The 135,992-nt window shown below is 40.3% G+C and overlaps 5 protein-coding genes across 6 annotated transcripts; 1 reads left to right on the forward strand and 4 right to left on the reverse strand.

The window, feature by feature from the left end:
- The first annotated feature begins 38,801 nt into the window (after positions 1-38,801).
- LOC129725613 (ubiquinone biosynthesis protein COQ9, mitochondrial-like) lies at positions 38,802-97,407 on the forward strand. Of its 2 annotated transcripts, XM_055681646.1 has the most exons (4): positions 38,802-38,952; positions 78,203-78,831; positions 78,904-79,113; positions 97,287-97,407. In XM_055681646.1, exons 1-4 carry the CDS (start codon positions 38,907-38,909, stop codon positions 97,323-97,325), a joined length of 924 nt encoding a protein of 307 aa, XP_055537621.1. In that variant the 5' UTR covers positions 38,802-38,906; the 3' UTR covers positions 97,326-97,407. The 2 variants fall into 2 exon arrangements, with proteins under 2 accessions (XP_055537621.1, XP_055537620.1); XM_055681645.1 differs by lacking the exons at positions 78,203-78,831; positions 78,904-79,113; positions 97,287-97,407 and adding exons at positions 39,042-39,787; positions 39,846-41,012 and having other exon boundaries at positions 38,815-38,952.
- On the reverse strand, positions 59,355-65,336 carry LOC129725618 (uncharacterized). Its single transcript, XM_055681655.1, has 4 exons — positions 65,193-65,336; positions 64,987-65,130; positions 64,867-64,932; positions 59,355-64,808 (listed from the first exon to the last, which is right to left on the reverse strand). The coding sequence occupies exon 4, from the start codon at positions 62,204-62,206 to the stop codon at positions 60,722-60,724; it is 1,485 nt and encodes a 494-aa protein (XP_055537630.1). The 5' UTR covers positions 62,207-64,808; positions 64,867-64,932; positions 64,987-65,130; positions 65,193-65,336; the 3' UTR covers positions 59,355-60,721.
- A 1,036-nt stretch (positions 97,408-98,443) lies between the features above and the next one.
- On the reverse strand, positions 98,444-107,796 carry LOC129725619 (uncharacterized). Its single transcript, XM_055681656.1, has 5 exons — positions 107,477-107,796; positions 107,296-107,398; positions 106,588-106,721; positions 106,089-106,535; positions 98,444-99,402 (listed from the first exon to the last, which is right to left on the reverse strand). The coding sequence occupies exons 1-4, from the start codon at positions 107,528-107,530 to the stop codon at positions 106,437-106,439; spliced, it is 390 nt and encodes a 129-aa protein (XP_055537631.1). The 5' UTR covers positions 107,531-107,796; the 3' UTR covers positions 98,444-99,402; positions 106,089-106,436.
- Positions 107,797-110,758: 2,962 nt separating this feature from the next.
- Positions 110,759-111,268, reverse strand: LOC129719865 (uncharacterized). Its single transcript, XM_055671281.1, has one exon. The coding sequence runs from the start codon at positions 111,266-111,268 to the stop codon at positions 110,759-110,761; it is 510 nt and encodes a 169-aa protein (XP_055527256.1).
- Positions 111,269-111,402: 134 nt separating this feature from the next.
- Positions 111,403-115,828, reverse strand: LOC129719866 (uncharacterized). Its single transcript, XM_055671282.1, has 3 exons — positions 112,269-115,828; positions 111,773-112,220; positions 111,403-111,456 (listed from the first exon to the last, which is right to left on the reverse strand). The coding sequence occupies exons 1-3, from the start codon at positions 115,826-115,828 to the stop codon at positions 111,403-111,405; spliced, it is 4,062 nt and encodes a 1,353-aa protein (XP_055527257.1).
- Positions 115,829-135,992: the final 20,164 nt, after the last annotated feature.

Raw genomic sequence — 135,992 nt, forward strand, 5'->3', positions numbered from 1 at the left:
CTGCGATTACGAGCACTAGCGCAACGTACGCTATAATCGTTAGTGCTTCCGCACTTCGCGCACTGTGTTCCACCGTTTTCGCGTGTCCAATGTTTATTAGGTTAACCAATTGTTCCTGGGTCACCGATTTCGGGGTCGACTGTTCACTCCTCATTTTGATAATTAAAGGCCGCCGATCTTACACTTGTGCTATTAGCGTCACATTTAACTTGTATTATTAGAGTCACAAAATCATTATCACTTTCCGAGTGACTCCTTTGAGATTGGCTGATCGAAATTAACACGTAGGTTCCATGTTCGTTAACCACGCTTTCCCAGCATCACCACAAGCTGCCGCAAGTTAGTTATTTTTATACTATTTTCAGAGCCTTAAGATTCACTTATACACTTAGATTCACTTTATGCTGTTTTTCATAGTTCACGTAATACTGTACTACTCTTTGACCGTTGTCACTGGTCGCCATTTGGCCAATTCATTTATGGCAAGTTCGGACAGTTCTATTAGAAAGGACTAAGCAGTTGGCTGGTCCAAACGATAATGATTCTATTTTCCTTACCAAATAACTTACTACCTAGTCTTACATGCCAGACCCAAGCTCAAGCCACCATCACATTGTTTACAAAATAACTAACAGTCAACAATGTGTTGACCAAATGTTTGGAATGGGCAACGCAGCGTATGCAAAGCAATTGCCCATGCGGAATGCGGAAAGCAGTGGAAACAAAATATGAAAAGGGTGTCACTGTGGCCTTGCAATTTATGACCTAGTGATGAATGACAATTTAGCAATACTTTTTGGGTACGCGCAATGTCCGTAATTCTAGGAAGGATAGGATTGTATGCGTGGTGGGAGATATGTTAATAAGAAGGATAATGATAAAAGCATGAAGTGCTTACACTGACCCGGAGGCGCAAACCGCTGCAAACATGCAGGTGTCCGTTTGGACCGACTTCGTCGCCCTTCCGGTCCCCTCCGTTGCATTCTTGCATATTGGGTGCATTTCAGTTATTTTCGTTGTTTTCCAGAAACTAAAAGTGGTAATCTTCTAATTCAAAATGGTGTCCAGGGTCAATGCTTGGCTTCTCTACATCATTTCGATTACGGACATATCCATATTCGGTTATTTTCGGCTGTTTCCCAGAAGTTGTTATTTTTTAATTTAAACTGTTGTCTAAGGTCAATTTCTAGCTCCTTGCATCATTCCGGATCCGGTGATACTCATATTGGGTGGTATTTGGTCACTTTGGGCTTTTTTTCAGGAACCGTAAGTCGCCATCTTGGAGTTAAAAATGGCATTTGGAGACAATTTCTGGCCCCTGAGCGTCATTCTGGTTTAAGAAACACCCATATTGGGTGTTATTTGGTCATTTTCGGCTGTTTCCCAGAAACCGGATGTCACCATCTTCGAATTCAAAATGGTGTCTGTGGTAGATTCTAGCCCCTGTGTATCAATCTGGTTCCGAAGATACTCATATTGTATGGAAATCGGCCATTTTTGGCTGTTTTTTAGACACCAGAAGTTGCCATCTTACAATTCATAATGGTGTCTGAGGTCAATTTTCAGCTTCATTCTCGTTCCAGAGATACTCATATTGGGTGGTATTTGGTCAATTTCGGCTGTTTTCCAGCCACCAAAAGTCGCCATCTTACAATTCAAAATGTTGTCTGAGGTCGATTCGTGGCTTCAGTGCATCATAACAATTCCGGAAATACGCATATTGAAGGGTTTCTGGTTATTTGCCGCTGTTTTTCGGAAACCGGAAGTCGCCATCTTGGATTTCAAAATGGCATTTGGGAACAATTTCCGGCCTCCGTGTGTCAATCTGCTTGAAGAAACGCTCATATTGAGTGGTATTGGGTCATTTTCGACTGTTTTCCAGACACCGGAAGTTGCCATCTTACAATTCAAAATGTTGTCTGAGGTCGATTTGTGGCTTTAGTACGTCAAAACAATAACGAAAAAAACCCATTTTGGGTGGTATTTGGTCATTTGCCGCTGTTTTTTCAGGAACCGGAAGTCGTCATGTTGGATTTCAAAATGGCATTAGGAGACAATTTTTGGGCTCTGAGCGTCAATCTGGTTGAAGAAACACTCATATTGGGTGGTACAGGTCGGACTCGGTTATCCGGAAAAAGTTGAAGAGGTTGTTTATAAGACACGACCGCAGAGGTAACGTAGAATACGACAGCCTGTCTTATGCCAATGTATTTCTTGGAATGGGTTTGGGAATTTACTGAATTGGGGTTAAATCTTCAGATAAAATTGAGGTTAATTGTGTTTGTCAATGCCATTTATTGACAAGTGAATATTTTTTCAACATGGAAAATTTTTTATTTAGTTTTGAATGATTCACAGTGATAATAAAATTCTACATGAGGTGATTTGTTAGCAATTACACTACCCGTCATAAGTTTGGAATCGCTTTACTGAGTATTGCAACACTCAGTTTGAATATTGCAACGCCTCCCGAAAAGTTTAGCATCACCTGGAATAGGCGGATATCTCGTGTTTTTGACAACCTAGAAAGTTGCGGTTTTCCGCAAACTTGTTCCGAAGGTCAAAAGCTACTGTATGGTGGCCAATTCAGTGTGAAATTTTACCGCTATGTGGTGCTAGTGGGCACACAATGAGTCGTATTTTGAACATAACTAATCTCACGATTCCGACCTGCCAGAAAGTTGCGGTGTTCAGCAAACTTGTTCAGAAGGCTCAATGCTTCTTCATGGTAGACAATTTAATACTGAATTACCCCGCTATGCGGCGCTAGGGTGCATGCAGTTTTTCATATTTAGACTTCAACTTATCGCGTGATCATTACTACCCACAAAGTTGCGGTGTTCGGCTTGTGCCACCAGTTCTGGTCAAGCATATTACAGTTACAGTTACAGAAATTAGCCCATTTTGAGTGATGCTAAACTTTTCGGGGTGTTGCAATATTCAAACTGGGTGTTGCAATACTCAGTAAAGCGATTCCAAACTTATGACGGGTAGTGTATATATGAAAATTTCAACCGCTATACTGCTAGCCACGCACGCTATATAGCAAGCCACGCACTCTAGCTACACGCTCTATAGACATGCACAGACACGCTAGACATTCATATGCTATATAGCAAACCACGCACGCAAGCCACACACGCTAGCCACACACCTTATATATTAGGGACACACGCTTCAAATATTCACACACGTTATGTGCATACACCCTGTATATACATACGCTGGATGATGGTGGCATCTCAATCCACCTGGCGGTGCGAGTCTCTTTCAGTTTCGGGTTTTTTTTTGCCCAACGATATCTGAATCGGATTACCGCTGGTGGGGTCCAACTCAGATCGAAGGGGAGCCGAACTGAAAAAGGGTAGGTCTGCAGCTAACCACTACCACCGCCGCTGTTGCCCGCTTCTGATCCACTTCGCCTACTGCCACCGGTGTTGATGTTCGCTGTTGTTGCCTGCTGCTAGTAAACTGTTTTGCTTGAGGAGAAACAGTCTCTTATATAGGTGGTGGTGGTGGTGGTGGTGGTGGCGGTGGTGGCGGCGGTGGCGGCGGTGGCGGCGGTGGCGGCGGTGGCGGTGATGACGGCGGTAGCGGTGGTGGCGATGGCGATGGCGGTGGTGGTGGTGGCGGTAGCGGTGGTGGCGATAGCGGTGGTGGTGGCGGTGCCGCACGCGCTATAAACATGCACACACGCGCTACAGGCATGCATACACGCCATAAACATACACACACGCTTTAAAGCAAGCCACACACGCTAGCCACACACCTTATATATTAGGGACATACGCTTCAAATATTCACACACGTTATGTGCATACACCCTGTATATACATACGCTGGATGATGGTGGTTTCTCAAACCACCTGGCGGTGCGAGTCTCTTCCAGTTTCGGGTTGTATTTGCCCAACGATGTCTGAATCGGATTACCGCTGGTGGGGTCCAATTCAGATCGAAGGGGAGCCGAAGTGAAAGAGATAGGACTGCAGCTAACCACTACCTTCGCCGCTGTTGCCAGCTGCTGATCCACGCTGCCTTCGCCTACTGCCATCGGTGTTGTTGTCCGATGCTGCTGCCTGCTGCTAGTAAACTGATTTGCCTGAGGAGAAACAGTCTCTTATATAGCCCAAAGAGTGCATTCCCGGCTAACTAGGTACTCCATTCTGTCGTCCTATTTAGGGAAAGGCAGCAAGCGACCAATCAAAAATCGACATTTGCGTTTTGACATTGTTCAACAATTTTCAATATTACAATAGTTTGAACAATCAGATTACAATTTTCTGCATTTGGACGGGTGCTTAAATAATTTTCCAATCGATTGCTGCAAAAATGACAGAAATCGGTTGGAAACTGACTGGGTTTAAAACGTTTGAATTTGAACTGGGTTTAAAACGTTTTGTGACGCTCTCGATGTTTTCAGTTTTGAAATTGGATCCCTGTATTGAAATTGGGTCCCTGTAATTATTGCCGTAAGACGTATTCTACGTCAAAAAATGGTTCGATTATCCGGAGCATTTTTTTTCTATATTTCTATAACGCACTTTTGTCTTCCGGGTCATTAAAAGGTTCGAGGTTGTTCATAATTGTAGCGGTATAAGCCCCGTTTTGTTTAAGCAGTTCGTTTTTGGCAGTTTTGTCGTCGTTCTTTCAAATTCTTACTCAACAACCTCCAAAAGCAAGGTATTATGGATTTTTTTGTTACCAATGAAGACAACTGCTATTGGTAAACTGGTTTCGCATTTATGTCAGGAACATATTCCTGTAATATAATGGCAATGATCGTTGCAGTACTTAGAATCACAAGCAGGCCTGTCTCGGTTGTTCGGATACTCTCGGATTATTGAACCAAAACTCATCAAGCGAAATTAATAACGACTTGAAGTCCGCAAAGTAGTCCATTACTGGCCTTATCGAGCGTCTAGGTCGTTATAGGTCACTCGTGAATTAGAAAAAAAACATGAATGTTGTTTCATTTTGTTTTTAATCTTCGAGATAATCAATATAACATAATTTATTATTAGGTATATATCTATATCAAACGTCAAAAAAAGTCTAAAGACAATTTCAATTTTTTTCCGTCGGCACATGTGTTGTGTACAATTTATTATAATAGAAAACTCACTGTTCTAGATGAGAGATATTAAAAAATTAAGTAAAAAAATGGCTCGATTATCCGTAAGGTTCGATTATCCGGAGCGAAATGTTTTTCAAAACTCCGGAAAATCGAGTCCGACCTGTATCTGGTCATTTTCAGCTGTTTTCCAGACACCGGAAATCGCCATCTTACAATTCAAAATGTTGTCTGAGGTCGATTTGTAGCTTCAATGCGTCATAACAATCTCGGAAATACCCATATTGGGTAGTATTTGGTCATTTGCCGCTGTTTTTCAGAAACCAGAAGTCGCCATCTTGGATTTCAAAATGGCATTTGGAAACAATTTCTGGCCTCTGAGCGTCAATCTGGTTAAATAAACATCCATATTGGGTGGTATTTGGTCATTTTCGGCTGTTTTCCAGACACCGGAAGTCGCCATCTTACAATTCAAAATGTTGTCTAAGGTCGATTTGTGGCTTTAGTGCATCATAACAATTGGGTGGTTTTTGGTCATTTGCAGCTAATTTCCTGAAACCGGAAGTCGCCATCTTGGATTTCAAAATGGCATTAGGAGACAATTTTTGGCCTCTGAGCGTCAATCTGGTTGAAGAAATATTCATACTGGGTGGTATTTGGTTATTTTCGGTTGTTTTCCAGACACCGGAAGTCGCCATCTTACAATTCGAAATGTTGTCTGAGGTCGATTTGTGGCTTCAGTACATCATAACAATTCCGGAAATACCCATGTTGGGTGGTATTTGTTCATTTGCCGCTATTTTTCAGAAACAGGAAGTCGCCATCTTGGATTTCGAAATGGTACTTGGAGACATGCCAGAAGAAGGAAGGGTGTCGAAACATTATGGACATGTTTGTTACACCTAAAAACATTCACCTGCCAAATTTGGTTCCATTTAGTTGGTTAGTTCTCGAGATAAGCAGAAATTTGTGTTTCATTTGTTATGAAACCCTTCCTCACAGAAGAGGGAGGGGAGTCGAACCACTATGGACATTCTTGTTACCTCTAAAAACATTCACATACAAAATTTAGTTGTATTTGGTTGATTGGTTCTCGAGCTGTGCGAAATTCGTGTTTCATTTGTATAGGACCCCTCCCTTGTAGAAGAGGGACGGGTGTCAAACGATTATGGATATATTTTTTACCCCTAAAAACATCCACCTACCAAATTTGGTTCTATTTACTTTGGTAGTTCTCGAGATGTGCAGAAATTTGTGTTTCATTTGTATGGGACCCTCCCTTCCAGAGAAGGGAAGGGTATCAAACCAACATGGACATATTTGTTACTCCTAAAAGCATCCACTTGCCAAATTTGGTTCCATTTGCTTGGTTAGTTCTCGAGATGTGCAGAAATTTGTGTTTCATTTGTATGGGACCTCTCCCTTCCAGAAGAGGGGAGGGGGTCAAACCAACATGGACATATTTGTTACTCTTAAAAACATCCACTTGCTAAATTTGGTTCCATTTGCTTGGTTAGTTTTCGAGATAGGAAGAAATTTGTGTTTCATTTGTATGGGACCCCTCCTTTGCAGAAGAGGGAAGGGACTCGAACTATCTTAGTCACCTTTCCCGGCCCCTAAAGCCACTTTAGCTCTTCAGTGTCTTCTGCAAAGTTGTTAGGCATCTAAAATACTATACTTTAACATATTGTAGTGCATAATTAGAGCATTATTGAGCTCTCTAGAAAGGTAAATGCAACAAAGTAGGTTTTCCCATATGAATTTTCATACAAATTTGAAATGCAATGCGCCAAGCGGAGGCAAAACCAATCGACTTCAGGTAAGTTTAGGGTTGTTTGGGACCCCAAAAGGAACCAAAGAAACTTGGTTCTGGAAAATCGATCAATTTTCCCCACCCTAATATATATGTATAAAAAGCAGAAAATATTCTTCTAATGCACAAAACAGTTACATTTATGTCGTTACATAACATCAATATAAGTATTGTTACGTAACAAGAATAATAATGTTATATAACATTACATTGCTTCAATTTAACTACAATGTTACAATTATGTCACCCCAATGTAACATTGTTATGTTACAATGTTATGTGAAAAAGTGGGAAATAGAAACCTTCCACTTACTTCCAGCTAACGTTAAACCACAGATAACAGATATCCAAGCTAGAACAAAAACTCCAGAAATCGTGTGTAAGATTTCAAATTCTTACTCGTTTGGGATGCTAACGACATCTTTCTGCAACTTGCGACTTGAACCACTTTAGTGATGGCAGCGCTGGATTATAGTCAAAGCTGCCAGACGTATGAAAGGTCTCACAAATAGTAGAGTCGCTGTCTTTGCAACGATACAACACTGTTTTTGTGAGGTTTGTGTATTTTTTTCATAGCAACACTAAAACAAACAAATTTATCGCAAACATAAACTGGGATTGAACAAAATTGTCGATTATGTACAAATTACAGGGGCCTATAAACGTCAACATTTTGCCTGCATTCCGCGTCGAACACTCGACAGAAACGGACGTGCAAAGTGGTCGTTCTATTACAATCCGGTCCGTGTGTACGAATAGCCAAACAAAAGAGTGTATTATTCGCGATAAAGGCCAACTAGATTGTGAGTTGTGTCGATACGTTCTGTACCCGGCTCGCAACTTTGGCTGTATTGGTGCAAAATACCAGCTGCAGTTTTGATCTGTGCACAGTGAATAGATCTTTCTAATTCAAGGCCATCATTTGACAGTCGAGTCGTGTCGCTATGCTGAGTGATCTCACACCCGGCTCACTGCTGGTGGCTGTATTGGTGCTGCTGTACTGGTGCTGCTGGCTGCTTTGGGTGCAGCTTCGAACGATCGGACAACCACTGCTGAAAGGAAGAAGTAAATAGGTACGTGTTCTTGTCGGCGCTAGTGCGCTAGTGCGCTACATTTAGCGCGATGGATATAGATCCCTCGCCTCCCGTGCCACCATCCCCGAACCCCCTTGACCCTGACCCTTCTGTTACCCCCTCCCCTGTTCATTCTCCAGTCCCCCCTCGCCCCAGGCTTTACCCGGACGGATCTCAACAGGGCAGCTATACTGTTTATTTTCGTCCAAAGGCAGGAGTGAATTCAAAGCGATTAAACATACTGCAAATTTCTAAAGACCTGACGAAGGGTACAAGGCCGTGACCGAAATTCCCAAGGTCCGACCTAACAAGCTCCGTGTCGTGGTCAGTGATCTGGCACAGGCCAATGCTATCGCTTGCTCTGAGCTCTTCACATGCGAGTATCGCGTTTACATACCCGCACGAGACGTGGAGATCGACGGTGTCATAACCGATTCGAGTCTGTCTGTCGAGTGTATCCTAAAAAGCGCAACCGGTTCCTTCGAAAATACCGAAACACAGGCGAAGATTTTGGATTGTAAGCAATTGCGGTCCATGTCTCTCGTCGGCGGTAAAAAAGTTTACACTCCGTCAGACTCGTTTCGCGTTACGTTTGCCGGATCTGCACTCCCTAGCCACGTCTCGATCGATCGGGTTCGTCTGCCTGTGCGATTGTATGTACCCCGTGTTATGAATTGCACCAATTGCAAGCAGTTAGGCCACACAGCCGCCTACTGCTGCAATAAGGCACGATGTAGCAAGTGTGGGGAGACTCATGCGGAAGATTCTTGACGTGTTAATGCTGAAAAATGTATTCACTGTGGGGAAAAACAGCATGGGCTCTCCACATGTCCGGTGTACATGCAGCGCAGAGATAAAATCAAGCGGTCACTTAAGGAGCGTTCAAAGCGTTCTTATGCTGAGATGCTGAAGAAGACCGTGACCACTTCTACCATAACATCGAACCCCTTTGATCTGTTGTCCTCTGATGAAACCGATTCTGACGATTCATCAGCGGGAACATCTTATGCCAATCCTGGGGAGTCTAGGAAGAGGAAAAATGTTTCTTCTCCTAAACTTCCCCGTAAAGGTCCTAAGATTTCCCAAAGTGTAATGAAAAGTACGAACAAACCAAACAGTGCTGCGGAAAAACAGAAGCAAACTCCTCCTGGGCTTGCAATTTAAAGTCCCAGAAGGAGTTCCCAGCACTGCCAGGAACATCTAAAACCCCAGTTGTTCCTTTTGCACATCCAGTTGGTGGAACAAACTCTGGATTAGTGAAATTTTCTGACATTGTGGACTGGATTTTTGAAAATTTCAATGTACCCGATCCAATTAAAATTTTTCTTACAGCATTCCTCCCAACAGTTAGATCATTTTTGAAGCAGTTGACTGCCCAATGGCCCCTCCTTGCAGCGATTGTATCCTTCGATGCCTAATTCAACTGCGTATATGAAGGATTCTATCTCTGTCTTACAGTGGAATTGTAGAAGTATTTTACCAAAAATTGATTCGTTTAAAGTTTTGATAAATAAAAACAAATGCGATGCATTTTCCCTTTGTGAAACTTGGCTTACTTCAAATATTGATCTCAACTTCCATGATTTTAATATTATTCGCCTTGATCGAGACACCCCATATGGAGGAGTACTTTTAGGGATTAAAAAGTGCTATTCTTTCTATCGTATTAACCTCCCCTCGATTCCAGGCATCGAAGTTGTCGCATGTCAAATGACAATACAAGGTAAAGAGCTTTGTATTGCCTCAATATATATTCCTCCCAGAGCACAGGTTGGGCAACGGCTGCTCTTTGCTTTAATAGAACTTCTTTCCTCGCCACGTTTGATTTTGGGAGACTTCAACTCTCATGGCGTGGCTTGGGGTTCCCCTTACAAAGATAACCGCTCCTCTTTAATCTATAACCTTTGCGATGACTTCGACATGACTATTTTAAACAACGGTGAAATGACACGTATCCCGAAACCTCCAGCGCGCCCAAGCGCTTTGGATCTATCCTTATGTTCGACGTCGCTACGGTTGGATTGCACATGGAAGGTAATCCTCGATCCTCACGGTAGCGACCATCTGCCTATTCTTATTTCAATTACAAACGGGTCAACTCGCATGCGACCAATTGGCATTCCGTATGACCTCACACGGAATGTCGATTGGAAGTTATACGAGGAAATGATTTCAAAAGCGGTCGAGTCGATTCAACATCACCCACCACTTGAAGAATACAACCTCCTCGCGGGCTTAATCCTCGACGCCGCGTTGCAAGCCCAAACGAAGAAATATCCCGGCGTAACGATCAAAGAGCGGCCTCCAACTCCGTGGTGGGACAAAGAGTGCTCCGATGTCTACACGCAAAGATCCGACGCGTTTTTGGCCTTCCAGAAGGGAGGTATACCCGACGACTATATACGGTATTCAGAGCTTAATACCAAGCTTAAAAGCCTGGCTAAAGCAAAGAAACGCGGATATTGGCGTCGGCTCGTGAACGAGACGTCGAGGGAGACATCGATGAGCACTCTTTGGAACACAGCCCGAAGAATGCGGAATCGCGTAACGGTCAACGAAAGCGAGGAGTCTTCAAGTCGGTGGATATTTGATTTTGCCAGGAAAGTATGTCCGGACTCTGTTCCTGAGCAAAACATTGTTCGCGATGCGTCTCCGGGCCACGACGCGATAGAATCACCTTTTACGATGGCAGAATTTTCAGTTGCCCTTCTGTCCTGTAACAATAACGCGCCTTGGTTAGATAGAATCAAATTCAACTTGTTGAAGAATCTACCCGGCAATGCCAAGAGGCGCTTGTTGAACTTGTTCAATAAGTTCCTGGAGCAAAACATTGTACCGCAGGATTGGAGGCAAGTGAAGGTGATCGCCATCCAAAAACCAGGGAAACCAGCTTCTGATCACAACTCTTATAGGCCGATTGCAATGCTATCCTGTATCCAGAAATTGATGGAAAAAATGATACTCCGTCGTTTAGACCATTGGGTCGAATCAAATGGTCTACTATCAGATACTCAATTTGGCTTCCGCCGTGCCAAAGGGACGAATGATTGTCTTGCGTTGCTTTCAACAGATATTCAGCTGGCGTATGCTCGCAAAGAACAAATGGCGTCTGCGTTCTTGGACATTAAGGGGGCTTTTGATTCCGTTTCTATTGACATTCTTTCGGGTAAACTTCACCGACAAGGATTTTCTCCAATTTTGAACAATTTTGCACAATTTGTTGTCCGAAAAGCACATGCATTTCACGCACGGCGATTTGGCAACTTTTCGCATTAGCTACATGGGTCTTCCCCAGGGCTCATGTTTAAGCCCCCTTCTTTACAACTTTTATGTAAATGACATCGACGAATGTCTGGCAAATTCATGCACGATAAGACAACTTGCAGACGACAGTGTAATCTCTGTTACAGGAGTCAAAGCTGCCGATTTGCAAGGACCATTGCAAGATACCTTGGACAATTTGTCTGCTTGGGCTTTACAGCTAGGTATCGAATTCTCTCCGGAGAAGACTGAGATAGTAGTTTTTTCTAGGAAGCATGAACCTGCTCAGCTTCAAACACAATTAATGGGTAAAACGATTTCTCAGGTTTTGGTACACAAATATCTTGGTGTCTGGTTCGACTCTTAAGGCACCTGGGGTTGTCACGTGAGGTATCTGATGAAAAAATGTCAACAAAGAGTGAATTTTCTTCGTACAATAACCGGACAATGGTGGGGTGCCCACCCAGGAGACCTTATAAGGCTTTACTAAACAACGATACTGTCTGTTATTGAATACGGGTGTTTCTGCTTCCGCTCCGCAGCAAACACACATTTGATCAAACTGGAGCGAATACAATATCGTTGTTGCATGCAATCGACCCATACGATGAGTTTGGAGATCTTAGCTGGAGTACTACCATTGAAAAACCGCTTCTGGAGCCTTTCTTCTCGTATTCTAATCAAATGTGAGGTCTTGAACCGTCCCGTGATTGAAAATTTTAAAGGGTTAATCGAACTTAATTCTCAAACCCGTTTTATGACATTGTATTTCAATCACATGTCCCAAAATATTAACCCTTCTTCGAATATTCCAAATCGTGTCGACTTATCAAATACTTCTGATTCTACTGTGTTTTTCGATACATCCATGATAGAAGAAACTCATGGAATCCCGGATCATTTACGCGTGCAGCAGACCCCTAAAATTTTTTCCAATAAATATCGAAACATCAACTGCGACAATATGTACTACACTGACGGATCACTTCTTGATGGGTCCACTGGCTTCGGTATCTTCAATAACAATTAAACCGTCTCCCATAAGCTCGATAATCCTGCTTCTGTTTACGTCGCAGAATTAGCTGCAATTCAGTACACCCTAGGGATAATCGAAAAAATGCCCACGGACCATTATTTCATCTTCACGGACAGTCTCAGTTCCATTGAGGCTCTCCGATCGATGAAAGATGTTAAGCACTCTCCGTATTTCCTGGGGAAATACGGGAGCATCTGAGTGCTTTATCCGAAAAATCTACTCAGATTACCTTAGCGTGGGTCCCTTCTCACTGCTCGATACCGGGTAATGAGAAAGCGGACTCTTTGGCTAAGGTGGGCGCAACAAACGGTGATATTTATGAAAGACCAATTGCCTTTAATGAATTTTTTGCATTTGTACGTCAGAATACGATCATCAGTTGGCAAAATTCTTGGACCAAGGGGGAACTGGGAAGGTGGTTACATTCCATAATCCCCAAGGTATCGACGAACCCGTGGTTCAAGGGGTTGGATGTAAGTCGGGATTTCATTTGCGTGATGTCCCGGCTTATGTCCAATCACTATAGATTTGACGCGCATCTCCGTCGTGTTGGGCTCGGGGAGAGTGGTATCTGTGCCTGTGGTGAAGGTTATCACGACATAGAGTGACGGCGAGAAGTGGCCGGGTAATGGAATACAGCGTTCGGATTAGATGCTAAACAAGAACACGCGCGACTGTTTGGTAAAACTGCTTTTATTGGATTGGTATACGGATACAGAGAAACGCAGTAAAACGCATGGAACAATGTTAGGTTGGTAATGAATGACAGCAGGTGCGTGCTGTGTGTATTCTGAAAGGTGCGTTTAAATTAGGAGCAAGGTATAACACAAAGGTGGGTCATTGTATTTCTCAACACTCCTCCTCAATGACCATCGGGTTCATTCCAATCTCCAAGACCCATCATTTCACAAAACTGTTGATGCTTACTAGGACCCAGAGGCTTTGTCATAACATCCGCAATCATTTGGTCAGTTGAACAATAACACAATTCAATCACCTTCTTCTCACACAAGTTCTTAACAAACTTTTTACGAGTGTCAATATGCTTGGATCGACGATTGCATCGTTCCGTACGAACGAACGCGATACACCCCTGGTTGTCTTCGTTCACAACAGTAGGAGTCTCCTGCTCCTCACCAAAATCGCAAAGCAATTGCCGCAACCACACGGTCTCTTGGCAACCTTCACTCAGCGCCAAGTACTCGGCTTCCATTGACGACAGAGCGATTGAAGTTTGAAGACGACTCGCCCAAGATATCAGAGCTCCTCCGTGAAAGAATACAAAACCAGATGTTGATTTTCGACTATTCACATCGCCCGCCCAGTCGGAATCCGAATAACCGACAAGCGGTTGACGTAAATCTCCCCCTAAACGCAGGCTGTAGTTAACTGTCTTCTTTAAATATCGGAGCACTCTCTTTGCTGCAGTCCAGTCAGCTTCCGTCGGATCACTAAACTTACGGCCAAGAATTGCCGTACACGCTGCTACGTCCGGTATAGTATTACACGCGAGATATAAAAGCCCACCCACGAGACTCCGGTATTTCGTTGGATCTTTAAACCCTGCACTTGATTCTTCATTCTTCAGAAATCCGGGTTCCATTGGTGATTTAGCTGTCTTAGCTAACTCCATGCCATTATTTACGATGAGCTTCTCAATATAATTTTTCAACCGAATTTTAAAGATTCCATCTTCTCGCTGTATTTCCATCCCTAGGAAATGCCGAACATCACCAAGACACGTGACTTCAAACTTTTCTTTAAGCAAATCAATTAATCGTAGCACTTCACGTTCATCAGACGACCCTATCAACATGTCGTCAACGTACACGAGGAGAAACACTTTCACCGAACCGATATTTCGCACAAACAGACAAGGATCAGCGCTTGACGGTTTAAACCCCAGCTCTACTAAAGCTTCGTTCAGCCGCTTATGCCAGCAGCGAGCTGACTGCCGCAAGCCGTATATGCTCCTCTTAAGTTGACATACGAACTCCTCCTTGCCGCTTACTTCCCAACCGGGTGGTTGACGCATGATGATTTCTTCCTCTAGTATTCCGTTAAGATATGCCGTCTTAACGTCAAGATGTCTAACAGCCATGTTTTGCTTCGATGCTACACTTAGGAACGTTCTTAAAGTTGCCTGACGCGTTACAGGAGCAAAAACTTGGTCATAATCAACCCCAAACTGTTGACTATATCCTTGAGCGACGATCCTGGCTTTCAGTTTCACGATTTCATTCTGCTCATTTCGTTTAATCTTAAAGACCCATTTTGAACCTATTACCTTTTGCCCTTTGAGCTGCGGGACAAGCTTCCAGGTTCCGTTACGATTATGAGAAGCCAGTTCGTCTTTCATCGCCTCTCGCCATTCCGGCTTTTTCAACGCTTCGCGATAATCCAGGGGTTCCTCAATTGCGCATGCCGCTATACCTACAGCATGATCCAACACAAAATCTTCAAAATGTTTCGGTAGTAAACCACGGTTCGAACGATACGATCGTCGACACCCTTCTGCATCATTATCGTTGTCGGAAACATCATGATACTCATCGCTATCAGAATCGCCAACCGGCTCTTCTTCAGACGGTAGCAACTTGATTTCATCGTCAGCATTTGGAACAGATACAGACATGGGAAACTCTAGAGAACTAGTGCCGTTTCCATGTTCAATAAACTTGACATCCCGACTTATAGTTATGCGATTTGTTGAACGATCAACGAAACGATAGCCTTTGTGCTCCATGGAGTAACCTACAAAGGTCAATTTCCGAGCCTTACTCTCCAACTTGCTTTGTCTTTCAGCTGGAACTAGCACGTAAGCCTCACTACCAAAAACTTTAACGTGACTCAAGTCCGGCAAACGTTTCCACCACAATTCGTATGGAGTTTTATGAATAGATCTCGATGGTAAACGGTTTTGAAGATAGGTGGCGGTAAGTATAGCCTCCCCCCAGAAGCGCTTTTCGAGACCAGAATCTATCAACATACAAGTAGCCATCTCATTGAGTGATCTGTTCTTTCGCTCGGCCACGCCATTTTGCTGTGGCGAGTAGGGAGTTGTAAACTGTGGTTTTATTCCCTCTTCACGGTAAAAGTTTCGCAGGTCTTTGTTATTAAACTCTCCTCCTCCATCTGAACGAATAACTCTCGGTTTCCTACCGTGCAAATTATTCACCCACCGAATATACTCTTTAATGTTTTCGGCCGCTTCATCTTTATGTTTGAGGAGGTACGTTACCGTAAAACGGCTGTAATCGTCGATTATATTCATAATGTAACGATTGCCGCTCGGTGTAACGGTTTTCATCGGACCACACAAGTCTGTGTGCACAACGTCCAGAATCTCAATCGACTTACGCTCAGTAATTTCGGGGAATGGAGGTCGGGCTAACTTTCCCTCCAAACAACATTCACATTTAAGTCGCAGACCACAATCGCTTACCTTCATGCCAGAAGCCAAATTCTCTTTGTTGATGCGTTCAACAGCCGCCCAATCACGATGGCCCAAGCGCCGATGCCATAGGTGTTGGCAGTTATCAGTGTGCTGCTTAACTGTTGCCTTCAGCGACGACTCTGCAATCCGCAGCCGATAGAGACCACCGCATCGACTACCAGTAGCGACAACAACATTTTCCGGATTGATAATCCGACAATTTTCTTCATCGAAATGAACTTTCAATTTCTTCTGTGCTAACTTAGCAACCGAAATCAAACTGGTCGACAAACCCGGCACAAACTTCACTTCACTCACGTTTATCTTCATAATTTTTTCTTCGCCGTCTATGTCGTAAAGAACACCGTTTCCTTCACCCAAGATCTGCGTCTTCTTACCATCCGCCATGGTAATCCAACCACCAGCGAATTCCTTCATGGTGTTAAAGAAGGAACGGTCGTTTGTCATATGAGCACTAGCTCCACTGTCGATAATCCAGCACTGCTTTTCATCCGCAACAGTAAACGCCACATTTCTCTCACTATGAGCAGCCTTTGCCTTCACTTGCTCATCTTTTCTGTTAGGGGCATTTTCTGTTTCCCTTTTTGACGCTAATAACTTTCTACAATTACGTCGAATATGACCGGGCCTCTTACAGAAGTGACATACACGCTTTTCCTTTTGATTGTTTTCCGCGGAGCGCATCGCTTTCTCCGTTTTAACGGAACCGACACCACCTTCCCGTTCTAGCCGGCGGTAATATTCATCCCCCACTTTAGATTTCACAACTTCTATCGTAATTTCCTCATCGGGACGAGCATCTAGTGTAGTAACTAACGTGTCGAAAGAAGGAGGCAAACTGCGCAAAAACATACACACTTTAATGTCTTTGTCTAACGCGATACCGGCACAATCTAACCTATCGAAAAGCTCGTCCATTTCCAGAAAATGTTTTTCTATATCACCCTGTTCCGGTAAATTGGTACCACATAGTTTCTTTAACAATGAAACACGAACGGATCGAGTCGTTTTCTGGTGATAGGTTTTCAAAGCGTTGAAAGCATCACGGGCATGTACGCTATTCTTCACCGTATGCAACTGATTGTCTTCTAACAAAAGAAATAGCGTTGCTTTCGCTTTACGATCTGCACTTTTCCATGCTGCAGTTTTCGCCTCAGGAATTTCGTCGGCAATAGCGTACCACAAATCTTCTCGAGATAGCAGATTCTCGAGGCGAACCTTCCATGTTTGCCAGTTCGTACCGTTTAGTTTTGGAATGGTGAACCGTGCGTCAACCATTTCAACTCACAAAACACACAGAATCCACGCGACAATTTCTTTTATTCTTTCTTCACTCACGGAGTGGAAAAAACAACATCCATCCAACTGGGCCGATAACCTGACGGCGAGAAGTGGCCGGGTAATGGAATACAGCGTTCGGATTAGATGCTAAACAAGAACACGCGCGACTGTTTGGTGTGACGTCACACCCTGCGAAGAACCCAATGCTCCGTCACGAGCCTTATAATTAAAGTTTAATTTTGTTCCTAGGAGGGCATAGCCTTCTGCTATGTTTTAGTCAGGCGAAACATTTGGTTCCCTTGACAGAGGACCGCGAACGTCTCTGTCAACATACTATGTATCAACAGATTATGCCACAGGTGGCAAAGAACTTCGCGCAGCCTTCTGCTGTGCCACAGGCAAACAAACTCGAATAAAATAAACAAGTTATAAACAAAACAGAAGTCGCCGGTTCAACGGTGTTGATGCTCTCGCATGCGTACTATCGTACATGCGGTACTAGATTATTAGGTTAAGAGATTAGTAAGGTAAACAGAGAGTGGAGAAAGTCTCTCTCTCTGAGTTACCGGTAGGGTATATTTAAGTAGTGATGTGCGAAAAATAAAATCAGTTAGTCCACCGTTATCTTGTGTATTAATTCCGCGCCAAAGGTGCGTACAGGGATATTTATTAGAAGAATTCCCTGGTAGGTTATAACCTACACATCTGGTGACAGCGCGTGGTCTTAATCGGACGTATCTCGGAAGTCAGACGCGGTCGCAAACTCGGTCGTAGTAATCACGCTAAGGGAGCAAAAAGAAAAAGTAGTGGTTTAAATATCTGTGGTTCAGTGAAAAATGAAATAGTTTTTCGGAGTTTTAATCCAAGTAGTGCTCGCGGAAGAAAAAGAGTGTGTTATTTAAAGAAAAAAAAAAAAAGGAAAAAAAAAAAAGAGAGAAACGAAAATCGAGAAAAGACGTTGACAAAAAGTGTTCCTTCTTCTCGCTTTTTGCATGGAAGTGAACTGAGTTGGTGGCAAACCCAAGCGAGTGACATTCGTATGCGGGGAAAAGGTGCTGTGTTTTGCTGCTGAAGACGACTTGTAAAGTGCGATCGTTTTTTTTCATGTAAGTGTCAGTTTCGACGTTGGCAGATATTCGATATAGTGAATTTTCGTATTAAGAAGGTGCCGAAGTTACGTAGTGGAAATTGAAGTCAACAACGATGACCGGCCCTGTGTCAAGGATACTCGGGTGAGTGAGTCATTTCCTTTTTTATTATGCGGCATATTGCAAAAGCAGAATAGGTGTTAGACGGTTATGACCATAAATGTCAAGATTAAAAGAGCTTAAGGATTATGTCTACCAGGAGTACCATAATCTGAGCATTAACATAAACAGGCCGAGAACGCGGGCGGCAGTCGCTAATAGAAGAAAATTATTAAGCGACGCTTTAAACGACTTTTCGGAAATTTTAAAAGAGTATGAAAATTCGAATTTAACGCCAGAACATTGGAATAGATTAACAGATCAGTACACACTTGTTCAATCGAAAGTGTGTCTGGCATTGAAAATCTTAAATAACTCGGCGATTGTTCCTGAGCCAAACAGAAATAGAAGATTATCAGAAAATTGTCTTGAGTTTGAGACATCAGATCTTGCAGAAGATCAGTTGGTGATTTTTGAAGATCCCCCGCTTTCATCGACCCTTGTAGAAACTCAGGAATCAAGGGGTGAGAAGCACACAGTGAATTAACATCTATTGATTTTTTTTTTAAAAACTGATAGAACAAAAAATTACCAAATATAAAACCATTTAGGAGCTATTGACGATAGAAGAGAACGACGGAGGGATACACATTAGGAGACATAAATGACCTTGGAGACTACATTAGGCGAACTACAATCGTAACAATTCTTCAGTGGTTCGTAATAATAACGATGTACAGGTTATCACATCTACTTGGGTCGAGAGGCCAATTTGTATAAACAATCAATTCGCGCCGGTGCTGCGCGGTTGATTTTATTTCTCAAACGGCAAGCATTAAAACTCTCGGCACGACAAGTGCACACAAGCGATTTTCGTTCATTTGCCCAACAAAATAATTTAACTGGCAGAGCGGGAAGCAAACGGGCGGTAACACCGCTAGCAAATCGAATTTAAGAACGCAAACAGATACTCGCAGAGCTGCGCACATGGAAATCACCTTAATTATTTTAAGAGAGAATTTTAGCACACGGGTGGCTACGTTATCGTTAGCAAATATAAAAAGGGTAAAGTCGCATTTCATTAATGTCCAATAAAGAGCGTGAGAGCGGTAACTACGAATTGCGCGCTCACACGTTGCATACAAAAGTTAGTCAGTTGTACTAATTGTCGGGTACGCTGTCTCTGTTTATGAATTTTGCAGTGTTATTGCGATCAGCTGTGCCAGCCACGGCCAAGGTCGTATTTTGTAAGCATCAATTTTAATGGCCAATGGTAAGAACGTTTTGCTACCATACATGGCTTACCAGTAGCGGTGAATTGCTAAGAGGGTAAAAAAAATGGATACATCTATAAGCGCAACGCGCGCAGCGATGGTGACATATCCACCGGAAGAGTAAATAGTAACTGACGGCAGAGATATATAATGTTGGAAGTTTACTTCATGAATAAGGAATGGCACCTTACGCCATCTAATGTAACCATTAACAATCTTTGATTAATTTAATTACACTAAATAGAAATGATTTTTTTTAAATAATCATTTAATTACTATGAAAACCTAAAGTTATTTATTTAATTATTGAAGATAAACGTTGAACCGTTGACACTAAATGGTTCGAAACTTGGTGTTCAGATCTTTTGATGGCGCGACGAAGAAATTAGAGTCGGTCACGCTACGTTATCACATCTGGTCAACAGAATCGTTAGTGACACCTAGAAAAAAAAGAAGAAGGCTACATAAGCCTTATATAGTCTTATAGTATTTAGTCCGCAGTACCTTTTATTGTTTTTATGAAATATAGATAAAATTTTATATTTATAATGGAGTACACGTTCCCAAAAGCAGATGCCATGCAGTGCATCCCAGAATTTGATGGATCGCTAGACGAACTAGAAGCGTTCGTTTATCATATCGAGCATTTTGCTCGGGAGATACCAGAAGGAGTATCACACGCTCCACTGGTTTACATTGTTCTATTAAAACTAAAAGGCAGAGCTGCTGCCGCAATACATCGAATTAACGCAAACGCTTGGCCACAGGTTAAGCAGAATTTATTAAAGGAATTTGGGGATATTATACGCATCGAGGCAGTTATAAATCAAGTAGAAACATTGAAACAGGAGGCGAATGAGACCTTTCCTGATTATAAAAAGAGGATATTGAAAATTAAGGAGCAAATCGACTCCTACGAAACTAATTGTACGAAGTCATGCATGATAGTTAGTCTTCGATTACATTTTATGGCGGGTTTGTGTGACACTGCATTGAAAGAAGCTGCTCAAGGTAAACGAACATTGAAGTTAGAAGAGCTGCTGGATGACTTAGAGGATTACTACCATGAGCGTAATCACATTCTGGAAATAGAACATAGAATACAGGGCCTAGAATTGGTCGAAAGACAGCGCGATGCGCTTAGACAATTTAATAGTAGCAGAAATATTTTTACAATAAATCACAAAGACGCTGATTATAGCAACAGCCGTCTTGGAAGAAATGAATATTATAATTACAAAAATAGAGATAGAATAATTTACAAGCAAAACAATTATAACAATATATGTGGATCTAGCGACGGTAGTCGATCCAAATACATTTATCGCACAGCGCGTTCCTACCGGCGAAGCCAAGGGGACTACGCCCATGGTTGGAAATATAATTATTATGGTCAAGATCGACCAACTGATAGGAGGTACAGGAATTCGTATACCCGGATGCCTCAGAAAATGCTTATGGTAGCCAACATTAATGAAAGAAGTAGTAATTTTCAAAAAGAAGGTATTTTGGATCCTGTTGCACAGGAGTATTTTAACGAGGATTTAGCAGAAATTTGCGAAGATGTTGACTGGCGGAGATGTACCGATGAGCCCAGCAATATAGAAATAGTCGATTGGAGGATCGCATGCAATCACATAAGAGACAACAGTGCTTGTGTGACTAAGCGAGTATATTACGATGTCAGAGGGCACTTAATGTTTACCCTACTGGCTAAGCAGAATGTCAAATTTACGTTGAACCTGATCTTAGATACAGGTGCATGTGCGAATATAATTAATGCACGCATTGTGAATCTTTTGAATGTACCGGTAAATACACAGGACGTAACCACTTTTGGAGGTATCGGCCAAGACATTGTGCGTACCTCAGGTACAATTATGTTGGATTTAATAGTCGGAGACTTTTTGATCCCGACGCAATTTCATATATTAGAAAATTTGCCAAGCGACGGATTAATCGGAGCAGAATTCTTAAAGAAGCATACGCTTCAAATAGGAAATAATTTTGATTACATAGTGTTCAAGAAACACGGAAACAGAAGTCCGGACGACTTGAGTCCGTGGAGTATGCCCAAAGACGAAGTCCTTAGTCAACATGTTTATGTGGCAGCCAGAAATAGAGTTATGGTGCAGAACGAGTTGCGAGATACTAGCAACACAGCCCGCAATGAGGCTGACGTAGACAAAAACGAAATAAATAGAGAGCACCAAACATATCGAAATGAAGAGCCGAAGAACAATTTTCTTGACTCGAAGAATACTATAATGCCCGAGTTAGATCTTAACTCTAGGCTAGATTATGACCTATTAGAACATAAACTAACACCAGAGTCAAAAGGAAATGCAAGAATTGAAAAACTACGGCAAGTGCTGAATTTGGCGCACTTGCCTGATAGAGAATTCAGGACAGTGAAGAATATAGTTGAAAGCTATGCAGATATTTTCTTTTTCGAGGGCGACAAGTTAACTACTACTGACGCCGCCGTACACACGATAGAAACTTCATCGGAGGTGCCTATCAATAAGCGGCAATATAGATTTCCGGAGGCCACGAAACGGCACATTAATAAGGAAATCGATGAAATGAGGGCGCAGGGTATTATTAGACCCAGCACTAGTCCCTGGAATGCACCGGTGTTATGTGTACCAAAGAAACCGGGTGCTGACGGAAATAAAAGATACAGAATTGTGGTAGACTTTAGATCATTGAACGAAGTTACCAAGCCATTTGTATACCCAATACCTCTTATAAATGAGATATTGGATAATGTTGGAGGAGCAAAATATTTCTCCTCAATTGATTTAAAATCGGGGTTCTATCAAGTCCCGATAGACCGCCGAGATGCGGCTAAGACGGCGTTTTCCACTCCCAAAGGCCACTTCGAATTTACACGGATGCCGATGGGGCTAAAGAACAGCCCCTCAACATTCCAAAAACTTATGAATACTGTTCTCTTTGAGATAGGGGACGTGAAAGCTTTTGTCTACCTCGATGACATTATAGTTTTCGGTGACACTATCACCGACCATAATGATAACTTGCGAAAAGTATTACAAGCTTTGCGCAAACATAACTTAAAAATAGAACCATCAAAGTGTCAGTTTTTGAAAAAGGAACTGGAGTATTTGGGTCATGTCGTTAATGAAGAAGGCATAAAACCCACCAATGCAAATATTAAGGCCATTCAAAGCCTTAAGCCACCCACAAACGTAAAAGGTATAAGGTCATTTCTGGGAACAGTAAATTTTTACGGGAAGTTTATCCCCAACATCGCGGAAAAGCGCAAGCCGCTGAATGATTTGTTGAAGAAAGACGCTAAATTTGTGTGGGGAAAAGAATGTCAGGAAGCGTTCGAATTCCTTAGAAACGCACTGATTACAGAGCCAGTTTTAGTCCGGCCAGATTATCAAGACACTTTCGTTATTACGACAGACGCTAGCAATTATGCTATTGGAGCCGTCCTGTCGAATGAAAAATCCATGCACCGGCCGATCGCGTTCGCGGGTCGTGCACTTGTAGGTGCAGAGACCAGATATCATATCATAGAAAAGGAACTATTGGCTATTGTATGGGCCATAGAATACTTCAAACATTACATTTTTGGTCAAAGGTTTATCGTTTACACAGACCACAGACCACTTATAGCGATTTGGAGGCTCAAAGAGACATCTCCAACGCTGACAAGATTGAGACTAAAGTTGCAGGGTTTGGAATGCAGCATCAGGTATAAACAGGGTAGCGAAAATATAGTCGCCGATTTTTTGTCACGTTTATCAGATGGGACGTGTCAGGGGCAAGAAAGTTCACCCCACAGGCAGATAGCCATGATTACGCGCCAGCAGAAACGCCTGCTAGAGCAGCAGAAGAACGCTTCGGATGATTTGAACGGCACAATACAAGATTTGAGTGCCATAGACATTGCGGACATCGCTGAGGACGAGGATGAGCAACAACTCGTCAACATTTCATATGATGACTTTTCACAGGCATTATCAAATGACCTGATACCAAGTGAGACGGTGGAAGTCTCGAAGAGAATATTGGACGAGAGGAATATCGAAGCTCGTCTTGTCATTTTGAACAGTCGGACGGCGTACAGAGAACTTCAGACACTGTATCAGCTGTCACAAGGATTGAAAGACTACGTAGAGGATGGTGTACTCAAATTTAAAGACAAGAAGGTGGGCGGTTTCATAGTAGACGGCAGCGAAAGTTCATTAATCGATTGCCGGAAATTTTTTTCACAATTTCTAGATAGCTTCAATAAGAGCCCCACGGCAGTAAAGGCAGCCGGGGTCATTCACCTAATATCCTTCAGAAAAATCAAGCAGCAGGAGGTTCTGCAAATGATTCAGTTCCTAGCGGGTAAGCTAGAAAAACAAATAGTATTATATAATGCTAATAGCGAGCGTACAGTAATTGCGCCAGATCAAGTGGAAACAATTTTGAAGGAATTTCACGATGCACCCTTAGGAGGGCACGTAGGAGCGCGACGAATGCGCCAAAGAATTGGCACACTTTTTACGTGGGCTACGATGAAACGGGATATCGAGAACTACGTTCGGCAGTGTGATTCCTGCCAAAAGAACAAAATTGGAAGATCAAACAAGATACCGATGCAGATCACCACAACCGCATCGGAGCCATTTGAAAAATTATACATGGATATAGTAGTATTACCCGAGTCCGACTTAGGAAATCGTTATGGTCTGGTCATGCAAGACGACCTAACTAGATATTTAACTGTCGCACCTATGGAAAACCAAGAAAGCCAGACGGTAGCGAGGACTTTTGTAGAGAATTATATTTGCAAATTTGGCGTACCGTTGGAGTTAGTTACAGATAACGGTGCGAATTTTGTAAGCACACTCATGAAAGATGTGTGCAAAATTTTGAAAATTAAGAAAATAACGACGAGTCCGTACCACCCACAAGCAAATTTGGTGGAAAGATCTAATCGGGAGTTAAAAACTTACCTAAGGCAATTTATTGGCGGAAAACCGCACACGTGGGATAACTTACTCCCATTTTTTACGTTTCAGTATAATACTTCAGTAAACTCATCAACGGGGTACACCCCTTTCGAATTGTTGTATGGACGTACAGCACGCATTCCCACCTCCATTTACAAGCGGAATGGAGTGGACAATTTGACATATGAAACATATACACAAGAGATGAAAAAAATATTTTTTGACCTCCATGCGAACGCGAAGGCCAACCTAAAGGATTCAAAAGAAAAGCGCAAGCAAGTTTATGACAGAAAGGCAAATGAATGGCAGCCCATGTATGGCGATTTAGTTTTAGTGAAATCAGTCCCGACAGGATCAGGTCAAAAGCTCCAGAATATGTGGAGAGGACCTTATGAAGTAGTGGACATTCCAAGCGAAATGACCACAGTAATTAGAAACGGAAATCGTTTAGAAAAAGTTCATAATAACCGGCTTAAGCGTTATTATGACTGAACATATGAACTTAAACTATGCTTTCAAGGTTAACGGACAGAATATATTTAATGAAATACGATATTGGAGGGCATGAGTTATAATAGCAAGCACCTAAAACTGTATGAAAAAGTAAGGTGGAAGTAAAATATAGGCGTGAAAAAAATACGAAAAGTCGCCGAGAAAGATGAATGATTTTATTGAAGAAGCAGAACCAAACGAAAAAAAAATATACTGAAGTTAAGGCGTGAAGAAATAGAAAAAGTCGCCGAAAATATCAAGAGCCTTTCAATGACAGGAATCAAAAGGCGTAACAAGGTTTAAAAAAGGAAATGACGTGAAAAAATACGAAAAGTCGCCGATAGAGATATACAGCCTTTGAGGATACGGGTCAAATGGCATAACACAATTGAAAAAATTAAAATACGAATGGAGGCGTGAGGGACGAGTAACCCAGCCGATAACAGTTAAATAAATAGAAAACTTGGGGAATTTGAATGACTAGAATGACCTGAAATGTGGTGATGGAAAATTAAAGAGTTAATAGAAATTGAAACAGCATTTGTTTGTTTTTTGTAAAATGCAAATGTAAACATGGGAAAATTATATAGTGAACAAAGACCTCATGAAAACGAGGTTTGATTAATTTAAAATAGCTAATGGCCCAATAAGAAATAGAAGAAGAAAATCGATTGATGATGTATTGGGAAATTTTGTGTGATGGAGATAACTTAAATGACGGAAAACAATAGAACTAGGAGGGACTTTGGACAAGAAGGCAAAACCTACCGAACAAGGAGACTGCTGACTTTAGGAGATTCAGACTATTCTAATTTTAGTTAAGGACGAGCGAATGTAGACAACGGGGTGGTTACCCAGAATGATTGGCGGGAGTGCAAATTGGGTGAAAGAAAAACAAGGGAATAACCGGCCCAGGATGATTGAGTGTGCGAGTTTTCGTTTATTTCCTAACCTTCTTATCTTTCAGGAATCTCTAAAGCGGGCGGTCGCACCTTCGGACGGAAGGGGGAGAGGAAATATGCAGACTACTGCATACCAGGAGAAGTGTAAGTAGTGTAAGTATGACAGTAGCAAGAGACAAATCGAAAATTAAATAATTACAGATTCATAAAGAGATGCAAAAAAAAATTAAAGAATAAAGCAGATGAGAAAGTGACGGGTCATTTTAGGTGCAAATAGAAGATGATATGAGGTGTTAAGAACACGCCAGTTATTAGAAGAACATTGTAAACGAAGACAGAAGAAAACGCTAAATATTTAATCAACGCGGTTTGTACAATGAAAAGAGTTATTTATGAATCAGACAGGAAATACTTGACAAAGGAAAAGAAAAGATTGAACCAATGCGGTTTGTTCGATGAAAACATGATGAAACAAAAATAGAGAAATGAAAAAATAATACATTGTGCGGAAACAGATTTATTTTATTGAAAACTGTTATTAGAAGAAGGAGGAAAATATTTGGAAAGAACGCAAAATGAAGAAAATATGTAACCAAAGCTAAGCTACTTGATAAAATTGAAGAAAGTTATTTGAAGAACATAAGCACATTTGATGAGAAAAAAACTAATAATGAGCCACAAGACAAGTTAAACTGATATTTTAACGCGGAATAAAGAATAAGAAAGCCTAATACAGATAAATGGAATTGATACGTGACGCAATGATTTGTAATGTCAAACAAAAAAAAAAACATCGAATATCAAAGTTAGAGAGTGCATAATGGAAAAGAAGTAAACAATGCACAATTGAATGTTATATTTGTAAAATCAGATGAATCAAATACGGAAATACTAAATCAAATCTAATACAAATGATGTACAACTTAGTAGGGGAAGAAAAACCAAAGTATGTCATCCGAAAATAAGAATAATACGGGCCTAGATTGTAAGCAGAAGCGTAGGGTAGAAAATAGAATGTAAGAAGCCCGTACGCGAGTGAACAGTAGTTTTAAACAGCAAGTGGAAAAAGTAACGAAACCAAAAAAGAATTGATAAAATAATGGCAAAAAATAATGCACCACTTGCTAAGTAGGGCAACTAGCATCTAAGAATTGACAACGAGACGAGCTCCTGATCATCGAAGACGACCGAGGTGATTACAACGGATGTCGAGATGGGGCATACCATGATGCCCAGTACAGCGCGAAAAGGAAAGCAGACGGTTGCGAGGGGAGTTGAACGGCGGGTGTCTATGGTCGAGATGGAGGTAAAGCCAAACGATATTACCAAGAGGAGACGAGCAGTATCCAGTTTTTTGACCTCTGAAGAGGCCAGATGTGCAACAGAACTCAATCAATGCGGCTCATGGTCGAGCCAGAATCGAGACTTCAGCGCGAAGAAGAATACAGCAAACTACACAGCAAAGGGCGTAATAATTTGTTTCAAATATATATTACTCATTGAGAGTTATTGACTTCTACAAATAAGGATTCGAGGTCAAAGCCAAACAAGCAAAATGACGCTATAAAATTTTGCTGGTGTTTAATCAACTATGGTCTTCCGCACTACGATTTGAAAGTGTGCGCACATATGTTGGCGGAAAATTGGACACCCCGCGCAGACAGTTAAAGATGATAAACCAAATGACTGCATTATGCAACAGAGCCGGTGGCAATCGCTAATCATTTCGCCACACGGCGCGTAACAATACTATAAGCCAAATAAAAATACAGCCGATCTATGTCAAAGGGACACGGCTAACCCAACATTGAGGTTCAACAACAAACTCTGTACAGTCGTAAAACAGCCAGATGTACTGCAGCCTTAATTAAAGTGCAATGGTAACCTTGGAACTATTGTAAATAACTCGATGAAGCCTTAAGGATGAGTTCGCGAGGATGACATCACAAACAACCGATGAGAACCTCTACTGCCAGACGCACCTTTCCGTTTCAAACCCCCTGTAACCCGTCGCTTGAATCCGACAACCAAGCAGCGGATATCTACAAGGCGCAGCGCACCAGGCGAGCGAACACTTGTCAATTTGTTATGAAGAAAATCCATGTCTGAAAACGTTAATTTATGTAGAAATGATATGTATCACTATTGTAATTAATTGAATTTTACGTGCAAAGGGAAGAAGGAATATCATGAAAACGAATATGTATATAGTAGCATAAAAACGCGAAAAATAATTGTTATGAAAAACACACCTATCGGCCGTCAGAACGGACCATGTGACCATCATCTCTTCTAGATAATGGCCAACTAGGCGGGGTGGCAGATGTGACGTCACACCCTGCGAAGAACCCAATGCTCCGTCACGAGCCTTATAATTAAAGTTTAATTTTGTTCCTAGGAGGGCATAGCCTTCTGCTATGTTTTAGTCAGGCGAAACATTTGGTTCCCTTGACAGAGGACCGCGAACGTCTCTGTCAACATACTATGTATCAACAGATTATGCCACAGGTGGCAAAGAACTTCGCGCAGCCTTCTGCTGTGCCACAGGCAAACAAACTCGAATAAAATAAACAAGTTATAAACAAAACAGAAGTCGCCGGTTCAACGGTGTTGATGCTCTCGCATGCGTACTATCGTACATGCGGTACTAGATTATTAGGTTAAGAGATTAGTAAGGTAAACAGAGAGTGGAGAAAGTCTCTCTCTCTGAGTTACCGGTAGGGTATATTTAAGTAGTGATGTGCGAAAAATAAAATCAGTTAGTCCACCGTTATCTTGTGTATTAATTCCGCGCCAAAGGTGCGTACAGGGATATTTATTAGAAGAATTCCCTGGTAGGTTATAACCTACACATTGGTAAAACTGCTTTTATTGGATTGGTATACGGATACAGAGAAACGCAGTAAAACGCATGGAACAATGTTAGGTTGGTAATGAATGACAGCAGGTGCGTGCTGTGTGTATTCTGAAAGGTGCGTTTAAATTAGGAGCAAGGTATAACACAAAGGTGGGTCATTGTATTTCTCAACATAGAGCACGTTGTTTGGTCATGCCCTGTACACCGTGACGCCAGGTCTAGATTAATAGCTTCCCTGCAGGCCGAAGGTAGGCAGCCGGCTGTTCCTGTTCGTGATGTCTTGGCGAGCCGTGACCTATCTTACATGTCCCTTATATACGTTTTCCTGAAATCCATCCACGCCCCAGTTTAGTCCTATCCCCTTCCGCCTACATCCAACCAAACGACAAGAACACGTTAAGACCCCGGATCCGGAAACAGCAATCAGACCCGCACGATACTCTCAAGGCCCGATGGAAACAACCCAATATGCCAGTCCGTAATATCTTGGTCCAGCAGCGGAACAAATTTAATATGCTGCTTACCTATGGCAATGAAAACCATCAAACAGCAAACCTGTGCTTTTAATGCAAAATATTCTAGCTTTAAGTTAGATTTAGTTTCAGCTCGTAGTCGGCAGCGAGGATAAAAAATTTGCTTTTAGTTATTAAGATACTTTAGAAAGTAAGCTACCAGATATAATTGGCGCCGTTAAACATTGAACTGTATTTGTGCCGTGTCAAATAAACTATAGATGAAGAAAAAAAAAAACATTTTGCCTACCAATCATATATTTATCACGGCGGTAATATTTCATTTCAAATACTTACAAAACTTATCTTATTCATTTAAAAAGCACATTGTACTAAAAACAAATGTTGAACTCTTGTTTTTTCCATCTAAAACGACATTTACTCGAGAATAAGTCTACCGAAAAAATGGGACGTTTACTCTATTTCACTTGTTTTAGGGCAAACCAACCAAAAAGTGGGTACCAGAATCAATGAGTGGTAGATGGAAAATGTATGGAGTTTGACAGCCACAAGAGCCCCCTGACAAATTTCGACTGCTCAAAATTTCTACATTAAAAAACGGCAACGCTTCTTATTGCAATAATATCAATAAGAGCTGGAAAACTATCGATTTTATCGAATCATTGACCACTAAGTGTTCTTAGCGCCACCATGCTGCGTATTGCGACATGCTAAAGAACCGTTGCATCTTTTTACACATGAAGCAAAATTAGTATGGATGTCTGTTATTTGTGGTTAAACTAACATAACATCGTAACACTGTTACGTAACAATCTATATAATGTTACCTAACAATGTTGACCGGGTTTGTTTATTTACATTGCTCGATTGGTACCCTCGTTTGACACTGATTTGGTTCCTTTGGTTTTATCTTTGCGCGACTCTATATTATAAACATAGACTCTGTCTAGCACTCCTCTCTAGATTGCTCAAAGGGAGAGATATGCGAAGAGAATGTTGTGAGCCAAACGAACATGTCAAAATCTGAGCCAAACGAACAAGAAAGGTGACACATTAAAAGGTATTGCAATAAGGTACAATAAAGAATTTATTTTTCTTTACACGTTTTTCATGGTATTGCTAAATATTGAATTGAGAATGCTCCAAAATTGCTGTATCATACTGATTTTCAACTGGTGGTTCACAAACCTGATGTATGGTTTCTTTTGTATGGTCAAAATAATGATCAATCATGGTGAAAGTATACCAAATTAGACATAAACATATAATTTTACACTTTCACGGTTTTCATGATGCTCTTTATTATTTCTCAGGACTCCCACCGTCACCATCAGTTATACGAGTCAAATGAAAAATTTAGTCCATATTAGGGGTGGGCGGAACGGCTCTTTTGCACGAGCGGCGCTGAACCGCTCACTCACGGTTCTGAACCGACTCATATGAACTATAGACACTATATATATAGACCTGCGGACTAAATCGCAGCGAGCCAAAATAACTGTCAAACGTGCGAACCAAAATGAACATAACGAAAAATTTGTATCAAACAAATAACAAGAATATAAAAAACCAGCGATTCCAGCGCTGCTGTCATTCACTACGCAGGTCTATATATATAGTGTCTATAATATGAACGGCTCATGGTTCACAACACCTCCCTGACACGTTCGTAGCCTGTATTTTTGTATACGCGGGAATGAAATGGCATGTTACAAACTGCTACAAACAGCGACATCGATAAATAAGGCAACACTGAACGGGAGTGAAGAGCACGTCAGATGTCTTCTCTTTGCGGCCATTGTTGTTTGGGGCCCGGCATCGAGGGGTTCGTCATAATGGGGGTACTGTCAAACTATAGGTAATGATGTTACGATGTCAGGGAGGTGGTTCGCAATGATTCACGAGCGTTGGCAGTTCGTGTTGTCTCGGTAAATTTGGGGTTCGTGCGAACCAAACACTTTTGGTGCGCTCAAAGAACCGTGGTTCTCTTTCGTGAGCCGTTCGTTCTTTCGCTCTTTTTCAAGAACCGGTTTATATGAACGGCTAGTGAGCCGTTCGCCCATCCCTAGTCCGTATTGCGCTTAGAAAAAAGATCTGGCACCTCTGACATGTGAAACCTAGTTGCCAAATTGGCACCTTTTGACGTGGAACTACGTCTTTGTTTTCTATACTGGGATGCATTCTGTAAAACTGGAAATGAAACTGGCAAATGTTGCGTCAGATTTCAAACGTTAATAACAGCATTACCACATGATGGATAACAATAACCAATATGTTGTTAAATAGATAAAATGTATAACAATTTTGTGATAAGCTAGTTGTCGCTCTAATTCCATTGCTAAGCGGTAAAATTGATAAAAAGTTTCAATGACAAATTTACGCGAACAATGAACCAATTACATGCAAGCATTCCTAGCACAGACGACGTGAATGGACACCAACCGTTTCCTGTGATATTCTCTGTATAAATATCGAAAAAAATTGACAGAGTCTCCCCGTCCCAATAGGTCAATTTATTTATGGTCCCATGAGCTTAGACTAATATGATGTCTCGAAGGTAAAAGTTTTCCGAAAAGTATGAAACAATCCCCATTATTGAACAATTCTTAAACCTGCATTCAAAACTTAATAAAAACTGATGTCTTGAAAGAAAACATGCTGGTAGAAGCAACAGTACCAGTGGAGCAGAGAACCGCAGGTCCCTCGTCGTCTATGATTGCAGCGGTACTCTTCTAATTGTACATTTCAGCGGTACACTTCTATTCGTACTGCAGCGGTACTATTCGTATTGCAATGGTAAACTTCTGTTCGTATATTTCTATTCGTGTGCAATCGAGGAAAAACTGAAATGCTGCTGCTGCTGGTGATTGAAAGTTTATCTCATAAATATGATTACCATAAAGTACTCAACAAGAATTGTACATTTGTACACAACGGTTATAAGTTATATTTATTTAATTTTATCTTCAATATTCACTAAATAATCGTGACCGGATGGTATCGAAAAAGTGAATTTCCAAATATATAAATTTATAGAGAAGTAAGAGCCGGTGAATGCTTGTAAATTTTTGGTCTATTTACTAAGATTAATTCCGAATCTTTGTTTGCATTTCAAAATTGTTAGATGATATATTATTATTTTAAACTTTTCCATAATAAACGTTTATTTGCTTTGTAATAAAGCGAATGTAATTGTAGGCAAATGACAAAACTTGTCAAGCAAAAAACAAAAATGGAATTGTTGATTGCTACGATTTTTTGCTTAAACTTGTTGATAATTTTGTTTAACATATCTTCTTATGTTTGCCAATTAATGCACCTTTGTAAGGGCTCCCATATTATTTCGAAAGTTAAATCCATATTAAAAATTTCATTTAATCAGAGTTAAATAAGACAAAACCATTCTTTATGATAATGTAAGTATTATTGGATTTGGTTTTGGTTGAGGATATAGAGTTAGTTCTGGCTTTGACGCATTAAGAGAAATTCTTGGTGCTTCTTCAACAAGAACGATAAGCGTAGATTTCCAGGGAAGACTGAAAATGAAAATACGTAAGTCACCGAGCAATCACATTGATTCTGTCTGCGGACTCTGTATATTTTGTAACAAAAAATCCCCTAATCACAGTGTTTAGTCCCACGTCACCATTTCATGCGACCCTAGGGCTGTATACCTTGTAGTATTTTCATCGCTTATCTCTCCCTCTGAGTATCTCTACTCCCCTCTTGACAGCAATCAGGTTGCCTCCAGGTGAAAACTTTGTGGTTTTTGATAATATAAAAATTCGCCATATTTCTACCTATTTAAAAAATCCCAGTATGAATGTTTTGATACTAATTCCAAAAAATCGGTGTAAATTTAGTGGTAAGTATTCCACATTTTTTTATATGTTAGTCACTTTGCGAATCAAACGGTATAGTTATTTGAATTTCCGAAATTTATTTTTATGCAAGTACATTATCTGACATTTCGCGAGATAATGTCATAACAGTTCGGACGAAATTCGAATAAAAGTTGAATAAATCTTAAAACATGGATTTTGCAAATCTGTTGCATGATAAATTAAGATTAGGAAAGTACACAGAAGCCATTACGTTACTACAAAATGAAAAATTTGAAACGCAGCTGAATGAGAACTGCATGGATATTGTGTCAACATTAGTTGCTAATTTAAATGGAGAAACTTTTCAAAATAACAATAAATTATTCACATTAAGTGAGAACCTACTGAAGTTTGTTGCGAACAAATGCAACCCGCAAGAAGTTCTTCTTGTTATACTTGAACAAATGGAGCTAAACAAAAATGATGAAGTTTTCACCAGCCTATTAAAAGTGTTACAAGTAATTTTAATGAGACTCAAGGAAGATCTGCGTCTTCTTACCATCCGCCATGGTAATCCAACCACCAGCGAATTCCTTCATGGTGTTAAAGAAGGAACGGTCGTTTGTCATATGAGCACTAGCTCCACTGTCGATAATCCAGCACTGCTTTTCATCCGCAACAGTAAACGCCACATTTCTCTCACTATGAGCAGCCTTTGCCTTCACTTGCTCATCTTTTCTGTTAGGGGCATTTTCTGTTTCCCTTTTTGACGCTAATAACTTTCTACAATTACGTCGAATATGACCGGGCCTCTTACAGAAGTGACATACACGCTTTTCCTTTTGATTGTTTTCCGCGGAGCGCATCGCTTTCTCCGTTTTAACGGAACCGACACCACCTTCCCGTTCTAGCCGGCGGTAATATTCATCCCCCACTTTAGATTTCACAACTTCTATCGTAATTTCCTCATCGGGACGAGCATCTAGTGTAGTAACTAACGTGTCGAAAGAAGGAGGCAAACTGCGCAAAAACATACACACTTTAATGTCTTTGTCTAACGCGATACCGGCACAATCTAACCTATCGAAAAGCTCGTCCATTTCCAGAAAATGTTTTTCTATATCACCCTGTTCCGGTAAATTGGTACCACATAGTTTCTTTAACAATGAAACACGAACGGATCGAGTCGTTTTCTGGTGATAGGTTTTCAAAGCGTTGAAAGCATCACGGGCATGTACGCTATTCTTCACCGTATGCAACTGATTGTCTTCTAACAAAAGAAATAGCGTTGCTTTCGCTTTACGATCTGCACTTTTCCATGCTGCAGTTTTCGCCTCAGGAATTTCGTCGGCAATAGCGTACCACAAATCTTCTCGAGATAGCAGATTCTCGAGGCGAACCTTCCATGTTTGCCAGTTCGTACCGTTTAGTTTTGGAATGGTGAACCGTGCGTCAACCATTTCAACTCACAAAACACACAGAATCCACGCGACAATTTCTTTTATTCTTTCTTCACTCACGGAGTGGAAAAAACAACATCCATCCAACTGGGCCGATAACCTGACGGCGAGAAGTGGCCGGGTAATGGAATACAGCGTTCGGATTAGATGCTAAACAAGAACACGCGCGACTGTTTGGTAAAACTGCTTTTATTGGATTGGTATACGGATACAGAGAAACGCAGTAAAACGCATGGAACAATGTTAGGTTGGTAATGAATGACAGCAGGTGCGTGCTGTGTGTATTCTGAAAGGTGCGTTTAAATTAGGAGCAAGGTATAACACAAAGGTGGGTCATTGTATTTCTCAACATAGAGCACGTTGTTTGGTCATGCCCTGTACACCGTGACGCCAGGTCTAGATTAATAGCTTCCCTGCAGGCCGAAGGTAGGCAGCCGGCTGTTCCTGTTCGTGATGTCTTGGCGAGCCGTGACCTATCTTACATGTCCCTTATATACGTTTTCCTGAAATCCATCCACGCCCCAGTTTAGTCCTATCCCCTTCCGCCTACATCCAACCAAACGACAAGAACACGTTAAGACCCCGGATCCGGAAACAGCAATCAGACCCGCACGATACTCTCAAGGCCCGATGGAAACAACCCAATATGCCAGTCCGTAATATCTTGGTCCAGCAGCGGAACAAATTTAATATGCTGCTTACCTATGGCAATGAAAACCATCAAACAGCAAACCTGTGCTTTTAATGCAAAATATTCTAGCTTTAAGTTAGATTTAGTTTCAGCTCGTAGTCGGCAGCGAGGATAAAAAATTTGCTTTTAGTTATTAAGATACTTTAGAAAGTAAGCTACCAGATATAATTGGCGCCGTTAAACATTGAACTGTATTTGTCCCGTGTCAAATAAACTATAGATGAAGAAAAAAAAAACATTTTGCCTACCAATCATATATTTATCACGGCGGTAATATTTCATTTCAAATACTTACAAAACTTATCTTATTCATTTAAAAAGCACATTGTACTAAAAACAAATGTTGAACTCTTGTTTTTTCCATCTAAAACGACATTTACTCGAGAATAAGTCTACCGAAAAAATGGGACGTTTACTCTATTTCACTTGTTTTAGGGCAAACCAACCAAAAAGTGGGTACCAGAATCAATGAGTGGTAGATGGAAAATGTATGGAGTTTGACAGCCACAAGAGCCCCCTGACAAATTTCGACTGCTCAAAATTTCTACATTAAAAAACGGCAACGCTTCTTATTGCAATAATATCAATAAGAGCTGGAAAACTATCGATTTTATCGAATCATTGACCACTAAGTGTTCTTAGCGCCACCATGCTGCGTATTGCGACATGCTAAAGAACCGTTGCATCTTTTTACACATGAAGCAAAATTAGTATGGATGTCTGTTATTTGTGGTTAAACTAACATAACATCGTAACACTGTTACGTAACAATCTATATAATGTTACCTAACAATGTTGACCGGGTTTGTTTATTTACATTGCTCGATTGGTACCCTCGTTTGACACTGATTTGGTTCCTTTGGTTTTATCTTTGCGCGACTCTATATTATAAACATAGACTCTGTCTAGCACTCCTCTCTAGATTGCTCAAAGGGAGAGATATGCGAAGAGAATGTTGTGAGCCAAACGAACATGTCAAAATCTGAGCCAAACGAACAAGAAAGGTGACACATTAAAAGGTATTGCAATAAGGTACAATAAAGAATTTATTTTTCTTTACACGTTTTTCATGGTATTGCTAAATATTGAATTGAGAATGCTCCAAAATTGCTGTATCATACTGATTTTCAACTGGTGGTTCACAAACCTGATGTATGGTTTCTTTTGTATGGTCAAAATAATGATCAATCATGGTGAAAGTATACCAAATTAGACATAAACATATAATTTTACACTTTCACGGTTTTCATGATGCTCTTTATTATTTCTCAGGACTCCCACCGTCACCATCAGTTATACGAGTCAAATGAAAAATTTAGTCCATATTAGGGGTGGGCGGAACGGCTCTTTTGCACGAGCGGCGCTGAACCGCTCACTCACGGTTCTGAACCGACTCATATGAACTATAGACACTATATATATAGACCTGCGGACTAAATCGCAGCGAGCCAAAATAACTGTCAAACGTGCGAACCAAAATGAACATAACGAAAAATTTGTATCAAACAAATAACAAGAATATAAAAAACCAGCGATTCTAGCGCTGCTGTCATTCACTACGCAGGTCTATATATATAGTGTCTATAATATGAACGGCTCATGGTTCACAACACCTCCCTGACACGTTCGTAGCCTGTATTTTTGTATACGCGGGAATGAAATGGCATGTTACAAACTGCTACAAACAGCGACATCGATAAATAAGGCAACACTGAACGGGAGTGAAGAGCACGTCAGATGTCTTCTCTTTGCGGCCATTGTTGTTTGGGGCCCGGCATCGAGGGGTTCGTCATAATGGGGGTACTGTCAAACTATAGGTAATGATGTTACGATGTCAGGGAGGTGGTTCGCAATGATTCACGAGCGTTGGCAGTTCGTGTTGTCTCGGTAAATTTGGGGTTCGTGCGAACCAAACACTTTTGGTGCGCTCAAAGAACCGTGGTTCTCTTTCGTGAGCCGTTCGTTCTTTCGCTCTTTTTCAAGAACCGGTTTATATGAACGGCTAGTGAGCCGTTCGCCCATCCCTAGTCCGTATTGCGCTTAGAAAAAAGATCTGGCACCTCTGACATGTGAAACCTAGTTGCCAAATTGGCACCTTTTGACGTGGAACTACGTCTTTGTTTTCTATACTGGGATGCATTCTGTAAAACTGGAAATGAAACTGGCAAATGTTGCGTCAGATTTCAAACGTTAATAACAGCATTACCACATGATGGATAACAATAACCAATATGTTGTTAAATAGATAAAATGTATAACAATTTTGTGATAAGCTAGTTGTCGCTCTAATTCCATTGCTAAGCGGTAAAATTGATAAAAAGTTTCAATGACAAATTTACGCGAACAATGAACCAATTACATGCAAGCATTCCTAGCACAGACGACGTGAATGGACACCAACCGTTTCCTGTGATATTCTCTGTATAAATATCGAAAAAAATTGACAGAGTCTCCCCGTCCCAATAGGTCAATTTATTTATGGTCCCATGAGCTTAGACTAATATGATGTCTCGAAGGTAAAAGTTTTCCGAAAAGTATGAAACAATCCCCATTCTTGAACAATTCTTAAACCTGCATTCAAAACTTAATAAAAACTGATGTCTTGAAAGAAAACATGCTGGTAGAAGCAACAGTACCAGTGGAGCAGAGAACCGCAGGTCCCTCGTCGTCTATGATTGCAGCGGTACTCTTCTAATTGTACATTTCAGCGGTACACTTCTATTCGTACTGCAGCGGTACTATTCGTATTGCAATGGTAAACTTCTGTTCGTATATTTCTATTCGTGTGCAATCGAGGAAAAACTGAAATGCTGCTGCTGCTGGTGATTGAAAGTTTATCTCATAAATATGATTACCATAAAGTACTCAACAAGAATTGCACATTTGTACACAACGGTTATAAGTTATATTTATTTAATTTTATCTTCAATATTCACTAAATAATCGTGACCGGATGGTATCGAAAAAGTGAATTTCCAAATATATAAATTTATAGAGAAGTAAGAGCCGGTGAATGCTTGTAAATTTTTGGTCTATTTACTAAGATTAATTCCGAATCTTTGTTTGCATTTCAAAATTGTTAGATGATATATTATTATTTTAAACTTTTCCATAATAAACGTTTATTTGCTTTGTAATAAAGCGAATGTAATTGTAGGCAAATGACAAAACTTGTCAAGCAAAAAACAAAAATGGAATTGTTGATTGCTACGATTTTTTGCTTAAACTTGTTGATAATTTTGTTTAACATATCTTCTTATGTTTGCCAATTAATGCACCTTTGTAAGGGCTCCCATATTATTTCGAAAGTTAAATCCATATTAAAAATTTCATTTAATCAGAGTTAAATAAGACAAAACCATTCTTTATGATAATGTAAGTATTATTGGATTTGGTTTTGGTTGAGGATATAGAGTTAGTTCTGGCTTTGACGCATTAAGAGAAATTCTTGGTGCTTCTTCAACAAGAACGATAAGCGTAGATTTCCAGGGAAGACTGAAAATGAAAATACGTAAGTCACCGAGCAATCACATTGATTCTGAATGCGGACTCTGTATATTTTGTAACAAAAAATCCCCTAATCACAGTGTTTAGTCCCACGTCACCATTTCATGCGACCCTAGGGCTGTATACCTTGTAGTATTTTCATCGCTTATCTCTCCCTCTGAGTATCTCTACTCCCCTCTTGACAGCAGTCAGGTTGCCTCCAGGTGAAAACTTTGTGGTTTTTGATAATATAAAAATTCGCTATATTTCTACCTATTTAAAAAATCCCAGTATGAATGTTTTGATACTAATTCCAAAAAATCGGTGTAAATTTAGTGGTAAGTATTCCACATTTTTTTATATGTTAGTCACTTTGCGAATCAAACGGTATAGTTATTTGAATTTCCGAAATTTATTTTTATGCAAGTACATTATCTGACATTTCGCGAGATAATGTCATAACAGTTCGGACGAAATTCGAATAAAAGTTGAATAAATCTTAAAACATGGATTTTGCAAATCTGTTGCATGATAAATTAAGATTAGGAAAGTACACAGAAGCCATTACGTTACTACAAAATGAAAAATTTGAAACGCAGCTGAATGAGAACTGCATGGATATTGTGTCAACATTAGTTGCTAATTTAAATGGAGAAACTTTTCAAAATAACAATAAATTATTCACATTAAGTGAGAACCTACTGAAGTTTGTTGCGAACAAATGCAACCCGCAAGAAGTTCTTCTTGTTATACTTGAACAAATGGAGCTAAACAAAAATGATGAAGTTTTCACCAGCCTATTAAAAGTGTTACAAGTAATTTTAATGAGACTCAAGGAAAGCAAAGTCAAATCTTTAGAATGGAGTCTGGACACGTTGCTATTATATATAAATAATATTGAGCTACCAAGCTTTATGAGCAGCATCGAGGAAACGGAAGAAAAATTGATAGAATCTGATGAAACAGTACAGCGTATATTGCAGCTTTATATGACAATTTCACTATTTTTGGATCCCATTGTTAAGGAGTTGGGAGCAATTCCTCGAAATATATTTCATAACACAGAAATTACAAAACACAACGTTATCATCTGTTTTATACTTCAGCTTATGGGAAAACCGCTTATATTTTTAAACTCCCAACAAGCAGATACTGCAGATATTGAAAATTCGGGTAACAACGTTTTTTTTTTTTTGGAACAAGTATTAAAACTAATTGTGTTAATTTTTAGGTCGCGTTAAAACATATACACGTCAAGTAGTCGAAGATCTTGTTTCATTGTTGTCGAAAATACTTGGTGATTCTTTTTTTCTTTTACGGTACGGTGAGCAAAGAATTCGTTGGCCTAAAAAAAATACTTCAAATATGAATAACGTGTTTGAAGAGACATCGTTAGATATTTTTATGAATGAAAAAAAGTGTCCCTTACTATCACTGGCAATGCTATGCTATTTGGTAATAGGAGAAAAATGCCCTCCAGAGATTCCAAAAGTTTATTCACCTAACTATGTTTTTGAGGTATGCTTATATTTTTGCACTCAGTTCCTGAAACATGAAAAACCTGTCGTGCATTATAAAGGAATTATTATAGTGAAAAAATTGCTCGGGACTGTTCTGTTGACAGCGGATGATTTAGATTTGAAAGTTCACCAAAATTTTTGTACAGATTTAGCACAGCTAATTGTGTATTCAGACATTGAACGGAATCGAAAACATGGAGTATTTTTACTGCGAGATTACATACATCGATTTGACAACAAGGGTAGATATATGTTAATAGCGAATCTTCTCAAAACTATAAAGCACGATGGACTGCATTCTTTTGTTTCAACGATTTATAAGGATTTAATGCACCAGGAACTCATGTCAGACGCTACACCCAGCTGCTGGTATACGGGTAAACTTTTAAAACGATTGATAATGAAAGAAATATGCTTACTTAAGAATGGAGTCGAAACGGATTTGATGGAAAATTCAGATAATATTACAACCGGATTAAATATTTTGCGCTATCTTTTAATCATGGATAAGTTAAATCGAACCTCCATATGGACTTATGTTGCAGAAATTGAAACAGAGTTTTTGGAACCTTTAAGAAAAGCTATCGATATAAGCAGAGCGCATTTCAAGCAAGAACTGCTTGCTGTGGCGCACAATGATGAACCAAAAAATAATTATGGTATTGTAACTATCCGAAATATTAACGGAGACAAATTACCAGAACTGAAGCGACACAAAAAACAGGAAATATTAACAAAGGCAATGAATATTTTCGATTTAATGGATAGTTTGCTAGCTAGAGTTTTAGAGTGCATGGGAGTAACTCAAACCACACATTCCTTGAAAAGTATATAATAGAAAGATAATATGGAAATAAATACTTCTCCATGTGATTTCATATATGTACTATTTTTTATAAATGACAAACATCGATGAAACAGCGCCGAGACTCCCGAGTTCACAGAATACGCGTTAACGACCTTTGCGGTTGATCATTTCGTATTAGAAACTAAATAAATCGTTTCAATGTTCATTAGGCATATTAAGGTCCGAAGAAGGATTATTGCCATATTTCATTCTTGTTATCTTATTGCAAAAGAGTCATTGGATGTCATTGAGCGAATCGTTTTCCTCCAGCTAAGCAAGTCTTGTGAAAAAATTGTTGTTTTCTAATAAACATTTGAGGCTACTCGCGACGTTATATCAGAAGGGGCTTTAGATGCCGAGAAAGGTGGATAAGACAGTTCGAGACCCCTCCCTCTTCTTAAAGGGAGGGGTCGCATACAAATGAAACACAAATTTCTGCACATCTCTAAATCTAACCAAGTAAATGAAACCAAATTTGGCATGTGGATGTTTTTAGGAGTAACAAATATGACCACAATGTTTAGACATCCCTCCCTCTTCTGGAAGGGCGGGGTTCCATACAAATGGAACACAAATTTCTGCACATTTAAGAACTAACCAACTAAATGGAATCAAATTTGGCAGTTGAATGTTTTTAGGGGTTACAAATAGCGTTGAACCGAATAATAGGGCTGGGAAAAAGATTTGTTGTGGAAAGTACCGAATTTTCAGTTTACAGAATAACGGTTTTAACTCGAGCTTGTCTAGGGTAAGTCACATTAAGTCAAGATTAATTTGGTTTTTAATTTTTCTCATCATGTTTCGTTGAATATTCGGCCGCCTGTTCAGCCGAATATTCGGCCGAACGGACGGCCGAATATTCAACAGAACATGATGATTAAATGAGAAAAATTAAAAACCAAATTACAATTAGTGGATTAATCTATTCGGTAATCCGAATATTCGGTTATTTTTAAAAATAACTTTTTCCCTGCCCTATTATTCGGTGCATCTCTAGTTACAAATATGTCCATAATGTTTTGTCACCCCTCCTTCTTCTGGAAGGGAGGAGTTTGATGCAAATTTCACATGCAAAACACAAATTTCTACACATCTCGAGAACCAATCAAGCAAATACTACCAAATTTGGCATGTGAATGTTTTTAGGTGTAACAAATATGTTCATAATGGCTCAATACCCCTCCCTCTTCTGGAATGGGGTAATTCCATACAAATGACACACAAATTTCTGCACATTTCGAAAACTAACCAACTAAATGAAATCAAATTTGGTAGGTGAGTAGTTTTATGGGTAACAAATATGTCCATAATGGACTGACACCCCTCCCTCTTCTGGAACGGAGGGGTTTCCCACAAAAGAAACACAAATTTCTGCACATCTCGAGAGATGATAAAATAAGTGACCTCAAATTTGATAACTTGAGGTTTTCGAGAGCAAGAAAAATTTTTATGGTGGTTTGACACCCCTCGCTCTTCTGAAAGAGAGGGCTCATACGAATGAAACACAAATTTCTTCACAACTCAAGAACTAATTAAGTAAATGGAACCAAATTTGGCATGTGGAGATTTTTGGGTGCAAAGATTATTCTCATGGTGGTTCGACATCCTTCTCACTTATGGATGGAAGTGCTTTTATACAGATCAAACACAAATTGCTATGGTGGATTGACAATCCTCCGTACTCTGGAAGGGGAGGGTGGTTTCGGAACCAGAGTGACGCCCAGAGGCCAGAAAATGTCTCCTAATGCCATTTTAAATCCAAGACGCCGATTTCCAGTTTCTGGTTGATCGAATACCACCCTATATGGGTATTTCCGAAATCGTAATGATGCACTGAAGCCACAGATCGAATAGTCAAAAATTGCCGATCCGAAACCAGAATGATACAGCTACAATCGACCACAGCCACCATTTTTAATTCACACATGGCGACTTCTGGTTCCTGGAAAACAGCCGGAAATGACCAAATACCGCCCAATATGGGTGTTGCTTTAATCAGAATGACGCCCAGAGGCCAGGAATTGTCTCCAAATGCCATTTTGAAATCAAAGATCGCGACTTCCGGTTTCTGGAAAACAGCGAAAGGTGACCAAATACCACCCTTAATGGGTATTTCCGGAATCGTAATGCTGCATTGAAGCCACAAATGTATCTTAAACAACATTTTGAATTGTGAGATAGCAACTTCCGGTTTCTGGAAAACAGCCAAAAATGGCCGATTTCCATCCAGTATGCGGATGTCCGGAACCAGAATGATGCATAGAAGCTAAAAATCGATCACTGGCACCATTTTGAGTTCAAACTTTCGGTGCAACTTTCGGTTTCTGGGAAACAGCCTAAAAATGACCATATACCACCCAATATGAGTATCTCCGGAACCGGAATGATGCAAGGAGCTAAAAAGTGACCTCAGACATCATTACGAAGTGTAAAATGGCAACTTCCGGTTTCTGGAAAAACAGCCAAAAATGACCAATTTCCATCCAAAACGAGTATCTCTGGAGTCAGAATGATACACAGGAGCTAAAATCGACCACAGACACCATACAAAGATGGCGACTTCTGGTTTCTGGAAAACAGCCGAAAATGACCAAATTACACCCAATATGGTTGTTTATTAAACCAACATGACGCTCAAGGACCAGAAATTGTCTCCAAATGCCATTTTGAAATCCAAGTTGGCGACTTCCGGTTTCTGAAAAACAGCCTAAGGTGACCAAATATCACCCAATATGAGTATCTCCGGAGCCAGGATGATGCAAAGAGCTAAAAATTGACCTCAGACACCATTTCGAATTGTAAGATGGCAACTTCTGGGAACAGCCGAAAATGACTGAATACTACTCCACGGTGCTCCCACAGACCGTATTAATAAAAAAAAACACAGGAGGGTTGTGTGCAAAGTCACGACCGCAAGGTTGAAGTAGAACACTTTTACAAGGAAGATAACCCGGCTGCTTTCGTGTCAGTCATTTGTCAAAACTAGATGGCTCATGTGATGTCAAAATGAGTCAACTTTTCCTTGAATGCATTTACTAGTGCCCGCTATCGCACAGAGACTGCATTTCACCAAAGTGCCTCACTGCATCAGCTGCTATCGATGCTGATACCCGCTGTAACTGCTACGCTATCCGTAGTCCTGCCACAGTTGTGGCCGCTATCCGCTATCGCTGGTATCCACTGCACTGCTACTGCTGCTGTTAAGGGAGGACTGCTGTTGTTGCTATCTGAAACTAATATGAGCGGCTTTGGCTGAAACAATCTCTTATATAGGCCAAATAGCATATTTTAAATTGCAAGGTATATGATTCTGTCGACCGTGCTTGCGAGGCAATCATATAACGACCAATCAGAGGTCGAATTTTTCGTTTTGACAAGGCTTGACTGTTTTCAATAGTACAATAGTTTGAACAATAAAATTACAATTATCTTCATTTGGAAAGAATCTTAGAAGATTTTCCAGTCTATTGTTGCAAGAACGAAGGGAATCCATCGAATACTAACCGATTTATTAGCATTTGAAATTGAAAATATTTTTCACTTTTTTCGGTTTTAGATTTTCATTTCACATCCCTATGTAGCCGAACTTCCTGAGAGAAGTATTCTACTTGAAAATGCACCAAAGAATCTGAGTACACCATTCGATTTGTTATGACGTCCATAATCTCTAGTCAAAATTTCAAAATCATCGTACGGTACATATTTGAGTAATGCTCTTTTGAAGGTCGTAAAGTACAAAAAAGTGATATAAAAAAGACGAAATACTTATTATAAACCATGTTTGTCATTCTCTCGAGTATGTGAAAGGAGAGGAGAAAAAATTCACCGCGCACTTCCCTTCCAGTATGTGCCTGCGTTTAGCAAATGCTTTCACCCGCTGTTTCTTTCCCCACTCCAAAGTGTCTCAACCAGCTTACAGAGAGACAAACACACTTCCAGCTCACCCCACATCTGATAGAAACAAGAGGGGTGAATCACTCTACAGAGAAAACGCAGAAATACACAACAGTGTCCACTGGCGAGTAGTCCGGCAGGTGAAAAAATACCTACCGGGCGAAAATGCAGTCCTCGTGTAGCTACACTGCGAAAACGAATTCCACCATAGTAAATTCGACCGGCACGAGCAACGCAGTCTATTTTTTTTCTCCCAATCTCTTTTCCTCTTCTGCCACGCTCAAGAAACCAACTGTGAAAAGCACCGCAGATAGCTCTGCAGTGTAATATTGTGCGTGATGTCCACACGTGTGAGATCATTGTCTCGCAAGAGAGAGATTTCAGATTTCACCGCAGTGCGTTCAGGTAGCTCAACAGATGAAAATCGTTTGTCCCTCTCTTCTAGCATGAGCGTTGGTTTGCTCTTTTGTTTGACGGCAGTTGTTTCCGCAGTGCAAGATGTTCTCCTGCACTCTAGAGGATTTCTGAGGAGAAAAGACAAGCATGTTGTAAAGCACGTTTTTCAACCACCATTTTATGAAATAACTTCAAAAATAGCTTCTACACATTCTAAGGGGCCATCCACATACCACGTGGACAGATTTTTAACTATTTTAACCCCTCCCCCTCCGTGGACAACTGCCCATAAAAGCAAAGCAAAGCCTTGGTGCTACATTCCGATTCGGAACTTGAGCTTCTGTTTATTTATACATAGACTTCGAAGCCGACTGTTTAGTGTACAGGACAATTGCGGGGCTAGCGCTACGATCCTTCTGACACTAACAGACTCTCCCGAGCCGAGACTCGAACATACGACGACTGGCTTGTTAGGCCAGTATCGTACCTCGAGACCATCTGGGACAACTGCCCATATAAATTCTAAAAAAATTGTATGGACCGTGGACATTAGCTAATGCCTAGTCCGCCCCCCCCCCCCCCCCCCCCCCCCCGTTGTCCACGTGGTATGTGGATGGCCTTTAAGAATTATATTTCGGTGCACAGTGGCCTAAACTCGAAAAATCGTGATCGTTCTAGATTTGACTGTGAGCAAATATACAGCCGAAATTCGTTGGTTTGAACACGACTGCCACCCAACTAGCGAATCGTGTTCGTTAGTTGGATGAGCTGACAACTGGGCAAATTTTTCAAAGGGGAGCACCGATTGTTTGTTTTCTTTCTGCTTTGAAACAATTTCCTAATTTTATTGCAGTAAATCTATGTCAATTAAAATGAACTTTGCTCATCTGTCTTGCTGCTGTAGTCAATATTTTATGTATTTGGGCAATACTTTTTCATACAAAAATCCAACGAGAAGCAAAACGATAAAGCGCAAGCACATCACTCTGCTTCTTGCCTAGAAAATGGAGGATCGCTACGCTGGATATTTCCGGTGAAATCGTTGAAGAAATAAAAGAACAAACAACCGAACAAAAACCTGTGAATTACACACAAAATGTTGTAAATGTATAACATGTTCTTTTCAAATTATGCGATTGATTATGCCAGAGATTATCTGCATGAAGTGTCCAGCTAATAGCGCCGAGAAACAAACTTATCAATGCTGAATGGATTAAGCGTAATAACTAAACATGTTTACATTTTTTTACCATACATAATATAATTTTATTTTAGTTATATTTTTTCCACCTTTCGGACCCCTGAAATGTATTTGAATGACGTTGAATTCTGACTTTAGAGCGCTTTTTAGTTGGGTGACTTCCCAACTAGCGAACACCCAACTAACGAACACCCAACGAGCGAATCATCACTGTAATACCAATATAGTTCACTCCCAAATTTCCCATATATTTTCAAGAAGACGGATAGGGAACACCCCCTCTTGTGGTGAAAGAGGTAAGGGGCCATCCACATACCACGTGGACAGCTTTGGAAGGAGGGGGGTATGTGTAATGTCCACGGTTCATATAAAATTTTTAGAATTCATATGGGCACTTGTCCACGGAGGGGGAGGAGGGGGGGGTCAAAATCGTTAAAAATCTGTCCACGTGGTATGTGGATGGCCCCTAACTAAACTTATTGCACAGTGGTACAATAAGGCAATTTCGACGGACATGAGCTTTTCGATGTGTTTCTGTGGTTTTGAAGCAATAGTTTCTTTTAAGAAGTTGTTGCTTATACTTAGTCCATTATTTATGTGCAAATGAAAATTAGGGTGGCTCTAAAATCAACGGCCCTATAATCAACGAAACAAAATAACTTAATTTTTTTATTTGTAGAAATAATTGTATACATTGTTCGGCAAAGTCGTAGATCAACTCATTTTAAGCAATTTCGTTTGTTTTGTAGCAATTAAATTTACCGATTTAGAGCAATTTGACGTAACTAACCTAGAGTTCCAAAAGAAAACAGATTTTTTGCTTTATTTTTCAGTGCAAATGTAATAACAAAGTTTTCTTCGGTTAACCTACTTACGCAACTCATGCAACTTTTGACGGAAAAACATTGTAGATATGTTGTACAGGTGAAGAGTTTTTATTTTTTAATGAAACTCAATAAAATCATATTTTTAAGCTCTTGAGGTCATCCGGAGAAACTCTATTATTAAATTGAACTGAAAAAATAGAGCCAAAAAACTGTTTTTTCGGAACCCACTCTAAGCCAGTCACGTAAAATTTCTCTATGTCGGTCAATTTAATAGCTACAAAAATATTTTTTTGTCGCTTAAAATTAGTTAACTGCGCCGAACAATGTATACAGTTACTTCTGCAAATAAAAAAGTTATTTTTTTTATTTCGCCGATCTCAGGATCACCCTAATTTTCATTTGCACATAAATAAAGAACTAGCTATAAGAAATAATTTCTTACAAAAAACTATGACTAAAACCAAAAAATCGCATCGAAGACCTCATGTCCGCCTACATTGCCTTACTGTACCACTGTGCAGTGTTGTTGCATTTCTGCTAAGGGAAGACCAGAGTCTATGTTTATAATATAGAGTCGCGCAAAGATGAAACCAAAGGAACTAAATCAGTGTCAAACGAGGGAACCAATCGAGCAATGTAAATAAACAAGGTGATAATGTTAGGAGTGGATGAGAAGTGTTGTAATTAAGCGTGATAAAGAATATGTGTTTTTCCGAAGTTTTAACTACACATTTGAATCCAACATTAAACCTGTACACTGGCACAGTTAAATTTAACAAAGCATCACCGGTTTAATCTTTCAAAACTGTGTACCTTGTGAAGAATTTCAAAAAATGTTATTCGCTTATGCATGGTGAAAAAGAGAACTGCTTTTTACGCCCCATAATGGCGGACGCTATAATGAAAAATGCGTAATATGTTACCTACCCTTTTGACAACTCTGCTTACGTCAGTTTGACTCTTCATGTATTTTGCACGAAAAACAATAAATCTGGCAACATTAATGTTGCCAAAACTGCAGAAATCACAAATCTGACGTAAGCAGAGAGGTTTACAAATTACGAACGCGCATTATAGCACCCGCCATTATGGTGCGTAAAAAGCTGGATAGTTCTTGGCAGGCCCTTTAATCTTCACCTTCATGAGTGCATCGTCAAGCGACAATGACGCAACTCAACTTCGTCTTCAACCCGACTTGATATCAACTTCGTTTAGTTTCGCTCTCCCTCTCACTGAGAACAAAACAAGCGTCTTTCACTCGGTTCATTTTGTTTCGTCGTTTCTTTTTCGGCGTATTTGTATCGTCGGTTCAGATTATGGTTATGAAAATGACTGCAATACAATGACAGCAAATTTTTAACTGATCCGGCTCTCATTGTATTGCACAGCTCTCTCTGTTTTCCATACGTTCGGTAAACAGTCCGACAGCAACTGGCGACAGCACTCATGCAACTCCATGCGGGCTGTTAGTTTTCATCTCCTTATGTCTGTTGGTTATTCCAAGCTGTCGTAAATGACAGTTTATAATCTTCCGACATCCTTCAGCACAAATCCGAGCGGGATGTCAGGTGATTATGATACACGACAGTAAGGCCGATGAAAGAATGAAAGAGAGATGGTGCGAAGCACGTTTATAATAATAATATAATATCAACAATGGAAACGGTTTGCTTTGTATTCAATATGCCACCGGCCTGTGAAAAAGGAGAAACGAAAAAATGCGAGTCGATGACAGCCGCAGCCGATCAGCAGACTGTTACACTGAGCAAACTAGGCTGTCATGTCCGAAAGAACAAAATACATGCGCAAGAATGAACTGTCGTACGCAACACAAGACAGTTTCTTTGCCTTGTTAAGCTGTAGCTGTATGTGAGCTCTCATGAACAGCTCATGCATGAGGCTGTTAGAGTGAAAAGAGAGAAAAGTCGTCAGTATAATGTCGCTCTCCAGTCATTCTCCTAAGCTTGGTTCAGATTGAACTGCTAGAACTGAGGCTTCAAGGCAGCAACGAAGAAAGCAGATTCGAGCGAATTTTGCTTCAATTGACGATTTAAAATTTGCATGATGACGATGAACCGAAGCAAGTTATTCACTTTGACCTGTGAGGTAAGGACAAGCATGTTGGGTGCTGTGATTGATTTATTTGGTCGCAGGCTTTGCAAATCGTTGCGTGGAGCATTTTACACGCTGCATGTTACACGTCACATGTTACACATTGCTCCTATATGTCTAAGGCCATGGAAATACTGGCGCGGTCTGCGCTGTGAAGGCGACTCGCCCTATCGCTGATTAATGTACAGCCCTATTTAGGGCTGTACAACAACCCACGGCAAGGCGAACCGTCTTTGCAACGCAAGCCGCGCCAGTATGTACACGGCAGCATCAACGCTTTGTTTGTCCGAAATAACTTACCCTCATCCATCCAAGTGACGATTTCATTGAAGCTGACTATAGTCGCTTCAGTTCGATAATGAAGACAAAGACGACGACGACGATTATAGAAATTCATTTTAAGCAATATTTTCGTCAGTTGAAGTTGTTTTTAACTTCATCCAAAAGACGGAAGGCAAAGCAGAACGCAAAAGATTACACATGCAACAGTCGTGTGGAATATGAAGAGTGTTCATCTTCTCTTCGGCAAGCACCAGCCGAACTAAGTTTACGAAGTTTCAGTAGTAGCGAGTGAGACGAAGGGGTTGCGTGTTCTCCTTTTGGTGCTTCATTCGACGATGTTGAGGCCTGGTTCTTGGTAACAAACGGCGCAAAAACTATGTTGCCGAAACGATAGATTTTCTCCTTGCGCGACTCTTCACACATATCTTTATACATATAGACTCTGGGGAAGACATCTGGCTTCTTACTCTTCTTCCTTACCCACCTCGATGATCCCTGTTGTTTTTGCCTTTCTCCTAGAAAGGTATAGCAATCACTGCAAACACTAAAGGTATAAAAGTGCTCAAAAGGGCCGAATGTCGTATATCACTCGACTCAGTTCGGCGAGCTGAGTATTTTCTCTATATGTGTACGTGTGTGTATGTGTGTGTGTGTATATGTTTGTGTATGTAAGTGTGTGTAACGCTCCCCCAATCTCACTCGATTTTCTCAGAGATGGCAGGATCAATTTTCATGTAATTAACTGCAAATGAAAGGTCTAGTTGCCCCATAAGACCCTATTGATTTTTTTGCAATCGGACTTTTACTTTGCCTATTATGTTTAAAAATGTGAAATCAAGCTATGAAAAGAAACATATTCCGAAGACTACTTAAACTCACTCACTTTTCTCAGAGATGACAGAACCGATTTCAGAAGCGATGTCAAATGAAAGGTGCTGCCTCTTAACACCCTATTCAATTTCACTGTAATCGGATTATAATTTTAAATAAAATTAATTTTTTATAATTTAAATTATAAAAAATAGCAATTTAAAAAATATACCAAGACACAACATGAGCTTTGTACAAATCACAATTTTAAATATCTCATTTGAATTCTCAGTTTTTTTCATTTGTTATTGTAATTTTTGATGAAAAGTGATCCTATAAATGAGCCACGTAAAACGTTAACAATTTTAATTTTTGAAGTAGAATACTTCTCTCAGGAAGTTCGGCTACATAGGGATGTGAAATGAAAATCTAAAACCGAAAAAAGTGAAAAATATGTCCAATTTAAAATGCTAATAAATCGGTTGGTATTCGATGGATTTCCTTCGTTCTTGCAGCAATAGATTGGAAAATCTTCTAAGATTCTTCCCAAAATAAGATAATTGTAATTTTATTATTCACACTATTGTACTATTGAAAATAGTCAAGCCTTGTCAAAACGAAAAACTCGACCTCTGAATGGTCGTTATATGCTTGCTTCCCAAGCACGGTCGATAGGATCATATACCTTGCAATTGAAAACACGCTATTCGGCCTATATAAGAGCCTGTTTCAGCCGGAGCCGCTCTAGACAGCGTTCTAGACAGCGACAACAGCAGTCGTCCTTCCTTAGCAACAGCACTAGCCCTGTGGCTGGTCATCACGTCTCAGGAGCAGCGCGGTTTTTCGCAGCGTGTGTCGCCAGACAGCCATTATTCCCCCCGTGTTGGGGCAGCATGAAGATTGCCATCAGGAAATCCAATTTCGGAAATCAAAATGCTTTTTTCAAGGCAAATAAACAAGTCATTGGCAAATAAACAAGGCAAATAAACGCCCCCGTCTAATTTACTGAATGTGAAATAGCTTCCACAGTGCATGTTGTCCGTGTATCTTAATTCACCCAATGTTAAGGCAGCTCAAAGGTTGTAATTAGCAACCGATTTTGAACCGCAACATGCTTTTTTCAAGGCAAATAAAAAAATAATTGAAGGTTAATAATTTTCTGGCATCAACACAAGCAGACATTCTGTAGGGATGCATTAAAATTCTGTTGTAGTTGTATAATTTTCACTTTATTTAGTAAACCCCCCCCCCCCCCCTGTGGGGGCAGCGCAAAGGCTGCGATCAGCATAACCAACATTGAATAATAAACTGCCCTGTTAGAACGCATTCACAAAAGCAGTTAGTTTGACTATGCAGAGCTAATATGAAGTCGATTCAATCAATCAGCAGTAACAGAATTTCGTCGTCTCCCAGCTGCCAAGTTGCAACATGATGCAACACGCAACAGCGAGCAAACGAAATTTCTTGGTGTTACAAACCGCAATAAGATACGGGTTAAAACCGTTGCGTGTGTGAGAGCACCATCGGTGTTTATTCGCTGGATACAAAAATAAATGCGAATTATGGAATAATTTGTCTGAACAACATTAGGGAATGGAACAACTGAACTGATAGGGCGTGGTCTATTTCGTAGCACCCTTCGGCTATAAAAGAGTGTTTCTGGGAAAGCTAGTCACATTCATTAGTCGGAAGGTGAGCTTGGATGGACCGTCCGGGTTGCGCCTGTGGTTGCCTTCAAATTAAACAAATCACTTGCCCTGTGGTTGTTCACCACGTCTCAAGCCTCTGCCAGGCTGAACGCCAACGCGAGCGATCGGGCGAGATTTTTGCCGCACATCAGCCGGAACTTGCTCTAATGGAAAAGTTGAATCATTTTGTTCAGAAGAATATTACTGTCGGTAATATTACAGAGATGCGATTGCATTATATCCGATATGGAATTGAACAATTGTTCTTTTGAGGACAAATAAAACACTTAATTTGAAGAGTTTATAGTTTTGGGTACCAGTAGCAGTATGGTAACAGCCTCAGCGGTAGGTGCAGCCGGTACTTCCATGAGGCGGATGTTATAAGGAAGTAAATGGAAGCGGCATGGCGAAACAGTTCGGGTGTGCTTAGACGCGCGTCATTTTTCGTAGTTGATATTATTCCCCACATGAAACGAAGCGCTTTCGTACGATAGCGGCGGTATTAGCGGTAGATGCATTTGCCAACACTTACTCCAGTAAAGCCGTGTGTAATTTTCAATGTGAAAACACCTTTCTATTGTGTTGGCCGTGCACATTAGGTCTCTGCCAGGCTAAACGCGAAAAGCGGCGTGGACCGTTTCGCCCGGCCGTAGGTTAATGTGCAGCCGTAAGTAGAGCTGTGTAAAAGTATTCTACTTCATCCTCGCGGTCGTGGCTTTGCACACAACCCTCCTGTGATTTTTTTTAATAAAAGAACCTAGTAACTCGGAATGTATTATTTGGCCTATTTCGAGGCGAATGACCAACACATGGTTAAAGCCTCGTTGAAAAAATAAATAATAGTAGTAATGCCATCCTATTTTTAGTGTGTTGAAAGTTGAAACTATCAATCCGTTTCGACATTTCGAAAATGAAGAACGATTTCAAAAGAATGCAGGCAGTTAAAAATAATCCTCGTTCATCAGTATCAGACGAGAATTCAGACTCATTGCGGATTTCGGTATCAGATTTTGATATCAATATGGCACATGTTCCAAAAAAAAATCAATAGTTTTAAATTTCTCATCAACTCTTCAAACCCATGTTATTTTAAAACCTGACAACAATAAATATAAATCCTGTTTTACCAAAGGCAGAATTACGAAAAGTCATTGTTTGTTTTCCGTATTTGTTATAGTTGTGGCTTGTAAGTTTACTTTTATTATATCAAGCTTCAACTGATATCACCCTTGGTTATTAAATTTAAAACGGACTGATTCTATATCAAACTCAAAGATAACCAGCATCATAGTCAGCTGAAATTTGAAAGTTTTCCATTATTGGGCCCGACTGCTGTGGTGAATCGTGAAATTTGGCCCGCGCGTCATAAAGGTTGGACAGGCCTGAAATAAATAGATAATATTTGCCCTATATAATAGCCTGTTTCAGCCGAAACTGCTCATATTAGTTTTAGACATAGACAACAGCAATCCTTACTTAGTAGTAGCAGCAGCAGCTGTGGTAGCGAATAGCATCAACAACGGTATTGGCAGGGCTAGCTGGTGCAGCGGCAGTTTCTCTAGTAAAAGCTATCTTTGTGCTATTGCAGTGCGAGCAGCATCAGTAGTACGTTACACATACGTTTTGTTATGCTGTCATTCAAAATATATGGCCGTCAAATTTTCATTGTAAAAACAGCTTTCAACTGTGTTATCATAAAAATGCCAGTTATCATAAAAATGCCAGATGCGATTAACATTTTATCCGATATGAAATCAAACAACAATTGTCCTTATAAGAACAACAAACAAATTATTAGAGATTTAATATTTTCTCGTTTTGCGCTCGAATTAAAAGTAAAATGTTATTGCATGCACTCTGACTATTGAAACTTGTTTGCGCTGTATAGTGTTTAATCCATTCCTGTTCAGTGAAGTATGTGCAAACTGAAATTCGGAAGGACTTCAACTCCTCTTTTGCACAAAATTGCAGCAGCAATGTAACAAACAACCTTATGTAGTTCTACGTCAACTTTGCGGTCGTGGCTTTGCATACAACCCTTGTGATTTTTTTTTGAACAAAAAAGACGACCCCCCTTATTTGAAAAAATAAGTTTTTAACTCTTTTCGACAAAAAGGTCCCTAATTAAACAACTCGCAGCGATCCAGAAAGTGATTCAAAAAAAAAAATTTTTTTTTCACATAACGCTAAACCTTGACGGTTCTAAGTCGTTTAAAATCAAAGGAATGATTAATTGTTTGTATGTTTCGGCAAATAAATGATTCCAAAGTGATTTTTATAGGCACAACACTAGAAACGCGGAAGACGCTAGAACACCACACTTTTTATTCAGTAGATCACAGAACTCTCTGTTATACAAAGGAGTTAACTTTTTCAATTCGATGTCCAGACAAGTGAAACGTGCAGCAAAAATGGCGAAGTTTGAAAGGCTTTGTATTTCACACATAAAATCTCTTTAGATTTCAACGAATTTTTTGTAAATTAATGAAGATGTTGGCGTTAGGCCAACGGGGAATAGGAATAAGAACAGTCCGAGTTTGCGAATAACAATAAATGTGTATTAAAAAACTTCCTGCAACATTATTTAAATAATTAAGTTTAATTTCTAATTGTGAGAAGCCAAATCACTTACGTTTAGTGTTCTTAATCCTGTTTGGCTTCCCTTCCACTTCTGATTTTCTTCCTAATAATTTGTGCTCTGTAATTGGATATTAGGTTACTTCCTAAATCATTTATATTAAAGTGATTTTACTTCTCGCAATGCAATGTACGCGTAATCTTTCACAAGGCCGTACTTTCACTGACTCGAGAGTACTCGTATAACTAAAGTTACAGTTATTTATAACTAATTATTTAATCTTCTCGCAAATACATGTGGTAGAATTTAAGGTTAACCTAAGATAGAGTATCCAATATTAGCATTTAATTCACACAATTTTAAATCAATTGTTGCATACCGAAAAGTTTAGATAATAGTTAGCATTTAAGCTCAATTTTTAGCACTAGTAATGGAAGTTTAGATAGAAAATAATTTATTAATAATTTTATTAGGAGCCGCACGTCACACTCAGTTGTATTCTTCCTTTCTTCTCCGATGAACAAGCGCTATCAATTATGATCGGAAGCTGGTATGTTTCTCGCTGGCGAGCGGGCTTGTATGCAATTCGCCCGTGTGAAGCAGGGTTGAATTTTACAGGTCGCTTTCGCTAGGTGCGCCGACCGAGGGGTCGTAACACTCCCCCCCTGGTACGCCAAGATCCTGACTTACTTCCCTATCGCACCGAACATCTAGCACAGCGAGCTTCGTGGCAGGACGTTCATAAATGCCTGACATCGTTTGCCTTACTGCAGACCTTACCTGTCCGTCCTTACCGGTGTTGATTGCAATAATTCGTTCCTTTGGCCAACAGTTGCGTGGTAGTCCAGGGGTCGACTATGACCACGATATCATTCACCTCGATCGGTTTTACCTCGCTGAACCACTTCGTCCGTTTCGTCAATTCTGACGTATAATCTCGCACCCATCGTTGCCAAAATATATTTGCTTCTACCTGTGATGCGCACCACGATCGACGTAAGATTATTGCACTATCGTCAAGGACAGTAGCCGGTTTGAGACCACTAGAAGAGCCCAACAGGAAATGGTTCGGTGTGAGAACGAGAGCTTCTGGGTCCTCCACAGGCACGTAAGTCAACGGACGTGAGTTTATCACATGCTTCACTTCTATGAGCATATTGCGCAGCACTTCGTCAGTAGGATTGCACCCAGGTTTCATCGCTGCGAGGTTCTTTTTTACGGACTGTATAAGCCTTTCCCAGGCTCCGCCCATATGTGGTGATGCTGGGGGCAAAAAAAATCCATTCGGTATCAACACTGGTAATTTCTCTGATGACATGCTCTTGCTTCATATTTCTGAGATCAGTCATGAGCTCATCACTCGCTGTCTCGAGTTCTTTGCTTGCCGTCGTGAAGTTTGTGCCCCGATCACTGTAAACTTGCTTTGGCACACCACGTCGCGCCATAAAATTTCTCAATGCCAATACGCACGAGTTAGCATTTAACGAATGCGTTATTTCTATGTAAATCGCTCGCATGGTCAAACACGTAATAAGCTCACCCCATCGCTTTTCGATCCGGCGCCCAACCGCCACGTTCAGTGGGCAAAAATAGTCAATGCCAACAAATGAAAAAGGTCTAGTAAACGCCGCCAATCTTGCCTGAGGAAGATCGCCCATTAGGGGTGGTTGTGGCACAGCCCTTTGATTATTGCACACCTGACATCTTGCTTTGACTCGTTGGAACAGCTGTCTAATATTAGGAAACGCCGCCAATCTTGCCTGAGGAAGGTCGCCCATCAGGAGTGGCTGTTCGCCCATCGCCCATCAGGACAGCTGTTCGCCCATCAGGTCGCCCATCAGGACAGCTGTTCCAACGAGTCAAAGCAAGATGTCAGGTGTGCAAAAATCAAAGGGCTGTGCCACAGACACCCCTTCCTCAGGCAAGATTGGCGGCGTTTCCTAATATTAGACAGCTGTCTTGAACTTCTGTCGCAACTCATTTACTACGGTGGTGTGGTTTTGATGATGATAACGCTCATGGTGATTTTGCACTATTAGCCAAGTAATGTGGTGACCTTTCGGTAGTATAATGGGATTCCTTGCATCCATAGAAGCAGACTTCCTGAAATCTCGCTCGCACAAAGAAGAGACAGTGTGCTTTGCGCTACATGTCTCGTTTCTCATTCAGTCGCTTCGTGCTGTTTGCAGCGTGCGAGCGAGAAAACCTACCATTCGTACGAGCCATGTCTCGTCACATGGGCATTTTTTTGCGACGTACACGAAGATACCTCGTCTCTCAACTTAACGAGTGCGGTGCATGGGCGACGCGTACTTGAGACAGCTTGCGTGCAAAATCTCGTGAGCTCGTCTCGCGAGCTTGCCTCGCATGTTGCTTTGCGCTAATGGTGCGAGAAGGAAATTGATTTTTCGCAGAAGGATACAGGCAGGGGATTTTATGTTTTTTTATTTACGGTGCTATAGCAGCATGCATCAAAACACCGTTAGAATTATCAATGATATAACCTAGTTCATTTATTTATCAATTCAAAATTCTATGATTAATTCATCCGACTTTTGTTAACATGAATTAATCGTTTTGTTACTATACTTATTATGCTAACGGTACGAAAATGAGTAATATTTTTCTTTTCACTGGATGCAGAGTGTTACGTTGTTTAACAGAAGTGTTTCTTTCGTCGGTTTAGATGTCATTGACTATCTTATGATAGAACTCTATTTTGTAGTTCTAAGGGCATCTTCAGCGGTGGTCCAAATCGTTGTTTTGTTCTATTTTTTTTGGAACAAACTCAAATTCACTGCTGCACCGGTGGTGTAAATTTTGTTTTATACCAGATCTAAATTGAAAAAAATTGAAACTGGTATACGTTTTGGTCTATTTTTGTCACTTTTTGGAACAAGAAATAGATCGTTCTAAAACCCTTTGAACGCTGCCAATAGGTAGGTAAAATGTCATATTTCAATTGAACACCTCATTTTTGGCTATTTCCATATAAGCGTTTTGCGAGTGTTGGGGAATAAACAAAACAAAGATTTTTTATGACAACTCACAATTCATTTTTGTGGCTTTTCTGAAGCAGAATATGAACAGGTTTGTCGTTTTTGGGCATCAAGGAAACCGATCAGCAAAAGGGGGAATTCTGAAAGACCATAACTGTCGCCTTAATTGTACTGGGACTAGAGGAGAACTTAAGAGGCCAGAAAAATGTTCCCCGAAGACACTGAACTGAAAACGTTCAAAATGCTGGGGTGACATTGTGATTTCGTTTCGAGCAACTCGAACAGAACTAAATGATCGCTGGGGGGCGTTATGTTTCGTTTTTCGTATTTTTCGACTTTGCGGGTTAGATGAGCCACAGGACAAATGACAATGACTGCTCCTTTTAAGCTTGAAGCATAACTGGCGGTGTGTGACCTACTCGAAAATAGCGAAAATCGTTCGAATCGAGCTGCGCAATGCCACCCAATATCCTCAAAACCCAAACCAACTTTGAAGAACTACAAGATTTTAAAAGATTGATGAGACGAAAACGGAAGATGAACATCTACGTGATCAAAAATTTTTCGCTATCCTCCGAAACCAAGTAGGGTTTCGGAGCAGAAATTTTAGATCATACCAATCCATCCTAAGAAATGCCATTGACGCTCGGGTCAAACCGTCAAATCCATAAAGTCTTGTGGATATAAAGTGTCTTGCCAAAGTAATCGTTTAATGTGCGTAAAAATTATCGAATTTCCGTTTGTTAAATATTGAGTGTTTTTTTATTATAACAAGTCTCATTAACTGATAGCATGGGGTATTGAATTGTTGACAGTGTGACAGATGTCAGCGGTTTAAAACAACAAGATATACAACACCGGTGCGGAGAACGAAAAGTTGGTCTATATTAGCTGGTTCTAATCAGGTTTCGCTGGTGTAAATCTAGTATAAAGTTGTTTCAAAAATAGACCACCGCTGAAGATGCCCTAAGGATAAAAAATGTGGTTTGAAATCACAACATAAGTTTTTCGAGAGTTAAAAATAGTAAAACTATTAAAATTGTTTATATTTTCTAGTACATGTTGATGTTGGATAGAATTTTCGAATTGAGTACACTAAAGTCGCTTTTTATGCGGGGGATACATGCCGCGTAAATTCCAGAATCCGCGTAAAAAAAAAACCCGCGTAAATTCTGCAGTCCGAGTGAAGAGGAACCGAAATCCGCACAAAAAAAAAAACGCGTATGAAAACCGCGTAAATTCCGGAATCCGCGTAAAAAACACCGGATAAATTCCGGAATCCGCGTTGAAAAGCCGTGAAAAAAGCGACCTTAGTGTGTAGATATAGCAAATCAGGTTCTGAAGGTTCGTGATAATCTGATCGTAGTATTATAGTTTTGTGAATTCTTCCGATTAATACACCTTCAGAAGGGTCTGACGGCATATATCGTATGTAGGTACGATAGGCAGCCTATACACCAGAGAGACGCAGAGACACTCACCGTTAAGGCAACTGTCAACATCAAAACGGATAACGGCAATGCAAAATTATACAGCTCCCACGTTCTGATGTTGACAGTTTCCTTAACGGTGAGTGCTTTGTCATTTCTCTAATATACAGGTTCACTAAGGTACAGTACGGGAGTCTCGCTCAGTTCGTAAAGCGATGAGACATCGTCTGGTGCGCCGCAGTCTCTTACCGAAAAAAAAGAAAAGAAATCTCTCATCGCTTTAGTAAAAAGCTCGTGTACATGAAGTCTGTGTACACGAGAAAGTCTCACGAGCTGTAGCGCACGAGCTGTATCAAGTATGCAGAGTACGGGCGTCTCGCTCAGTTCGTAGTGCAATGAAACATCGCCTTGCGCATCGCAATCCGAACCGAAAGAGAAGCGAAAGAGCAACCTACAAATTGCATGTGACGTGTCTCGTTTCGTCGCACATACATGGAAATTCTACGAGCGAGAGAAAGATTTCTCTCGTCGCTTGAAAAAAAGCACGTGCACAGGAAGTCTGCATAGAAGCGTACTCACACGCACTTATTCTGCCATGCATTCTAAGTAAATTCTGTTCATCCAAAAACGGGTTGAATGTGTAAATTGAACTTGATTTCGCCAGCGTCTTGTTACCAACTTTTGTGCTAAGAATACCGATCTCGTCATTAAAAGCATCCACCTGAGCTAGTCGGTATAAGTAGATAGCCGCTTGCTGAAGTTCTTCGGATGAGAGTGGACCGATGAAGCTCTCGTTAGTCACGGTACTGTAAAAGTTTTGTGAGGCTCTAAATGCAGTAGCCGTAGCTCGCAGCAGTCGCTCCCAGCACGAAAAGTCTTGAGTGCTTACTATCGGTTTAGTTTTTGCTTCATGATAGAAAATGCTTGCTTTAAGTTCTTCGCAAGTATACCCATCTCGGAATGGGTTGGATGGCCAATACTCGCTACATTCCCATAAGAATCGTAAACCTTTGAACCATCGACTGTCTTCGGAAAGATCTGGTACTCCCTGCCACTTGGTAGCATCATCAGCAACATTGTCCTTCGATCGTTTTTATCCCCAATCAGCCATGTCAGTTGAATCTAGGATTTCGCTAATGCGGAAAGCGACGAACTGCGAATATCGACGATGGTCGGATCTTATCCAGCACAGGACATCACGGGAGTCACTCCAAAAGAATCTTTGATGTATTTTGTAGGACAAAGACTTTGTAATTCTGTTCGCCAACCTGACTCCGATGACAGCAGCCTGCAACTCAAGCCTTGGAACCGAAACGAATTTGATTGGGGCTACCCTGGTTTTCGCACCCACTATGGCGCACTCGACAGTGTTACCTTATTCGAAACGTAGATAAACAACTGCTGCATATCCTGACAGGCTCGCGTCAACAAAGGTGTGGAGTTGCACGGTTGTTTGTGAAGTCAGCGCAATTAGCGCCCGATAACAGCGAGGGATATCAACACTCTGTACCATAGGTAGAATTTCAAGCCTTTTTTTTCCATTTGGCGTTTAAACTTTCTGGAATATCTTGGTCCCATTCGATGCCGGATCTCCATATCTCTTGAAAGAGAACCTTCAAATAAACGAGTACATTCGATATCAATCCTAACGGGTCGAAGACTGCCATGAGCGTTCTGAAAACTTCTTTTTTTGTAGGTTTACGCAATTGAGATAGCAAATCTGTGTCGTGTTTAGCGTAGAGTTTGTACGTGATGGTATCTGTTTCCGTACACCACCACATTCCCAGAACTTTTTCTGTTCCTAGCTCCGATCCCAGGTTAAGATTCTTTTTGTCGGTTTCTGGCTCCTTCATTGCTTCTACTACTGCTCGCGAATTCGAAATCCAGTTGCGCATGTCGAATCCGGCTTGGGCATGAATGTACTTTACGTCCTTCGCAACTTGAATCGCCACTTCCTCTGACTCCACGCTGACTAGCATGTCGTCCACGTAATGCTGTTTAACGATCGCCTGAACTGCCAACGGATATTGCCCTTCGAACTTGACCGCGTTTAAATTTTTCACATATTGTGCACAGGATGGTGAACAAGAGGTCGCAAAAGGCATAACTTGTGTAACGTAGGTACTGGGTTTATTCGTTTCATCGTCACACCACAATACTCTTAGACAATGTTGATCCTGTTTGGACATTACCATTTGTAGGTACATCTCTCTGATGTCCCCACTAAGCCCAACACGAAATTCTCGAAATCTGTAGAGCACAGAATCCAGTGGGGTTAACAAATCAGGTCCCTTCAAAATCATGGAAATAAGCGACACGCCGATGGTTTTAGCTGCTGCGTCCCAAACGATTCTAACTTTTCCAGGCTCATTTAGATTGAAAACTGGGAACAGTGGAAGATACCACACCCTATCGTGTGCTTCTTGAAGCTCATCGACCGATAACTTTCTAATATACCTCTTTTGCTGATAATCTCTCAACTTCGCGTGTAGTACTGCCGCTAGTTCTGGTTGCCTTTTCATTTTGTTTTCCAGGCAATGAAAACGTCGTAAAGCTACTGGTTTACTGTTGGGCAGACGGATTTTGTCAAACTTCCACAGTAGTTTTACCTCGTACCTTCCGCTATCTGTCTGGATGATAGACTGCAAAATTTTCTCTGCACGCTGATCTTCACTGGAGATTAAAGGCTTTCTCGATTCACAAATTCCTAGACTTTCTAGTGAAAAATATTCGCGTACAGCTTTCTGCAGCATTTGATCGGACGATTCAGCATATGCACATACAGCATGATAACCGACTAAATCGCCATGTGTATGGCCTCCCCCGTGCACAATCCAACAAAGTGGAGTCTTAGTGGCAATCGGTTCATGCATTTTACCTTCTTTTCCTTTGAGAGGCAATGTGATGTTGGCATTGTCGATTCCTATCAAAATTCGTGGCTGTACGTTGCTATATGATTCGATAGGGATTCCCTTTAGATGCGGATAAGCCTCAGCTAGGCGTTGCATGTTCACAGCCTGAAAGAGTGAAAGCGATTCACCAGGTTCGCTACCGTGTGGGCTCCTTGTAAACGATATTTCTTTTGAATTCCATTTGTTCCGGATACATCAATGACGAGTTTCAACGAATCATTTTCCAAGCGATGCTTATTACCAGTCCATCTAAGGCAAAGTGGTTCCGCTTTCCCTTGCAGATTCAGTTCTTGAACCAGTGACGCATCGATTAATGTAAGCGACAAACCATCATCTAGAAAGGCATAAGTTTTCACAGATTTCGTCGAACCATGGATGATAACCGGTACGGCACGAAACAGCCCCTGTTTGTTTGGGTTATGATGAGCATTGCATTCACGTGCAGAACTGTTCGAAACATCTGCGCGAGAGATCTGCTTGCTTTCGACTGGCACATTTACATTCGCCGATGTTTCCGCTCCGTCTCGATGGTTATTGTGAAGAAGTTGGTGATGTTTGTATGTACACCCGTTTTTTCCACATATTTGTTGAGATTTACAGGTGCCCTTGTGTTTCTTGAGACATTTCCTGCAAAGCATAAATTCTTTTATAACTGCTCAGCGAGCATTATACGAAAGCTCGATAAACCGTTGGCACTTTTCTAATTTGGAACAATTTCGCTCGCATGCAACACACGCCATCGCATGCAACTTCGAGGGATTTATTATGTCCTGACGGACAGAGCTATCTGACGGAATTTCTGAGCCCGCTTTACTGTGAATGTTAAGATGAGCTGAGTTCTTTTTGATCCCTCGACTGGGTAATACGTCACTGAATGTTGGACGAGCGATCGGACAAATTGTTTCTGCTATTTCATACAGCCATGTCGAAAAAGCATTCAAATGCATTCGGGATAAACTGCGACGATGTCTTGCCCAGTCAACCTTAAATGAAGGTGAAAGCTTGTCGACCAGCTCGTGCAAAAGAGCTATGTTGTAGGTGTACTCATCTAGCTGGCAAGCATCAATCGTTGCGCAAAGATTCTGCACGGCAATTGAGTACTCAATCAGGGTGTCCAGTTTGTCCGCCTTCGGAGCTGGGGTCGAGTGAATCTTTGAGATTAAATTTTGCACGATGATTTCCGGTCTACCAAAAAGCATTTTTAAAGTTGAAAGTATACCAGGAACATTCGTCGGATGCATTAATCTACATTTTACAGCTTCATACGCCTTCCCTCTAAGGCACTTTTGCAGGCGAATTAAATTTTCTTCTTGCGTATACCCACACATCTCGGTCGTTGTTGTGAATGTAGAATGAAACAATGGCCATTCTTCTGGAACACCACTAAATACTGGAAGCTCTCGTGAGACCGCCTGACGTGCGGCTAGTTGTTTTCGTGTTAAGCAGTACTCATTTTCTCTCGGTGATGTGAGTCTTGGAGTAAAGCGTAAGTTTGGTATAATCCCTGCTCCAGTATTTCCTACTTGCTGATCAGTAATCTGCCGACTGTCATTCGGTTGAGTTTGATTAACGTCAGCTGGTAATAAGCGCGATCTGTGCACATTTGTATCATTTGACTCACTTAGCCAATCAGATACTCGCCGGCTCGATCGTTCTTCCTCCACATCGGATAATGAAGCATTTTCGTTGGCCATCTCCTTGAGTAGCTCATGTCGCTTACGCAGGTACTCTCGTCGGTTTGATTCTTCTGCTTCTTGGATTTTTCTCTCTTCGTCCAAAAGCTGTAACTGTCATTCTAACTGTCTCTGCTTGGTGGATCTTCTGGAAGCTGCATCAGAACACTGGCTCAGGTTATCCTCTACTGCTCGTTGCTGATTTAGCGGAGGATGGTTTGGATGAAGTGACTCTGGCAACTGGTTGTTTGATCCCTCTATTGGAACGGTTGGTTGTGCAAACGGAATTGACTTCGGTGGACCGGTGATCGGTGCTGACGGAATAGGCTGAGTGACGCTTGATGGCACTGTATAGCATTGACCCGGCATGTTTACCTTCGATATTGGCGCATATGGATTTAACTGGCTAACAGACGAGTTCGCTGGTATGGGAGGCATCGAATAATTCATTTGCGTCGACTGATATAATGGCATAAAGTAAAAAGGTGACATGAACGAAGTCGGGGGCATAAGCGATTGGGGTGGCATTGAAACATTGGCATTTTTTCCAATCGAAGGGTAAACTGTATTTGGTGGATACAACAAAGAAGATGTGACAGCTATGCTAGCCACTAGGTCGGAAGAGGTACACAACGGTGTTTCATCTGACGTGATTACAGTACTACGCGTACTTACAGGCAACAAAGGGTTCGCCGATACCTTGGTTTGGCTTGCTGCTCATCTTGGCAAACAGTGCACATCCAATCTTGATTCTCGACGTCTTGATTTACTCCCACGCAGTCGAAGTGGTACCAACCGTCGCACTTGTCGCATTGTACAATACGGGAGTCGTTTCCACCGGTGCAGGCCCTACAGTGTGACGTTTCACTAAAGCTCCCTCCTTCCGAATCGTTAGCGTGTTTCGGCATCGTTATCCGGGCGTGGATAAACGAAGTTTTTCAAAATGTTGGCGTTAGGCCAACGGGGAATAGGAATAAGAACAGTCCGAGTTTGCGAATAACAATAAATGTGTATTAAAAAATTTCCTGCAACATTATTTATATAATTAAGTTTAATTTCTAACTGTGATGAGCCAGCACTTACGTTTAGTGTTCTTAATCCTGTTTAGCTTCCCTTCCACTTCTGATTTTCTTCCTGATAATTTGTGCCCTGTAATTGGATATTGGGTTACTTCCTAAATCATTTATATTTAAGTGCTTTTACTTCTCGTAGATGCAATGTACGCGTAATCTTTCACAAGGCCGTACTTTCACTGACTCGAGAGTACTCGTATAACTAAAGTTACAGTTATTTATAACTAATTATTTAATCTTCTCGCAAATACATGTGGTAGAATTTAAGCTTAACCTAAGATAGAGTATCCAATATTAGCATTTAATTCACACAATTTTAAATCAATTGTTGCATACCGAAAAGTTTAGATAATAGTTAGCATTTAAGCTCAATTTTTTGCACTAGTTATGGAAGTTTAGATAGAAAATAATTTATTAATAATTTTATTAGGAGCCGCACGTCACACTCAGTTGTATTCTTCCTTTCTTCTCCGATGAACAAGCGCTATCAATTATGAGCTGATATGTTTCTCGCTGGCGAGCGGGCTTGTATGCACTTCGCCCGTGTGAAGCAGGGTTGAATTTAACAGGTCGCTTTCGCTAGGTGCGCCGACCGAGGAGTCGTAACAGAAGAAGATTGTAATATTCAAGTATTTTTTTAAATTTATCTGTTACACTAAGTTATTATGTTCATTGATGATGATAGATTTTTGTTTGAATATAGCTAATAATATTAAATAGTAGAGTTAAAATAATGAGTTGACTACACATGTTTGCACCACGCGCGCGTAGACTGACATAGACAATCTGAATACTGAGTAGGTACATCAAAGTTAAACCCCTGAAATTGAAACAAAAGGCATATCGGGTTGATAAGTTGCTTTTTGTAATAGTTTATATATTTTTATCAAGATTTTTATTATTTATCTGTTTTCACGATTTAGAACAAAGGGTTGGGAGAAAAAACTGAAAAGGCTTGGGTTTGCCTGTGGACTTTAAGGCTCGTCATCGAGAACTATAGTATCATAGGATCTCTCTCGTAGTTCTGGATCGTTATCCAGAACCAATTCTGATTAGTTTAAGCTCCTAATTCCTAACCAAATTTAGATAACTTTCGGGTTGGAAACGTTTTGGATGAGCCTTGGATCAATGATGTTATTGGAAAATCGTTTTGCCTTTCTCCTAGTTTTATTTTCAAATTATTGGTATTCTTTTGAAAGGTTACTATGTCTGTATTAATAATTAGTCCTTTATTTGTTTGCCTTTTGGTTACAATGCACACTGGGCCAGGAATGGAATCTAGCGGAACGAAATTAATAGCGCTCTTAGAGTTTGACCAATCGGTTTCCAATCTTCTACAAAGTTTCTTGGTATAGATAGGGCTTCATCTTGGATGTTTGAATCAGTTCGGAATGTAGCCGCAAAGGTGTCGTTGCGATGCCAACTTCTTTCCCTTACACGCTAGATCTTTGCGGCTTTCGACAAAGTTGTAGATCTCTGAATTCTATGAAACTTTACAGAATATACAAAATTTCTAACTCTTCAAGTTTCAGAGATCTATGAGTTTTTGTAAAATTTGTGTGAATTTCACGTTTTGGCTTTCTCTTAGACAGGTATAGCAATCACTTGCAAAACCGAAAGTATAAAAGTGCTCCAAAGGGCCGAATGGCGTATATCACTCGACTCAGCTCGACGAGCTGAGCATTTTCTGTATGTGTGTGTGTGTGTGTGTGTGTATGTATGTGCAGATTTTATTCTCACTCAATTTTCTCAGAGATGGCTGGACCGATTTTTATGAAATTAATTGCAAATGTAAGGTCTTGTTGTCCCATAAGACCCTATTCAAAATGTAAAAATCATGAAACATCATTATCCCTAAACCACAAAACCGATTTGAACAAAAGTAGTTTCAAATGAACGGGCTTCCTGAAAAACCCTTATTTTTTTAATTTTATAAAGATTGAATTTGTGGTTCAAAAGTTATGAAAAGAAACGTGTTCTGCAGACTGTTTAATCTCACTCATGTTTCTCAGAGATGGCTGGACCAATTTTCATAAAATTAGTGTCAAAAGGAAGGTATATTTGCCCCATAAGACCCTATCGATTTGTTTCGCAATCGGGCTATTACTTTGCCTGTTATGTTTAAAAATGTGAAATTCAGCTATGAAAAGGAACATATTCCGACGACTACTTGGACTCACTCACCATTCTCAGAGATGGCTGACCTGATTTCAACAAAATTAGTGTCAATTAATAAGTCTAGCTGCCTCATAACACCCAATTGAATTTTACTGTAATCGAACTGTAACTTTGTCTGTAATGTACCGAATTGTGAAAATCACGAAACTTCATTATCTCAGAAACTACACAACCGATTTGATCAATATTATTATCAGATGAGCGGGCTAGTTAAGGGTTACCTGATGAATCATGATTGAACACGTGGTTTTAAATTTTGGCTGCCATATACGTTCTCATTTCAATTGATTATAATCGAACTTAAGCAACCGTTATGTATTAAATTGTTAATAAAACAACGAAAGTCTATTATCTCAAAGATTACATGACTTATTTGAACATAACTAGTGTCATACGAACGAGTCATCTCTCGAACTCACAAATAACAAACTTCATAACAATTTGATACGTGGCTCAAAAGTTATGGAAAGAAAAGAGATTCAAAGACTATTTAAAACTATACCTGCTTAGATCGATATATGCGGCCTCAACATAATTTTAATGTGGTATCGTACTATTTGAACGTTCCAAATTCATTGATTCCTTGCGATGTGTTCAAAGTCTGCAAATGCACGACGAATCGATCAAAGTCAAATAACAAATCGTTTGAAATGATTGGTTTTATCGAAATGACAACATCCTCGACTTTTGGCTTCTGTACATCGCCTTAATTCTGAATATATATTCATATTGGGTGGTAACGGTCATTTTCAGCAGACTTTCTGGCATCAATCTGACACCGAAAATACCCATATTGGGAGGTATTTAGTTAATTTGGTTGTTTTCCACAAACTAAAAGTGGTCGTCTTTAAATTCAAAATGGTGTCCAGGGTCACTGTTTGGTTTCTATGCTGGATGGATTGGATGGCTGTTTGGATTTTAAATGGTATTTAAGATAATTTCTGGCCTCTGAGCGTCATTGTGGTCGATTATTTTTAGAGGTAACAAATATGTCCATAATGGTTCGACGCCCATCCATCTTCTGGAAGCGCATGTTCCTGAGAAACAACCGAAAATGATCGAATAACACCCAATACCGGAAGTCGCCATCTTAGAACTCAAAATGGTATCTGTGGTCGATTTTAGCTCCTGTGTATCATTCTTAATCCGGATATTGTTATATTGGGTGGAAACCGGCCATTTTTGGCTGTTTTCCAGAAACCGGAAGTTGCCATCTTACAATCCAAAATGTTGCCTGAGGTCGATTATGGAACATATTTGTTACCTCTGAAAACATTCACCTGTCATATTTGGTTCCATTTAGTTGGTTAGCTCTCGAGATGTGCAGAAATTTGTGTTTCATTCGTATGGAACCCCTCCCTTCCAGAAAAGGGAGGGCGGTCGAACCATTATGGACATATGTTTCACCCCTAAAAACATTCACATGCTAAATTTGGTTCCATTTACTCGGTTAGTTCTCGAGATGTGCAGAAATTTCATTTGTATGGCACCCCTCCCTTTCAAATGAAGGAGGGGTGTCAAAACATTATGGACATCTTTGTTACCACTAAAAACATTTATCTGCCAAATTTGGTTCCATTTAATTGATTAGTTCTCGAGATGTGCAGAAATTTGTGTTTTATTTGTATGGAACCCCTCCTTTCCGGCAAATGGAGGGGCGTTCAACTATTAAGGACATATTTGTTACCTCTTAAAACATCCACATGACAAATTCAGTTTCATTTGCTTGGTTTGTTCTTGAGTTGTGCAGAAATTTATGTTTCATTTGTATGGGACCTCTCCCTTCCAGAAGAGGGAGGAGTCTCAAACTATCATAGGAACCTTTATCGGCACCAAAAACCCCTACATACAAATTTTCACGTCGATCGGTTCGGTAGTTTTCGAGCCTATATGGATCAGACAGACAGACAGACCGGACTGCATTTTTATATGTATAGATTGCAACATCAATATTTTAGAACCTGAAAAGCGAATATACATTTATTGGATTGAAGCGTTCATGTAAATCTATTTTTACAAATAAAAGTTTTAATGAGAAAGGCTGGGTCTGACCGCTAGGTGGATTAATTTAGGTTTTATTGTGATAATTTTATGAGTTCACCCGAATTAATTTCTTACAATTTTTTTTTCTCGATAGAAATTGAATAATTACGTCGTTTTCATCCGAGTACAGATGTTTTTGAAGTACTTAAGTGAAAATATTACACAAAGTTTGGAAAAAATACATAATTTTGTGAATTAGATATCTCATAGGTTAGCAAGTATTAGCAAACCATGATTTTTTCTAAAAATTGTCCATCAAAAAATCTTCATTTTCTGAAATTTGAAAGATGTGTTTTTTTTGTGTTTTTGTGATATTTCAGTTTGAATATAACCATAGATTTCATGTAAAAATACAATTGCTATGTATTTATTGCATGGAATACACGGTCCAGTACTCTGATACTCTATCCAACCTATTTGCAGTCTTCAGAAAAGTTTCTCAGTGTATTAAGAACTTCGACTTGACGTTCAGTTTAGTTTCACGTTTTTTGTAATAGTTTTGTGATTCGAAACATTAAAATCACCAAAGAATGTGCAATTTTCTGAATCAGCATACTTCAGATCGTTTTCGGTTTTACTATACGTCGAGTTTTCTTTAGTAATGCTAGTAGATCCGTTGCTATTGGATCAAATGTTACTTTGTTTGTTCCGTAGCCAAATCCAATAGTAACGACAAATTGTTCTTTTTCTCTACGTGCCGAAGAGTTAAAAAAAGTAAAAAAAAGTAAAGTTTCATAAAATTCAGAGATCTACAACTTTGTCCAAAACCGCAAAGCTCTAGCGTATAAGGGATCAGTCAGATTGCAAGTGTTACTGGCAAATAGCTTACGTTTGATGTTCTTACTCCTGTTTATCTATCCCTTTCCGTTATGATTTTCTACTTCACTATATTTCCTGTGATTGAATAATTATATTGAATAGTGTTTTACTTCCTAAATCTTCTCCATTTCCAGTATTTTTACTTTTCGTATAAGCTATCCTCGTAATTTCACCGACGCGAGAACACTTCTTTAGTCTAAAGTTGCAAGTAGCGTGGTTTTAATTGTAAGGAATTATTCCATCTTTTCGCAACGCATTGGTAGATTTTAAGGTTAACCTAATTCTAAGATTACGTAATTAATTCAGATTTCAAGTAGCCTTTAAGTATTAGGTTAAGTACTAGTAAATGTTTTGATTATAATCGCTATTAGGAGTCACACTCTACACTTGATTAGTTTGCTTCTTTTCTTCAGCAATGTTTAATCAATAATGACCGTGATCGATGATCTGCCGTTTCTCCCAGCGCAGTATTTATTTATTTATTTACTACTACTGCCAACAGACATAAAATTACATGTCCTAATGGCTACTAATATAGAAGTCGACGGAACAGTAACAAAAATTTTGAGCGTATAACACTAAATGCTAAATGATAATCAAAGGCTTGTGATACTCTGTTGCAGTATAGTGAGTTCGATTTACTCTTCGCCCGTGTAGATCAAGGTTGTGTATGCAGGTCGCCTTTGTGAGCAGGGATGCCACATATACAGATTTTTCTGTGTTTTACAGATTTTTTAACTAAAAAAGCAATACAAAATCTGTATTACAGAATTACAGAATATTGGCAAAAATACAGATTTTACAGAATTTTTTGCTATTCGAACTGAAATCAATTTCTTGAGATGTTAAATTCGATTCAACGACTTTCACACTTTTGTGAAAAACCTGACGCTGTTTATTTTGGTATTGTTGCAGAAGAATAGGGATGAGGCTTGGACGAAGGCGAAAAATGACGTTTCGAAATATTTGACAGGATTTTTATTTAAAATTCATGAAACAAATTGCAAAGCTGTTCGATTTCATCGATCATGTTGTAAAAACGGTAGCTTTATTTATTTCTAAAACATTCGTGGAATTGGAAAATTTAAATGATTTGATTTCCCAAATTCGAAACAGTAACTGATTGACAAGACTTGGATAACGAATTTTGCTCGCTAAGAGCAAACTTGATCTGAGTAGTTGGACGCCACAACGCCGAATGGTAAATTCATGTGTAGGTTACTGAGATCATTTGTGCGAATTTTTTCAATAATTCCACATTCTTCGGCTTGTGTAGAATGCATATTTCCAATATAATATTGCAGCAAGTCTAAAGCCAGAAATCTCATGGCCCCTAAGCTTATGAGCTCAAATTTAAAAGCTAAAAGCTATGTTGCTAACCAAGCAGGAGCTACTAAATGAATTAACGAAAACATGCATGAACATCATGTAAAGAAAAATAAGTAATATCGTGTTCATTTACTACATTTGATTATCGCCTGATTATAAGTTTAAAACCGATAAAAAATTAAGCTTACACAAAAAATGGTGATTTGTTTCAATATATTTTTTAAGGAAGAAGTTTTTCATCCAACATTCTTAGTTTGCTCGATACAGATTTTTTATACGGATTTTTTAGCCCGTGAAACAGATATACAGATATTTTCGAGCAAAAATACAGAAATAAATGTGGCAACCCTGTTTGTGAGGAGCGCCGACCGAGGGGTCGTAACACTCCCCCCCCTGGTACGCCAAGATCCTGGCTTACTTCCCTATCGTTCCGAACGTCTAGCACAGCTAGCTTCGTGGCAGGACGTTCATAAATGCCTGACATCGTTTGCACTACTGCAGACCTTACCTGCCCGTCCTTACCGGTGTTGGTTGCAATAATTCGTTCCTTTGGCCAACAGTTGCGTGGTAGTCCAGGGGTCGACTATGACCACGATATCATTCACCTCGATCGATTTTACCTCGCTGGACCATTTCGTCCGTTTCGTCAATACTGGCGTATAGTCTCGCACCCATCGTCGCCAAAATATATTTGCTTCTACCTGTGATGCGCACCACGACCGACGTAAGACTATTGCACAATCGTCAAGGACAGTAGCCGGTTTGAGACTACTAGAAGAGCCCAACAGGAAATGGTTCGGTGTGAAAACGGGGGCTCCTGGGTCCTCCACAGGCACGTAAGTCAACGGACGTGACTTTATCACATGCTCCACTTCTATGAGCATATTGCGCAGCACTTCGTCAGTAGGATTGCGCCAAGGTTTCATCGCTGCGGTGTTATTTTTTACTGACTGTATAAGCCTTTCCCAGGCTTCACCCATATGTGGTGACGCTGGGGGCAAAAATGTCCATTCGGTATCAACACTGGTAAATTCTCTGATGACATGCTCTTGCTTCATATTTCTGAGTTCAGTCATGAGCTCATAACTCGCTGTTTCGAGTTCTTTGCTTGCCGCCGTGAAGTTTGTGCCCCGATCACTGTAAATTTTCTGTTGCACACCCCGTCGCGCCATAAAATTTCTCAATGCCGATACGCACGAGCTAGCATTTAGCGAATGCGCTATTTCTATGTGAATCGCTCGCATGGTCGAACACGTAATAAGCACACCCCATCGCTTTTCAATCCGACGTCCAACCGCCACGTTAAGTGAACCAAAATAGTCAATGCCAACAAATGAAAAAGGTCTAGTAAACGCCGCCAATCTTGCCTGAGGAAGGTCGCCCATCAGGGGTGGCTGTGGCACAGCCCTTTGATTTTTGCACACCTGACATCTTGCTTTGACTCGTTGGAACAGCTGTCGAATATTAGACATATTATTCCTAATATTAGACAGCTGTTCCAACGAGTCAAAGCAAGATGTCAGGTGTGCAAAAATCAAAGGGCTGTGCCACAGCCACCCCTGATGGGCGACCTTCCTCAGGCAAGATTGGCGGCGTTTCCTAGTATTAGACAGCTGTCTTAAACTTCTGTCGCAACTCATTTACTACGGTGGTGTGGTTTTGATGATGATAACGCTCATGGTGATTTTGCACTATTAGCCAAGTAATGTGGTGACCTTTCAGTAGTATGATGGGATTCCTTGCATCCATAGAAGCGTACTCACACGCACTTACTCTGCCATGCATTCTAAGTAAATTCTATTCATCCAAAAACGGGTTGAATGTGTAAATTGAACTTGATTTCGCCAGCGTCTTGTTACCAACTTTCACGCTAAGAATACCAATCTCGTCATTAAAAGTATCAACCTGAGCTAGTCGGTATAAGTAGGTAGCCGCTTGCTGAAGTTCTTCGGATGAGAGTGGACCGATGAAGTTCTCGTTAGTCACGGTACTGTGAAAGTTTTGTGAGGCTCTAAATGCAGTAGCCGTAGCTCGCAGCAGTCGCTCCCAGCACGAAAAGTCTTGAGAGTAAACACTCTGCTTGCTTGCTTTTAGTTTTTCGCGAGTACCTCATCTCGGTATGGGTTGGATGGCCAATACTCGCTACATTCCCATAAGAATCGTGGACCCTTAAACTATCGGCTGTCTTCGGAAAGTTCTGGTACTCCCTGCCACTTGGTAGCATCATCAGCAACATTGTCCTTCGATCGTTTGTATCCTCAATCGGCCATGTCAGTTGATTCTAGGATTTCGCTAATGCGGAAAACGACGAACTGCAAATATCGACGGATCTTATCTCCAGCACAGGACATCACGGAAGTCACTCCAAAAGAATCTTTGATGTTTTTTGTAGGACAAATACTTTGTAATTCTGTCCGCCAATCTGACTCCGATGACAGCAGCCTGCAACTCAAGCCTTGAAACCGAAACGAATTTCATTGGGGCTACCCTGGTTTTCGCACCAACTATGGCGCACTCGACAGTGTTGCCTTGTTCGAAACGTAGATAAACAACTGCTGCAAATCCTGACAGACTCGCGTCAACAAAGGTGTGAAGTTGCACGGTTGTTTGTGGAGTCAGCGCAATTAACATAACAGCGAGGAATATTAACACTCTGTACCAAAGGTAAAACTTCAAGCCATTTTTTCCATTTGGCGTTTAAACTTTCTGGAATTTCTTCGTCCCATTCGATGCCGGATCGCCATCAGGGATGCCACATATACAGATTTTTCTGTATTTTACAGATTTTTGAACTAAAAAAGCAATACAAAATCTGGATTACAGAATTACAGAATATTGGCGCTAAGAGAAAACTTGATCTGAGTAGTTGGACGCCACAACGCCGAATGGTAAATTCATGTATCCGTTACTGAGATCATTTGTGCGAGTTTTTTCAAGAATTCCACATTCTTCGGCTTGTGTAGAATGCATATTTTCAATATAAAATTGCAGCAAGTCTAAAGCCAGAAATCTCATGGCCTCTAAGCTTATGAGCTCAATTTTAAAAGCTAAAAGCTACGTTGCTAACCAAGCAGGAGCTACTAAATAAATTAACGAAAACATGCATGAACATCATGTAAAGAAAAATAAGTAATATTGTGTTCAGTTACTACATTTGATTATCGCCTGATTATAAGTTTAAAACCGATAAAAATTTAGCGAAAACAAAAAATAGTGATTTGTTTCAATATATTCTTTAAGGAAGAAGTTTTTCATCCAACACTCTTAGTTTGCTCGATACAGATTTTTTATACGGATTTTTTAGCCCGTGAAACAGATACACAAATATTTTCGAGCAAAACTACAGAAATAAATGTGGCAACCCTGATCGCCATATCTCCTGGAACAAGACTTTCAAGTGAACGAGTACATTGGATATTAATCCTAACGGGTCGAAAACAGCCATGAGTGTCCTTAATACTTCTCTTTTCGTAGGTTTTCGCAATCCGCATAGTAGATCAGTGTCGTGTTTAGCGGGGAGCGGTTTCCGCACACCACCACATTCCCAGAACTTTTTCTGTTCCTAGCTCTGATCCCAGGTTAAGATTTTCTTCGTCGGTTTATGACTCCTTCATTGCTTCTACTACTGCTCGCGAATTCGAGATCCAGTTGCGCATGTCGAATCCGGCTTGGGCATGAATGTACTTTACGTCCTTCGCAACTTGAATCGCCACTTCCTCTGACTCCACGCTGAGTAGCATGTCGTCCACGTAATGCTGTTTAATGATTGCTTGAACTGCCAACGGATATTGCCCTTCGAACTTGAACGCGTTAAAATTTTTCACATATTGTGCGCAGGATGGTGAGCAAGAGGTCCCAAAAGGCATAACTTGTGTAACGTGGGTACTAGGTTTATCCGTTCCATCGTCACCCCACAATACTCTGAGACAATGTTGATTCTGTTTAGACATTAACATTTGTAGGTACATCTTTCTGACGTCCCCACTAAGTCCAACACGAAATTCTCGAAATCTGTAGAGCACATAATCCAGTGGGGTTAACAAATCAGGTCTTTTCAAAATCATGGAATTAAGCGACACGCCGTTGGTTTTAGCTGCTGCGTCCCAAACGATTCTAACTTTGCCACGCTTATTTGGATTGAAAATTGGGAACAGTGGAAGATACCACACCCTATCGTGTGCTTCTTGAAGCTCATCGACCGATAACTTTCTAATATACCTCTTTTGCTGATAATCTCTCAACTTCGCGTGTAGTACTGCCGCTAGTTCTGGTTGCCTTTTCATTTTGTTTTCCAGGCAATGAAAACGTCGTAAAGCTACTGGTTTACTGTTGGGCAGACGGATTTCATCAAACTTCCACAGTAGTTTTACCTCGTATACCTTCCGCTATCTGTCTGGATGATAGACTGCAATTTTTTTTCTGCACGCTGATCTTCACCGGAGATTAAAGGCTTTCTTGATTCACAAATTCCTAGACTTTCTAGCGAAAAATATTCGCGTACAGCTCTCTGCAGCATTTGATCAGACGATTCATCATATGCGCATACAGCATGAAAACCGAATAAATCGTCATGTGTATGGCCTTCCCCGTGCACAATCCAACCAAGCCGAGTCTTAGTGGCAATCGGTTCTTGCATTTTACCTTCTTTTCCTTCAAGCGGCAATGTGATGTTAGCGTTGTCGATCCCTATTAGAATTCGGGGCTGTACGTTGCTGTATGATTCGATAGGGATTCCCTTCAGATGTGGATAAGCCTCAGCTAGGCGTTGCATGTTCACAGTCTGGTGAAAGAGATCCAGGTTCGCTATCGTGTGGGCTCCTTGTAAGCGATATTTCTTTTGAATTCCGTTTGTTCCGAATACATCAATGTCGAGTTTCAACGAATCATTTTCCAAGTGATGCTTATTACCAGTCCATCTAAGGCAAAGTGGTTCCGCTTTTCCTTGCAGATTCAGTTCTTGAACCAGTGACGCATCGATTAATGTAAGCGACGAACCATCATCTAGAAAAGCATAAGTTTTCACAGATTTCCTCGAACCATGGATGATATCCGGTACGACACGAAACAGCCCCTGTTTGTTTGGGTTATGATGAGCATTACATTCACGTATAGAACTGTTCGAAACATCTGCGCGAGAGATCTGCTTGCTTTCGACTGGCACATTCACATTCGCCGATGTTTCCGCTCCGTCTTGATGGTTATTGTGTAGGAGGTGATGGTGTTTGAATGTGCAACCATTCTTTCCACACAGTTGTTGTGATTCACAGGTGCCCCTGTGTTTTTTAAGGCATTTCCTGCAAAGCATGAATTTCTTTATAACTGCCCACCGAGCAATATACGACAGCTCGTTGAACCGTTGGCACTTTTCTCGCTTTGGACAGTTCCCCTTGCATGCAACACACGCCATAGTATGCAACTTCGAGGGATTTATGGTATTCTCACCGCCTGAGCCATCTGACGGAATCCCTGTACCCGCTTTACTGTGAGTGTTAAGATGAGCTGAGTTCTTTTTGATCCCTCGACTGGGTAATACGTCACTGAATGTTGTACGAGCGATCGGACAAATTGTTTCTGCTATTTCATACAACCATGTCGAAAAAGCATCCAAATGCACTCGGGATAAACTGCGACGATGTCTTGCCCAGTCGACCTTTAATGAAGGTGGAAGCTTGTCGACCAGCTCGTGCAAAAGAGCTATGTTGTAGGTGTACTCTTCTAGCTGGCAAGCATCAATCCTTGTGCAAAGATTCTGCACGACAATTGAGTACTCAATCAGGGTGTCCAGTTAGTCCGCCTTCGGAGCTGGGGTCGAGTGAATCTTTGAGATTAAATTTTGCACGATGATTTCCGGGCTACCAAAAAGCATTTTTAAAGTTGAAAGTATACCAGGAACATTCGTCGGATGCATTAATCTACATTTAACAGCTTCATACGCCTTCCCTCTAAGGCACTTTTGTAGGCGAATTAAATTTTCTTCCTGCGAATACCCACACATCTCGGTCGTTGTTGTGAATGTAGAATGAAACAATGGCTATTCTTCTGTCTTGTCTTGGAGTGAAGCGTAAAATTGGCTCCAAGCTTGCTCTTGTGTTATCGGTGTGTTGCTCAGGTTATCCTCTATTGTTGGTTGCTGATTAAGCGGAGGATGGTTAGAAACAAGTGGTCCCGGCAACTGGTTTTGTGATCTCTCTACTGGAACGGTCGGTGGTAAGATAATCGGGGCTAACTTCGGTGTCTGTCCCTTTTAATTATGATTTTCTACTTCACTTTATTTCCTGTAATTAAATAATTTAATCGAATAGTTTTTTACTTCCTAAATCTTCTCCATTTCGAGTATTTTTACTTTTCGTATAAGCTATCCTCGTAATTTCACTGACACGAGAACACATCTTTAGTCTAAAGTTGCAAGTAGCGTGGTTTTAATTGTAAGGAATTATTCCATCTTTTCGCAACGCATTGGTAGATTTCAAGATTACCCTAATGCTAAGATTACGTATTTAATTCAGATTTTAAGTAGCCTTTAAGAATTAGGATAAGCACTAGCAATAAATGTTTTAATTATAATCGCTATTAAGGGTCACACTCCACACTTGATTAGTTTGCTTCTTTTCTTCAGCAATGATTAAGCAATAATGACCGTGATATGCCGTTTCTCCCAGCGCTGTATAGAGAGTTTGATTTTCTCTTCGCCCGTGTAGATCTAGGTTGTGTATGTAGGTCGCCTTTGTGAGGTGCGCCGACCGAGGGGTCGTTACAAGGAAGGACCATCATCATCATTCAAAATCAATCATCCCATATGTCTCATTTTTGAACCTATTTTGTACGTTTCCCCCAAGAAAATCTGGTCAGCCTGTTTATCACAATAAATTCGGAACACCTATTTTAGGGAAGTTGAATAGCCAAAAAATTATCAATTTATCTTCCTAGCCTTCAATTAGTAGAACGATATATGAATAATCCAATGTTGTTTGTTTCAGTTATTCTAAGGCATTCATTGTATAACAATGAGAAACGCAAACTCATTTCTCCATATGCTTCGAACATGATCAAGTTTCATACCACCAGTTCGGGAAAGGATGTAAATAGTGATTTTGCAGTATTTCGAGTTCGTGAAGAACTGAAGCAACAAGAACTATCTAAAGTGAACGAATCAAACAGCAGCCGTAATCATAAAGATGAAAGTAACACAAAAGTGTCAGCCACAAGAAATGCTATCTTGAATGCGGCTCTCAATTATGTTCCAAAAAACGGTTGGTCAAAGCAATCAATTGCAAAAGGCGCAATAAGTATTGAATATCCGGCAATAATTAACGGTCTTTTTCCTCTCGGTGGAATTGAATTAGTACATCATTTTTATAGACAATGTAACAACAATATGGTTAACTTTTTAAAAGAAAAAGATGCTCGACCAGAAGAAATTCATAATCTATCGGAATTGGCCCAAAAAAGCATTGAAATGCGATTACGCATGGTAATACCATATATTAGGAGTTGGCCCCAAGCAATGGGTCTCATGGCGTTACCATCAAACATGCCCACATCATTAGCCAATATGTTGACGCTTATTGATGATATATGTTATTACGCTGGAGATAGGTCCGTAGATGTAAGTATTTGGTTAGCAGCCAATAACCATTGTTTTTCAAATGCTAATAATATGTATGTTTTTTTTTTATAGTTTAGTTGGTATGTTAAAAGAATTGGGCTCGCAAGTATTTACCAAGCGACCGAATTGTACATGATGCAAGATACCTCAGCTGATTATGAAAAAACGTGGAAGTTCCTAGAACGACGTATAGATGAGGCTAGAATGGTGCACGATTTTCTTGCTAAAACTGAAGACACCACTTCACAGTTTCAAAATGCTGTCGGTTCTGCTATTTCAACGGTAAGCATTTATTTATAGACGGATAATCTCGAGTCGACTCGACCAGATGTTGGCAGTACCCTCTCAGAATTCATCGAAATTTGATGATCTGTAAGTGTAGTGCAGCCCGGAAACTAGCAAAACTAATAGTGCTATTGAATCTAAATGTATAAAAATGCAGTACTGTCTGTCTGATCCATATAGACTTGGTCACTACTAAACCGATCCACGTGAAAATTTGTATGTAGGGGTTTTTGGTGCCGAAAAAGGTTCCTATGATGTTTGGAGACCCCTCCCCCTTTGGAAGGGAGGGGTCCCATACGAATGAAACACAAATCTCTGAACAACTCAAGAGCAAATAAAATCAAATTTGACATGAGAAGGTTTTTGGGAGCAAAAAATATTTCTGTATTAGATTGGCACCCCTCCCTATTCTGGAAGGGAGGATCCTTTACAAATGAAACACAAATTTCTGCATAACTCGAAAACGAATCAAACAAATGGAACCAAATTTGGAAAGTTGAGGATTTTGAGAGCAAACATTATTATTTCTGCGGTAGTTTGGTAGCAAACATTTTGTTTTTGTGGCAATTTGACACCCTACTCTCCTCTGTAAGAAAGGGGCCCATACAAATCAGATACGAATTCCTGCATAACTCAAGAATTACAAATTGAACAAATAGAGCTAAATTTGGCATGTGGAGGTGTTAGGGGCAATTTTTTTTATGGAGGCCCGACATCCTTGCTCTTCTGGAAGGGAGGGCTCCCATACAAATGAAAAAAAAAATGTGTGCTACTCAAGAACTAATCAGGTATATGAAACCAAATTTGGAATGTAAAGGTTTTGGAAGCAAGAGATATTTTTATGTGGTTCGACATCCTTCCTTTTTCTGAAAGGTAGGGCTCCTCTACAAATCTAACACTAATTTCTGCATTAGTCGGAAACTAACAAAGTAAATGGAACCAAATTTGGCATGTTAGTGTTTGTGTGTAAGTTTTTGAGAGCAAGAAATGTTTCTATGATGGTTTGACACCCCTGTATTAATTGAAGGGAAGTGGAGGGTCTCCCATGCAAACGAAGCAGATATTTCAACCAATTTTCCGAAATGCAGTCTGAAATGATCGGGATGATGTACAACAGCCAAAAATCGACTACAGACGTTATATTTGAATCTAGAATGGAAAGTTCTGGTTTTTGAAGAACAGTTGAAAATGGCTAAACACCACCCAATATCGGTATTTCTGTAATCAGAATAATGCCCTGATACCAGAAATGGACTTCACATGCCACTTTGAAATCCAATAAGGCGACTTCCAGTGTCTGGAAAACAGTTAAAAGTGTCCAAATACCAACCAATGTGAGTATTTCCGGAATCGTATTGATGAACAGAAGCCAAAAATCGACCAATCGGTTCAAATTCTAAAATGCAACTTCCGGTTTTCAAAAAACAGCCCGAAATGATCGATTTATTTGAGTTTTTTTAGAACCATAGATACACAGAAGTGAAAACTCGACCACAGACATCATTTTTAGTTCTAGCATAGCGACTTCCAATGTCAAATACTGTAGCGGGGGCCTAGTGTGGTTGGTAACGTCTCCGCCAACCACGCTCGACGCCTGGGTTCGAATCCCACCGCCGACATAGGTGTCTATGGTTGTGAGGTGGCGTGATCCACTCACAACCAACCCAACTGGTCTAGATTCAATCCTAGCCGACACCGGGAGATTTTCTGAGGCGAAAAATCTCTGGGATCACGCCTTCCATCGCATAAGGAAGTAAAGCCGTTGGCGCCGGTCCGTTAATAAACGGGTCGTGAGTTAGGGTCCTGGGTGTGGAGTCGCCTCCCTGGGCGTCGGTGATTGGCCACAACAGTGGCGGAACTAGACCGACGGAAAATAAGCGAGAATAAAAAAAAATGTCAAATACTAATCGAACCGAAACCAAAATGACGCCCAGAGACCGGAATTTGACTTCGCATTCCGTTTGTAAATATGACGAATACCACCCAATATGGGTATTATCGTAATCGCGATAATGTATAGAAGCCAAGAATCGATTCTGAACACCATTTTGAATGACTTCCGGTTTCTGGAAAACAGCCCAAAATGATTGAAAACCGAATATAGATACATCTAGAAACAACGTGATGTACGAAAGTCAAAAGGCGAGGAATGTTATCATTCCGATAAAACCAATTATTGCAAACGATTTTCTTTCGAGTTTGAACGTATCCAACAACTGATTCCTCATACATAAATGCAAGGTTCTTTCAAATAAATTCTACACAAAAGTTCATTTAAAGTAAACACTCAAATTGCAACTTTTTCTGAAAGTTCGTTCCCGAAAGGTTATTGGTTTCGTCAATCAGAGGGATAATAGCCTCGAGCAAAGCTGCTTTCTAAAAGAGGTTAACTTCCTGTGGAGATTGAATGAGGTAGGGCAGATCGATCTTTTATTATTGAACTATGATAACACTACCAAGGAGAGAACAGTTCCTTTTTCTGGTCAGCCTAATAAGAACGCAGAAGGATTTTTATTCATTATATTTCATGACGTTTTGTGAATTATATTATTTTGTTCATTGTAATTTCCTTAATATGCATTGTGCCATATCAAATGAATGTTGTGAACAAAACATTCCCTTAATTTTTAAATACACATTGAGAAATGCATTTTTTTATGTAAAGACTCATGGGATTTCTGGCAACGAACAATGGAAGTTTGAAATATTGCATAGTTAAGAAAAAGTAGTAAAGACAAAGTTGGTAAATATACCAGTACTATAGAAAATATGTACATCAAAATGTGATGTGATTTTTGAATTCAGCATCGAAAAATACACTTAGATTGACGTTTTGAACTCAAGACATAGGAAAACAATATTTATGACCGCCCTTTTTAGAAAACGGAACCACTGTGTCGTGGTTCTGTGGTTAGCGATGTCGGTCGGCTAGCTCTCCCACACAACTGTAATATCGGGTTCGATTCCCGATCAGGTCGAGGATCTTTTCGAGTTGGAGATTTTCTCGACTCAGCACTGGGGACGGTGTATCGTTGTACTTATCCTATAACATGCAAAATGTGCCAAAAACAATATCAATGAAGAATTCTCTCAACTAATCTAGTAGATCGAGACCGCTACTATCCCTCCAGGCTAGCGTGCGATATTGTTGTTGTTATACGTATTGCGAAACACTGAAGACGTAAGAAAGGAAATTATTCAGTAGCATATCCAAGATTTCATACTTATATTTTGCATTTTCAACAACGACCTTAAAGTCGGGGTAAGTAATGGGTGGACGTCTCCGCAATTCTCCATGCAGCATACTGAGAAGCTGTCTGCGGCCATAAACGCCTGTCCATATTCGAAATACTTGAGAAAAATATGACTACTCCTACACCGAGCGGTTGAAAGTGAGACTGGTATGCGATTATTTTGCTACTCGATGGCCTAAATAATTCCATATCAGTCTCTTCTTTATTTTTCACCAGCTAAATGTACTCGCCCTTGCTCGTGTAAAAATTTCTGCTTTTTCTATAATTTTCTATATTTTCATATATTTTTTCCAACCATCATTTCAAATAATATTTCTATTTTAGTTACAAACTTGCTTATATACCACCTTTTCCGTTTCTCCATTAGCTTAGCTTAGCTTAGCTTGACTGACTGCACATATCAATGGTTGCACTCCGTGATTGATCCGAATCAGTAAAATTGTACAGTGAATCAACTGAATGGGGTTGGGAGTGACCGACCATTCTCATTGTACAAGTTTTAGTGACTCATAATTTTAAAGGATCAATAACGACGCCGGCCACGTCCTTGCAATCAGGTGGGAAGAGGTAAGGGATGTTAGTGTGACCCTTGCTATTTGGAGACCGTGTTTACCTCTGCATCTCCACAAAGGTCACAGAAAGGAGGTTTTTGTTAGCAGGGGAGGGCTCGTTGGATCAGGATTCACTTTGATAAGTGATGCGATCATACATATACCTCCTATCCGTCTATTAAGCTATTTTCGGTTTATTCTATAGTCAGCCGGCTGACTAGAGAAACACAATTAGCTAATTTATATCTGGTTCCGGTTTAGACCAAGAGACATTACCAATGCCTTTGGGGCCGCGCACAGGTGTGCATGGTTTATTTCAATGGAGCACAAAATTGACCGATTTTTACAATATAATGTTATTGAAGCCACGCATATACGTCTACACGATGTGAATCTGATTTAAACCAATAAACCACAAGAAGGCCAATCACGAGTATCAGAAACGCAGAAATGCACGTCGATAAACGCGGCCCTTTCAAAGGTATACTTTGCGTAGCCATTAGATTATTCAAGATATTCATAAACCGAACGAAACCTACTCCGATTGACGACACGCTTATATCAAAGCAATTGGTGAACAATCTCCGGCTAAACTGACAGCCCGAGACCGAGTTTATTTCTGAATCTCTACTACTGCGGCGGAAAGAAAGGTTTGTGTTGTCATGTCTTCACGATATTTGACGGAATCGAACATCGCTGCGCGCGGTTCTCGCTCATTACGAGAATATCTTTCTTGTCAAACACCGCGATCCTATGTGAATGACGCGCGCGAAAATCATACACAACCCGAAGCATCTGAGTATTAATATAAGTGACTAATAATCCTGAATAGCTTCAAGAAAGCAAGCGCACTTCTGCAGAGGCGGTCCTTTATAAGATTTACATCGCGTAGCTATCAAATTAATCTCTATATTTATCGACCAGACGAAACCTATTCCGGTTTGCAACGTGATTAAATAAAACCGACGAACAAGCAGTCTCCGACTAAACGGTCAACGTGAGACATGAATAAATGAGACACATCGAGAAGTCACTACACTCTGAAAACCCTTAGATGTGCTTAACTAACCCGAACCGAAGACGCGTTTACACCGGAGCGTTAGGCACGGCAGCACTATTCCCTTTTACCGACGCAGACGCACAGAGACACGATGTTTCGCACCGGTTTCTCTTTTAATAAATAAACTAAGATACCTACTAAGTATAGAAACTGGCAAAGTTTCATGCCTCCAAAGCCTACAAACAAAGAAAAATGCAAATAAGCATATCAAACAAAACAAAGTGCTAAGTTTATTAACAAAATGCCAAAACAATCGCAATCAAAATCGAAATTTAGTTGTATTACAATTGCCCAAAAGCTAGGAAAGTCATAAAATAAAAGCATAGAACTAAGTGAAATGTACCTTTTCCGTTTCTCCATTAGGAGCTAAAGTGAATGAATTTGCAGGTGAGCCAACCCTCGAGTAAGCGACATGTAATGGACGGCGGGAAAAACATGGTGATCTTAATTCTACTTCACTTTGTTTAATGGATCGTCCCTGTGACGCCTTGTTTCGTTGCAAAGTTTCGGGGGTCGATATTTATTTGCAATATGATTGAAGATCCTTTTTTGATTAACAATCTATGCGGAGGCATTCCAGCTGGGTCGAGTGAGTTCCAAAATTCCGTAGGAAAATAGATAGCCTCATCAGCATCTTCGACGGTATCGATTAACTTTCAATGAACTCAAATTAGACTGAAATTACATAATCGATAGCCTAAGCTCACCTCTGATAGTGAAAATTATTGCTTGCTTTGTCTATTTGTTTCACTTTTATGTGTAAACAATTTCAATATCATCCCTATAGTTAAGCATCAGTTTTCAGGAATTAATATACAATTTTGAGATAAGGGCCTATCTCCACATTTTCCTCAAGTTTTAAATCACTTCCAAAGCAGAAAAACAAACCTCACTATCAAATCTAGAAAATCTATAACGAGCGTCTTAGCAGAGTGATTGAGATCAATCAAAGAAATAGTTATCGGTTTCCGTTATACTCTACTAAATTTTTTGGAAATAAATATTGAAATTCAGTCCGCAAATATATATTTCGACTGTGACGTACAGTCTTCCTCAGTGCTTATGTGGACTGGTCACCAGTCCACATAAGCACTGAGGAAGACTGTACGTCACAGTCGAAATATATATTTGCGGACTGAATTTCAATGTTTATTTCCAAAAAATTTAGTAGAGTATAACGGAAACCGATAACTATTTCTTTGATTGAAACCTCACTATACCAAACGTTCGGACATCAATTTTCGGTTTTAGGGAGTCAGCTTTGACCTATATATATTTTTTATTTTAAATTTGAAAATAGCGTTGCACACCCGTTGGCATTTTCTGAACGTAGTTCTCTTTCTAGAGATATCGACATGATTTAACCATTTTACTCAGTTTCACACAGTTTGACAGAAAGCAGATATCGCGAAATTAATGTATGTTTGTATGCAGTATCCCTAGTAACAATATTGGTTTTATCATAGTTTTTTAGCGGTTGATACAGCCAAAAAAGCGCTATGAAACTTTCATAAAACCAGTTTTGTTACTTGGGATGTAGCCACCATCAGTTCAAGGCTTTGCCTACGGATGCAAGAAGATTTACTGTAGAATCGAATTCGCTAATCCTCTAGCCTGTGGCTGAAAGCCACCTTAATAAATTAATAAAAAAAAATTGCTAATTCGGCAACTTTTACGTATATGTTAAGAAGGGCCAAATGGGGTTGGTTTAGGGATACCATCCGTCCCAATTTAGCAGGACATGTCCTGATTTTGAGACCCGTTTGGAGCGTCCTGATTTATTTTTCATATTTTAGCATTTGTCCTGATTTTTCTGAATGATGCCGGATATTCAGAAATGTTGAAGATTTTTTAGTAGTTTTTCTTGACCCCGGAAAGAAAAGGACTCATTTCAAATGAATTTTTTCCTTGGTTGAATCTTGACGAGAGAAGTTGTCTAGTCGTTGGAACCGTTAAACATTTGACAACTGTTAAGTATAATTTCAAACAGTTTACGTTTGCTTCATACAATGCCTGAGGAATCAAAGTTGCAAAAATGAATCGTCCGAGAAATACGTTAAATTAAAAAATGAGTGTTTTGGCGTGTGTTGCAGAGCAAATCTCAGATTACGTGTTTTATTTATTGATATCTCAAAAAATAAAAAAAGCTTAGATCAAATTTGTGCCGGAAAAAAAAGTTGTCCTGATTTTTAACTCCGACCAAATGGTAACCCTAGGTTGGTTGGACCCGTAAGCAGAGACGCTTACGCGCTTGGTAATCGAGATATCCCCTCCAACATAAACATCCGGTTACCTAAATAACAATTTCGCCGTACAAACTGAACTTGCCTGATGGTTTGTTTGTTAGAAGGGTGCGTTAAACATTTATCAGGCATACAGGGAGAAAACTGTTTCTCCCAGGTGATTCAGGCTGTCACACCACGTCCGTCCTCCTGCCTTCAATTTGTTCAATACCCTGGTACACCCACCCATCCCAGTAATATGTAATATGCAATATAAAAATATAACAATACAATAATATAATAATACAATACAACACTTTCCGAATTTAATAATGTAAAGGTGATATTAATATAATATTAACTATAAAAGGTTGATGATCATTTTTATGATGCCTAGCGAAATGATAGTAAACTGTAGTAAAACTTTCAAATTTTTAACGTACAACATGCAAAAAAGTAATAGGAAAATATTCGAAAAACATATGGAGAGTGTGCGTTATGGTTTGGTGAAATAGAATAGATGAGCTTATATGAAAATAATTCATATCAATAGTGGTTGCTCTTCTGCTTTCTTCGGCTGAAACATAAATTGAAATCAGTTCTTACAGTAAATGAAATAGAACAGCGGCTCTCAACCTTTTGTTGTCCGCGTACCCCTTGGCGCTTTTCTCCAAATCATTTGTGCCCCATGGCTTGGAATATTCTCGCAGAGTGGGAAAGAGTAGTGGTAAACCATGTTGTGTTGTCGTAGTCTAGTTCACGATTAAAATTTAACTGTGGTTTGTTTGATTGCTACAATCATGTTTTTAAAGAGCAAGTTTGAACAACAAATGAGGTATTATAAAAAAATTGCTTTGTTTGCCATTACTGATACCCCTAGGGGCACGCGTCCCCTAGATTGAGAACCGCTGAAATAGATGAACTTATATAAAACTAATTCACTCAATATTGGTTGCTCTGCTGCTAACTGCGGCTAAAAACATATATTGAAATAAATTATTACAATAACACTGCATTGCTTGCTCAGATGTGTCGCTCCCTTCCCCAACCCTTAACTGCCTAGAGTTATCCGAATAGATAATCCACATGTTATAAAGGGTGATTTTTTAAGAATTTGGTTTTTCTTTTAAAAAAAAAACGCATAAAAATTACAAAACTGTATGAAATCTTTATTTGAGCCGATAAATTGGTTTAGGCCATTTACTTTTTAAAGATAATTTCATTCAAATGTTGGCCACGGTTACGTTTTAAATGGTCCATACGAAAAGTCCAATTTTGGGTGACTTTTTCGAGCATTTCGGCTGGTATCTCGCGAATAACGGGTGTAATGTTGTCTTCCAAGGCTGGAATTGTTGTTGGCTTATCTGCATAGACGAGAGACTTAACGTAGTCCCACAAAAAATAATCTAGCGGTGTTAAATCGCATGATCTAGGCGGCCAATTCACCGGTTCATTTCGTGAGATGAATTACTCACCGAACTCATTCCGCGATATGTCCATTGATTCGCGCGATGTGTGGCACGTTGCTCCGTCTTGCTGAAAAAACATGTCAACAAGACCCAGCTCTTACATTTCCGGCAAAAAAAAATCAGAAATCATTGCGCGATAGCGAGCGCCATTGACCGTAACGTTGCGATTTTGATCATCTTTGAAGAAGTACGGACCAATGATGCCTCTAGCGTGTAAACCGCACCAAACCGTAACTTTTTTTTGGGTGCATTGACGATTCTTGTATTGCCTCTGGTTGCTCTTCGATCCGAATGCGGCAATTTTGCTTATTAACATACCCATTTAACCAGAAATGAGCTTCGTCACTGAACACAATTTTGCGCGAAAAACATTTTTCACAGAGGACGAATTTTGGTAATAAAATTCGATTATTTGTAAGCGTTGTTCAGGCGTAAGTCTGATCATGGTGAATAAATCTGAAAACCCAAAAACCAAATAGCAACAAAATCACCCTTTATTATAAAAGTTCACATTAATTCTAACCTAATTCTAATTCTCTAACAAAAACCCACACGTTCACCAATGAAATTTGTTACGGCATAAAGACATATAAGAAAGAATATTGATAGCATTATTCCACAGCTGAAATGATAATGTGCAAGGGTATAATATAAAATGGTTGTTGTGCTGCTTTCTGTGGCTAAAGAAATTAATTTGAAAAAACTGTCAGTATTGCGAGTAAAACATAACACTATAGAGTTCTCCAAGCAAGATCTCACGAACATTAGCACCATTGCAATCTACGATAGTGTGCGTAGAATTCATCTCTGTTTATTTATTTTTTGTTCGAGATTCTTACAGCTAACAAAAACTCTTACAGCTAACAAAAGAAAACTATCTCACTAACACTAATGCATAACACCAATACAGAACCAAATGGAGAACTCTATATGGTTCATACGTAAACACGCGGCAACGATAGCAAACACAGGCACAAGAATTTCTTTCTTCAATTTTCAGCTCACTGGGAACAGATGTCTAAATGGTTCTTGTAACCTGTTATACGACGCAAGAGTTGCCTATTGAATAGAAAAACTGGCAAAGCTCCTAGTAATTAAATTCATATAAATTTAAAAAATGTAGACACACATATTTGCCAAATTTCAAATCACCAATGTCTTAAATTTGTTGTCAAAGCGCAGGACATATTATATAACACATTTGTTCAAAAGCTAGAATAATCGAAAAAATTAAAGCAAAAGATCCCGGTTAGCCAGAATATTCACGTAAGCAAACACATGCTTCGCGCCCCCTCGCCACTTGTACTTATAGCGGAAAGGCACGAAAAGAAACTGTTAATAAATTCGTTCTCACACTCCACACGCACACAACCGAACCAGTGCTTACACACCGACCACCGAGCAACTAAACAAAAAAAAGCAAGACTTCGCATCGACTTCATCACATCTGTACAGACACACAAACATAACTCGGGAATAGTGAGCCTGTACGTCAGAGAACCGACAAGGCACCCACCGTTAAAGCAACTGCTACACCAAAACAATCAACGGCAATGCAAAATTATACAGCTCGCCCGTTCTGAAGTGAACAGCCGTCTCAACGGCGAGCGCCCCGCCGACTCCCCAACACGCAGGCTCTTCATTCGGGAACAACACAAGCTAACCAATCTTTTTTCCTCATACTCAACAACAATATCGCACGCTAGCCTGAGGGCTAATGCGGTCTCGATCAACTAGATTAGTTGAGAGAATTCGTTATCGATATTGTTTTCGGCACATTTTGCATGTTGTAGGATATAGCATTGGGCGATACGATTGAGAGTATCGATACTTCAGTATCGATACCCAAAGAGCCAAAGGTATCGAGATACTCGAAATATCGGCCAAAAAGTATCGATACCAGAAGTATCGATACAATAGCTAAGAACATTTTTGTAATTTTTGTAAACACAAGGTAAATAATGAGGACTTATTCGTTGTTTTTCTGGTATCTCTCCACATTCTCTAGAGCAGCATGAATCAAATGACTTCACAAACAAATACATACAGGTAATGCAGAAATTCTGAGCTTTGGCAAAAAATGAATTAAACAACTTAAATCTTCAAGATTTGTATTCACTGGCCTAATGGGCTGTAAAGCTCCCGTCTTATTTGTATAAATTATTGACACACTTCCGTATAAATTGATGAGAAAGTTGATGACATAAAAAAGTTAGATATGTCAGCGAAAATAAGATAGTGAAGTCTACCGCTGAATGTTTCTTACTAATCAATATTGCAATTTTATTTTTCACTTGTACTTAAACTTGTGTCGAGGGAAAGCATGAGTTAGTTTCCGCTTGTCAATATTCGATCTGAACAATGTAACCAGAAAACTTATATTTGTTTTTGTAATACAAATCTTTTTACTTTTGTCCTGTGTCAAAATGTCATACGGTCATATGCCGTCTAAGAGAGAGAGAGAGAGAGTTAGACGATGAAAAAATCACCAATTTGGCAACTGGGTTTTATCTCTTTTATCTTATCTTGGGATTTATCTCGCAAGGTGCATGAAAAACGCCGTAGAAGTGCGCGGGTATAACCAATCATGTTGGTGTCTTCTACAAAAAGTGCGCAAATTCAATTTCCGCACTTTTTGTAGAAGATATTACCGCGATTGGACGTACCCGCGCACTTCAACAAGAATTTTTCGCGAGAAAATTTGTCGCAATCAACAATAATAAAGTGCATCGCAAAAACCGTTAAGGTGTTTAATTCTATGTTTGTGTTTAATTTTAAATGCTTTCACCAAAACAATAGATAATTACTTTGTTAGCTATAAAAGACTTGTCAACCTCCGGCTAAAAATCACTGTGATAATGCAATTTTGAAACATTCTTATTAATTGTCTAGCAATAGACCTCTCCAATCGTGCATGTATTGGTGCACTTTACACCGCGTGAGTCGGATGGAAAACGACGCAATCAAAGTGCTGTCAAAATACTTGCATTGATTGCGAAATTTTTATTTACTTTCGCTGACTTGAAAGTTACTTTATTCCTACGCGGATTGTGTGACTTGTTTATGGATAGTATCTTACAAAATGAATATTCAATTTACAGTACCGAGTAACCAAAGCTAAGCAAATTGAAAAATATATAGACTATATTTTTCGATTTACTTAACCCCGGTGAAGTAAAGCAAGAATCATTCATGAGGCAAACACAACAATATTGCACGCTTAGCCTTGAGGCTAATAGCGGTCTCGATCAACGAGATTAGTTTATTTTAGAGATTTTTTTTTTTAGATTAGAGAATTCGTTATCGATATTGTTTTTGGCACATTTTGCATGTGTAAGATAAGTACAACGATACCCCGTGATCCAGTGCTGAGTCGAGAAAATTTCCAGCTCGAAAAGTTCCTCGATTCGATTGGGAATCGAACCCGATATCACAACCGTGTGGGAGAGCAAGCCGACCGACATCGGTAACCACAGAGCCACGGGGACCATAAGGCAAACAACCCGAATTAAGTGTTTGTGAGTTGTCAGAAAGCTCTATAGGACAAGAAACACGTATGGCAATAAACATGTTCTATATTGTATATATTGTATATTGTTGTTATCTTTCTTTTTTGTTTGGCTCACAACATTCTCTCTGTCTATTTCTCCATCTAAGTTTTGCTAGTGCAAATAGACTTGTGCGATTTTTATACTGACAGTGGCAGCTTTTCAGTGGTTCCAGCTTCCAGCTCGTATCAACTAGCTGGCATCTCTATCTTATTTGCTTTGCTTCATCGCAGCTAACATCGCAGCGGATCCACGATGTGTGGGCCCCACTGACACTGACAGACAGCATAACATAGCGTATGAAAAGTGGCGGCGATCTCGTTTACACATTGAGATGTCAGCCCTTGAAACATGGTGCGATTTCAGCTAACTGGTTCGTATGCATAAAAGAATATCGATACAATTATCGCGGTTTTTAGTATCAATACAGCTAAGCATCGGATTCTCGTGTATCGATCTAAAAAATCGAGATATCGTCTCAAAAGTATCGATATTTCCGATACCGATACAATATCGCCCATTGCTAAGTAGGATAAGTACAACGATACACTATGCCTCAGTGCTGAGTCGAGAAAATTTCCAGCTCGAAAAGTTCTTCGACCTGATCGGGAATCGAACCCGATATCACAACCGTGTGGGAGAGCTAGCCGACCGACATCGCTAACCACGGAACCACGGGGACCACATACTCATACTCAATCAACACTTAATTCACGTACACAAATGCGCCAAACACTGTACTCATCACTAATTGGAATAATAATATCAGTATATTTAGTAATTTTAGTACTTATCATGAAGGGGCACAAGAATTCCTAAATCAAAAACTCTTCAGTGCCACAGTTAGGCCTCTACCAGGCTAAACGCCAACGCGAGCAATCGGGCGAGTTTTTTGCCGTAGGTTAATGAACAGCTCTGCTTACGGCTGTTCATTTACCTAGGCAAGAATCTCGCACGATCGCTCGAGTTGGCATTCACCATGGCAGAGGCCTTACTCGTGGTACATGCAAAACATCACCAACACCAATACATATCCTTTGATCTTCGTCTCACCTACGAGGCATGGTAATATTGCGAGTGGCGTTGCGCATACGAGCAGCAGCAAGAGTCTTTGCCACCGCTATAGGTGATTCGTATTCCCGTACACAACACACACACTAACACCACGACACTATGAAGAAGCGTATCAATCTCAAAATTTTTCAACTTCATTAATGATTATGCGGACTTTGATTTTCACTAGAATAAAAGCACCGGTTTTGGCCATAGCACCAGTTTTGGCCATGATGGAATAAAATTGATAATTGTGAAGAAGTATCTTGAATTACTCCTATTTTTAACTCTCCTTTTGAAAGTGCTGATGTTATTTGACAAATACATTACTTACTTAGCAAACAAATATGCGTATTTTACTTTTAATAAAGGAACTAATTATACTCTCCCAGGATTACTGTACAGTCTAACGTTTAGGTGATTTGCAAGCTATTTTTGATAGAGCATAATCTTGTTTAAGTTTGTACATTTCAATAAGCAAATTTTGTTACCAGCATCAGGCACAACTTATTACAGCCCATGGATAAAAAAAAGGCAATCTGGTATAATTTTTCTCTGCAATATCAAAAATAACAGAAGCTTCCAAAAACGATCAATGATCCATTCTTGGTCTCATATCAAAGCAATTCCATAATTCATAATTCTGATATTAGCCATACTAGAGACTGTGTTATAAAGAGATACGCAAAGAGAAAAGCAGTAAATATGGCAACCCTTTGCTAATATTCTATTCCAAACAATTCTGGCAACAACATTTAATTTCGCATGACTTTTCATACGCACTAGAAAGTGTAATGAAATTCCGAAACTTTGTAAGGATATATAACTGAGTTTCAAAGCTTGTTTATACATTTTTTTAGTTTTCAATGCATCACTCATAATACAAGCATAACAAACACATTTTTCATTCAAACCATAATTGCACGTGGTTCACAACAATTATACTGATTTCAATACACACTCTGTACGAAAAGTAACACTCCTGAGTTTGTTTACTTTGCACACTTGGAGCTTCGATTCGACGGTTCACTTGGAGTTTTCGACCTCACTCTTTTCGGGCTGTCATAAGATATCGCATGAGATTCGTGAAAACACAAAACTGGTTTTGGATAAGAAAGATTGTATTACTACAACACCGCTATGTGATATAATATTTCAGTTCTCTATTTGTTGTATTTACCGAAACTAACGCTGCGGACTTTTAACTATAGTTGGTAAATAATACGAATAAGTTTCTATGTGAAAAAAGCAAAGAGCGGAAGCTTATTAATAAAGATAAATGACAGAAGAAAAATTAACGTAGACCAATGATGTGATGTCAGTGTTATTAAATATTCTACTCAATTTAAATAAAATTCTAGCTCGAAGTACTATGCACTGCTAGCTATGTGTGAATATAATATTATTATTTAGTTTGATTAATAGATATACTGGCCTTATAGTTAGTTAAATAACGAAGATTTTCTGCTGATAAAATATATCTACATCGTAAAGTCAAATTATAAAATAAATTCGGGTGAATTCAACTTCTTCGCGAATTTGCCAAAATAGGAGCCCCGAGTGGCCAATTAAGAAATGCTATACCCAAAATAAGAGCCTACAAAAGTTTTTTGGTTGGAAAATATATAAACAAAATAACATAATTTTACTATTTAAACTCAATGTTAGTGAAAAATACAGGCGAGTTCATCCGATTTTCACGTTGAACTGATTCAATTACATATTTTTCGAAGGAAGCAGGCCAAATATCTTTCAATAATAACATACTATGGCCAAATCCGGTGCTTTTATCCTAATAGCCTCACTTTCACTTTCAGCGACCTGGTGCACTAATCTGATTTAATCGCACTTGACTCCGGTGGCCTTACTTCCTGAAAACTATGTAATTTTTCTTTGTATTCGCGAGACGGTCATTTTTCAACTTGTACGGGCTTAACAGTGTTGCCGATGTTAAACCAAATTATGTTACGTCGTGAATAAACCCGCTTTTCGAGTAATGCAGGACTTTTGGACAATGAAATGTTTCCCTAGTCACCTTAGTTTGTCCGCTCCGCTTTGATTCGCAGCATGAGAAAGAACATAGGTTCGGTTCCATTTAGGTTGGCGCTGTCTGGTGGTGGGTTCGGGAAACTTACAGTGATGAGAAAAGCTTAAGTGATGGAACTTTGTATGTCGGGAATTACGGAAGGCAATCTCAGGCTTCGTTAAGTTTTCTTTCGAGTTTGCACCTGTTTCGGCGAAAACTCGTGTACCACGCTGGACGCTGGATTTGGACCTGCATAAAAAGCAGTCTCATCCGGGCAAACTTCATCTCGTCGGTAGTCTCCGTAAGGAGTGGCGCTTAAACTACTCGCTTAAGCATGATCGGTTCGCGACGGCTACAATATTAGGCTAAAAAGTGAACTTCTGGAACTCTCAGATAACGTCACATATCTTGGGGACTCGAACCGAAAATAATCAATTGGATTTATTCGGCTATTGTGAGACCCAGAATTATTTATGCTTCACTGGTCTGGTGGACAAAAACATGGGAGAAAGGTGCTCAAGATAAGTTGGAAAAACATCAACGGCTAGCCACTCTCTCAATTACGGGTGCAATGAAAAGCACACCTACCAAGGCATTGGAAGCTCCACTTTTTGTGCTTCCATATGTACAATTAGAAACCGAAAAGAGGGCCTTACGGATCAATAGATCATTAAAGCTCTTTGAGGGTGACCTAACGGGTCATCTAAGGATTCTGAAAACTATTCTTATAAATCCCCCAGTAATCAACAATGAAGACTGGATGGAGAAAAGATGTAAGCTTGAAAGACGATTTCGAATATTTGAACTTGAGTGTGATGTTTGGGAACGCAGTTGTTTTGACCTCCGTCCAGTATCAATCATTTTCTACACAGATGGTGCAAGAATGAACAATCGAGTGAGAGCAGGAGTAACTGGCCCAGGAATAGACCTGTCAATTCTGATGGGCCAGTACCAAACTGTCTTTCAAGCTAAAGTCCAAGCAATACTAGAATGTTCTGATTGAATGTCAACGTGAATGTAGAATGTTCTGAAATATGCCTACGCAGGAAATACAGACACTCAAACATTTGCATTATGTCCGACAGTCAAGCAGCGTTAAAGGCTTTGAAGTCTGCGACATGTACATCGAAACTAGTTTGGGAGTGTGTTCAATCACTTCAAACACTGGGTTGTAATAATCAAGTAGACTTATATTGGGTGTGACCAGGAACCAGGTGTAGAGTAGATGGAAACGGAAGAACCAATGAACTAGCAAGACTTAGATCGTCTCATCAGTTCATCAGAACCCTTCTGTGGTCTATCAGCTTGTTCCCTTAGAGTGGAACTGAAAGCATGGGAAACTCTGAAAGTGGAATCCAACTTAAAACAAACACTTTCATTGGTAGGCAGTCGGAGCGTTTCATCATATCGAATGTTTCTATGACTCGCAAAATACTGGATCGTTCAAAGATCTAAGCGCGTATACTGGTTTAATAACAGGGCATTGTCCGAGCCGTTATCATTTGAAGGTTATGAAAAAACTTCAAGATGATACATGTCGAGTATGTGGCATGGAAAAAGAAGACTCGCAACATTTGTTATGCCGATGTCCGGCAATTTTCATTGAGAGATATAAGTTCTTCGAGAGAGAGCTACTGGAACCTTTTGAAATCTGGAGAACAAATGGATTAATGCTATTGGTCTGATTACAACGACCATTTCCAATAGTGATACGTTATCCTGACTTAGCAAGATTTAAAAGGTGGAATATGTCACAAAATATCAAAAAATTGGTCGCAGTGACGAAAATACCCAACAAATGAAAAAAATCTTTGTAACTTAAAATCCCTCTGAATACAGTGTTTAATACCACGTCACCATTGCATACAACCATAGAGCTGTATACCTTGGTGCCAAGGGGAGACATCTGGCTTCTTACTCTTCCTACTCACTCACCTCGATGATCCCTGTTGTATTTTCCGTAAGTGATGCCATTCACTCGGAAAATAGTTGAATGTTTTTAATGCTTTTTGTCAGCATTATGTACCATTCCTCCTGAGGCGATAGTTTTACCTCCTGAGGGTTACCAGAGAATCTGCATCTTTAATATACTTAAAGTCAAACGTGTCATCCATCAATGATTATGATTCATTCATTGACCCATTTGAATTGTACTCTCCGCACAAGCGATATGCCTCAACAGATATGTTCCAAACTCAATCCAGAACGGATTTAAAAGTAGAAATAATCTTACACTACACCATTTACTTCCGGCATTGAGCAGCGGTATGCTGTTCTTATGCTTCACGCAAAACCATATTATCTTCTTGCGCACTTTTAGATCTTCTGGTAATCGATTTAAGTGATGATCCAAGTCGGGTCTCTCACTACACGCGTATGTGTATGCTTTGTACTTTATTTTGAATGTTCACTTGAAAATATTTCAGATTATAACAGGTGACATCATAAAAAACATAAATCAAAACAACGAAGCATGTTGTTCAGCAACACTGCCAGCAAGCCTGATGATAAATTTTAACGCACTCGGGGTTTTCAATTTCAACCAATCAGCGAGTGGTTCCCAAAGTGGATGCAAATCTATACCCAGTTGTCTCCCCTTAGCCTTGGAGCAGAGCCTGACAAAGTCGTTTTCAATTGACAATTATCCGGTTATAGTGACACTTTGACCCGTCGCTCTCAATTAAAAAGCTTTTGAATCATTCTCAAGCAAGTTTTGTTTCGAAAATATAGAGCCTTGCCTTGAAGTATTTAATTTATTTTATTATATTCGCGAGAATATGAAATGTCATTACCTGTATGGTATATAGTCCTTGCTGAAATGTCTATCAGATTAATAAGTCAGCAGTTTCACTGTTATGTATACACAGAAGCTATGCGAGGATAAAAAGTATAATATTGGCGACACTTCCCCAGAATCTCATTTCCGCATCACAATCAGTTGTATTATCTTAAATTAATTTTTAATGTATTTTTATTTTTTATTCCAGGCACGGAATATTTTAGGACTCAATTTGGGAAGGCGATAATTGGAAATTCATACTATCTGGTCTCATCTGAGTGATACTTTTCAATTATACAGTTGCTGTTAATACAAAAGCTCAAAAACGATGACTCGTTCTATCTATTAACCTAGCAAGAAAACCCTCGGAACATTTACTATGTGACTGCGAAGCACTCTCAAAAGAGGAAATTTTTTTTTGATAAGTACTTAATACATACTTTAGATATTTGAACGACTTCTCTCAATAAGGCAGTGAACTTTATTCGTTCAATAATACTTTATTGAGATGATGCCTATATTCAGCAAGTGAAAATCATTCAATCTAATAGTGGTAAATATGACACCATGATGAGGCTTACATCAAATCGAGGCCCGCCACAATAGATCAAATTACTGGTCGTAGTGGAAAATGTATTTAACAGGATAGAAAAATCTTTTAAGAAAACCGATGATATAAGACATATGTACTGCTTCTCATGGCAAGTCCGTTCCATTTGCAATTTAACAATTTTGATTTATTCGATGGAATCATCACCTTTTCATATTTTCCGATAGTATATATAATTTTGAATACTCCGTTCTCAAAAACTATGAAAAAATAGCAAGTCGGTTTTTGAACGCAAGTCAGTCACATTTCATGGACGAAACTTCTTGGACGCTCGTTGAAGGCCAATGATTGCGAGCAATATCATGCGGTTAGACAACTTGTGTCACTAAAATCACGTGTCATGCTGAAGATTAATCCTCCTGGATGCTTTGGCGATGATGAAAGAGACATGTTGCTTATAGAGAATTTTCCTTCTGTAATTATCCACGTTCGACCTTTCGCCTTTTTTGTGCATGGGAAACATAAAGGGTGGCAACATAGAAGTGATGCACGTTTTCGAGTGCCCCTTGTTGTATTTTCTGTCACAGCATGACAAACATCTGAACATGTTTTGAAATAGAAAATCAGTTTTCAGTTTCAAAAAATCTTACGGTGTCTTACAATGGGGGGAGGGGGGGTCGAAAAAGTGGAAAAATATGCTTACGTAATTATTGAACGGCCCCTTACGTCAAATATCAAAGATCATTGTGTGATACCATTTTATTTATTCATTTTAAACAAAATTACTTTTCTTCAACGACATGTTTTTTCTTCATATACATTAATAACATGTTAATATACGTTATTTTACTTAATCAGTGGCCCTTGCAAGTTTACTAGCCCTGCAATTATTTTAACTATAAAATCAATAAGATGAAAAATAAATGACGGCAATTCAGCATGAGGTGCGTACATCTTGACCTGAAACTCCTAATGAGGCGCTCTATGTGAATCCTTACACTAGCTATCTCCTTTGGTTTCAAAACATCTTCTTTTAATAATGCCTTGTCTTTTACAACACTTGGTGGACGAATTAGATGCCCTCCTTTGTGAGCGACTTCCACAGCTACATTTTTAAATCCTCGATCGGCCAAAACCCCAACGTTCGGTTGAATGTTATTTAAAAATCCGGATTTTCGTACGACTTTCTGATCACTTGCGCGACCGGGAAATCCTTTCGATATAAAATTAACATGACCACAAGGTGTAAACGATAACAAATACTTCAGAGTGTTACAGGATTTGTATTGAGGAAATGTAGCAGACTGTGCAATAGGGTCAGTAGGCTTTTGGATTTGTATTTCAAAACAGTCAATGATGCTTTCAATTGCACTGTATTCTTTGAGGAATGCTACGGGCAAAAATTTTTTAATCGTCTTCCGATCTGGCCAAAAAATTATCTCCTCAAATTCCTTAGCTACTATTGGTACGTATCGATTGAATATTTGTGAAATTCTAGAAGAAGATATCATAAAGATATTAGATAACAATTCATATGGTTCATCTAATCTTATTTTTCTGAGAATAATCATAATATCCCGTTCACTAATATTAGTAGTCTCTGGTAATGCCTGCAGAATATATAATCCATTCGGTGGAATTCCTAAATATAACATGCATTTCACTTTCATTATGCTTATCATATACTTAAATATATCCTCCACTGGATGTTGCTCACGACCAATATCGCTCCGGTCACTGGGAATGTATTCGCTACTTACTGAAGATAGAACACCTAAAATATTTATATTTTTGATAAATGAAAAAAAAAGGATATATATATATATATATATATATATATATATATATATATATATATATATATATATATATATATATATATATATATATATATATATATATATATATATATATATATATATATATATATATATATATATATATATATTTATATATATTATTATGAAAAGACGAGCCCAGCCGACCATGCCAACACGCCGCGTCGATTCGGACGCAACGATCGATGCACCGTAGAAATGATGAGCCAGGAAGAATCCAGCGTAGCAACAACCCAGGAAGGCAACGTAGACACGACCAACGAGTACCAACGTGGAAGACCCATCGAACGATATTGGTTGTGCTGACTAGGTAGATTTAGTTAATAAAAGGTTTAGCGATAGGAATATCGAGTCAGTCTCAAGTGTGCGTTCTATTGTAATCGGTCTTAAACGTGAATAAATATTTTTTTTATAATACTCGTAACCATTCGAGCATTACTGGCGCAGTCGACGGCAAGTGCGTGGAAGTAGTGAAACGCTAAATTTCCTAAGTGCGAATTAAGGAAAAGACTTAGTGCGGAAAAAGCAGTGCTAAGTGAACCGGAAAAAATACAAGTCCAAGTGAAAATTAGGACTTAGTTAAACAAACCAAAAGTGACTATCAAGTGATATCGCAAATAGAAGCTGCACTTAGTGAAAATAAGCGCAGTTTTAACAAATAAAAGCGCTTGGAAACAGAGCACCTCACGAAAGCCCAACCCGAGCAACATTCATCGAGAATAACCGGATCATCGGCGAAGCCACTGGTGAGCGCATATCACTCAGTTTGCGCGATTCGGAGCGACGGAAGGACCCACACACATCTACCTACAACCTACCAGAGGACCATACTTGAGACTCCAGATGATGCTGAAAGCATTTCTGTAAGTAAAACACTCTTTAACTAAATCTAAACATAATTCAATCGTCACTTTTCATCGAGACTAGTTGCCGATTGAATACCACATATCACAACGAAGTGTGTGAAACTCAAAATAAATTGTGAAGCTAGTGCAAGTGTGAGCGCATATCTAACTTAAAACTGGTTCGCATATTGTTTAGTTCCCATAACAAGTGAACAAACAAATCTCACTTCATTTAAAATGGAGCGTGAACTTATGATCTCCCCAGACCTCATGCCAGCACCAGAACTGGACGAGTTAGGAGACCATCAAAATGCACCACCACAGGTGCAACAACAAGAAATAACAGTGGAGCAATTGCTTCAACATATTAGAAACCTGACTGACACCCAGCAGGATCTTGTTTCAACCATTAGGCAAATGAAAGCCAAAGCAGATGATCCATTCCTGCAATTTCAGACACCCGATCCGATTAAAAACTTACCAACTTTTAAGGGTAATAAAAAAGAAACGAGTGCATGGCTCGAAGACGCTGAGAACACACTCGGTTTGTTCGAACGGTATCGTGGCCAGGCAGTATACTCTCAACTCGTTAGAGCAGTTAAGAACAAAATCATAGGGGAGGCAAAGGAAATCCTGATTGCCGCGGGTAACCCTAACAATTGGATCGACATTAAAGATGTCATCCTAAATTCTTTTGGAGATAGACGTGATCTCACGTCTCATATCCAGTCGCTATTCTACATAAATCAGGGCAAGAAAAGTTTGCCAGAGTACTACAATAAAATCAAGACCATCGACACTGCCATTAAATCCACGGCAGCGACGATGGATGATTACAGACATTCAACAAAAGCAATTAACAACCTCGTTAGTCTTATGACGCTTACCAGGTTTATTGATGGCTTAACAGATGACCTTTCAATGCACGTGAGAAGCTACAGGCCAGAATCTTTAGAGGAAGCCTACGCCATCACTACGCAGTATGCGAATGCAGCATACAGACGTACGCTAAATAAGAAGCCGACAATAGATAACATGGACAAACAAAGGTTTCATAATAGACAGGCGAAACAAAACAATTACAACAACAACGGCAACTCGCTTAATGCGAAACCTGCCAACTCCAATTCCAACAACCCAAACCATTCAAAAACATATGGGTCGGGAAAATTTAAAACGAGAAGCTCACCATCAGACGATGACGTCTCCATGAGGACGGCGAAATCTCGTGTCGAGGTGAATAACCACGACAATAAAACAGAACGCGAAAGCAAACTTGAGGAAAAACCTGACACCTCAAATCAGCTGGAGGAATCCGTTCTAGAGTCGGATGACGATGACTACTTCGTCGACGACGAGCTAAATTTTCAGGTGAGCGAAGCACTAAAAGCAAAAAGGTAAAGAATAACAACAACTTCATACCCTATATTACAATTCCAACGTCGAAAGGTGAAATGAAATTTTTGGTCGATACAGGTGCGAACAAAAACTATCTTTCACCAGACCACGTCAATATAGAAAACTGCAAAACCGAAACGGGAATTAAGGTGACGAACATAAAAGGAACCCACTCAATAAACAGATCGGCCTCTTTCGACCCGTTTCAAATCAACAAGAAATTGAAGTTTTTCATCTTTAAATTTCACAACTTCTTTGATGGATTGATTGGTTATGAGTCGTTAAGAGACTTGAACGCTCAAATTGACATTCGCAAAAACACATTAAAAATCGGGAGAAAGACCATTCAGATGAAAAAGAGATTCCCAGATAATCACAGAATAAATATAACAGAACAGGAATTTCAATTTGTAAAGATTAAAAAAAAAAAAAGACGGAGATTTTCTCATTAAAGAAGAAAAGCACCACGAAAACTTCACCATATTACCAGGCCTCTATAAGAGTGAGAATAATTTAGCCTTCATAGCAGTGCAAAATCATACCAAGTCCCCAATAGAAATCAACATAAACCAACTTCAAGCTAAAACTGAAAAATGTGAAATTATCAAGTTACCTGATGCAGACATCGCATCGAAGAAAATCAACTACAACATTCGAGACAAACACATGAATGAACTAGAAAAAGAACTATTAGCCATTGTATGGGCGGTAAAGCATTTTAAACCGTACCTATACGGACGAAAATTCAAGTTGGTGACAGATCACAAACCATTAATCTATTCCCTTACGAACACAAATGACAAGATAGTGAGATGGAAGTTAAACCTAGGAGAATTCGATTATGAAATCGAATATAAACCGGGCAAACAGAACGTCATTGCAGACGCACTATCAAGAAATAGAACCGAAACAAACGAAGAAGTCAACGTTAATACCTCAAGCGACGACTTAGAAACGGTCCACTCAGCGGACACTAGCGATGACTACTTTATAAGTTGCACGGAAAGACCAATTAATCTGTTCAAAACGCAATTGATCTTTAAAATGGCAATATAGATACCGATCTTCATGAAGAGGTTTTCACAAAATATCACAGATATACAATTGCTAGACCTCAATATACAGAGGTTGATATTGTGAAAATCTTCAAAAACTATCTGAACCCCAAAGGAGTTAACTGCATAAAAGCTCCAGTTTCACTGCTACAATTAATTCAAGAAACCTATAAAACACATTTTTCCACTAATAAAATTTTCAAAGTATTTATTTCAGAGAAGTTGCTAGAAGACATCCGTCTAGATACCGAGCAAGATGAACTTATCGAACAAGTCCACGAATTTGGTCACAGGGGGATAAAGGAAAATAAGAAACAGATTCTCCAAAAATACTTCTTTCCCGAGCTTGAAAGGAAGCTGAAAATTTTTATCACATCCTGTGATATTTGCAAACGTAGCAAATATGACAGAAAACCTCCAAAACTGATACAAAGAAGTACCTTTGGTGAAACTGTTTTTGACAGAATCCATATCGACGTCTTTTTCATGAAAGGTCATAAATGGCTCACAATCGTTGATTCATTTTCCAAATTCGCGAATATAATTGCACTCGAAACAAGAACCATTATTGACATGAAAAAAGCAATAACGGATCACATTAGACAGTTTGGAAGACCTGTAACGATTGTGTGCGATCAAGAACCTTCCTTTAAATCCATTGATTTTATCGGATTCCTAAACGATTTAGGAATAGTCGTTCATCACGCTAGTTCCTCCGAATGGCATTGTTGAAAGGTTTCACTCAACATTGATTGAGCTGTACAGAACTTTACACGCGAAGTACAAAGATTTGACATTAAACGAAATAATGAATATTTTAACCGACATTTACAACAATACTTTTCATTCGGCAATTAATCAAAAACCACGCGATGTAGTCTTTAACAAAACAAATATTACAAATAGCGAGGCAATCGCAAGAAATTTTGATAAAATTCAATCCGCGATAAAAGTTGAACTCAATAAGCGAAAGGAAGCACACGAGAATAAATTTGATAAAAATGAAACACCAAAAACTTTAAATATAAATGATAAAAAATACATAAAAATTGGTCAAAGACAAACCAAAGATCAAAACCTTTATGAAATTGCAACTGTTAAATCCAATGATGAATTCACTTTTACTGATGCAAACGATATTAAAATCCATAAAAACCGAATTAAAAACTAACAAAATAATAATAAAAAAAAAAAAAAAAAAAAAACTAAACATTTAAACCATCCCTTTTTCCTTTCAGAATAATTTTCATCCACACAATTAATGCTACTACATACAAAGAAATTCCCAACAGCAATGGACTGGTTGCATTCAAAATCAAAACAGCAAGGATCAAAACTGGATATGACAGGACATTACACAAAATCAATCTTAGGTCGCTAGAAGACAACGTAAAATATATAGAAAAAATTACCCAGTCATTCAAAACAATTGAACACTTAGAACAAACTCTTGTAGAAAAAATTAAAGTAGCCAACGGAAAACTTAGGAGTTTAAATACACACAGAACAAAAAGAGCACTAATAAATGCACTAGGAACGGCTATTAAAATCATTGCAGGGAACCCAGATAATGATGATCTCGAAATCATACATAAAAGCTTAGGAGAATTGCAAACACAAGAAAACAAATTAGTCCGCAACCAAGTCCGACAAATTCAAATCAATGAACTTTTTAAAGACAAAATCAACAACATTACAGATGCACTTGGAAAAATCAGCTCCAAAATATCAAAAGAATATAATTCAGTACAAGGCTTGAGATCAGATTTAGAATTCATTAACCTTATTTCGAATACAGATAAAATTATTCATATTTTAGAGAACATCGAGGAACAGATAGAATTTTCTAGAATAGGCTTGTTAAACAAAAATATTCTTTCAGTAGAAGAGAAAATGTACATTTTCGATAAACTTGTAAACCAAAACCTTAAATTGAATTATTTAGACGAAATTTTTCAGTACAGCACAGCTAGTATCGGCATCAGCAAAGGACAAGCAGTTATACTCATCAAGACACCAATTCTAGACGAGAAGACGTACGACCTTTTGGAACTTCATACCTTGAAAATCAACGAAACACGAATCGACACTCATATCAACCTGGTTACTAAGCATGGCGATCTAATTTACTCCCAAACATCAAAATGCGACATATGCGAGGGTAACAACTTGGTGGAAGACGAATGTATCTACAAAATTTTAACCCATCAAACACCAACATGCCCGCTTGTAAAGACGAAACAAGCATTCCAAGTCAATGAAATTGTAAAAGGCGTTATCCTGATCGATACCTCCGAAAACACTGAAGTAAGAGACTCTTGTGGAAACTCGAAGATGGTACGGGATGCCACCATTGTAGAAACCGAAAACTGTACCATTAGAATTCGCAACCTTACATTCTCTGGAAGGCTTGACGTAGTTCAACAAGACGAGTATCTGGTTCCAATCTACAGCAAACCTCTACAAAACACATCTTACTCAAAAGATGACGAAGAAAACTTTATGCTTCGGATCCTGAACCTAGAAGAACTCAGCGAGATTCAAATATCTCTAAAACATACACAAAAACGGGTAACATATGGAGGTGTCATCCTCCTCGCACTAACCTTTTTTTGTTTCTTCACTGCATTTTTCTACAGAAAAATACATGCGAGGGTGAGCAAGGAAAATCACACCAAGCTACCAGAACTTCTTACCCCCAAACATATAGGAGAAATAGACGGGACGGCTAAGACAAGTGAAGATACGCCTAAGCACGGAAGCAATGGAGTCCACACCATGACGCCATTATCCGAGGTCCTTAAACATCAAACGAGGACGCTTGATACTTATGGGGGGAGACGTTATGAAAAGACGAGCCCAGCCGACCATGCCAACACGCCGCATCGATTCGGACGCAACGATCGATGCACCGTAGAAATGAGCCAGGAAGAATCCAGCGTAGCAACAACCCAGGAAGGCAACGTAGACACGACCAACGAGTACCAACGTGGAAGACCCATCGAACGATATTGGTTGTGCTGACTAGGTAGATTTTGTTAATAAAAGGTTTAGCGATAGGAATATCGAGTCAGTCTCAAGTGTGCGTTCTATTGTAATCGGTCTTAAACGTGAATAAATATTTTTTTTATAATACTCGTAACCATTCGAGCATTACTTATATATATATATATATATATATATATATATATATATATATATATATATATATATATATATATATATATATATATATATATATATATATATATATATATATATATATATATATATATATATATATATATATATATATATATATATATATAACTTAATCTTAATTACCTGTATAGTCTGATCCTGGTGTACTCCAGAGACTGCATGGAGTAATTTGATCGATCTGAACGTCTCTCGTTGAAGGGCATTGTCCGGGGGTGTTGAAAGCGCTAGGAGTATGTTTATCGACGGTATAAATTCCTTTCTTGGAGCATTGCTTACTCTTCGAACCAGTTCTGAACGAAGTGCGATCAATGCATTGTCCATTGTTTTGTGAAGAATTTTGCATCGTTTCCTGAAAGCTTTCCTCTGGATCAATAATCGAGTTTGTAAAATCAGAATCAAAGGTTTCCACAGGACACGCCAACGGGTCGGACGCTGGACTTGAATTTAGGTTGGTTTCTTCGGGGCTCTTCTCTATCGATAGGTCGAGAAGATGAGGGTCAACAGACTTAATCTCGACAGGACATGCCAAAGGGTCAGATTCCGGAACCATAAAACTATACCGTTCAGCATCTAGAAGTAATACAAATTTATAAAAGTGAAATCAAAAATAAACCAAATATACTGTTGGCAAACTGCATTGATCAATTCCAAGGGCTTTAAACCATAATTGGCTAGTGTGTAGTTCCGCTGGGTACCGCCGTGGGACGGAATCTGCCAGATAGGCTTCCGCCGAATATGCCAGCAGGAAGCTATGAACTATGAACGCACAAAAATTATGACAAAAATACATATTCACAACATGTATAAAAAAATAGAAAAGAAATGCTACGTCACGTTTTAAGTCGTTAGTTATTTCGATTTTTCCATGCTATGAACTGGGAGAATTAACTAACTAATAAACTAATTTATGTATTAAAAGGACACTTTTATAACTGTTTGATGTTTAGTGCATTTCCAGGTTTAATCGAATGCAATATGTATGTTTATATGTTATGAAAGTGATAGAATTGAAAAGTAAAGTAGATTAACGGTGTAATGTAAAGAATATGTTTCACTTTTTGTTCTACATAAATCATCAAGCCGTAAACCCGCGGTGCAATCAATATTGCACATATCTGCGCTATGAGAAATTTCCCATTCCAAACGTTAAAAAAACGGCTGTTTAACGTATCTAGGTGGACACTGGTTTGTCGTTTATCGAATTACAACAAATTATGGTACGGAAATATTCACAATCTTGTTGGCCATTTTATAATAACTCAGGGTAACGATGATGGATGGAGAATATGATGTGAATGGTTTTGATGTACACTAGCGGTGGATCATTTACTTGGCGAGAATGGAAGATTTTTGTGAGGAACAATATTTTTATCTAACACGTAGTGCACTTTTCCTTTAGCAGATTTTACCGGCACTACATGGTAATCAGATTGCTGTAAATGGAAAAAATATATACAAACAAATTTGGAAAAAAGCTCTACTTTGAAATCTATCGTATAATAAATACTTACATCGAAATGTTGCTGGCACACAAATAGGCGCTTCCTTTTTCCAATAGCAGGCATCGAATCGGTGACACAAACACGCTGAAGCCATCTATTTCGCAAGTTCACGTCTTTGGGGTATGCAAAAAGGTGAACTTTTGATGAAGTCGAGTTGGCGGCACATTAGGGAACAACACAAGCCATTTTCAACCGTTTTTCACTTGTTACAATATATATTACAGAAAAATTAAAACTTTTTCTTCGAAGACCGAACTATCAACAACACATCGCCTTCTTTGTTTATAAACAAACGTCGGCTCTGTGGGTCTATAGTTGATTAGGGCATATGGTTGTCTCAGTTCATGATATTGGCGTCCATTGTAGTTTCTCGATAGCGAATAGTCTTGAATATCGACCTATCATTCGAAAATTGAAAACCTGTTTTTTGACGTTAATACAATAACAAAAACAAAACCGTTTACGTTGCCTTGTTTTTTTAGCTAATCTGAATCATACTACATAAACATCCAAATACCGTTAAACAACCCAATTATATTGTACACTTAACAGCTGGCTGCGAAGTCTGTGTATAATAAACAGAAGATCGAGTTCCGAATCGGAATGTAGCACCAAGGCTTTGCTTTGCATTTGCCGAACGAAGTTGTGCGTGCGGCTTGCAATGACTTCGGAATGCGTCTACGTGCCGTTATAAAAGGTGAAAATAAATGTGAAAGATTTCTACTCAACTAAGTAAATTGTAATTTTACTGCTTATAGATGGTATTGAAATCGATTCCGAAGAGAAATGAAAACCTGTTTGAGTTTTATGGCATACCGTCTGCCGGGTGATATTGTGCCAGAAAAAGATCCTATTTTGTTTTTTAGCTCGTAACGCATACATTTGAGCAATGAATGTTTTGTCAACAACTATCGTAAATATGGTTAAGTTACAATAAACTATTATTTTGCTAAAAATACATGAACTTTGAGGCCGTTCAATAATTACGTAAGCAAATAGGGGGGGGGGGGGGAGGTGGTGTGTGCAATTTTCTCACGCTATCTTACAAGGGAGGAAGGGAGGTGAAATGATTATCTTACGTAAGAAACATTGTTAATGCAGCTGTTCAAATAATCATCTTCATGAAAGCGTGGACGGTAAAATTCATGAAAAGGAAATTACGGAATTACTCTTCTAAGGGGTGACATTGTGCCAAAAAACAAAATGTTGAGTTTAATACCTGAAAAATGAACAGTTGTAGAAGAAAGGAAAACTTTAGGACATAAAGCCTATTACTTGTCATTGACCACTGTACATCCATTGGAGATCTTAAAGCCGCTGGACACGTACCCACAACCCTCCTTCCTTGCTTTAAATGTCATCAGTTTACATATAAAGAATAGGTGTACAATTTTTTCTTTACATTCCATAAGTAATATCAGTCATTGTAATTTTCCATCTAACAGTTGTTAGCTTACTGTTCTCAAGCTTTTAGTCATTATTTCGAATAATACCATAGCTAGAAAACATAACCTATGTGAACAATGCAAGTAAGTAACACAGTTCACTAATATTATCTATATTCCATTTCAAATTGTGAATAAATTTGTCATGTTTTATATAGTATTGAGTTTGAGGATTTACGTTCTAGAAATCTCAAGTAATTTCACAAACAAACATTTCCCGTTTTGGCTCAATCTCACCCCCGTGACCTAATCTCACCCCGGCAGACGGTAAATAAAGTGTATCACCTTCAGGGTGGCAACCCTGTAGAATACCAGTTTGCAGCCGATGGGAAATTTACTGTTGCCAGTGATAAGCGGAACAGATGCGGCAAAGGCACCAAAAGAGGTGAAATACAGTTTTTTAATACAGTGGCAGGAATTCTGGTGGGTCCAGGAGAGCTCGAGTGTTTGAGTTTTCGAGTAGCGGTGAGAATTGCATTGTCGTCGAAGTTAATAGTCGCGGCGCAACTGTTCGTAATAGGGACGTTTTTCCGGCTTCCGAAATTTGTTCAGCGGTAAGTGATTCACTGGAAAAGGCAGAAGAATATTTACTCGCAAATAAATTACAAATGAGCCGTTGCGGAACAGAGTGGTGTGGTCTATGTGCCATCAAGCAAATTCTTTAGAAGAAGCATATTTCGAAAAATTCTTCAATAAAAATCTGTTCAACGGATTTTTCCAAACAAAATGTTCTAGTATAGAGGTTATGAAGTGGTAGAACATGGGAATACATAAAATCAACAGTTTATTTGCGAATTAAGTGATTTTGTCTTACCAGTGCACAATGGTCCAGAAACTAGTGTTGGGTACAGGTCCGTTACCTTCCGTTAATTCTTCGATAGCGTTGAGGGCCTCCAACCCAACACTCGTAGGAATGGCTTCGGTGGAAGACGCGGAAAATAGTATCCAGTTTGAGCGAGATCCAAAGTCCCACTCGGAGAATGTCCAATAAAATCACCAAACGCGCGTTATTTTATCACTACACCCTTATTAATTTTAATCTAGCTTCTAGGAAAATGCATGCCAATTAGATTTAAGAACACTTTATTTTAGGGAAACTACTGCATGCTTAATTTAGGTTTATTTTTAATTTTAGGTTACTACACTAGGTTTAATTTAATAATTTTTCAGCGATCCGTTCTGCTGGCGAGGTGGAATGCGACTCTCTTCAGATTTTTATTCGATCAGATTTATAGGTCCAACAGCAGCTGAATGCTTCTCCGGCGATGTTATCCGATCGTCGATTTTGGAGTTAAGAGTATCGGAATGATCTCTTATCAGCTCCCATCCTCTCCTATCAGCGATTGTTATCACTCCCACGGGCGTCTAACAGTTGATCCTGATGATCGTGTTGCGATGACTCTCCTGTGGCCTAGCTGGGATGATAATCGGCTGCTTCGTTCTCGCGTACGGTTTCGGATGAGAGTTTGTGATATCTCTAAATTTGTCATCAGGGTTGAAGTTATGGGTGGCGTTACTACTCCCGAACATCCTCACCCACCCAGAAATTCCAGCAATTTCTGTAAATAAAAAGAAAACCTCTTCGACGGGATGGGAAAGGGAATCAGGATTGATGACTGTCGGTTGTTGCGTCTTGAAGCTCGGTGTTGTCCGCCAATGGTAAAATGCAGATTTTCTCTACTGGGCGCATTAGGGTTCCACTGGCGGTTTTCATTGTAACCACCCTTATCGTACCATCACCGCCAGGATGAACTTGAATTATCCTTCCCATTTTCCACCGCATGGGGGGTTGATTGTCATCTTGGATGATGACTAATTGACCTATGCCGATCGGAACAGCTGGTTTTCAACGCTTAGTTCTCCCCTGTAGTTGACATAAAAATTCTCTGCGCCACCTCCTCCAGAAATCTTGCAATTTTCGCTGCATTAACTGCCAGTGATTTAATCGGTTGGTTGGTAGATCCTCCAAATTTGGTTCTGGTAATGCTTGGAGTGATTCTCCTACCAGAAAATGTGCAGGCGTTAAAGGTTGCAGATCGTTGGGATCATCGGACATGGGGGTGAGAGGGCGAGAATTAAGGCATGCTTCCACCTGAGCTAATAGCGTCGTCATATCTTCAGGGGACACGGGATTCTCTCCAACCACCTTTAATAAGTGGGTTTTAGCTGAACGAACTGCTGCTTCCCACAAGCCTCCAAAGTGGGGTGCACTAGGTGGGTTAAAGTGCCACTGAATTCCCTCCTCTGTCAGTTCTTTGGTAACGATGTCGTGATGCTTGCTGTTCCGAAGCAGTTTTAGAAAATCCTGCAGTTTATTTCGTGCTCCGACAAAGTTGGTGCCGTTGTCGGAAAACATTTCTGCGCAGCGGCCTCTTCTCGACACAAATCGTCGCAGGGCTTGTAAGAACTTATCGGTTGACAAGTCTGTGACGAGTTCTAGGTGCACGGCCTTGGTACACATGCAAATAAAAATTGCCACATAGGCTTTAACTACTGGACGTCTCGGAGCGGGTCTGACGTAAATGGGTCCAAAGTAGTCCACACCTGTTCGCAAAAATGGACGAGAAACGGTAACTCGTGCTGTTGGTAAGTCGCCCATCAATTGCTAAACTGTGGTAGGTTTAGTCCGATAGCAGGTCATACAGCGGTGTATGATATGTCTCACAACACTCCTTCCTCCTAATGGCCAAAATTTAAGTCTAACAACACTTAATAGCAATTGAGGCCCAGCGTGCAAAAGGCGTTCATGGTAATATCGTAAAAGCAGACGCGTGAAGTAATGGTTGGCTGGTAGAACTACTGGGTGCTTTACGTTCTCTGATTCTAATGCGTGCTTAAGACGCCCTCCCAAGAGGATTACCTGATTCTCCGACAGGTATGGATTAAACCATCGTAATGGTGACCTTCTGGAAACCGCTTCCTTTTTCATTAATGCCTTACGCTCCTCAACAAATACCTCCTGTTGGACTAAACTGATCAGTGCGGTTTCCACTTCCTTTAGTTCTTTGGTAGATAAGAAAGAGGAATCCTTCTTTTTCTTCGTGCGCAGAAGCCGTTTCAAACGCAACCAGTAAGCTGTTCGACGAATTAGGTCTGTGTACGACGAGAAGCGGGTTAGGTATGCGTTATTGAACTCGGTGACCGATGAAACCGTTCCGGCATATACGGTGCGACGTTTTTCCTCTGCTTCTTCTTCTGCTGCCCGTGAAGTTTCTGGAAAACGTGGCCATTCATCCTCTTCTTTCGCCAACCACTGCGGTCCTTGCCACCAAAACGGATTGTGAACGATGTCCTCCGGCGCAATCCCTCTGGAAATCAGATCGGCCGGGTTATGGATTCCGGGAACATGGTTTCACTGGGAAATCTCGGTAAGTGATTGAATTTTGGCCACCCGATTGGCCACGTAAGTTGTCCATGTAGCTGGAGTTGCTCGTATCCAACGCAGGACGCAGGTGGAGTCCGTCCAAAAATATACTGGTGCAGTAAATTTTATTGACCGAGAAACCTTCTCGAACAACTGGGCAGCGAGACGAGCTCCGCATAATTCCAGCCTAGGAATGGTTTGCACTTGTAAAGGTGCAACCCGTGATTTGGAGGTTAGTAATCGTACCCATACCTCACCGTCTGAGTTCCAACTCTTCACGTAGAGACACGCGCCGTACGCTTTCTCCGAAGCGTCCGAAAAGCAGTGAAATTGAAGAGACACTGCCTTGGGAATGACTACACAACGCTCGATGCGAATGGTATTAAGCATAGACAATTGTTTGTGGTACTTGATCCAAATCTCACCCACCGTTGAGGGTAGTGACTGATCCCAATTCAGTCTTTGACCGTTTTCATCACGAAGTGTCCACAACAGCTGCATATAAATTTTTGCCGAAGTTATTGCCGCTCCCAGCAAACCCAAAGGGTCAAATAATGTAGCAATGACCGACAGAATGTTTCGCTTTGTAAGCGGTACGCTAGGGTTGAGAATTGGAATCTTAAATTGAAATTTAAGCGTGTCGGTAACTGGCATCCAAGTCAACCCCAAAGTTTTTATCGAAGGATCGGGATCCAAGTTGATCTCTTCCGATGATTGGATTGCTAGCTCCTCCTTTGGAACCCCACTCAATGCATCAGAGCAGTTTGATGCCCATTTTCGTAACCTGAACCCTCCTTTCTTCGTCATCGAATCTAGTTGAACCCGCAAAGTTCGTGCCGATTCCGGATCATCCGACCCTGTTATTACATCGTCCATGTATGTATCCTCCATAATAGCCCTTGCAGCGAACGGAAAATTATCCTCCTCGTCTACCGCCAGTTTTTTCAGCGTTCTGGTCGCCAAGAATGGTGCAGGTTTGGTACTGTACGTCACGGTATTCAATTCGTAGGTGTCAACATCATGAATTGGAGACGAGCGCCACAGGATACATTGCAATGGGCGGTCTTCCTGACACACCTTAATTTGACGGAACATTTTTTCCACGTCGGACACCAGCATTATTTGCTTCGTTCGACTACGAAGTATTATGGACCGGAGATCTTCTTGGATCACTGGCCCCACCAGTAACAAATCGTTCAACGACTCCCCAGAAGTCGTTTTACAGGACGCGTCAAAGACCACTCGAACCTTGGTGGTGGTACTGGACTCCTTGACCACCGGATGATGAGGTAGGTAGCATCGCTTAATTGTATCCACCTCACCCTCTTCGACCTTCCGCATATGCCCGAGCTGCAAGTATTCCTGCATGAAGTTTGTGTATTGTTCGTGTAGTGACTCGTCTCTGGCCAATCTACGCTCCGTCCCTTGAAGCCGCCGAAATGCGATGTCCCGTGACTCGCCTAACCTTGAGAGAATGGCTTCATCCTTTGGTAAGGAGACGGTGTACCTACCGTCAGGGTTACGTTTGACCGTTTGCGAAAACAGCTCTTCGCAGCGCTTTTCCTCCAATGAAAAAGCCTTACCAGACTCTATTTCCTCGCAAGACCAAAACCGGGTGATCAATTTGTCCAAACTATCAACCGCTGAAAGATTGCATTTGATTTGAAGAGACTGTTTTTGATGTGTATGCCCGCCGCAGGCAACCCAACCGAAAACGGATTCACTGAGTGTTGGCATATGTTGTCCCAGAGAAATCCTTCTACCAGTCTCGAAGAAATCGAAAAATGCCTCTATGCCCAGAACCAAATCCACCGCTTTAGACTCGAAGAATGTCGGATCCGCCAATTGCACTCCGTTCGGAATCTCCCACCGCTCCGTATTTATATTGCTGGTAGGAAGATTCACCGTAACCTTCGGAAGTACTAAAAAGCTCAATTCCCTTGAAAATGATGATATACGGGAACGTATCGTAGCTCGAATTTTTTGCTTAACCTTGGTAGTCGTATGTCCAATGCCAAAGACTGAGACTTCCACTCGATCGCGGCTCACCTTCAGCCTTTGACTCAATCGTTCAGTGACGAAGTTGCTTTCCGATCCAGAATCTAGTAAAGCGCGGGCAGGATACCGGTTACCGTCATCATCCTCGATTATGACGACAGCTGTAGCTAACAGAACCTTAGCAGAATATTGATGTTCTGCACCCGAAACGAACACGTTTGTGGCAGCCAGGTTTGCCACTTGAGATGATTCGTCCTGCATAGCTGGCTTGTCAGCACGAGAAGCAGCTGAAACCTTTGCATCACGATTCCTTTCCGGTTTGAAACAGACCAATGTGTGGTGGCGACTCTTGCAATTACGGCAAGAATATTTGGATTGGCAATCTTTAGCCATGTGACCAGCCCTGAAGCAGTTTCGGCATAACGAGTTAGATTTCAGTAAAGCATCTCTATCAGCCACATTCATGTGTTGGTAGGTATTACATTGGTAAAGAGGGTGGTTCGATGAGCAAGCTACACAGCGTCCTCCAGACACTTGAGATGAATTGCAGTTTGTCCTGGTCATCAACGCTCTTTGTTTTCGCTGCGGTTGGTGCTGCTGAATTCCCTTGTTATCCACGGGCCGCTGTGGGAGGCACTGCAAAACCTGTATTTTACGGTGAAGGAAATCAAGCAGGTCTACCAAAGAATCCTTCTCACGTGATGCCGACATCTCCTCCCACCCCCTCCGAGTAACGGGATCGAGCCGTGCCGTAAGGATATTAACAAGTAAAAGGTCCTTGAAATCGGCTAATTGCACCACCTGATCGAGAGTCTGTATAATTCTCTCGAACCCTTCCACCAGGGCATTCAGCTCCATTGCGGATTCCTTAGAGAGCATTGGCAGCTTGAACAACGAGATAACCTGCCGCTTCTTTAACAATTTGCTGTTGTTATACCGTTTTAACAACAAATCCCACGCCACCTGATAATTGGCTTTTGTAATCTGCAACGGATCGATCAGGCTCTTGGGTTCTCCTTGCAAACACCCCTTCAAATAATGAAATTTTTCCACCTCGGGTAGGTCCTCCTTCCAGTGAATAAGTGAGGTGAAAAGATCCCGGAAGCTTAACCATTCGTCGATGTTTCCATTGAATGTCTGCAGTTGAATTTGTGGTAGGCGAACATGGTCGGTGCCATTCCGCATTGACGAATCTCTAGCACTGCTAGATTGCTCAAGGACTTGAGGCGCCTGCAGTTCCCTAGCTTTATCCATTAGGAAGGATTTGGCTTCGTAGTAACGGTCACTAAACTCCATTCGCTCCTTTTCAAACGCGTTTCCTTCAGCATCGTAGTCATCGTGGGAAAATATTTCGACTAAGGTGCCACTAAACGCTTCCCAAAGCTCGTCCAACTTACCCAAGCGTATTTGGACCTCGGTAATTGTGTTGGACTCCTTAAACTTTTGCACAAATCGCCAAATATCGTTGAAGGAGAGCTGTATTTCCTTCAACCTGGCAGTTAGTGCTCTCATAGCTGGTGACTTCTTGACCGTGGTTGTTGCAGGGGTAGCCATTGTGTTGCCTTACACCGAACAATGAGTTGTGAAAAGAGGTATGGTGTAGTATACCGTAAGCGAGCCTAGCTTCGCCAGGCATATACTGCATAAATTTACCCGAGAAAACTACAGGTGACGCTCCAAATAAAACACTGGTAGAAGAAGGTATAATTGATATTTCGACGTCACGGCAAATTATCCAAATGCAGCAATTACTCGGTCGACAAAGGAATTGAAGAGGAAAGAGTGGTGTAATATCCAAAAACCTTGGCTTCGGCCGGGCATATACTGTGGCAACTCACCCAGAGAAACCAGCAGCTGAGCTATAATCCCGGCGAAGTCCAACCTTCGCAATCAAAATGATGTTCAGCCTAACAGGCTTGAGGGCTCAGAGGTTTTGTGGCCAAATTGAAGAGGAAATATTTCCAATCAAAATTGTGTATTTCTGTAATCCTAGCTTCGGTAGTATACTAAAATGTTCACTCACCCAGGAAAACAGCTAACCGCACTACCTCTTCAGGCCAGAATGTCGTAGTAAAGCAAATTACCTATTCGCTTGCCTCTGTCAGCGCCGATGGAAAGAGGTGCTCCAGCGCAGCGTGGGGATGAGAATGGCGTCAAAATCCAAGTCGCGTACACCAAATCAGCATTAAATCGCCTCCGAAACAGTAGGAAACAAGTCGCCAGTTCCAAGACAGATGTATTGTATAGCGTTAGTATTTAGCAAGATCGCTTCGACTGGACATACACTGAACTTTCTTAATTTACCTATGAAAAAAAATCGTTGCGCCTGTCCAGCGGTCCAGTAAACTGAATAAATTGAACGGTCTCAACCGTAAAACTCCAATAGGCGTTGCTATAACGTCCCAGCATGCGAGATTCCAGCAACCAATCCGTTTGTCAATCCAGTATGACAATAGAAAAAGCGCGATGGCGATCAAATCCCAAGCCACGCTAAGTCCAAAGATGGCAAAGCCCAGCTTCCAATTGTTGCGAAGCGCGATGGTGAATTTTAATAAAGGTGTAGAATCGCGATGGCGGAAAGTAGCGCCAATCCAAGCGTCCAAAGTCAGCCCAATGCCAACTGCCAACTGCAACCGAGTTTCCGAAGCACGCGGATGGTCCCACCATCGGTCATCCGGTTCGAAGGACCAAAATGTTGGGTACAGGTCCGTTACCTTCCGTTAATTCTTCGATAGCGTTGAGGGCCTCCAACCCAACACTCGTAAGAATGGCTTCGGTGGAAGACGCGGAAAATAGTATCCAGTTTGAGCGAGATCCAAAGTCCCACTCGGAGAATGTCCAATAAAATCACCAAACGCGCGTTATTTTATCACTACACCCTTATTAATTTTAATCTAGCTTCTAGGAAAATGCATGCCAATTAGATTTAAGAACACTTTATTTTAGGGAAACTACTGCATGCTTAATTTAGGTTTATTTTTAATTTTAGGTTACTACACTAGGTTTAATTTAATAATTTTTCAGCGATCCGTTCTGCTGGCGAGGTGGAATGCGACTCTCTTCAGATTTTTATTCGATCAGATTTATAGGTCCAACAGCAGCTGAATGCTTCTCCGGCGATGTTATCCGATCGTCGATTTTGGAGTTAAGAGTATCGGAATGATCTCTTATCAGCTCCCATCCTCTCCTATCAGCGATTGTTATCACTCCCACGGGCGTCTAACAGTTGATCCTGATGATCGTGTTGCGATGACTCTCCTGTGGCCTAGCTGGGATGATAATCGGCTGCTTCGTTCTCGCGTACGGTTTCGGATGAGAGTTTGTGATATCTCTAAATTTGTCATCAGGGTTGAAGTTATGGGTGGCGTTACTACTCCCGAACAACCAAATTTAGGGGGAAATTTGGGTCTAGAGCTCTATAGCAACATTTTAGAGAAAACTTTCTTCTACAAAGTTGTTACATATGATAAAGCGCTTATTGAAAAATTATCAACAATTCGGGTGACCAACATTTTCGATGCAATCAAGTATCTAACTTTTTTATCTTTGTAGATAGAAGAAAAATTTGTTCTACAATGTTATAGCTCCATTAATTTTAAGTAACTTTGTAAAAAAAAAAATTTTCTCTATCTTTGAAAACAACCGATTTATATTAAAAAAAACATATTTTACGCTCTAACTTTTTTTTTTCAAGTTTCATCTCAAAACTGTCTTTGAACGACTTTTAGATCTTTTCAAGAGAAACAATTTGCAACGCTGATATCGTAAATATCTCAATTTTACTCAAAGTTATTAATATTTTTTATCAAAAAATATGCGTTTTTCATTTGTATGTCATTCATTTTGGGGCAAACATAAAAAATATCTCTTAGTCTCATTTTGAAGGGCATACTTGACTCTATAAATGGAGGAACTTTTAGAAATATGTTATTTTTTAAATTTGAGTAATCTCAATTTAAAAACAAGACGAAAATTTCAATAATTTTATACATTATGCATATAAAAGCACCCAGATTTATTTTTTGGTATTTTCTCTTATAACTAGACGTAATTACCTTTAATTTGACCCGAAAAGATCGAAAACCGATCAACTGGTTCAAAAGTTATGAATTTTTTTCAAATTAAATACATCGAACACAGTCGTTTTTTATGGTCACCCTATTTCGAAAAAATTATAGAGAAAAACTGATTTTAAGGTGGGGTGTTCCACAAAAAACTCTATTTTGTCGTGTTCAACGTACAGATAGGACATCGCAGTATTCAGCAATTATTTTTCTTTTGAAATTTTCCACAACTTTTCTTAAGGAAGCAATCCGGTATATTGAAAATTAGAAAAAATATTTTTTTTATATGTTATATGTTTATACGGGAATAAAGAAGGCGAAAAGATAAAGGTTTTGTCACTTTTCTTTAAATGTATGTGAATCAGCAGCACTGCCTACGCTGTCTTCTCAACTGCAGAGCGGCGATGCCGTCCGCTTTCCCCCCCGTCGGGTTCCACAGAACACGCGCCAACCAACCACTGCCACAGCTCCGCACTCCTCTACTGCGGGAATCAACCTTCGCTGATGCTGGACCAGCACGCTTTCAGCACTCGCGCCAAAACAAGCACGATTCACCACCTTCACACGCGAACGCAGCAATCGCGCCGATTAGCACCACTACCACTGGCGCTGTTCGGCAGTCGGGGCTCCTCCACCAATAACGAGGCGTATTCGCACGCCACACAACACCACTGCACCCGCGAACGCTAAAAAGTAGCGAGATATTAATTTCGGTAATCCACAGAGCACTCAAGAAAAACGACATTCCTGCTCGGCTGCCGAAAAGATTATCCCAATGACTGAGTGCTCTACTTACAACGATATTCATTCACAGATCAATTGTCAAAAAGAAACTAAAAAACTGAAAAACATATATAACTCAACGCAAACGGGGAACATTTTATTACTTTAGGTCAATTTTTTATTACTTTTTGTGTCTTGTGACAGCGCATTATACACAAAAAGTAATAACAATTACGACGGCCACACGCTTGTATGTGTTTCTGCAGGAGAACATACAGCCAAGCACCGCAATGCATGTGTTAGCAAGACTTCACTCGCTGCATTTGTATTGATGCAACGATCTGGTTCATTTTTGTCCCCTTCATCCACACATAATCAGAATCTCAACCGTCAACCTCAAATGTTTAATTAGAAACACTTTCCCTTCGTCCCCCAGTGTTTACTTGAAATTGAAATGTAATACTGTCTGACCAGAGTTGCCGAAGTTGCGAATATTGTTCTGGATGGGCACAAGTTTTGAATTTTCAAACAGGTCCAAATGAGTTTCCATTTCAAGTCTTTGAAATCATCAACGTTTGCATACTCTATGACGGGGAAAATGCTGCTTGGCAGCTCTTGTCATATTTTTTCACTACTTCGTATGCATACAACGAGCGAACTAATACACGCACACAAGATGAATTGGAGATTGAAGAAACTTGTAAGGCCTCTGCCAGGCTGAACGCCAACACGAGCGATGGGGCGATATTTTTGCCGTAGGTTAATGAGCAGCTCAACTTACGGCTGTTTTTTTACCTACGGCAAGAAACTCGCCCGATCGCTCGCGTTGGCATTCAGCCTAGCAGAGGCCTAACATGTGCAACATATGTGACTGTGTGATTTTTTTTTTGACTTGAGACGGGAAGGGAGCATTTTTCGACAGAAAAATGTTTGCATGTGGTTGAAATGACCATTATTAGATAGTCGTACTCCCGTAACACGTGCTAAATATATGACAGTATGTGTTGTTACTTGACTGGGGAAGAATTTTATTGCCTTTTAAGTAATGGATTTGTTACCTAAAAGGCAATTTTGCGCTATTACTTCTAAAGTAATAAGAAAAAAGTTTTGCGTGTACGATCCATCATTGATTAGAATTCATCTATTGATTGTGTCACACACTTATTCTCGCAAGAGGTTTAAAACATTGTAACATAAGGGGGAGGCCAAAATGAGAAAATCGGGAACAAGTGATAATAAAAGTTTTTGGAAGCTTTCCCATATTTAAACCCTCCCTAAAATAGTAACGTAATCTATGACAATACCTGAAAGACATATGTTGTTTCTGTTATTATCATAATACAACATAATTCCATACGCCAAACTGTGTTCAATTGGTTGCTGCGACGTCACGATTTCAACACGCGAAAAATGTTGCTATCTAACACTTGAAACCATGCTCATCTGCCGCTCCTTCGTATATACCTTATTGGTGCCAATCTATCCAGGAATAAAGAAACGATATTGCGATTCAAGATGTAAGTAAGAAAGAGACGCCGGATTTTTTTTTTTTAATAGGAGGATTGTTTGTAGCCTCAGTATGTATGATAAATATTAGCAAATAATGAATTTGTGTGGCCAATCACAAATGATGACTTCTCAACACTGTTAGATTTTTTTTGTAATTTTAATTATTAGGATTTGTTTGCCTTCGCAATTAGGACTTCTCATTCGTAGGGATTTAAACCTACTTGTCAAATAAAGGAAATGAACTTACAACTAACTTAATTACTAACTAATCGACTATAAAGAGAGCTTTTCGTAGTAATTGAGGATTGCAACGATTTTTGTCGGAAATTGGTAATAATTTTTTTTGACATAGCTTCTAATGTTTCAACACCAGTAATTCGAGAATTTTTATCAATGCCCAGCCCGTTTAGCAATTGTTAAGGCAAGGCAAGGTAAACAAAATTCAAAACAAACTTCAAAACAAAATTCTCCAAGCGTACCAGTGACGCATAGTTTACCTACTCCTTTGCATACCCGTTTAACTTATGCGCAGGTTACAGGTAGTTCGAACATTATACCGCCTAGTGTTGGTAGTTCGAAAAAGACCGTTAATATGGGTAAGCAAAACACGCTAGAAAATAATTGTACACCTATTACTCCACCTATTGCTGCCGAAAATATTTTCTCTAATGTCAACTGCCTGGGGCCTATTACGGCAGGTGAACTTTCTTTTTTGCAACAGGCCATGTTCGATCTTATGAACGCCATGTTGCAGGCAAAATCAATGTTTGAAGCCATTCAAATAGGCACAAATTTTACTATTAAAATTGTTTCTAATTTAAAATTTACATAAGATTAAAATATGATCCCAATTACGTGGTTCATAGATATGATAGGATTCAGGGTTCCGGCGGTGGAGTTGCAATTGTTATTCATCGCCGAATCAAACATCGTGCTCTTCCCCATCTTAAGACGAAAGTTATTGAAACTTTGGGAATTGAAGTTCAAACTGAACTTGAGATTTTATTGATTGCCACAGCATATTTACCATTTCAATGCACACGCGAGCACAAAAATTATTTTAAAGGTGATTTACAAAAACTCACCAGAAATTGTTCGAAATTTTTTATAATCGGCGATTTTAACGCTGAACATTGTTCATGGAACAATTCTCAAAGTAATTCCAATGGCAAAATTTTATTCAATGATTGTTCTTCAGGATACTATTCTATTTTGTTTCCGAATAGTCCTACATGCTTTTCTTCTCTAAGAAACCCTTCAACAATTGATTTGGTGCTTACAGATCAAAGTCATGTATGTAGTGATTTGATCACACATGCTGACTTTGATTCTGACCATCTTCAAATAACTTTTTCTTTATCACATGAATCAGTTTTAAACCCTATGAGCTCTGTTTTTAATTATAACAAGGCTAATTGGGAAAGATACAAAACTCATATTGAGAGAAATTTCAATAATGAGCTTGATTTGCAAAACGAAGTGAATATTGATTCCGCTTTGGAAGCATTAAAATGTGCAATTGTTGATGCCAGGAATTATTCTGTTCCAAAGGCTCAAATTAAAATTTGATTCACCAATAATTGACGAAAATCTTCAACTTCTAATTCGTTTGAAAAATGTCCGCAGACCCTGTTTTTAAAACTATTTATAAAGATTTACAGAAAGAGATTAAACATAGATTTACTCTTCCGAGAAATCAAAATTTTGAAACTAAAGTTGAAAAATTGAAACCATATTTAAAACCTTTTTGGAAGCTGTCGAAGATTCTTAAGAAACCTTCGAAGCCTATTCCAGTTTTAAAAGATGGTGAACGTTCTCTTGTATCCAACGAACAAAAGGCTCAACGACTTGCTCAGCAGTTTGAGAGTGTTCATAACTCAAATTTGAATTTTGTGAGTCCAATTGAAAATGAAGTCACACGTCAATTTGATTTAATTTCTTCCCAGAATTTTTTACCTGCAGAAATAATTGAAACGAACTTGAATGAGATTAAATCAATTATTAAAAATTTCAAAAATATGAAAGCACCTGGTGACGATGGAACCTTTAATATACTAATCAAACATCTCCCTGAGAGCACAATGGAATTTTTAGTGAAAATTTTCAATTGCTGCTTCAAAATTACATATTTTCCCAAATTATGGAAAAATGCAAAAATTACTCCAATTTTAAAACCGGATAAGAACCCAGTTGAAGTTTCAAGTTATCGACCAATCAGTTTGCTTTCTTCAATAAGTAAACTGTTTGAGAGAATTATTCTTAACAGAATGATGTCACACATCAACGAAAATTCAATTTTTGCAAATGAACAGTTTGGATTTCGCCATGGGCATTCCACAACTCATCAATTGCTCAGAGTTTCTAATATGATACGAGCTAACAAATCTGAAGGTTATTCCACTGGAGCTGCTCTTTTAGACATAGAAAAAGCATTCGACAGTGTTTGGCATAAAGGTTTGATTGCGAAGTTGCAAACTTTTAATTTTCCAATTTTCCTAATCAAAATTTTAAAAAATTATCTTACTGATCGAACTCTGCAGGTTGTCTATCAGAATTCAAAACCTGATAGGTTTCCTGTCAGAGCAGGTGTACCTCAAGGTTCAGTCTTGGGTCCAGTCCTGTACAACATATTCACTTCAGATCTTCCTGATTTGCCTCCAGGATGCACAAAGTCATTGTTCTGCGATGACACAAGCATTTCCGTAAAAGGAAAAAGTCTTCGTGTCATATGCAGTCGATTGAAGAAAAGTTTAGATATTTTTTCTTCCTACTTGCAAAAGTGGAAAATCTCTCCCAATGCTTCTAAAACTCAAATGATAATTTTTCCGCATAAGCCTAGGGCTTCTTTCCTCAAGCCAAACAATAATCACGTTGTCAAGATGAATGGGGTTATTTTAAGTTGGTCCGACAAGGTTAAGTACTTGGGACTAATTTATGATAAAAAACTTATTTTCAAAGAACACATTGAGAGTATACAAGCCAAGTGCATCAAATATACGAGATGTTTATATCACCAAACCAAGGAGGACGCTTCAAAATCATTTTCAGAATTTTATTCTGAATCATTTGAAGCGTTTTCTTTCTTGTTAAACAACAACTTGACCAAATCGGTACAGCGTTAAGCATTGCTGATCTAAAAATTTGTTTGTAAATCAGACGTTTATTCTTTAAACAAAGTTTAGAATTCCTGTTTATGAAAGGATATAAACATCTCGTATATTTGATGCACTTTGCTTGTATACTCTCAATGTGAATATTTGAAAATAAGTTTTTTATCGTAAATTAGCCCCGAGTACTTAACCATGTCCAACCTTAAATAACCCCATTCATCTTGACAACATGATTATTGTTTGGCTTGAGGAAAGAAGTCCTAGTTTTAGGAGGAAAAAATATCAATTTAGTTTTAGTAGCATTGGGAGAGATTTTCCACTTTTGCAAATAGGAAGAGAAAATGTCTAAAATTTTCTGCAATTGACTGTATATGACACAAAGACTTTTCCGTTTACGGAAATGCTTGTGTCATCGCAGAACAATGACTTTGTGCATCCTGGAGGCAAATCAAGAAGATCTGAAGTGAACATGTTGTACAAGACTGAACCTTGAGGCACACCTGCTCTGACAGGAAATCTATCAGATTTTGAATTCTGATAGACAACCTGCAGAGTTCGATCAGTAAGATAATCCTCAATTATTATTATGATTATGATTTACTTTGCAACTAAAAGCTTTGCCTTTTTTATATGTTACAATTTTGATACGTGGTAGAACTAATGTCATTTTGCGTTTCATGTTTGCTTCAAGACTTATTGACTATTTTCTAACTTTAATTATCCCGAAAAGTGCTCAAAACAATCTCTGCTAAAAGCTGATTCCGATCTCTTTAATGTTTAAAAGTTTGGTAGTGAATTCCAAATTGCAACGCCTCTAACGAAAAATGAGTTATCGTATTTTGTTGACCTATGCGACAACGAATACTTCTAACATTTCTCAATTTGCTGAACAAATAATGTGGCTCGCGGTAATTTATCAGTTTAACCCTTTATAAGGCAGTGGCAACTATATTACCACCAACAAAATTAATTTTTTTCGCTGCACTAAGAATACACATTTGACTTAACCAAAGACTTATAAAGGTCTTTTAGAACACTTCAGTTTGTTTCTAGGACTGCTTGAAGTGTACAATATTGATTTTGAGATCCATTTTATGTGAACAAACCGCGATTTTAGATCGTCTTTAGGAAATTAATTTTTAATTTGGTGAAAATCCAACAAATTGGTAAGTTTTTCACCAGGAACTTTCTATTCAGGACCTACTGTGTTAGACTATGCATTTTTTTCGTTAAAATACATGGTGTATTGGACGACAAATTTCAAATTTCTTTCCAAAATTTTTTCTGGATACCACTTGAAAAATCCTTTACTTCGATCTTTTCCATGCAAAATAAATGAAGTCCTACTGTTACATTCTAATTACTATGATTTTCCATTTCTTATAATTTCAAAAAATCAAGCTTACAATACAGCTGCAAAAATATTGCTTCCATCGTTTTTGGGGCTAACGGGCAGTGGCAACTGTATTGCCACCAACGTTTGTACCGTTAACGGGCAGTGGCAACTATATTGCCACCAACATCGTGGCGTTAACGGGCAGTGGCAACTATATTGCCACCAATGTTTTTGGGGTTAACGGGCAGTGGCAACTATATTGCCACCAATTTTTTCAATTGATTCAATAGTGAATTTTTTAACAAAGGTACATTTGTGTTGTTGCTTCTGCAAGGCTTACGTTTTATTAAAGTTTATGTCGATTCTTTGCGTAGTTTTCACGGCCTTATAAAGGGTTAAACATCAGTAAACAACATCGAAGCTTCCCAAAGTTTTGAAACGGGCATCCAATCAACTTTGATTGCAGGTGTGAAACATGTGAAAACCTACCAAGCTTAAATACAAACCGAACACATGCGTTCAAAGCAACCTTTAATTTAGAAAGTAAAGCAGCAGATGCTTGCATCAACAAAAAATCGCACGACATAAAATGAGTAAGAATAAGTGCTTTAAATAATTTAATTTTGGTGTCAGCGCTCAAGAAACACGCACTAAGCTGGAGTGACCGCAGTTTGCCATAGATTTTTCCGCATTGTTCGTTGATAAATCCATCCCGTTCTAGATTATCCTAAATTCTGTATCCCACACTAGTGACAGAGCTAACAAATGGCAACAACGAACCATTCAACTTCAAACACGGTTTATCTATACTAAGTCTGTTATCACCTATAAGAATTGCATATGATTTGTGAACATTTAGGGACAATCTGTTATTCAAAGACCATTTTGATATATGCGCCAAGTCCTCGTTCACTTGTTAAGCAGTTAAGTTAACGTTTTTATTATCACAGATATAGTTTAACTGTACATCATCCGCGTATAGATGAATCTTGCAATGCTTAAGAATGTTTGGAAGATCATTGATATATAAGGAGAACAAAACTGGCCCTAGAACTGACTCTTGAGGTACTCCAGATCTAATTGGAGCATAATTGGAAAATTTGCCATTATTCAAACTGTTTGATACCGGTCATTCAAATAGGAACCAATAATTCCAACAGCATTACACGAAAATTTGAAATTGTTTGTTAACTTTCTGCATATAATACTGTGTCAAATGCTTTAGAGAAGTCCAGCAACACCAAAACCACAAGCTTACCCTTATCCAATATAAACCCTATATCATCAAATATTTTTAGCATTGCCTTTTTTTGTACTATGTTTTGGTCCTGATCCTGATTGATAGTCTTTCAATAGTTTATTCTCGTATGTATACGAACAAATTTGTTTTTTCAAAATACGCTCAAATGCTTTAGAAAGTACACTCAGAATATTAATGGGACGAAGACTTTCAATGGAATTAACAGTGCTTTTTTTTAATTGGTATGATCTTAGAATATTTCCAAATGTACGGAAATTTGCGAGTAGCGATGATTGTATTGAAGAGAAAAGTAACTTGGGTTACAATCATTGGCAATATTATTTTCAAAAACCGAGGGCAGATTGCATCGATACCTGTAGCATTGGATGAAATATCATATAGAGCATTAACAACTTCAGCTTCACAAACCTCATTGAAGTCGAAAGAATTTTCAGACGAATTACCTAAAAACGGATCATGCTCGTCTAGATAGTTGCTGGCAAAATATTCGTTGATCTCATTGGCACTGAAACTGTTCACTGTTGCGGCGGATGGTTTACCTATACCCATGTTACTTAATCGTTACCACAAAAGCTTGGCAGATAACGCAGGGTTCAGTTGATTATGGTGAAATTGTTGTTTGGTTTTATGTATCAGATTAGTTACTTTATTCCGAAGCCTTTTGTATAACCTAAAATGATTGGGATCATGTGAAGCTTTCCATTGCTTGTAGGTAGGGATACCATCCGTCCTGATTAAGCAGGACATGTCCTGATTTTGAGACCCGTTTGGAGCGTCCTGATTTATTTTTCGTATTTTAGCATTTGTCCTGATTTTTCTGAATGATGCCGGATATTCAGAAATGTTGAAGATTTTTTAGTACTTTTTCTTGACCCCGGAAAGAAACGGACTCATTTCAAATGAATTTTTTCCTTGGTTGAATCTTGACGAGAGAAGTTGTCTAGTCGTTGAAACCGTTAAACATTTGACAACTGTTAAGTATAATTTCAAACAGTTTACGTTTGCTACATACAATGCCTGAGGAATCAAAGTTGCAAAAATGAATCGTCCGAGAAATACGTTAAACAAAAAAATGAGTGTTTTGGCGTGTGTTGCACAGCAAATCTCAGATTACGTGTTTTATTTATTGATATCTCAAAAAATAAAAAAAGCTTAGATCAAATTTGTGCCGGAAAAAAAAGTTGTCCTGATTTTTAACTCCGACCAAATGGTAACCCTACTTGTAGGCCAAGTCTCGAACAACAGTGGCTCTGCCAATATCTCTACTAAACCACGGATTCTCGTTCGATCTCGAAGTTCTGAAAGGTTTCATTGGTACATATTGATCATGCAAATTTTTAACAGTGGAATTGAAAAATTCGGTCAGAACATCAAGATCTGTTGATGAGAAAAAATACTGCCAGTCGCATGCAGTGAGCGCAGCACTAAGGCCTCTAACATCAATGCGGTTGTAATCTCGATAATTGACGACACTACTTACGCTAGCTAAATTGTAATCCAGTGACGCAAAAACCAGATCATGATTAGATAAAGTAGGAATTTAAATTTGGTTGAACCGTAAAACGTGGGAAATTACTTACTTTACTTTTAAGGCGACAGACCGATTATCGATCCAGTGCCGAATCCAGAATACGTCGCCATGTCCCTCGGTCTTGGGCTGCTATCCTCCAATCGCCCCTAACACCTATTTCGCGTGCATCCTCGTCGACAGCACACATCCAACGAGTGCGGGGTCTACCTCGAAGTCGACGACCTCTATAGGGATTCCTGCTAAACATAGCCTTCGATTGACGCTCATCCGGCATTCTCACTACATGCCCAGCCCACTGAAGCCTGCCGTGTTTTATCCGCTTGACTATATCCGCCGATTTGTATGCCTGGTACACTTCATGGTTCATGCGTCTGCGCCAAACACCATTTTCTAGTTTGCCGCCAAGGATTGAACGCAAAATCCTACGCTCAAAAACACCAAGAGCTCGCCGATCAGCCTCTTTCAGCGTCCATGATTCATGGCCGTAGAGAGCCACCGGAAGAATCAGTGTTTCATAAAGTGCAAGTTTAGTACGGATTTGCAGACTGCGGGATCTTAGCTGGCTACGTAGTCCGTAAAAGGCCCTGTTTGCGGCTGCTATCCGCCTCTTTATCTCACGGCTAACCTCGTTGTCACATGTCACTAATGTTTCCAGGTAAATAAATTCGTCGACTACTTCAAATGTTTCCCCATCCTGCACCACCGCAGCACCAACCTCCGACGGACTACCACGCACTATGCCAGCCACCATGTATTTCGTTTTGGCAGAGTTCATGACGAGCCTTAATCTCGCAGCTTCCCTCCTGAGAGGTCCGAATGCCTCTTTCACAGCTCTACGGTTGATACCAATGATGTCGATATCGTCCGCAAAACCGAGAAGCATGTGCGACTTCGTAATGATGGTGCCGCTTCTTTGCCCACCAGCTCTCCGTATAGCACCTTCCAATGCGATGTTGAACAATAAGTTCGACAGCCCGTCACCCTGCTTCAAACCATCTAACGTCACGAACGAGTCCGATATCTCACCGGCTATCCTGACGCTTGATATAAAACCTTCAAGGGTGGCACGAATCAGCCTAATCAGCTTTGTTGGGAAGTCATGTTCAATCATAATCTGCCATAACTCATTTCTCTTGACTGAATCGTACGCTGCCCTGAAGTCTATGAACAGATGGTGCGTCTGCAAGTTGTATTCTCGAAACTTATCGAGGATTTGTCGCAAGGTAAACCAAATGGTCCGTCGTGGAGCGTCCCCCTCGAAAACCGCATTGGTACTCGCCCACAAAGGTCTCCTGCAACGGCCTCAGTCTGTGGAACAGGATGCGGGAGAGAATTTTGTACACGGTATTGAGGAGAGTTATGCCCCGATAATTGCTACAGTCCAGGCGATGGCCTTTTTTGTAGATCGTGGGAAATACTATTTGTCAAAATAAGATCAAGTTGAGACGCACCATATTCATGAAAATATGTGGGTTCATCTCCCAAACTATGCATTTGGTAACTGGTTAACACATCTTCAAACCGTCTTATAGAAGGCAAATTTGAGTTCAACAAGTTTGTATTGAAGTCACGTAGAAAGAATATATGATTATATTGTGACCCGTATTGCTGTAAGAGTATATCTAGATTGAGGCATCAGTACCAGGGGGATTATAAAAAGCAGCTATTAACAATTTTGTTCCATCGATTGATACCTCAATCATTTAAAATTCATTTTCCATTAGTATCATTCTCAGACTTACCAACAACACGGTAGTCCAAACCTTTTTTAATGTAAATAATAATTCCTTCACCAATTTTCATGGTTCTATCATTTCTAATAAGATTGTACCCATTTATTATTATAGCACTGCCGTCAATGTCTCGCCAATACACGCAATATCAACCTGCTGCCAACTTCTTCATCTGACATTTTAGATAGTGTGGTACCGGATTTAGCGTCCAAACTGCTCGAAAACAGAATCTTTTGTTTTGAGTGTTTGACTATTAGTAATCCTTTTGATAATTTTCACTGCCAATTTTTTAGCGTTACAATACAATTTCACAGGCAATGGGCAATGACACTATTAGACACACCTTTTAAACTAAACCTGTCACAAGTGTAACAAACGGACAACTCCGTACCGAGTGGACTGAGGTAGACCGTTTGGGACTTAGGCTTTTCGGATTGAAGTGATTACTCCGGTGGCTTGTAATAGACTGACCGATATATATATATATATATATATATATATATATATATATATATATATATATATATATATATATATATATATATATATATATATATATATATATATTTTTTTTTTTTTTTTTTTTTTGTTTCAGGTGGAGGGGAAATTTGCATCCAAACCCCTGAGGTGACCAACCTCAGGGAGTGTGGGGTTGGTTCGAATCAGTGACCGGACCCACTAAAACCCCTCCAGTCTCCAGCCCATAATACTCCCCGGGACCACCGCTAGGTATTGCTTCGGGGAGCGGCTTTTGTGCTCTGTGCACCCTCTTGGTTCTATAGATCTCTTTGCTAACTTAGCTAACTAACCTGGAGACTGGCCGTTAGCTAACACTGGCGTGTCGGTGGTCAACCTGTCGCCTGTTTTGCAATTCTAAAACTATTTGAGAGGCGGCTGTACAAACCGCCCTCCAAATGTTTGGGTCTTTACACATCCTCCGAACTAGGTTGTCCGGAGTGGTGTCTGGCCCGCTCACTACCATCATGTCGCTCCGCGCATGCACAAAACGAGGGCACACGAAGAAGACATGCTCAGCAGTTTCTTCCGCATCCGCGCACTCGGGACACATGGGGGACCCCGCATGCCTGAATCTTTGTAGATACTGCCTGAAGCAACCATGACCTGACAGAATCTGTGTCAAGTGGAAGTTAACTTCTCCATGGCGCCTCCCGACCCATCCGGGTACGTCCGGAATAAGTCGATGCGTCCATCTACCCTTTGCGGAATTGGACCATTCCTGCTGCCATCTGATCATCGAGAATGACCTTCTGGTGCCTCGTATACCCCTTGTGTCACGTTGATCGAAGCATTCTACGTCCTCCTTAATGGCTATGCTGATAGGCATCATGCCGGACAGGACGCAGATTGCGTCGTATGACACTGTACGGTACGCGCTCACAACCCTCAGGCACATGAGCCTGTAGGTACTTTCCAGTTTTCGACCATGACTGTTGGTACCTAACGCTTTGGACCACGCTGGCCCACCATACCTAAGTATGGACGAAACCACGCTGGCAAGAAGTTTACGCTTGCTGCCATATACCGCTGAGCTATTGGACATCATTCGAGTTAGTCCTGCAGCGGCCGTTGAAGCCCTCTTACAGGCATAGTCGACGTGACTCTTAAATGTGAGCTTATCGTCAACCATAACCCCCAAGAGCTTCAAGGAACGCCTTGAGGTAATGGTGCAGTCACCGACTCTGACCACCGCCTGTTGCTCTAATTTGCGGTTGTTCACAACCGTAACCTCCGTTTTATGGTGCGCTAACTCCAGTTTCCTAGAGTGCATCCAGTCTTCGACCTTGCGTATGCAGTGCGCGGCCGTCAACTCGACCTCTTCGATCGACTCGCCGTAGACCTCTAGCGTGATGTCGTCTGCGAAACCGACGATCACAACCCCTACAGGGAACTTTAGTTTCAACACCCCGTCATACATGACATTCCACAACACCGGGCCCAGGATGGAACCTTGCGGTACCCCTGCGGTGATTGGGACGCACTTCTGACCCTCCTCCGTGTTGTAAACTAGTACCCGATTCTGGAAATAATTTTCCAAAATCTTGTACAACGACACCGGTACGTGGATGCTCCTAAGCGCGAGCGCTATGGAGTCCCAACTGGCGCTATTGAATGCATTCTTCACGTCAAGCGTGACGATTGCGCAATAGCGAATGCCCCAACTCTTACGCTGGAGTGCTACCTCTGCCGTCTTGGTGACAGAGAGAATAGCATCCAGCGTGGATCTACCTTTCCGGAAGCCGAACTGGTTACTTGCCAGACCGTTTACACCCTCTGTGTACTTCACCAGTCTGTTGAGGATAATCCTCTCAAGCACCTTGCCCGTAGTGTCCAGCAGACAGATAGGTTTGTATGCCGATGGGTCCCCTGGCGGTTTCCCAGCCTTCGGCAACAGCACCAATCTCTGTCGCTTCCACCTGTCCGGAAAGAGGCAGTCATCCAGGCACTTCTGCATGACTGCTCGAAATAGATCGGGGGCCACTTTCATGGCCGTCCTGATGGCCAAGTTCGGGATTCCATCCGGTCCCGGTGCCTTGCTCACCTGTAGGGAGTTGGCGATCACGATGAGTTCCTCATTCGTAACCCTTACCTCCTCCACAACCTCTGCACGGCTGCCGTCTCTCACGGATTGGATGCCCGGCAGGTTGGCCGACCATCCCTGGTCTGTGTCTGAGATACTGGAACGTCGGACGTGAGACTCAGCAACCGGAGGCCAAGGATTTGGCTCGTGTTGTGGAAAGAGTCCCTCGATGATACGCTCCAGCATCGCTGGTGATCGCTCTGCAGGCGCCAACACGCCTTTGGTCTTCGCCATTACGACTCTGTAGGCGTTGCCCCACGGATTCGTATTGGCACTCGCGCATAGCCTATCGAAGCAGGCCCTTTTGCTCGCCTTTATCGCACTTTTAAGCGCCGATCTTGCAGATCCGAATACTACACGGCGCTCTACCCTCTGTGCATCGGTACGTGCACGTTGCAACATCCGTCTTGCACGGAGGCACGCGCTACGGAGGTCCGCTATCGCGTCGGTCCACCAGTATACCGGTGACTTACCATTCCTAGGTTGGCGGGTCCTAGGCATGGTGGCGTCGCACGCCCGCGATAATGTGGCAACTAATTGGTCAGCACTCGGGCGGAGCCAACTGCCCCCCTCGCGCTCTCTTCTCATTGCTTCTGCAAATACCTCGGCATCGAAATGCGATGTCTTCCACCCGCGGATGGTCGGAGTATTGGCTCTACCCGTCGCCTGCCGCCTCACGTTCTGGACTACGCTATAGCAGACCGACTGGTGGTCACTATAGGTGTAGCCATCGTCTACCCTCCAGTTCACGATCAGTCCTGGGCTGGAGAACGTCACGTCGATGATCGACTCCGCACCATTTCTGCTGAATGTACACTTGGTTCCAACGTTGGCCAGATCTAGGTTGAGCTTTGCCAAAGCTTCCAACAAGATCTGACCCCTCCGGTTCGTGCGGCGGCTTCCCCACTCAACAGCCCAAGCGTTGAAGTCGCCCGCCACTACTAAGGGTGTTAGTCCCGTCAGCTCCATAGATAACAAATCGACCATCTGGGTGAACCTTTCGATAGACCAACGCGGTGGAGCATAACAACTGCAGTAGAACACTCCGTCCACCTTGGCAACCGCGTATCCTTCATTTGAGGTTGACACAACCTCCTGAACCGGGAACTTGCTGGTCGTGCATATGGCCGCCGTACTGGACTTATCTGCAACCCAATTACCGTTTCCGGGAGGAATGCAGTAGGGGTCCGATACGATTGCGATGTCCGACCGCGACTCAGACGCTGCTTGGTATAGCAGCTGCTGTGCCGCATAGCAATGGTTCAGGTTCAATTGTGTCACCCTCACGCCCGTGGTTTCGTGGCCGCCTTACCGGCTGGGCACCGTGGGCCTCCCATAAAGTGCTTGGCGTCCCGTTTTCCAGTACATACCAAGCACTTGGGAGGCTCCCCGCAGTCTTTAGCTTTATGGCCAGCACCACCACAACGCCTACATAACTGGCTCCTATCGGGCCCCTTGCAGGTCCAGGACTTGTGTCCTCCCTCGAAACACCTGAAGCAAACGTCCGGCTGCTGGAGTATGCTCAGGGGACATACTGACCAGCCAACCTTAAGTTTGGCTGTCTTCAGGGCCAGAGTTGCATCGGCCGATGCAAGCCGGAAAGTGGCCACCTGGGTCCCCGCTGGATCCTTTCGGAGGCGAATTACCTCAGTGGCTACTTCCACTCCGCACTTCTCCTTGAGGGCCTGTGCAATATCGCACCTCTCGGTGATTTCATCCAGGTTTTTGAGCTGGAGAGTCACCTCTGAGGTGAGTGCCCGAATTTGCACATCTTTCCCGAGGACCTGCTCGGCTACCGTCTTGTAGGCAGCGCCCTTGTTTTTAGCATCCTTACGGAGCTCAAGGATCATCTCGCCGGTGCGAGAACGACGGATAGTCCGCACATCCGCTCCCAGATCCTTGAGCTGGGTTTCGCCTCTCATTTTCTTCAAGACTTCGGAGTACTTGGACCCCTCCGTCTTGAGTATGAGGGCGTCGCCCCTGCTTCGCGCCTTCTTTCCCATTTTTGGACGATTTGTCGCCTTCTCGTCGTTGCGCTTGCTGTCTTTTTGGCGCTTCCTTCCTCCCACGGTAACCCAAGGGTTTCCCGCAGCTGCCACTTCGGCAGACTTTTCGGCGGACTTGGAGGCCGTTGGTGTGCTATCTCGCGGGCTTAGCACAACCAACCGTTTCTTGCTGTTCTCGGGGGCTTCCCCCGGAGACTGCCTTGCTCTTTTTGCGGCTGACCCGGAGGCGCAAACCGCTGCAAACGTGCAGGTGTCCGTTTGGACCGACTTCGTCGCCCTTCCGGTCACCTCCGTTGCATTCTTCTCTGCAGCCACCGCTCTTGCCTTGAGCTCGGCGTGCTCCTTCTTCGCAGCATCGACGGAGGACCGAAGCATGTAGAGAGCCTGCTTCAGGTACTTCGTCGTGTTGGTGCGATTTTTCGCAAACTCGATTATGGCATCGAGCTGCTCCGACAGCGCTACTACCTTCGGTAGCGTGTCTCGCTGTCTTCCGACCGCCTTTATCAACAGTGGACCAGCCACTGCGATGTCTTGCGTCGATCCGGTAGGCGTACTGCCTTTGCCGTCTTCGCAGGCGTCCTTTACTGCATCCATCTCCGCCTTTCTCGGCGGAGACCTCTGGATGCCTCCTCGTGCAAACGGGTTTTTCAACCCATCTGCGCCCAATTGTTGATCTTCATTATTACTGTTCATTTTTGTTAAGTGGGTCCCCCTTCCAGCCGCTATCCTTATCCATACTGGAGTGGTCGCCTATCTGGTCCCATGGTAGTCTATGCCGAAGCAGTGAGGCCATGGCTAGGGGCGGCTGCCATAGCGCCTTATGAGCAACTATGACACCCCCGACCGGCGCAAGTCAGGAAAGGACATCTGATCCCACTCCTGCCCGGTTCCCACCGGGCAATGAATTTGGAACGTACTGGAAGGCCTGCCAGGTTTTACGGGACGGAGACCCCTGCACCGGTTGTTGTCTCGCCGTTTCAAGCCGTTGTCACACGACCTTACTAAGGGAGCTCGGCGCAGGTGCCAGCCCAGAATCGTGGTACGAAAACGAAATCCGACTCTTATCATATGGCGTTGCGACCAGTTACCGTAATTGGGAACTTACTGGCATCAATCCCAATGGGCGAATTAGTGCATTTGGGTGGTGGGAGCGGCACTATTCGCTCCGTCAGAGCTGCTTCCGGATAATGTGGCTTTTGTGAGAATTCGGCGGCCCAATGCCTGAGTCTCACCACAACCTAGGCTAGCTCTCGCTGATGGTCCGGGACTGCGTTCTTGCAGTTAGCACTTCCGTGGCCTACGGTAATCGCCAAATACCGACCCGTGGTGGCATACAGCTCTGCCATATATATATATATATATATATATATATATATATATATATATATATATATATATATATATATATATATATATATATATATATATATATATATATATATATATATATATATATATATATATATATATATATATATATATATATATATATATATATATATATATATATATATATATATATATATATATATATATATATATATATATATATATATATATATATATATATATATACTTATATATATATATTATATATATATATATATATATATATATATATATGCACTGCATACGCAAGGTCGAAGACTGAATGCACTCTAGGAAACTGGAGTTAGCGCACCATAAAACGGAGGTTGCGGTTGTGAACAACCGCAAATTAGAGCAACAGGCGGTGGTCAGACTCGGTGACTGCACCATTACCTCAAGGCGTTCCTTGAAGCTCTTAGGGGTTATGGTTGACGATAAGCTCACATTTAAGAGTCACGTCGACTATGCCTGCAAGAGG

The sequence above is a fragment of the Wyeomyia smithii genome, chromosome 2 (assembly GCF_029784165.1).
Source record: "Wyeomyia smithii strain HCP4-BCI-WySm-NY-G18 chromosome 2, ASM2978416v1, whole genome shotgun sequence".
Taxonomy (NCBI): Eukaryota; Metazoa; Arthropoda; class Insecta; order Diptera; family Culicidae; genus Wyeomyia; species Wyeomyia smithii.

Bases quoted from the DNA above. Each gene is read 5' to 3' on its own strand.
- LOC129725618 (XM_055681655.1), bottom strand. From the start codon at position 62,206: ATGCAACGCCTAGCTGAGGCTTATCCGCATCTAAAGGGAATCCCTATC.
- LOC129725613 (XM_055681645.1), top strand. From the start codon at position 39,121: ATGGATTTTGCAAATCTGTTGCATGATAAATTAAGATTAGGAAAGTAC. The intron at 39,788-39,845 runs GTAACAACGTTT...GTTAATTTTTAG, and splicing joins TGCAGATATTGAAAATTCGG to GTCGCGTTAAAACATATACA.
- LOC129719865 (XM_055671281.1), bottom strand. From the start codon at position 111,268: ATGTTTTCCGACAACGGCACCAACTTTGTCGGAGCACGAAATAAACTG.
- LOC129719866 (XM_055671282.1), bottom strand. From the start codon at position 115,828: ATGGCTACCCCTGCAACAACCACGGTCAAGAAGTCACCAGCTATGAGA. The intron at 112,221-112,268 runs GTGAAACCATGT...TCTGATTTCCAG, and splicing joins TCACTTACCGAGATTTCCCA to AGGGATTGCGCCGGAGGACA. The intron at 111,457-111,772 runs GTAATCCTCTTG...TTTTGCGAACAG, and splicing joins CATACCTGTCGGAGAATCAG to GTGTGGACTACTTTGGACCC.
- LOC129725619 (XM_055681656.1), bottom strand. From the start codon at position 107,530: ATGCCTGCTATTGGAAAAAGGAAGCGCCTATTTGTGTGCCAGCAACAT. The intron at 107,399-107,476 runs GTAAGTATTTAT...TTCCATTTACAG, and splicing joins TGTGCCAGCAACATTTCGAT to CAATCTGATTACCATGTAGT. The intron at 106,536-106,587 runs GTATATTTGGTT...TATTACTTCTAG, and splicing joins ATCAATGCAGTTTGCCAACA to ATGCTGAACGGTATAGTTTT.